This window comes from Canis lupus, chromosome 24 (genome assembly GCF_011100685.1).
Source record: "Canis lupus familiaris isolate Mischka breed German Shepherd chromosome 24, alternate assembly UU_Cfam_GSD_1.0, whole genome shotgun sequence".
Lineage (NCBI taxonomy): Eukaryota > Metazoa > Chordata > Mammalia > Carnivora > Canidae > Canis > Canis lupus.
Genome location: NC_049245.1, coordinates 16,390,710 through 16,534,880, shown reverse-complemented (window position 1 = coordinate 16,534,880; position 144,171 = coordinate 16,390,710). Strand labels below are relative to the sequence as shown.

Here is a 144,171-nt window from a genome sequence, read left to right as displayed (position 1 = left end):
TATCAGAAAGGGAGACAGAACATGAGAGACTCCTAACTCTGGGAAACGAACTAGGGGTGATGGAAGGGGAGGAGGGCCAGGGGTGGGGGTGACTGGGTGGCAGGCACTGAGGGGGGCACTTGATGGGATGAGCACTGGGTGTTATTCTATATGTTGGCAAGTTGAACACCAATAAAAAATAAATTTATTATTTAAAAAAAGTGCATCTTGGTGTACCTTTATTATGCACTGTACCTTTATTAAGCACTTTTAGCAGATGTTTGTGATGTCCTATGTCACACCTTCTCAACTCGCCTGATTTTAGCACGCCTTTGACAGTCAGTTTTCATGCTTTGTCAGCATTCTTTATAAAGCTTACGTGGAAACTACTCTGCTTTCTTGAAGACAATGGAAGTTCCCTTGGGAAAATTCAGGTAACTGGAAAGTGCAAGGGAGCTAATGCCCTGGGAGGGAGCAATGTTCATCTAAGGGGGGATGGAATCAACAGTTAAATGCCACAGCCTCCATCCTCTGGTAGAACACTTCTGATGTGCTTTGTCCATGGTTCTTCAGAAGGTCCCAGTGGGACTGAGCCTCAGATGCCCACAGCGGTAACACACTTGTGTGGGCTTTTTGCCCTTCCGTGTTTTTTTTTTTTTCCTTTCTTTTCTTTCTTTCTTTTTTTTTTTTTTATTTATGATAGTCACAGAGAGAGGGAGAGAGAGAGAGAGAGGCAGAGAGAGAAGCAGGCTCCATGCACCGGGAGCCCGATGTGGGATTCGATCCCGGGTCTCCAGGATCACGCCCTGGGCCAAAGGCAGGCGCCAAACCGCTGTGCCACCCAGGGATCCCCCCTTCCCTGTTTTGTTCTCCCTACCCCTCACTCCTGCTTCCTGGGATCATCTCCCAGGCAGGCTACCCACACCCACGTCCTTCTTTCAGATCGTGCTTTTTTGGAGGAACCCAACTAAAACAGCACTTACACCTCATGTTTTATGGAGAGTCAGTGATGTAGGGCTCAGCAGGTTAGAGCCTCGCTGGTACAATCCAGCACAGCTGGCTTACAGGTACCTGTTCTGACTGGCTGGCATCCAGTGGATTGGTTGGTGCCCATGTCATATAAGTCACCTCCCACTTATGAGATCTCTCAGTGCCATAACATAAATCACTGTCCCTGACATGTCCTTCTTGGCTGCTTATGAGTTTCTCATTCAAGACATGTGGGTAGTGAATATAAATAACTTAAATCATAGTCCTACTGGGCCATGTGCTAAAGTCTGTGTTCCATAAATGGGGAGAAAAGGTTATCCGAGGTGACTCCCCACTCCCCCCCTTCAGTTCAGGCTGAGGTCAGGGTTGTTTATTTGAATGCTGGCAATCACCCTGGGAATTTATTTAGGTGCCAAGGGAAACATGAGGACAGTGGACTCCAGAAAGATTGTGCTCCAAGGTACATAAGATAGCAGGCACAAACCCAGGAGAGGACACCAGGGGCTTGCCCTAGACACAACAAATGCCTGGTGACTTCTTGGTTGGCTAATGCAGACAGCATTTAATCTATGGGCCAGAGGGAGATGATGCAGAAGGCAGAGACACAGACTTCAAGAAGGCTTTTGTAGTCTCTCTGTGGTCCAGCACCCACTAAGCCCAGAGATGCAACATCTCTTATGAAACCTTGTCCCTCCTGCAGGTACTGGCAGAGCTAAGAATGAGGTCTTCGCACACTTAGCATGCCTGGCAGCCCCTTTCCCCGTGTCAAGGAAGCTGAGTCTGAAATGAAGAGCTCCATATGGGAAGTTTAGGGGGAGAGGTTTTGGGAACAAAATAGAGGAAGTAAGTGAGGGGGGTTGGGCAGATTGGGAAATGGCTGTGATGCTTTCACTGTACAGGTTTCAACCAAACCCACTCAGAGCTCTGGAATTGGGTGGCCCTTCAGAGCTGTCTTGACTGGAAGCAACCCATCTTTGGACTCAGGCTACCTCCAGGAAGGTCACATAGCCCTGGTTAAGGTAGCCACCAGGGGCCAACCCTCCTGGCAATGGAGGTGGTGAGTTTCTTGGTCCTGAAGTGAGGATCTTGACAAGACACCAGAGCACCTGTTACAATTACTGCATACCACTGCCCCCTTGGTCCCACAAAGGCCCTCACACCCTGACCCTCGTCTTTAGTGACCTTCAGCTTCCCTGGAAACTGAAAGAGCTGCTTTTACCTTAAAGATGTTAGTGGCTGGCTACACATACAAAATAAATACAGGTTGCATTTTAGTAAAATTATCCTGCCTGCCCTCAAATGGAGTATTTTAGAGCCTTCAGAGCAATCAGGCTTGGTTCTATTTGATGTTCGCATTAATGTTGACTTTAAGAATTAATATTAAATAGGGTGGGATAGTTTCCCATATGACAGATGAAAAAGCCAAGGTTTGGAGAAGGTAAAAAACAAAATGACTAAGAGAAGAGCCAACCTAGAGCCTAAGCCTCCTGACTTACTGTTTCCAGTCTGCAAGAGAATAAAATACCTTGAGCTGTCCCATGTACACTTGTCAGGGAGACACACTGCTCCCCCGCCCCCATGATCCTGGCCTCACTTCAGGGCTACTAGAAAGAATGGCAATCTAGAAAGAAACTTCTTTATAAAGAGGAGAAGGCTCTGTTTAAATCCACATGCCATAGGAAGGAAGAAAGATGCCTATTGTACCTGTGGTACAAGATCCCTTTTCTCTGGGACAGTGGGGAGATTTGTGGAGGGAGGATACCAGGGAAGGTCAGGGCATGAAGGTAAAAAAAAAAAAAAAAAAAAAAGCTGAGCAGAAACGGGCTGTGCTTCAACTTGCTCCACAGTGAAGCAGAGCCTAGCCTCTGGGTGGTGTCCACCTTCTGCATGCTGGCTGTACTCTGAGTCTTAAAGGCATTGCTGTCACAGAGGTGTCCTTGCTCAGTGACTGTGGAAGGAGGGGACTCCATTTCAGTGCAGGAAACCTGGTAAGGATTGTGTGCGGGACTTGGGTCGAGACACCAGGACTCTCCCAGCTTCCCTTTCCTCACCTGAGAGGCAGATGGTGCTGGGAGAACCAGATTGAAACAATTGGGTGAATGGAGAGTTCTTTGAAGGGGTTAGGGAGCAGAATGGGGAGAGTCACTAGATGTACTTTCCTGGGTGTTGGTGGCTGGATCTTTTAAAGCAAAACCACTGATTTAAAAACCCTTAAGTAAGAAGTTCATGTATGGATATTCCCAATGATTCTGATGTGAGGTCTGGCGATTATGTCAGCCTGGGTGTCCTGGAAACAAAGTTGTCTTAGACTGTCTGCTCTTTGCAGTTTCTCTCTTCTGCTCCTGTGGCCACCTCTGTGCGTCTTCTCTGCCACAGCAGACTCCATAGCTTTGTCACCAGAGTCCCCAACCTGGCACTGCGTTTTACTCCCCCTTTTGTGCCCCACCCCCCCTTGGCTAGCAGGCCTCTGGGGACTGGAAGAAGGACTCCATGTAGGATGCAGAGAATGGGAGAAGCATCCCTGCTCATGGGAAAGCTAACCCGTAGGCCAGGATCAGGAGGCTGATGGGGTGGAGGAAGAAGGCTCCGTGGTAAGGAGGAGGATGGGGATGAAGGTGAGGAGGAGGATGGAGATGAAGGTGAGAAGGAGGATGGATATGAAGGTGAGAAGGAGGATGGATATGAAGGTGAGGAGGAGGATGGGGATGAAGGTGAGGAGGAAGATGGAGATAAAGGTGAGGAGGAGGATGGAGATGAAGGTGAGGAGAAGGATAGAGGTGAAGGTGAGAAGGATGGGGATGAAGGTGAGGGGACTAACATGGTTGCAGGCAAATGGGATGACCATGTTAACATTTACCAGGATGATCAGACAGCATGAAAGGAAAAGTTAAAGGAGACAGACAGACACAGAGAGAGAGACCTGCTTACCTATATTCACTTTCCACTTCCCATCTCAGAATCTCAATGTGGTCACCTTGGTGTAGGGTCTGCACCCCACCCTGCAGGCAGTGCCACCGCAAAGGTGAGTTGCTGCCCATCACCAAAAAAAAATCACCATGTGAATGTGGGACAGGGCAGGAGGAGACAACGGAAGTTCCAAGGACCTGCTTTTTTCCTTAAAAATACTTCGAAAAGGAATTCTTTTTAGTATTTTTAATTTAAATTTAATATTTTTAACATTAGAAAATATATGTAGCACTTTTTACTTACTAGCTTATTATTATTTTTTTTGACGTATACATATTTAACATCGCGTTAGGGTGAGCCACGCTTAATGACCTCCAGCAACCAAATAAGGCTTCAGAGTGCCTTCTGACCCACTTCTAACTTTACTTGTGGTGTGATCATGTTCATTACAATCTCAAGAGAAACACACACACACACACACACACACACACACACACACCTTGTAAAAAGAGAAGCAAAACAACAAGAAGTCTTATCCCAAGCATTCCATGAACTTTTTTGTGTGTTTGTTGTAGAGGTCCATTTGAACCCCAGAATTAGCTTAAAGATTATTTTAAGCCTAAGACTTTTGAGATTCAACAGATGCAGAAAAAAGCCGCCTTGAGCTTCCCATATCTGAGGAAAAGCTGCAATTTCTGGGAAATGAGGCTACTATAAATCTCCTAGGAGGGAAGAGTTTTATGAAGATGGGAATACCATTCACACCTGTACAGACAAATGTTATCACAAAGTGCTTATTTCTCACCTGTTCTAAAAACTCATTCATCTTTCCTTTTTTTAAAAAAAGATTTTATTTATTCATTTATTTGAGAAAGAAAAAGTGCAAGCTGGGGGAGGGGCAGAAGGAAAAGGAGAAGCAGATTCCTCACTGAGCGGGGAGCCCCATGCAGGACTCCATCTCAGGAATCTGGGATCATGACTTGAGCAAAGGCAGATGCTTAACTGACTGAGCCAGCCATGTGCCCCCTCCTAAAGAAAAGAAGCTTTCCTAAAGACATCTGGAAGCCTTTCTCCTTCCTCCATTTCCTCTACTAAATTAGGTGCATAGGGATTTAACTTTAACCATTTGGTAAGTCAGCTACTTTTTCTGTTGGCTCCTATATGCGTGGGAGACAAACCTTTTTTCTCCTTTGTCAGTTTAGTTCACAGGCCTCAGGTACTGAGCATAAGAGGGTGGAAGAAAAGTTTTTCCTCCCCTACAATATCCTTAGCTGTCTTGTAAGTGGTTGGTTTGTACAAGATGGTTTAAAAGGTCAAAGACAAGATCTCTCCCACTTTTATTTGTCACTGAAGTTGCTATTTATTTGTTTGGCCTGTTTGATATATGTGTGAAACAATGTCTAACAATTAGTTGGATTCTTATTTTGCTGAATTGTTCTAACAATAACAGCAGTAGCAACAACAAAAAGTAATCATATTGGATAATAATTATAGTATACTCCCTAAATGCCAGGCATCATTCCAGGCCTGTTGATTCACTTATTCTTACAACTCCATGATGTATATAGATGCATTAAAAAAAAAAACAAAAAGGCACAGAGAGGTCAAGTAAATCACCCAAGGTCACCCACCCAGAGGGCATCTCTAATGGCCAGTTGGGAAATCCTGACCTTATCTAGAAGCATATCAGAAACTAGCCTTAAGGATATCAGATTCTAAAACCTTAGAAGCCTCTTCTCTTTTCCTTATGACCTTCCCAAATCGTAGATGTACAATCCTTTCTGTTGTTCTATTTTTGAAAACATTTTCTTCTTCTGGGTTTAAAGAGGAAGTGTTTTCTCTTCCCCTTTGAATTCCAGGTTAGTCCCTTGTACTGTAGAATTTCCTGTCTCACTCCTCCTCATTCCTTTGTTTTGCTCTCCTCTTTTTAAGGGGGCCTATCTTTGTTTCTTTGTTCTGCCTGTATCTCCATACTGTTCTGGGAGTGGTTTACCTATGGTTTATCTTACCTCCAAGGCAAGAATGCCATGGAATAGACCAATACACAACTGTAATGTCATTTGGTTGTTGGAGTTGAATAATTTCATGCAGGCTGTAAACTGCTTAACGGTGTGGGTATCACCACACTTTTCTCCACCAGAGCACAAAAAATACTTATTGAATTGCACTGCAATGACAAAGCATGTGGGGAATGAAGTCACCAGAATAGGGCTGGCTCTTGGAGAGTCCTGGAGAAGGGGATGAGTAAGGCTCAGGTATCACAACAAATGATCACTGAGTTCACTCAAATTCCGGACTGGGCATTCAGCTACAACCTGGAATAATTCAACAATGCTAAAGTGTGAACTTTATTTATTCATGTATGAATGGACGCAGTCAGTCAACTTGTCATTCCATTCAATAAGCAGCCTTTTAGGTGTTTGGAATCACCTGGGATTTGGAGAAGCAAAGATAAAGAAGACTGTGGGCTTACCCTGAAGAATTTACAGCTGTAAAGGGAAGATCGATAAAGTAACAGGTAGGAAACACATGCAATAATCCAGGTGAAAATTCGATTCAAGAGTCTGAATCCTCCATGAAACCCAAGGACAATTCATAATCAAACAAACATTTGTTTTGTTCTTTAGTTTCATAATCCGTACCTAAAAGCCTTGGTTAAATGACTTTGCTGTTAATAAGCCATCATTCTTTGTTTCTTCATGAAGTGGTGGCCCAGTTGTCTTTCCCCCTTTATCTATATGTAGCACTATTTAGAAATAAGTGGGAAACTGGGAAACAAAGTGAAAGGGGGAGAGAGAGACACAGAGACAGAGTGAAGGTCTAATATCATAGCATACTGACCTGCAAGGTAACAGAGGTTCTTTCTCCAAGCTCCAGGACTTTTCCCATTATACAAAACCTTTATTGTTATATTCATGGTGATTTTATATTCACAGCAATACAGTTGCTGCCCTGAGTCTCTGGTAGATTTTCTAGCTGAGTGAGGAACTTCGTGCTGCAATAACCCCAAGCCAAGTCGAGCTTTCCCTGGAGAGCAAAGAGAATGAACTCCAGGAATGCCATACCACTGATGTTTCCATCACTTCAATCTGGAAACTTCATCATTGGTGATGATGGAAAGAAGATTCTCGTCTAAGCTGCACCTTCGACCGTGAAAGCAGCATGGAATCTTCCTTAAATGATTGTATGACTGTACTAAGCCAGAGCAAACCGCAAAGGATGAAGAGCATCCATCTAGATTAAGGGAGACTTAAAGGAGCCAAGGCCAATTTTTTTTTCACTTGCTTTGAGTGGAATTGTGTCAGTCTCCACTCTCTGGTTGTCAGGAAGAGGAAGCTTTTGCCACCAGATGTTTTCTCAGAAGAGAACGGGTTGAGTGCATAAGGAAACCGTAATGATAAAATGAATTTAAAGCTTTTTATCATTAAGCTATAGAAAAGAAGAGGTATAAAAGGACATTCAGTATGGCAAGATGAGTTACATTCCATGTAGCAAATGTTTTATGGTTGGTTTCAGGATGAAAGGAGTCAAGATACTCAAAGCACTTAGTGCCAGCTCATCGGAAATATTATTACATATTAAGTATTTTTCTTTTTTTTAAGATTTTATTTATTTATTCATGAGAGACACAGAGAGAGGGAGAGGCAGAGACACAGGCAGAGGGAGAAGCAGGCTCCCTGCAGGGGGCCCCACGTGGGACTCCATCCCAGGTCCCCAGGATCACTATCTGAGCCAAAGGCAGATGCTCAACCACTGAGCCACCCAGGTGCCCCCTTGTATACCCTTCTATATTAGTTTTCTATGGCCACTGTGACAAATTATCACGAGATTAGTGGCTAAAACCAACACAATTTATCATTTTACAGTTCTGCAGGTCAGAAAAGATAACCTGAGGCATAATAAAAATTTTAAGAGTTGGAGCAAAAATGAGTTCAAATTGAGCAGTGCCAAACCAGAAGTGGGTAGAAGTGCTCTATCACAGGAATGAGGAGAAACATTATTTCTCTTTTGTAGAGAAAAAGTGGAAGCAAAGCAAGAACATTATTTGATTGGCAGTGGCTGCTGAAGCATTTGCCTCACTTGGGAGAGCCTAGTCAACTGTAATTGGTTTCAATTTCTTAACTTTGAGGCATGTATGGGTTTAGGGTTTGGCTTGTTTACATAGGCTAAGGTATTAGAACCACTTCATCTAATGGCCTCCTTGTTTAATTAATTTAAAAGAAGTTGACCATGGGTCAGCAGGGCTGTGTTCCTTCCACAGGCTCTAGGGGAGATCCTCCTACCTTGCCTTTTCCAGATCCTAGAGCCATATGCATTCTTTGGCTCCTGGCCCCACTACTTCCAAAATCACATTTCCTGTTTTGATTTTGACCTTCCTGCCTCCCTCTTATAAGGATCCTTGTAATGACATTGGAACCAACTGAACAATCCAAGATCATCTTTCCATTTCAAGATCTTTCATTTAATCACATCTGCAAAGTCCCCTTTTTTCCATGTGAGGTGATATATTGACAGGTTCTGAGGATTAGGATGTGGCCATCTTTGGAGAGGCAATTGTTTGGTTCACCATACTTCTCTCAGCTCCTGCCTCCACCTCCTGCCCCAACTGTAATGATAGTAATTTCTATGGGCTGCAGGGCCACTATGTGCAGGCCCTGTGAGGTGGGTTTTAGAGACAGCAGAAATGCAGCTGGGTAAAATGGTTACTGTCAGGGTCTGACTATATCCTCTCACATTTTACCATTTCTGGGGCCAGGGATAGATTATCAACTGCCCACATCTACAATTATTTGCCTGAGGGTCTGTCCTTCTCCTGTGGGAGCAAGGAGTAGGGGAGGTGGGACAGCCAGAAAGGCCAAGGAATTAATGCTCCCCCTGCCCACCCCAAGTAGCCCTCCATCAATAGCTGATAAAGAACCAACTCTTTTGCCCTGTGGTTGGGAAAATTCTTAGGTGCCTCAAGATCTGTTTCCAGGGAATCCAAACCAGGACACTGGAGCAATTTAAGTAACTTGCCCAATGCCTCATGGCTAGTAAGTACAGGGGTTGGACTTGAACCCAGATCTGCCTGCAAAACTCATGCTCTCAGTTATTTCTCTTAGCTGGCTTCTTGCTGTTATACCTGAGGAAGATGGCTGATTTGGGATGATCAAGATCAAGCTAGAAGGTATCCCCTTTCAGTTTCCTGATTTGGAAGAAGAGAAAATTCCCAGAAGGTGGGTAGAGGCTGCAATTCAGCCATTTGAGATCCAGAACGGTTGGGGGTTGTGAATCTCAGGCTGCAGCAACCTACTGAGCCCTAAGCACACTTGGGTACCACATACAGAATCATGGGCCAAGTGGGAGTCATTATTTTATTATTATATCCTTATTTTATTGTCATTTATTGTCACTGATTTCCAGTTCAACTGCAGGACATAGTAACAAGGAACTGGGCTTACAAAAATATGTACACACATGTACTTTATCAGTACTCACATATGCTTAGGGTAGTACACATCAGGGCATGGACCATGACTCTAGCTGGAAGAGGTAAGTTTCTTAAATGTGGCTCAACTAGAATGTAGCGTTCCTAGAATATGCATTTCAGACCATAAGCTGCCTGCATTATTGAAGAACAAAATGAAATAGGTAAGATGTCTCTCTTTTTTTAACCTTTAGGGCTGGTTCTGACGTAATTTGAAATGTGATTTCACAAGGACAGACACTCATGTGGGAGACTAAGACTGATTTCGCTGAAGTCTCTCTACTCTTAAGAGCTGTACCTTCTAAGAAAACCCTTGCCTGTGGGGCTTATGTGTTTTTTTTCTGTATTCAAACCCTGTAGTCTCTGGAGGAGAACTCTCTGGAACTCTCTGGTATTACGCTAAGTGAAATAAGTCAGACAAAGACAAATACTCTGTGATTTCACTTATATGTAGAATTAAAAAAAACCAAATGAATAAACAAGCAAACAAAATGCAAAAACAGACCCATAAATACAGAAAACAAACTGGTGGTTGTGAGAAGAGAGGAGTGTGGGGAGATGGGCAAAATGAGTAAAGGAGGTGCCAGAGTTATCGGCTTTCAGTAATGGAATGAATAAATCACAAGGATGAAAGGTACAGTATAGGGAATGTAGTCAATGATATTAAAATACCATCGTGTGGTGACAGATGATTCTTAAAAAAGGGTCATATTCAGAATATTGCAAGGCTGCCAATTCACAGTAGATGTACCTGGCACATCCTGCTTAATGCTGGATGACACTTGGTTCTAATCCTGGTTTTGTTACCAACTCATGGTGTAAAACCGTAGGGGAATCTACTTAACCTCTCTATCAGTTACCCAATCAGTGAAACAAAGATAATATTACAGTTTTTGGCTGCACCCTTGATGGAAAGCCTGCAGAATAGTTCATGCTGGTATATTTTTGGTAAATTAATCTACCTCTACAGCTGGACTGTCTCAGGATGCCTAAAAAATATGAGGGTTTAAGAAATTGACTCATTACTGAGTTTTTCAGTCCTTGGAATCCTGTCATGCCTTAATTCTGGTTTTCTCTTCTATTATTGGTTTATAATCCTTGGGCTCTTGAATCTGCCATAACAACTTTATATTATATATCATGTGTTATAGTATATGTAATAATAGATATTATATTATATACCATGTGTGGTTGCATAGCATTTATTACAAAATTATAATACAGATTTTATTTGAAGTATGGTTGAATCAATTTATTGTTAATAATACGGCAATACCAGTACTATTCAACAATAGCTAAGAGATATAGTCAATGTGACATTACCTGACCAAACTCTTCTTGACTTTTTATTTTTAATATTTTATTTTTAAGTAATCTCTACACACCACATGGGGCTTGAACCCACAACCCTGAGATCAAGAGACACATGCTCCACCAACTGAGCCAGCCAGGAGCCCTGATTTCTTTTAATCCTAAAGTGATTTGCATAGTGTAGCTAGTTCGAGAAATTATTTTCAGAAAAGATGATCCAATTTAACTTTATTCTGAATTCAGTAAAAAAATCTTGAACTATTGTTCGAAAAATGTTGACTTCATCTTGATCAAAGAGTTTGGGACCAAATGTTTTCCCCACCAGAATGATTTCAAAAGATTTATGTGGGGAAAGACAACCACACAGTTTCACAAAGATCCCTAAAACTGACTGTTTGGGCTTGGCTTAGGAAAACAGGGTGGCAGGGAATATTAGAAGATCGTGGGCAAGAGGGATCACTTATATGCACTTAGAGCACAGTGGTGAAAGGCAAAGGGAGGGAAAGACTGTGAGGCAAATGGTCCTAAAACTGTCAAGGGAAGCTCTAGAAAACTTGGGAATTAGAGAATTCTACTCCCTTACGTGGTAAACTGCAAGAGTAGCCGACACCTTCTGGCTGTAGTTCCCCCTAGTCAGATGTTATTTGCCTGGAGCCAACTCAGTTACATTTAAAAAGGAAATGTGCACACTAATATAGCACATGCAAATTTTTTCAGGGTGGGGGGGGGGGCATCTGTTGTACACAGGCTGGGATGTAGCTGCCTTTCTTGAAAACGGGTCTTTTTGGCTTTCCCATCATATGTTGTAGGTGTCCTTTTGTTGATCCACCCCACTGATGGAAGCAGATAAATCAGAATATAAGTAAGCCAATTGCTCAATTCTGTACAAGCAAAAGAATCCAAGTCATTCAGGTTAGCCTAAAACAGAACACCCCTGTAATGTGATCAACATGGAAAAAAGCATGCATCAGAGAAGGGAGGACAGAATGAATAAGATACCCCTGGCTGGTAACCCTGCACAGACTTCCAGGAATAAGCAGGCAGCAGGCTCAGAAATGCCACTGATAGCTGGCAAGTCAGCTCTTCCCCAAAGCCCCGGAGATTCTGTGTTTCTTTTTGGCTTTTTGGGTCACTAAAAACAGACTCTTATAATAGCACAAGTTTCTGAAGAGAAATTGAATATAATTCCTTTAATGAATATGGGGGTATGAATCTACAGGCTATGAACTCAGTGAAGGATTGGCAACAAGGGGAAAGAACAGGGTGCAAGGCCAGCCTGCCTGGGCACCCACAATTGCTTTGTCTGTTAGGCTACTCAGATGGTATTTAATTCTTTTGTTTATCATTGGTGATTGTGAATGGGTCTATCATTTATCTGATCTTCTGAGTTTTTCTTTTTTTAAAAATCTTATTTGTTTTTGTCTTCTATATTCCCAATAATGGATGTTAAATTTGACAAGAGTATATATAATGAGTCTGTGTCAAAGACAAGGCTCTCGCTTTTGGAAGAATGTTTAAACAAGTCAAACTGAATTTGCTAACTAATTTTTAGGTATTCCATCCTTACGGCTATAAAAATACTTTACTTCAAAAACAAAACAAAACAAAACAAAACTTGGGGTGCCTGGCTGGCTCAATCGGTAAAGCATGCAACTCTTGATCTTGGGGTCATGAGTTTGAGTTCCATTATGGAAATAGAGATTACTTTTAAAAAATAAAAATTAAAAAGTAGAAGACCTTTAAAAAATGATAAATAAATAAAACCAAATTTGATATTTTAAAAAAGATTTTATTTATTTATTCATGAGAGACACAGAGAGGCAGAGACATAAAGGCAGAAGCAGGCTCCTCGTAGGGAGCCCAATGCGGGACTCAATCCCTGGACTGAGTTCAGGCCCTCACCTGAAGGCAGATGCTCAACGGCTGAGCCAAGTCAGGTGTCCCCCAAACTTGAATGTATTTATTTATTTTTAAAGGTTTTATTTTATTTTTTAAGATTTTATTTATTTATTCATAGACACAGAGAGAGAGAGGCAGAGACACAGGCAGAGGGAGAAGCAGGCTCCATGCAGGGAGCCCGACGTGGGACTCGATCCCGGGGCCTCCAGGATCACACCCCAGGCTGCAGGCGGCGCCAAACCGCTGCGCCACCAGGGCTGCCCCCAAACTTGAATTTAAAAGCTTAACTTTGTCGTTGCAGATCTGAAATCCGTGAGCATCTAATCCCCATCATCCCACAAAAGCTCTTGTTTCTCTTTATATTTTAATTCCATATTTTTAGACCTTCTATGACATTATTATTTTTGTTTCTTATGTTGAATGTTTATTTGGACTTACACTGCTCTTCTTTCCTTACGCTGTCTCTAAGCTTTGACTTTTGTTCTCACCCTTTGACACTGTCAAAAATCACAGCTCAGTCCTCTAGCTGTTACTTTCAAATCAACAAATGATCTTAGGGCAAAAACAGTTCTGAGCACCATGCTCCTTTTCTGGATTATTGCCTTATCCTAGATTTTGGCTCAGTAATTCTTTATTCTGTTATCAACTCATCAATCATTTAGATATATATTTATGTATCAACCTGCTTTTATTTTTTTATTATTTTTTAAAGATTTTATTTATTTATTCATGAGAGACACAGAAAGAGAAAGAGTGAGTCAGAGACACAGGCAGAGGGAGAAGCAGGCTCCATGCAGAGAGCCCGATGTGGGACTTGATCCCGGGACTCCAGGACCATGCCCTGGGCTGAAGGCACACACCAAACCTCTGAGCCACCCAGGGATCCTCAACCTGCTTTTAAATTGTATACAAGACTTAGCTTGTATTATCTGGCTACCCCTACCAGAAGTGAAGTCAAATAATTTTTTAGCACAGATCTTTACCAATGTGAGATTTTTGGAACTTAAATTTCTTTAAAAAAATTTTTTTAAAGATTTTATTTATTTATTTGATATATAGAGAGAACACAAGCAGAGGCAGTGGCACAGGGAGAGGGAGAAGCAGACTCCCCAATGAGCAGGGAGCCTGAGGTAGGTAGGGCTCAATTCCAGGACCCTGGGATCATGACCTGAGCAAAGGCAGATGCATAACCAACTGAACCACCCCGGCACCCTGGAACTTACATTTCTATAAGAGAATTCTCACTGTACAGCTCTTATTTATATACAACTCTCTATCTATAGGTCCTGTTTCTCCCATATTTTCCTACTGCTAAATCCCCCATTACCTGCTTTGTGATTTCTTCATTCCACAGGCCATCCCTTTCCTGATTAGTCAATAGGAAGAGTGGAGGTGACAATAAATAATGTTTTTCAACTGCTTGAATGTTATGGTCCTTCTTTCTTCTAGAAGAAGGTAATATCTTTGATGAAGACTGGCAAAATAACTACGGACTCGGTGCAGAGATAAAAATATAGGAACACGGTAACAGCACATATGGCTTTTCTCTGTCTCTGACAGTGGGCAGGAGTAACTTAGGCCAGCTCACAAACATAGCTACAGGGCAGTATGTACTATTACCCCTCAACCCCACCCTCAACTCACTGTGATTTCCTGGGCTTTAATCTGCATCAAGGCCTTTGATGCTTTGAAACTACTTCTGCTGCCTTTGGTGCTGTTGCCATTGTTACCATGGCTACCGCCAAGATCAAGTGATACCTGGACCAGATTATACCTATGGAGATTTCCTTCCTGTTCCAACCCAGCCAAAGATACAACCTTTGAGGCGTATCCATGCCCTTTGTGAAGAATTGATATATGAGCCAAGGTTGCCAAAGAAGCAGGAAAACTTCCTTCCCTGCCTTTGTCTCACAGTCTATGACACTGATTCCAAAGAAGTTTATAAATGAAAATCACAACAAGACACTGTGTTCTACCTACGACGCTGGCAAGATCAAAATGTCTGATAAGATGTGTCAGAAAGGTGGTACAGAAGCAGACATTGCAGGCGGAATATAAATTGATATAATCTTTTGGGAGAATAATTTGGTCATATCAATCACAATTTACAATGCTCATGCCATTTGATTGTGCAAATTCATCCCTACTTTATTCTTTAATATTTGCAAAATGACCTATGTACGATGATAGTCAATGTGGCAGTGTTCCTCGGTCAAAGGTCAGAAACAATGGTAGAGCAGATTCTACGTGGCCTTTCCATATTCCCTTGGCTAACTTCTGAGTTCTCTGGCAGCCAGGGTGGAAAGTTCTGCACATACTAACAAAACTTCCCACCTCAAGCCACCTACGATGCCCTCAAGAGCAACCTTTACTCACTGGGAATGAAAGATAGTGCCTGCCTCAGTTTTCTTGGGCTGTCATAACAAAATACCACAGACGGTGTGGCTTAAAAAAACAGAAACTTTAGAGACAGGCACATCTATTTAAAAACAAAACAAAACAAAAATTCAAAAAATAAATCAATTACCTCACAGTTCTGAACACTGGAGGTTCAAGATCAAGTTCAAGATCAATTTAGTTTCTGGTGAGGGCTCTCTTTCTGACTTGCAGATGGCTGCATTGTGACTATGTCTTCACATGGCCTTTCCTCAGCAAGTATACACAGAGGGAGAGAGAGAAGGCAAGAGAGATAGAGAGAGAGCAGATAGGCACACTCTGGGGTCGCCTCTCAGAAGGACACTAATCCCATTAGAGCAGGGCCCTGCCTTTATGACTTCATCTCACCTTAATCACTTCCACAAGGGCCCCATACCCATACATAGCCACACTCGGGGTTAGGGCTTCAACATGTGAATTTAGGAGGATATGGATGTTTGGTTTCTAACAGTGCATAAAACCCCGAGCTCCCTCACAGTGCCTTTTTTTGAGGCACGTTCTACAGTTTCTGAGCAGAGGGGTGTTCAAATTTGATTGTGCAAATTCATCCCTACTTTATTCTTTAATACTTGCAAAATGACCTATGTACGAGGATAGTCAATGCGGCAGTGTTCCTCAGTCAAAGGTCCACCCCCAGTGGAATTGAATCCAGTTTTGCCCAAAGTTATGATTTACATATTAATTTACTCTTTCACAGCTTTTCTCTCTCCCTTTTTTCACTGAGCTTCCTGGAGTCACCTCCTAAATAAATGACCAACATTCAAGACTGTCTTCTCACCAGACAGAGAACCGGTTCCAAACTCAGGGTCAGGTGCTTGCCACTCATGACCAATACTTGAGAGACAAGTCATGGTAGGAAAGGAAAGATTGCTTTATTCATGAAGCCAGCACCCTGGGAAGGTGGTGGACTAATGTCTCAAAGACCATCTTTCCCATCCAGGGGGAGCCAGAGGGCTTTAAAGGGGAAGGCATGAGGAAGGAGGGGGGCTGCGTGCAGGAGGAGGTGTTTGGGCAATTAGTCCGATGTTGACATGACCCTGCACAGACTTGGTGGCATCCGGGGCAGCCTTGTTGGAATGTGGTCAGGCCTTACCTTCTGGGAAATCTGGGCCTTTGCTCCTCAAGGTCGGTGGTCTGCAAATCTCAGAGTAAGTTAGTCCTGCTACCGATCAAAGGACTTAGGTCAGCAACAGGGAGTGTGTACGCTTGAGGTTAGTTAACCCTTAACATGGGTTGGGGTGCTATTACAAGTAGAAGTGAAAGCATCGAACATTAAGTCTTTTTTTTTTTAATATTTTATTTATTTATTCATGAGAGAGAGAGAGAGACAGAGAGAGAGAGAGAGGCAGAGACACAGGCAAAGGCAGAAGCAGGCTCCATGCAGGGAGCCCCATGTGGAACTCCATCCCGGGTCTCCAGGATCACACCCTGAGCCAAAGGCAGACACTCAACCACTGAGCCACCCAGGAGTCCCTTAACTTTTTTTTTTTTTAAGATTTTAAAAATTTATTCATGAGAGACACACAGAGAAAGGCAGGGACATAGGCAGAGGGAGAAGCAGGCTTCCTGTGGGGAGCCCGATATGGAACTCTATCCCAGGACCCCAGGATCATGACCTGAGCCAATGGCAGATGCTCAACTGCTGAGCCACTAGGCGTCCCTATTCTTCAATTTTATATAAATGAAATAACTCGGCATGTCACCATTTTGCATCTGGCTTCTTTTACTCAATATGGTGCTTGTAAGGCTCATCCATGTTGTTGCGTATATACTGACTGTATATTAAGTAGCCTACTAAAAGCAATACAAAATTGATTACAAAGGCAAATCTTCATAATTTTATTCCTTTCATCTCTCATATCAAGGAAAAGAAATATAAGTAATCCAAATAGGATATGCCGTTTAAGGAAATATGATTTTCCACATAATTTTTAAATTATTTTAACATTATCAGAAATTCAAATTTCTATGGGAAATGAGTGCAGCTCCCCAAATCCCTCACCATTTATCTGATCTCTTGCTCAGGGAGAGAATTCTTTCTCCTGTGCCAGTTGCTCCACAAGGACTCCTTAAAAATTTGTTTCTTTATATGTTCCCTCCATGTTTCAATTTCGCAGGTCCTTCTCACCTCTTATAATCATGGATAATTGTCTATGTTTATATTGTCACCTTAGAAAAATTCTCTCGGTGTCTATGAGCCTGGCCCCTGAGATGAGAGGCAATTCAGTATTGCTTTTTGGTTAGATCTGCTATGGGTTCTACCCACTGATCAACCTTGCCATTTAGATATTTCTGTCCTTCAGTCATAAAGAAGCTGCACAGAAATTTAAGACCTTCTGTGCAGCAAAAAAGAAATCATCAACAAAATGAAAAGGCACTGGGAGAAAATATTTGCAAATCATATATCTGATAAGGGGGTTAATATCCAAAATATATAAAGAACTCATATAGCTCAATAAAAAACAAACAAACAATGCAGCTAATGAATGGACAGAGGATCTGAACAGACATATTTCCAAAGAAAAGAAACAGATTGCTAATAGGTACATGAAGAGGAAGCCAAAGGAAACATGGAAATCTAGGTCTTTAAGACTATATTTAAGCTGGGGAAAGGCCTACACATGATTTCAGTATTATATAAGTGCTTCTGGTTTACAGGAGACATCCTAATTTAAACACACATTCATACATTTTATATATATTATATATATATTCACATTTGTGTATTATTTATAAATGTATAATATATACTTTTTATATATTTATGTATATACAAACATAATTATGGTCTATTCTTTAAGGTGGGCTTTAAAATTCAATAATCAGCCTTGATTCTTGTCTCCTTTCTCTTTGGGCTAGTTCCTCACCCTCTTTGCCTCTGTTTTCTCATTTGTAAAATGAGAGAACCACCACTTGTCTTTTAGAGTTGCTGGATTAAAAGAAGCAATCAGTCTTATGGTTCTTTGGGCAAACAGCACTTTTCAAAGATGGTTGAATAATACCTCCTGTCTTACTTATTTCTCTACAGTGGGACCTCACCACTACCTCATAAAGAGGTTCAGTCCAGTTACTTTCCCTGTGAATAGGGGAGTGGGAGGGTTGTGGCAGCTTCAACCAATGGCACACAAAAGTAATGATACTGTTTGACTTCTGAAGTTGGTTCATAAAAGACTATGCAGTTTCTGCCTTGTTAATTGGTAAAACTACTCTTAGAGTCTTGGGCTACCATGAAAGAATTCTGACAATGAAAGGCTGCCATGGGCAGCACATAACTAGGCCACACACAAGCCCTCTGGTTGGCAATCCCAGTCTTTTGAGTCAGCCTGGCCCAGAAGTCAGGCAGGTGAGTGAATAGAACTCCGGATGATTCCAGACCCAGCTATCCAGTCACACTAGCCTTCAATCTTCCCGGTTGAGACTCCAGACCTCAGAGAGTAGAAACAAATCCCTCCCATTCTACCTGAAATCCTGACCCATGGTACCTGCAAACAGAATAAAATGGTTGTTTTGAACTGCTAAAATTGGAGATATTTTTTATGTAGCAATAGTAATTGCTAAAGCAAGGTATGACACATAGCTGTAGAAATTAGTTCTTTTCTTCTTTCCTTTCTTAGATAAATTATTAAGATACCAGAGAAAGCAACTGATAATGTTGGGGGTCTTTAAGAACAACAAGTTAGAAAGTAAGTAAAACAGATATTAAATCATATATATGCCACAGACAGAGGCGGAGTCAAGGGGCTGGATAGAGAGTCATTCCTGGCAAAGCTGCAGCACATTTCATGTCAGCAGGCAGGTGCCCAGAGTTCAGAGCTGGGCAAAGCTGACTCAGAAATGTATGGGTCAATATGCCACAATTTCGCAGGGAACTGGTCCCTGGTACTTGTCAGCCTCAATAGCATGACATACTTGGGTAAAGGGAAAGACTTCGTTTGGTTAAACCTGGGACATGGAGTATTGAGATGCAAGAGTGGGTAGTAAGGAAAGGGAGGAGGATGGGCTATAGGATTCAACCCAAGATGAAATAATACCCAGACTATTCATTATCCAAAGGAGCAGGGTTTACTCAGCTTGGTTAGCATGGCTGTTGGTATCCAAGATGATCAGAACCAAGGAGTGAGACCAGGCACATGTCTTTATAGATAGTGAGTCTTCCCTGAAATGGCTGTGTTGAAACTCCCAGTGTATTTCCCAGAAGGAAACTGATGTCACATATAAATGGGGTAATTGAGAAGAGTTTCATAGACTGTTTACAAATGTGGATGGTTAAGGGAAACCAAAATGCAAGATGTGGTGCAATGAGTCTAGCCAGAGTGGGGAGCCACACCTAGGCCTAAAGGGTAATAGGCAGTCACAGCTATAGTTAAAGAGAATGGGAGCCTCTTGGGAGAAGCTCTGGCTTTCAGCAGAAAAATTCAGCCAATCCACAGCCATCAGTGTGGAGGACTTCAGGACAGTAAGTTCTCCAATCTTACTCTCCCTCTGTCATTACTCTGCTTGGCTGAATCCAAAGGGAAGCCAGAGGAAGGGACCCATTGAAGCAGTCCACAAAGACTTCTAGCAGCCTTCTAGGGCACAGGACAGAGAAGAGAAAGGTAGAGATTGGTTGGAATCAGAGGGACAAATGTAAGATACCCTGTACATCGTTCTGTACATCCAATTGAGGGCAACACTCCTAGGCTGGAACAGAAGGAGGACAGTGAGGACCGTTGGAGGAGAGGTGGCTGGTAAGGGCTAAGCATGGGCTTCCAGTCCTGGCTCTGAACACCCCTTTCCATCTCCCTTCTCCCAGGGGAAGAAGGGGATGTGTAGGGGGCTATCACGTGCATTGTAGGATGCTTAGCAGTACCTTTGGCCTCTACCCTCAAGGTGCTAGTAGCAATACTCTATCCAGTTGTAACAACCAAAAGTGTCTCCAGACCTTTCCAGTTGTCCTCTTGGGGCAAAATCACCTTTGGGTAAGAATCACTGCATTCATCCATTCAAGAAATATTTGAGGAGATATTCATCATACGGTAGACATCATGCCTCTCCTCCTGGGGTAGGCAGACACTGTGTACCAGTGGATGTGGCCCTTGCTTTCTCAAACTTCGTAGTCTAGTGAGGGAGGCCAACATTAAACTCCAGACCTCAGAGAGTAGAAACAAATCCCTCCCATTCTACCTGAAATGGGAAATACAGTTATACAAATGACTCACTTTTGGGGAAAGTTATATTTAATAGAAAATCTGAATGACCTTCAAGCAGGTGCCAGTTTTAGAATAAAAACCATAGACATAGAAATACCAGGCTGTAGGGGCAATTATTTTTATTGACCTTTAACTTTTTAAAAAGTTTTTCTTATACCTTGAATCTCCAAATACCACACACCTTGAAGCTGAAATTTAAATAACATCTGTTCAAATCCAAAAGTTATTGTGGTAGGTTGAAATGGCTGCAATTTCTTTGCCACTCTTTTTTTATTTTTAAGCAATCTCTACATCCAGTGTGGGACTCAAACTTACAATCCGGAGATCAAGAGTTGCATGCTCTACTGATCAAGAGTCACACCTCTTTTCTCTCATCACCAAGAAGTGAGAATCTAATTTCCTCTCCTGGAAACCAGAATGACTTTGTGCCTGGCTTGACCAATGGAGTGCAGTGGAAGTGATGCTGTGTGGCTTCCAAGCCTGGGTCACAAGAAATTTAATCTGAGAACATGCTTGGGCAGCCCCGAGCCACCATGTAACTAGTCTAGCTATCCTGCTGGAAAGAGAAAACCTGTGGCCAAGCTGTGGATAGTGTGGAGATAAAGGCCAAGTAGAGATGCCTGAGATGCCAGTTGTGTAAGTTAGAAGCCATTTTGGATGTTCCAACTAACGGAGACTTTAGCCTTCAGATGACTCTGCCCCAACCACCATCTGACTATAGCCACATGAAAGTCCTCAAATGAAACCAGCAGAAGAACCACCCAGTTGATCCCAGTCAATCAACAGATCCATGAGTGGTGATAAAATCATGATTGTTTTCAGCTGCTAATTTGGGGGTGTCTTGTTATATAGCAGTAGATAACCAAGACATGGGACACCTGGGTGGTTCAGCGGTTGAGCATCTGCCTTTGGCTCAGGGCCTGATCCCAAGGTCCAGGATCAAGTCCCATGTCAGGCTCCTTGCAGGGAGCTTGCTTCTCCCTCTGCCTATGTCTCTGCCTCTTTCTGTGTCTGTCATGAATAAACAAATAAAATCTTTAAAAAACAAACTATCACTTCATCCTTAAAAAAAAAAAAGAAAAAAAAGAAACTCAAGAAAGAGTTAACTTATCCAACTGCAGGAGTATTGGGAATGATATTTATTTTTTTATTTATATCTTTTTAAAGATTTTATTTATTCATGAGAGACACAGAAAGGCAGAGACATAGGCAGAGGGAGAAGCAGGCTCCCTGTGGAGAGCCCAATGTGGGACTTGATCTCAGGACCCCGGGATCATGACCTGAGCCAAAGGCAGACACTCAACCACTGAGCCACCTAGGTGCCCCAGGAATGATGTTTAAGTATGGAAATGCCACCAAGGAATTTTCTCACCATCCCTCATTTCTACTTCTTTCTGTTGGTTTTATTCCTATCTACTGTGGACTAGCATTGTCTACCTAGTAGGAAACAGAGTTATGAACAAATCCCCAGTTTCACATCTTACAAATGACACTCTTGGAAAGAGACTACTTTTTTCATATGTGTTGTTTGAAAAATCTCAGGGATGAAATCCATTTGGCCAAACTTAGGTCCATCACCATTTCTAAGCCAATCAATGGTGGCTTGATGAAGAAAGGGAGGGAGGAAGGGAGAACCATGAAAGAAAAAGCAGGTTCCCACATAGCCATGTGGGAAGGTAAGGATGGGTGTCAGTCAATTTTGTTATAAGCCACCTCCAAACAGCAATCATTTTAGCTGCTCACATTTTTCTAGTCAAATTGGCATTTTGCCTGCTGAGCTAGGGCTGGATGGTCTAGGATTGCCTTACTTAATTATCTGGTGGTTGAGAGGCTGTTTGAGTTGGGAGTGGGGGAGTAGGGAGAGGCAGTTCACTCACACGTCTGGCACTTGGTTTGAGATCAGCTGGAGTGACAGGATGAACTGGCCACATGTCACTCATCATCTAACAGGCTAACCTGGGCTTGTTCACATGACAGCATAAGAGCCCCCAGCAATGAGTTAAGCCCCAATGTGATGTATTTTTCAAGCCTCTGTTTATATCCCATTTGCCAGCACCTTAATGGCTAAAGCAAGTTACATAGCCAAGTCCAGATTTGAGTCACACAAAACCTCCATCTATCTCTCTTTTTATTTTTTTTTTATTTTTTTTTAATTTTTTTTTTATCTCTCTTTTTAAAGATTTATTTTTAAGTAATCTCTACACCCAGCATGGTGCTTGAATTTATAATCCTGAGATCAAGATTTACATGCTCTACTGACTGAGCCAGCCAGCAGGCACCCCTCTCCCACACCTCCCCTCAAGCCCTCTACCCCTTGATGGGAGAAATTGCAAAACATTGAGGCCTTTTCTTCCCCGAATCTATGACATTGTTTGTGTGTGTGTGTGTGTGTGTGTGTGTGTGTGTAGGAGGGAGGAGGGTGGTGAGGGTGAGGTGAAGGTAAAGATTTTCACTGGAAGTGCTATAGACAAGGCAATTAATGTTGACAATATACATGAACTGAATTTACCCTATAATTATCTTGAACCTCCCACTTGGCCTTAGCAATAAATGTACAATCACAAAGATGGTGTTATGTAATTTTGTGAATAGAGATATGATGGAATGATATAACTGATCAATTAAGCCCTCCCAGTTTGCCTCAGATGTTCGTGAGAAGTTAGCCATTTCCTGCCCTCTACATATTTCTGGTGTGAACATTGCCCCAGGTTTTGTTTCAGAAGCCTTGGCAGCTTCTGAAAACAGACTGTGTCACTGGAAAATGTTGTGCAAACCAGATCCTGCTGTCTGCTAATCATAAACATGTCCTTTCCCAGAACGGATTCTCCAAAACAATATGTCCTAGTGTTCTTTGGGTCAAAATTAACTACAAACGATTAGAATTATTGCTTCTGACTATTGATTAGCACATTAGGTGAGCCTAGAACAAAGACTAATTGATTATGCATCAAGCATCAGCAATTCGGACTCTTAGAATTTTTGTTGTGTAGTTCTTTTTATAATATATATAAATATTTTATTTATTTATTTGAGAAAGCAAGCACAAGCAGGCAGAGGGACAGAGGTACTCCAGCTGAGCAGGGAGCCCAACTCAGGGCTCACTTCCAGGACCCCAGGAGTATGACCTGAACTGAAGGTAGATGCTTAACCAACTAAGCCACCCAGGTGCTCCTTGTTTTTTCTTTTTAAATAAAGAGGGTTACAAACTCTCAATAGCATCACTGTGTAATGGCTAAGAGCATGGACTCTGGAATCAGAATTCAGACTTCAAATCCCGCCTTTCCCACTCATGATGACCTTGGGCAAGTTACTCAGCCTATATGTGCCTCAGTTTCTTTGTCTATCAAAATGGGGTGTTGTACTAGTATTGACCCTTAATAATTGTTACAAGGACTAAGTGGATGAATAATTCTGAAGTTCTGATCCCCTCTTGGGGTAGAACGAATGAGATACAATCTGAGGCATTCTTAGAAATGTCAGTGTGTCATGAGGATATTATTCATATCCCTAGTCATCATCAGAAAGGCCATCACCTTTTTCTTGCTAAATTACAGCAGCTGCAGCAGCTCAAGGAGAAGAGGGCAGTCACATAGCAATGAGACTATTTGCAAATTGCATTTGCGGTGCAAGGCTCAGGGAATGAGTGGGTCAATGTCAATACTGAGGTTTAGAGAATGTCAGAAGATTTCAATCATTCATGCTTTCTTAGCCTCCTCTTTCCATAAGTTGTGTTTTGTTTTTTTTTTTTTTTTTCATAAGTTGTGTTTTTAAGTGAAGTCAAGTGTTAACAAACTGTTATGAAAATCACAGTCTATATCTGTCAATCCACACATGCCAGCCAGCCTTGGCGTTCTTGAGCTATTCACCACAGAAAGCAGTGACATTCAAAAGAATAGTTGATGGTAAAGAATAAGTACCTGATGTAATTATTCAAGAGGCATGAAATAAGCCAATTTTCTCCTTCCCATTCTTTGAAAGAATCAAAGTACACAGGATACAGAGGAATAAGCAAACTCTTTGTTGTTGGCATTGGAGCACTTAATTAAATTACATGAGCTTTATTTTTAGGTTCATGAAAATATGTGTATGCCCCACCCAAATGCCCATCTTAACCATCATTTCATCTTATTATCCCTCCTATCCACAGAGCCAACACTAATAATTGCTGAGTGAAATAATGAATAGCTTCCTCCTCATAGCTGATCTCACAAAACACTTTATCAGGAAACAATTACTTTCTAAACTCTGGGTCTACAGAAATTTCTGAAGGGTGGGCAGATATTTGAGGGGGACTGAGCCTATCAAAATAGATCTGAAAAAGGCTCCATGTGAGTAGATCTAGGACTGCTAATATTCTAAGAATGAAGAAACCACAAATAACTAAGAAATCGGATTTTTTTTTTCCTGATTGGATATCATCGTTTGCAACTTCATGCTCACCCTTTGTCATCTGATTCTGCCCTTCTTCCCTTAATACCATGCCACCTTCACCTCTCAAGAAAAGGGGTTTCCTCCCTGCTTTGTTGCCTTATTGATCGTATTTTATAAAAATTAATTTTAAGAACAAGGTGCGGTCTATCCTTTTAAATGGAATTTGTTTCTGCCTTCTATGAGGCCTCATGAAATCTCTAAAGCACTGAGTTCTGACCACATGAATAGTTTGGAAAAGATGAATTGCATTGGAGGGAGAAAAAAGGCCAGTTCTGGATTAGATTAATGCGGTTGACACATTTGTTTTTCTTCAGAAACAAGCTAGGGAAAAATGGTAAGGTTCAGGCATCTTATTAAGGTTATAGGGTTTGCTGGCAAGAATGCCTGTGTCCTTTGACATTTGTACCAACCCAAATATTCCAGTTACTCTTGTGTGACATAGGCTGTGCCAAGCTTGGCATAAAACAACCACTATTTTATCAGGAATTCAGAAAGGGCACAGTGAAGACATCTTGTCTCTGCTCCTCAACAACTGAGGCCTCATTTGGGAAATCTCAAATAGCAGGGAGTGACTTGAGACTTGATGCTGACATCATCTGAAGGTCTGCTCATTCACACGTCTGGCAGTCCTTGCTGGCTGTTGGCTGGGAACTCAGCTAGGCTGTTGGCTGGAATGTCAACATTTGGCCTCTCTATGTCTCTGTTTGAGCTTCCTCACAGCAAGGTGGCTGGGTTCTAAGAGTGAGCATCCCAAGACAATGTGAGTGAACCTGTGCCATCATTTATGATCAAGCCTTGGAAGTCACACAGTGTCAATTCCACAATAGTCATAAACCCACCCAGATTAAAGGGGAGGGACTATAGGCTACATCTTTCTATGTCAGTTATACTGAGTATCAGTTAAGAAGAGAGGGAAGGGAAATGTTGTGGCCATCTTTGGTAAATACAAGGTGCCACGCTGGGCATAAAATATATTTTAACTTTTCTTATATTGTAGTGTGGAGGACAAAAATATCTCTAACCCTTGAATCTCTCTTAGCTTGAAAATAATTATTTAGTATCTTTTTTTTCTGTAGACCACTGAGGGGGAAAAATAACACAGACCAAGATAGAGAAAATGGGAATAATTGGTAAATATACAAACTTTGATAATAACGAGTCCTCCTTGAAATCTGAGAATATGCTAAAACTAAACAAAGAGGGTTAGAGTGAGTGGGAGAAAATGTTCCATCAGATCAACAGCACCCTCTGGGAGAAGCTGGAAAAAAGCCAAACTTGGTAAAGTCAAGTATCAATGAATCAAGACATCTTTCTGAAGAATCAGCCACAAGCTAATAAATGAAACCTTGGGTTTAATGTGGTGCTTATGCCTAACATCCTTTCTTCCCTTCCAGAACCAAATTTTGTGTTTCGAAGTCTCAAAGCAGACACTCTGCATCTAGGCCAAAGAAGTTTCTCTGCCCCAATTTCTCCTCCATATTTTTCTTCTTCTGCTTTCTCTGGCACCCAGTGTTATCCCAAGTTCAGCTTCAACTCCCCAAAGGCACATACTTCTGGTGAATTGCTGGGAGAGAATGCTTTTCCACTCCATTGCAGTTCTGTATTATAAATTTCTGCTGTATACTTGAGATTCTCCCCTGAGCACCAGGAGGTTCTTACCATCACTTGAAAATGTGTAAAGTTAAAAAAAAAAAAAAAAAGTGTAGAGTGATAGAGATCCTCCTTCTTAATTAGATTGGGGTATTTATAAATTGTGGTACGAAGGGAATGATCCTAATAGCAGTAGTAGGCAGAATTATGGTTCCTCAAAGATATCTATGTCCTTAACCATGAGACCTCTGAGTATGTTACCTTACATGGCAAAAGGGACTCTGTAGAGGTGATTAAGTGAAAGATTTGGAAATGGAGAGATTATCCTGGATTACCTGGGTGGGACTGATGTAATTATAAGGGTACTTAGAAGAGTGAGGCAGGAGGGTCAGATTTTGGGGGGATGTGATGATGGATTAAGAAGTCAAAGAGAGAGAGGGACAGAGACAGAGACAGAGACAGAGAGAGGGACAGAGAGAGAGAAGGAGACAGAGAGAAGGAGACAGAGAGAGAAAGAGAGAGAAAGTTGAAGATGCTAAACTGCCAGCTTTGAAGATGTAGGAAGGGGTCACAAAGGAATGCAGGCAGACTCTTGAAACTAAAAAAAGCAAGGAAACTTATTCTTCCCTACAACCTTCAGAAGGAATCCAATCCTGTTGATCCATGTTGGATTTCTGACATCCAAAACTTAAAGATAATAAATGTGTTTGTTTTAAACCACTAAATTTTTTGTAATTTGTTACAGAAGTAGTAGGAAATTAATACAAACAACTTATTTTTCTTGTGGTTGCTTGTTTCAGAAATGACATGAGGCTTTTGGTTAAAGCTGCTTGGTAAAGAAATGTTTCTATAAATCTGTATGGATTGAGTTTGAATCAATACGAATGAAGTTTAAATGAAGCCCTGGACAGTGACTTCTGAAAGCTATACATGAAGATGTGGAGAACAAAATCTGATATCACTGTTCTAAAAACAACTAACTTTCTTCTTGCTTAGGACATAACTACTCATGTGGAGCATAACATAAACATTATATTTGACACTTGAACTGATTAAGTTTGTTACAACAGGCCTGGTTCATATTTATGTAAATGAAAATATGTTTGAAATTTGTCCAGAAAATTATCGACACTTCCAACCCTAGGTTGTATGAAACAATGAGAAATGTCAAGTGTCAACAGACTATTCAAATCTCACGAGTAATACTATGAAATTAGACATGGCTACATGCTACAATTACTTATGACTAAAGAATGGAATTTTTTACTTTTTCATATCTGTGTTAGGGTATAGAAATAACACAATTCTTTTGAGAATCATCCAAATCCTGTCTCCATTTGCCTCTTCAGATTTAACTTGGTTGCCTTCTCCACCCTGCTCTGTGCCCTGGAAGGCTGGCTTAACATGGTCCAATTCAATAGACTTTCTGGCCTTCCCTGCCTTCTGGCTTGAGACTTTGGCAGAGATTTCCAGCAGGTAGCCAAAGGGAGTAAGAAGGGTGAGGTGGAAGTATATGTTCTTCCAATATCCTCCTAAATAGAGTAGTACTCAAATCCTTGATTCAGAGTCTGCTTTTGGAGATACAATCTAAGACAGCATGATATCTGGGAACTACCTCCTCCTTCAGGATGGACCCCTGGCAATCTTGCTTATATTTCCCACAGCTGGCTGGACCCAAGCTGCACCCATCAAATTCTCTTTCCCTGGAATCTTATACTAGAATAGAGAGGATATTGGTCAGTGTCTGCAGGAGGCTGCGGCTCTCACTTATGAACTCAGGAGCCTTTCAAGTGTACCAAAGGGTAAGAGAAGCAGAGAAAGCCAGTCTGCAAGACAGGGCAGGGGGGGTGGTACAAAGAGGCATGGGAGACAGAAAGAGAGAGAGAAAGAGAGGGAGAGAGAAGAGGAAAATGGCTCAGAGAAGAGACATGGCTTCTTGTTCCAGGCTCCCTCTTGTCCTAAAGTTCTCCTACACCCAGCTCTTGCTCTGTGAAGTATGCCAAATTAAGTACAATCTAGGTATAAATTCTCCATTGCCTCTCAAATAACTTCTATAACATGCCATCAAAGAATCAATTAACCCAGAAAATCATCTTAAAATTACACTCACACTCTCAGTGAGTCAGAAAGTTCTGCTCCACTACATTCCCTGTGAGAATTTCCTTCTTGAAGATTTGAAAGCACAATGATTGCTAATTTCCCCACAGGTGAATAAACAATTCTTCTACTACCCTCCGGCATTCATAAATCTGGCCTAAAGACCTGGTTGGCACATACAGGAAAGTGTTTGTGGTCTAAGGCAACCCAGAATGGAACAATTTATGCCCTAATGACCTAGCTGGAGCAGCACGAGCTCACCAAGCCACCCAGATGTAGAGATAGGTGGCAGTAGGAGGAAGTCAGAGAAAGTCAAATAAGCTTGAGCAAGAACAGACCATGTCAAGCTCCCCAGCTCCTCCTTACTGCCTGTCAGAGTTCTGAATCCCCAGCCTCCTGTGTTTACTACTGGGCCACTCGAATGTGTGGTTGGCATAGGCAGCTGCCCCTATAATGCTGCTACTGGGGAGCAGCAGTACCCTGACCAAAAGTATCCTCTTCCTACCCTCCTGGCAAAATTCATAAATTCTCATTATTGAGTTGTTCTTTCGGTTAAGATATTATTTCCAGAATGTCACTGCTACGGCACAGATGTACTATAAAAGTGCAGATAAAAGAATGGAAACATCACCATTACTTTGCTGTTCAGAGATACCAGAAAAGGATTGGAGAAGGAAGCATTAAAGGACCTTAAGCTCTGTTGGAATTAGATTCGTTTATTGAACAAATATCTGTTGAGTGGCTATACTACGCATTGGGAATATAAACAAATAGACTCCTGGTTTTATGAAACATAGAGATTAAGGAAAAGGATGGAGATCAAATTGTCACTCCAAGGTAGTGGTTCCCAACTAGGGGCCATCTGAGAATTTCTAGAAACATTTTTTATCACAACTGGAGGAGTTGCTCCGGGCATCTATTGAGTAGAGGCCAGAGATGCTGCTGAACATCTGTGCTAATGCACAGAACGACCTCTCCATGGTAAAGAATTATCTGATCCAAGATGTCAATAGAGCCTTAGTTGATAAACCCTGTACTAAGACATTGGTTCTCAGAGTATGGTCCCTGAGAGGCAGCATCAATGGCATTAAATGGGAACTCATTAGAGATGCAAATTCTTAGGCCCTACCCTAATCCTGATAAATCAGAAACTCTGGTGGTAAAAGGCAGTGTTCTGTGCTTTATTTAACAGGCCCTCCAGGGGACTTTGACGCGCACTAATGTTTGAGAACTGCTGAATTAAGGAATCTATCATTACAAGTGAAGACAAATACTCTGAAGGAAAAGAACTCTGTACCAATGCTACTCAAAAACTGGTTTACCCACTATTGGGAGCATCATCATAGGAGAGGTTGTTAATATAAATTCCCAGGTCCCACCCTCGACCTGCTGAATCATGGAGAGATGTGTAGGGGCTAAATTGAGAAAAGCACTCGGGGCTATTCTAAGTAAGTAAGACTTCACATGACAGGAAATTGGAAATCTCTTGGCCCTGAGTGAGCCAAGTTGGACAATAAGCAGGATTTTGTTGGAGAAAAGATTAGCGGGAAACCAGATTGAAGGTTGTCAAGGTAGCTCCACGGGGGTGTGAATGAAGGCAGAGGCAGCAGAGATAGAATGAAGGAAGTACACGTGGGAAAACCTCAGAAGAAAGAGGGTACGGGATGTGATGACTGATTGGATTAGGGGATGAAGGTGTGCCAGGAATTCTTTTGACCAGAAGTAACCAAAAAAATGAAATTCCTATTTATTTATGTATTTATTTATTTTAAAATTCTTCTTTAAAATTTAAATTCAATTAATTAACATATACTGTATTACTAGTTTCAGAGGTAGATATCAGTGATTCATCAGTCTTATATAACACCCAGGGCTCATTACATCACGTGCCCTCCTTAATGTCCATCACCCAGTTACCCCTTTCCCTCACCCTCCTCCCCTCCAGCAACCCTTGGTTATTTCCTATGGTTAAGATTCTCTTATGGCTTGTTTCCCTCTCTGATTTCATCTTGTTTTATTTTTCCCTCTCTTCCCTTATGATCCTCTGTTTTGTTTCTTAAATTCCACATACGAGTGAGATCATGTGATAATTGTCTTTCTCTGACTTATTTCACTTAGCATAATATCCTCTAGTTCCATCTACATCATTGCAAATGGCAAGATTTCATTTTTTGATGGCTCAGTAGAATTCCATTGTCCATTGTGTGTGTGTGTGTGTGTATACATATATATATACATACTCACATCGTCTTTATTCATTCATCTGTTGATGGATAGCTCTTTTCATAGTTTGGCTATTGTGGTCATTGCTGCTATAAACATCGGGGTAATCCCAATTTAGAGTGGCTTGAACAGAGATAAATTTATTTTTCCCCATAGCAAGAAGTCTTAGATGCAGGCAACTGCTGCCTTTGTTTCATGATTAAACAATATCAAGGCTGGTTTCTGATTCTCTTGGCCTTTTCTTAATACTTGTCCCCACATGGTCACATGGTAACCACTGCAGCTCCAGATGCCTTGTTTGTGTTCAGTGATGGAAGGACAAAATAAGAAAGAGAGGATCTATTCCTTCCTTCCTTCCTTTTCTCTCTCTTTTTTTCTAACTTTTGTTCTTTTTTAAGTAGGCTCCACACCCAGCATAAAGTCCAATGTGGGGCTTGAACTCACAACCCTGAGATCAAGACCTGAGCTGAGATCAAGAGTCCGACACTTAACCCACAGAGTTACTCAGGCCCGTAGGGTCTGTTCCTTTCAATAAAAAAGCAAATTTTTTGTAAAATCACTCACAGACTTCTACTTATTGACCAGAACCACATCATATGACCACTTATAGTTACAAAGTAATGTGAGAAAGTGTTTATCATTGGCATCTCCATGGTGGAGAAATAGATTAGAAATTGGTGTTAAGCCCTCCAATCTATAGCATCCACAAGGGAGGAAGGAGTAAACTAGACTTGCTCCAGCTTGAGCTAATAGGGAAACACTGGCACTATTTCTTAGGATGGGAAAGACACAGGAAGAAACAAGTTTGGAATGGGAAGAACATTATGGTAGATTGTCTACTGCAATAATTTCATCTACTGTTGTATATATAACCCTCTGCTGTGAGACTGCTACTTCTACTATCAAGAAGTAGAATTTATTTTTCCACCCTTTGCATTGGGGCTTTGCTGTGTGACTTGCTTTGGCGAATGAGGCATTAGCAAGGGTAATATAAGCAGAGCCCTAAAAAGCCCTTGCACACGGAGGCTTGCTCTCCTTCAGCCAGAGTTGGAACACTGAGACAATGAGGTGGTTATGTAAGCCTGGTGAGCTCGATACGGGAGAACTGAAGTACCCCAGACAGGAGCCAGCACCAACCACCAGATACATGAGTGAGCCCATTTTAGACCATGGAGGCCAAGATGAATTACAAGATGACTGCAGCTGCATGACTGAACTCTACTGAGATCAATTAAACTGCCTAGCTGAGTCCAGCCCAAATGTTCCTCCCAGAAATGTAAGCAAATCAATATCCTTGAAAATGTCCCAGAAGCTGAACTTTTTGATCTGAAGCTGGAGTTAGAGATGTGGGAGTTATCAAGCTCATACGGAGCACATATTTGAAATGCTGAAAAGGGATGAGGTAGCCTTGGGGCAATCTTAGGAGCACCAGTGAGAGACTGAAAGAAAAATGGAAAAGAAATGGGCATATAGCTCATAAGAGGCTGTAAGAGGAATTTCTAGAAGAAGTAAAGTATCAACAGTGCCATGGACCAAGGAAGTGTTAGGAAAGATGAAACCTGAAAAGAGAACATTGGATTTGACAATTAGTAGGTCATCAGAGATCTTGACCAGAGCAGTTTCAAGAGACAGTAGGGGCCAGAGGTCAGGCTGCAAGAGGATTACAATGAATTGAAGAGTGTCAGGTGGGAAGTAAACTGTTTATCCTGGGAGTTTGGGCTATGTAGGCAAATAGAGAAGGGGGAGGTAGCTTGATGGAAACACACAGGCAAAGGATGCCTGAACCTTGCTTTTGTCTTTCAAGATAGGGGAGGCTTGAAAATGTTTACAAAGTGTTGGGACAGGGAAGATAGAAAGAAAAGCCATAATATCCACTGGGGCTTGTTTCCAGAGAGGCAAGATTTATCTTACTAAGGAGAAAAGGTGCCACAAAACAGAGAATGAAAGAAAACAAACACACAACTAGAAGGTAGGCAATTGTGGTGAATGAGAGAGATAGGTTGTAGATTTGGGGATGGGAAACTGAGTCACATGTTTGACAGCATGCATTTCCTCTGGGTTGTCAGAGATCAGAGAGGCTATAGAAGAGTGGGGAAGCTCTGGAACAGCCTCTACTTATGGGGAGGAGGGAGCTGACCAGGCACCAGCACTGGATTCACCCAGATGCCAGATCCACCTGAGGCTTGATCACTCAGCTGGCCACTATTATGCAAGGCGTGTAGCCTTGGCAGTCTGTGTGTAGGAACTAGAAATGTAAATACTGGTTCAATCCATGGATTTCCTCCTAACTTCATTCCCTACAACACAAACTCTTCTTTTAATTCTTCTGATTATTAGGTTTAACTGGGCACATGGCTCTCCTCATCAAAGACTACATTTCTGGGGACTTGGCTAGCTCATTCGGTAATGTGGCTCTTAATCTCAGGGTTTTGAGTTTGAGCCCTGCATTGGGTATGGAGGTTATTTAAAAATAAAATCTAAAAAAAAAAAAAAAAAAAAAGATTGTATTTCCAAGCTTTTCTTGCAGGTAGATGTGGCCACGTGACTAAATACTGACCAGTGGAATAAGAGTGCCAACAAGGGTCCTTAACTCGCTATCTTTCTCTCTTCCTGTTCCTTCCTGGCTGCAATGCATATACAATGGCTTGAACCTGAGCAACTATTTTGGATTATGAGAGAGAAGTCACATATTTAAATGGCAAAGCAACAAGGTAGAAGGGATACTGGTACCAATGATCATGGAGCCAATATATCAGCACTGGACCAGCTACCACCGGAAGTCATTTACATGAAGAAAAATATTCTATTATGTTTAAGTCAATTTTCTGTTTTATATAAGTGAAGCTAATTCTAAACTTCTATATTTACTACTCTCTTGGAGACCCTCACCTACATTGATAGTCTGTCAATTCCAGATGCCAATGTATTCCTCAACTTCCTGTTTATGCTTCCTGTAAGATCTTTTTGAACACCTACGTCATGGTTTGACCTGGCATCAGCCCTGCTTATTCAAATCTCTGGCCAAAGGCTTATCATATTTGGGACACTTCTGTTTATATTTTACTTCTGATTAAATTGAAGTGGAAATACCCTCAATTCTTCCTCGGCTATTTTTAGTATTGTATTATTTTCATTGTGCTATTGAAAATCATGCCATCAATAAAGAGGGCAGGTGATGTAATGAACATTGTGTGTAGTATGCAACTGATGAATAACTGAAATCTACATCTGAAACTAATGATATACTTACTATATGCTAATTAACCAAATTAATTAATTTATTTTTAAAGATTTTATTTATCTATTCATGAGAGACACAGAGAGAGAGACAGAGACATAGGCAAAGGGAGAAGCAGACTCCCTGCAGGGAGCCCCATGTAGGACTCGATTCCTGGACCTGGGATCACACCCTGAGCCAAAGGCAGACACTCAACCACTGAGCCACCCAGGTGTCCCTAATTAATTGAATTTAAATAAAACAATAAAAAAAGAAAAAAATCATGCCATCGTATATTACAGATTAGTTAATTCATTTATTCAACTGATCACTTTCTGTGTGCTTTGAAGTGATGGACACTGTGGAGACACAAAAATCAGTAAGATATGGAGTATTCCATCAAGAACCTGATAATTCAGTGGAAGAGAAGAATATGAAAGCAACTGACATAATGAAAATAGAAGCGAGGCAGTCATATTCAACATGTTTTGGGGAGGTATGCAATATTTAACTCTTTTGCATTTACTGCTGCAGTTTATAAGACTGGAATTAGAACTAGGGTTTCCTGATCCCCACTATTCTGGTCATAGTATCAGACTCCACCCTAAGCCATCAACCCATGTTTCATAAAAACCTCTTCTTGAGGGATGCCTGGGTGGCTCAGCAGTTGAGTATCTGCCTTTGGCTCAGGGCGTGATCCCGGTCCTGGGATTGAGACCCACATCGGGCTCCCTGCGAGGAGCCTGCTTCTCCCTCTGTCTATGTCTCTGCCTCTCTCTCTGTGTCTTTCATGAATAAATAAATAAAATTTTAAAAAGCCCTCTTCTTGAAAAACAAAATCTTATTTATTTAAAAGTTTGAAACAAGGACCATGGAAGAAATAGAGGTTGACTTAAGTTTATTCATCTGTTTACCATTGTCAGCCCCAGAGGTAGATGTTGGGATAAAATTGAAACAAATGATTGATGTGGTCTTGTCCTCATGGATAGTAAAAATAAATCTCCCATGTAAACATTAAATGCTAACTGTGATGACAACATTTCTGAGGGGAGATACATGGGGCCCAGAGAAGATATAATGAGAGTGTTGGTCTTTGTTAAAAACAGCGTGGCAGGGGCTGGGCTGGGGAGAAGAGGTGGAACGGGAGCCTAGCAAAGGGAGCATGGTATAGGGAGATGGATGGGAGAGATAAGTAAATACCAGACCATGGAGGTCTTGAGGAGACATTACAACTTTGGCTTATTTTAAGAGCAACAGGAGGCAAGTGAAGTGGCTTGATTTCAAATCGATCCCTCTGAATATAGGGATGAGGAAGAATAGGAAGCAGGGAGACCAGTTTGGTGGCTACGGTAGGAATGCAGCTGTGAGTTGAGAATAGCCTGGATGAGGTGTGTTGTGAGGAGAAATAGGAGAAGTCATCAAGAGGACTTAGTACTTGTTTGAATCTGGGATGTGGGAGAAGAGGTGGCAGGAAGGACACTTGGGTTTTTGGGTTTCTTCACCTGATGGATGATGATATTATTTAGTGAGATGGGAAGAAAACAAATAAGATTTGGGGATGAGGGTAACATGAAATGGGTCTTTCTTGAGTCCAGTTTTGAACATGCTGACTTTAAGATGCCTTTGAAATATCCAAGTGAAAATGTCATCTAGATTCACTTAGAAGTTGGAACTGGGGGCGGGGGGTGCAGAGAGGGGTGGGTTTACCTATGGATTGGTTTGAATGGAAGCTGCAGGCAGGAATGAGACCACTCAGCACCTAGGTGGTGTATGCAGGGGCGGGCGGGGGGCAGTGAGTGGGAGAACCACAGGCCTGGGTGGCCAGGTAGGGCAGCAGGACCCTGCATAGGAAACAGGGTCAGACTGGCTAAGGTAGAGGGAGGTAAAGCAGGAAATGGTTGAGACTTGCAGGCCAATCAGAATAGCATTGCAAGGAGTGTTCGACAATGTCAAAAGCTGCTAAGGGAACAAAACAGCCATTTGGAAATTCTAAAATTGGATGCAAATAATTCTGGAAGAAAGCACATATGAATTCCTTGATACCTAGAGGGTGGGGAAAAGTTTTTGTTTTCGGTAGGGTTTTTTTTATTTTTATTTTTTTTTGTAACCTCTACACCAAATGTGGAGCTTGAACTCACAATCCTGAGATCAAGAGTTGCATGCTCTTCTGACTGAGCCAGCCAGCCAGGCCTTTTACATATGTATGTATGTATGTATGTATGTATGTATGTATTTAAGTAGTTAGTAAGGGAAAGGTATTTTTAACTCAAAATCCAGATGCAGTAAAAGAAAAGATTGACAAATGTTATTATTTAGAAACCTTTGCTTGCCCTCCCAACCCCCACAAAAAAAACACAATAAGGAAGCAAACAAAAAACCATTGTACAAAGTTAAAAGACAAATGACAAACTTAGAGGAAACATTTGGGGCATTTATAATATATATTATGCATGCTACAGGTAAAGGAATGGATATATAGATATAGATATGGAGAACTAGTAGAGAGGGAACAACTGGGTAGAGAAGGGAGGGGAAAGGGAAGGAGGGGGAAGGAAGGGAAGGAGCAGAGATCAATAGTGTAAGTGTCCCGTGAACAGGCCAGGACAGATGATAGGGCATAGAAAAACACCAAGGGACTATCAGCAACTTCTGTGTTAAATGGACAGAAAGAGGGTCTGATTTGGGTTGGGTGTTTAATAGCATTAGGAAGCAAGGTAGCAGCTGAGAGGGAAAGGAAGAAAATGTAAAATAATCTTGGTGGAGGGAAGGAACCGGCACTGACCAGAGACTGTTGAGTGAGTGTAGGTGGTGAGGGCGAACTTACAAAAGACCATTGTGCCCCACGAGGGACTTTTCCCTGGCAGTCCTTGAGAGTGGAGTTATTTGACTCTTTATTGTCCTCTTGGGGTGAAGGAGTTCCTTCTAATTTGACTCTATCATCCTGGGAACTTTTTCCCTACAAATCCAGGAAGTGGGAGGAAATGTAGGGATGGTCAGCAAGAAACAGTTGAATTTATATTAAAAATAGTATTGACTGGAACACCTGGGTAGCTCAGTGGTTGTGTGTCTGCCTTTGGCTCAGGTCATGATCCCGGGGTCCTGGGATCGAGTCCCGTATCGGGACTCCCACAGGAAGCCTGCTTCTCCCTCTGCCTATGTCTCTGCCTCTCTCTCTGTGTCTCTCATGAATAAGTAAATAAAATCTTAAAAAAAAAAAAACCATTATGACCAACTCATTAAGTTTGTCAGGAAACATAGGTGAACAATGTCAGACATGGAGAGAGCAGAAAAATCCCAAAGGTTCTGAGAGAAACATTAGGGATAGGTACTAGGAGAGGTTTAGGAGTTAAGTTTATCTTACCACCTTAATTCAGAGCTTGCTCTCACTGCATTTTGTTATGTGATTGAATGAGTCAACCCTTGCTCATGGCTCAAAGTCCTAACGCTTCCTAATGTTGTTAATCTTTGAGATGGTTCTCTGAAGGGGTTGGTACAGGGGGTGTATCTGTCTCCTGACTGACTGGAGGTGCCACAGACATGTCAACATTGGTCTTTTGTTAGTTTCTTCTTCCTTGCCTGCCGCTTCCTCTCCTTCCCTCACTCCAGTTCCATTCAGTCTGCAAATTAAATATACATTAATAGTTTTCAGTCATGAAAACCTCTTCATAGCCAGGGCTGGTGGGACTGACCAAAGCTTATTTTTATTTTTTTAAAGATTTTATCTATTTATTTATTCATGAGAGGGATCCCTGGGTGGCGCAGCGGTTTAGCGCCTGCCTTTGGCCCAGGGCGCGATCCTGGAGACCCGGGATCGAATCCCACGTCGGGCTCCCGGTGCATGGAGCCTGCTTCTCCTTCTGCCTGTGTCTCTGCCTCTCTCTCTCTCTGTGACTATCATAAATAAATAAAAATTTAAAAAAAAATTTATTTATTTATTCATGAGAGACACAGAGAGAGGCAGAGACATAGGCAGAGGGAGAGGCAGGTTCCCCACGGGGTGCACGATGTGGGACTCCATCCCAGGACCCTGGGATCACCACCTGAACCTAAGGTAGATGCTCAACCACTAAGCCACCCAGGTGCCCCTGACCCTTAGTTTAGTGTCGCTGGTGCTCAGGGGATGGTAGTTTATACACTAAGAGAAAGAATGTGACTGGAGTGAGTTTCTTTTGCTGAGGGGGTGTGGTATTCCTGTTTAGGACCTTGAGATCCTTAATCAGAGCAGAATATGGACTCATTCTCCATGGAAAGGATTAGGAAAATCTGTGATGACAGTAAAAACATTTAAAAGCAAAAACAAACAAGCCAATCTCCTGCAGGTCAGGTGTCCTGCTTGGAAAGACACGTTAGCATCTAGGCACTGCCAGAGTCCAGCTCTGTGTCTGTAGGGCCTCAAAGCAGAAGAGGGAAAGAATACCAGTTTGTCACCAAGCACAAAGTCCAGCTACTTGCTGGAAAATTGCTGTTCCCAGGTGGAGAGAGAGGGAGGTGACGTCAGAGGGAACCCAGCCAAAGTTTGACGTATTTGTGCAGTTGGAGAGTAGATGACCAGCCAGGCTTTGTTTATGTGGGACATATTGACCTGGGAAAGACTAGAGCTCTTGGAGTCTTGGGGTTGGTCCAAAAGCTGGGAATAGTAACTCTGATTCCTTTTAGAATCATCGAGTTCTTTGCAGTTTATTTATTTTAACATCTTTTTGTGTCTTTCTCCTGGGCAGGCTCCTCATACCTCCTAACTCGAGGACTGATGGGCTTTCCAGGGGTTACTTCCAATGACCCAACTTTGAACTAACTGCCTATGTGGAAAGCTGATATGAAGATATTTTCATTCTGAAGAACGACTCTAACAATTCAAAGGAATTAATTTGTAACAGTGGGACTTCAAGTACCTAACGTGATCAAAGATGTTTTGGGGACAGGAGGTTCTACCCTGTGCTGTTCAAAGACTAAGTAGCCTCCTACTTTGCCCTCTTGAGACTTTGGCTCTGCCCTTTGGAACTTCAGAAACATCCAACTCATTGTCATTCTCAGAGGCTAGTGGATTTCAGTCCACTCCACGGACCAACTGATAATGGGTATTTATAACTTGATATTATCAGTAAAAACAGTAGGTAAATGCTTTTCTCATCACTTTGATAGCAAAGGGAGAGTAGGCTTCACACATTGCCTTCATGTACTGAGGGGAGATAGATTTTATTGCCTCCTTTTTTTTTTATTTATTTTTTATTGGTGTTCAATTTACCAACATACAGAATAACCCCCAGTGCCCGTCACCCAATCACTCCCACCCCCTGCCCTCCTCCCCTTCTACCACCCCTAGTTCGTTTCCCAGAGTTAGCAGTCTTTACGTTCTGTCTCCCTTTCTGATATTTCCCACACATTTCATCTCCCTTCCCTTATATTCCCTTTCACTATTATTTATATTCCCCACATGAATGAGAACATATAATGTTTGTCCTTCTCCGACTGACTTACTTCACTCAGCTATTGCCTCCTTTTTATAGAACAGGAACATTAGGAACCCCAGGAGCTAAAAGTGCTGACTCTTGGAGTGTCACTACAGACGTGAAGTGAGCACTCAGCCTCTCTCAACGAGTCTGTCTGGCTATCCACAACAAAGGAGGTAGCCAATTTAAGATAATAAGCCCATTGAACAGGATGTCTTCACATTTTTATTTTCTACATCAATCAGTTTGGAGCATCTGAGCTTTGTAATTACACATTTCTCCTTGTTTATGCTCTTTTGCTAAGTGATTTTCCCTCTTGGCCATTACACAAGCCAGTTTAGCAACAAGGCTCTCTGACATGGGGTTTTTATAGTACACACAAGGGATATTTCTAAAGCACACAAAGGACTTATGTCACAGATACCCAGCATGAGGCTATGTCTGCTCTACTGTAATAATGTTTTTTAAAATAATTTACGTGGGGCACCTGGGTGGCTCAGCCGGTTAAGCATCTGCCTTTGGCTCAGGTCATGATCCTGGGGTCCTGGGATGGAGCCCTGCTTTGGGCTCCCTGCTCAGCGGGGTGCCTGCTTCTCCTTCTCCCTCCGCTCCTCCCTCCTGCTTGTGCTCTCTCTCTCAAATAAATAAATGAAGTCTTTAAAGAAGAAGAAGAAGAATCATGAGCTCCATGTGCTCCAATTCACCTTTTAAAATTAAAATTTAAGTCATTTTCTAAATTATAAATTATTTTTAAATTATTTTCGGGAGCTAGGAATAGTGCCACTGATTCCTTTTAGGATAATCATATTCTTTGCAGTTTATATATATTTCAATATCATCTTAGCCAGCCATTTATGAGCTCTATCACAGGTTACCTGCATTCTGTGTGTCTCTGTTTTCTCATCTGTGAAAAACAGACATAAAAATAGTACCTTACTCACAGCTTTGTTCCAAAGACTATATGAAAAAATCCATGTCATTAATGCCCTTAGCACAGTCTAGAGTGCTGTACTAAACTTAGCTATTGTTAGCATATTATAACTGTTTTGAATTACAAAAGTAATATGTACTCGCTTTAAAAAAATCCAAATAATGTAGAGGTTTATAAAGTAAAAAATGATAGTGTCCACTCTTCACTTAGCCCCATCCAGTCCTACTTTCTAGAGATAGCCACTGTATATTGACTGCAATTTTTCTTTTCTTTTTTTTTTAAGATTTTATTTATTTATTTGAAAGAGAGAATGAGCATGAGCAAGGGAGAGGGGCAGAGCGAGAAGGAGAAGCAGACTCCCCACTGAGCAGCGAGCCTGATGTGGGGCTCGATCCCAGGACTCTTCAATCATGACCTGAGCCCAAGGCAGACCTTTAACCAACTAAGCCACCCAGGTACCCCTTGATTGCGATTTTACTATGCACATTCATGCAACCACCTTAGAACTTTGCTTGTCCCATCTAACAACTGATTATGGACATTCTTCCTGAGTAGGTCCCCGGAGCCCCCTTTTTATGCAATGTGGGCATTAGCTCCTTGTCTAATTCATCCTTGGCTCCAGTATGTGTTTAGAGCAGCTTTTCACATTTCTGTACAGTCAAATCCTTGATCTTTTCCTTACGCCTCTTGGGATATGTACAATGCATAGGAAGACCTTCTCAGGGACCCACATTTAGAAACACACTTCCCAGGAATGGAAAACAAAGACTTGCACAATTCAAGGGAACTTTTGGAACATTTGTTAAAATCTGTGATTCATTAGCATGAGTGTATTTTACTTTTTACTGGAGAAGTTCAAAGACCGAAATACTTTTAGGTGTTGAGGGGAATGCTACCTTCAGTTAAAGACAAGAAAAGCAGGAGTGAAGACACCCCACAATCTACATAGGCCTCTTCATGGCACCCACAGGCTTTTTATAGGTCATGGTGTGGAGTGAGTGGGGAGTAGAAGTCAATAATCTGGTGCTCAAAGTTGAACCTGCAATTTAACCAGTGTGGAGTCTAAGAAGGTGGCTTTTTTTTTTTTTTTTAAGATTTTATGTATTTATTCATGAGAGACACAGAGACAGAGAGGCACAGACATAAGAAGAGGGAGAAGCAGGCTCTATACAGGGAGCCTGATGTGGGACTCCATCCTGGGACTCCAGGATCATGCCCTGAGCTGAAGGCAGGCGCTTAACCACTGAGCCACCCAGGCGTCCCAAGGTGGCTTTATCTTACCTAATTTCAGGAGGTCATTGTCAAAGACTGTGACAGCAAAATCATGTAGAGAGATTGAAAAATTACCAAAAAAACAAGCTGAAGCCAGTAGTTCTTGACAAGTTCCATCAAGTCCTCTGCATACTTGCTCACACGTGGGTATTGAGACACTATCTTTGAAAACATCACTCAAAGGTATTTGCCAAAAAGACAAGTGGATATTTACAAAGAAAAAGATTGAGTGATTGTTATATCCTTGACAGTGAGGTATTTCTATAAACATCTTACTACTTATGCTTATGAAAAGTATACTTTTCTTTTTTCTCAGTAAATGCATACTATGTCTATATAAAATCAATACAACTGGCTGAAAAATAAATAATTAAAAAATCTTTTATATTTGACTTACAGAATGCCAAATAAGCAGATCAATTAAAAAAAGAAGGCCTATTTTGAGGCTTTATAGACACTACTATATATAGAGTATACTATCTATTTATATACACTTTTAAATATAAATATTATATATAACATGCAATAAATAATTATAAATTTTAATTATAAGTTTACTTTAAAATTTTAAACGTAATTACAAATTTATATATACAATTATAATTATAAATTTTATAAATATATAAATATTTATATCTATTTAACTCAACAAACCTTTACTTAATACCCACTATGTCACAATAATTTTGTTAGGAGTTGTGAGATTTTGAAGATAAAAAAGATAGTCTCTACTCACAATATAGTTGTTTATATTCTTTTATATTTTCTAGACCTTTCAGGGAATAATTTAGAAGAACACCAAGCAATTAGGAGCAGAATATTTTATATTTTATGGCAAGGACAATTCTGTGTGGTCTATCATGTTAATCAATTAGTATGCTCCTCAGACATATTATTTTTAAAGGCATTGTGTAGCAGTCAGCCACCAGAATATCCTCTGATGATCCCTACCTCTGGCTTAGCCCTCAAACCCTTGGGTAGTCCTTTCCTGGAATGAATCATCCCTAATTGACCTAGAATACAATGGAGGGGATAGTGCGCCACTTGGCAGGCTAGGACTTTAAAGATATGGCAGGTTCCATCTTGGTCTCTTGGGTTGCTTACTCTAGGAGAAGGACTGGAATTTGGGTTAATGGGCAAAATCCAGCCTGCAGATTATTTTGTCTGTGGGCTAAGGTTGGTTTTCCTATTTTTAAAATATGTTGTTGTTGTTGCTGTTTTTAAAGAAGAAGAATATGTGACAGAGAGACTGGAGGTGGTCCACAAGGCTTAAAATATTTACTATCTAATCCTTTCAGAAAGAGTTTGCCACCCCTGCTCTCAGCAATGCAGGTACCTTGCTGTGAGGACATGTATACGGAGTGTCCTGGGCTTCAGCTGGCCCTGTGGAGAGACTAGTATGGAGAGAAACTGAGGCCTCCCACCCAGAGCCAATGTAAACTTGCTAGTCATGAGTGAATCAGCAGGAAAGTGGAGTCTCTAACTCCAGTGAAGCCTTCAGAAGATCGAAGCCTTACCTGCCATCAGCCCAAGTCCTCATGAGAGACACAGCCAGAACTATCTAGCCAAAGTAATAACTGAAGCACAGAAACCATAAGAGATAATAAATGATAATTGCTATTTGAAGCCTCAAAGTTTTGGGGTAATTTATTATGCAGCCATTGTAAATGGAATATATTATATATTGTCTAAAGTCCCCAAATATGGATGCCTGGGTGGCTTAGTGGTTGAGCGTCTGCCTTTGGCTGGGTCATGATCCCGGGGTCCTGGGATAGAGTCCTGCACTGGGCTCCCTGTGGGGAGCCTGCTTCTCCCCCTGCCTATGTCTCTGCCTCTGTGTGTGTGTGTGTGTGTGTGTGTGTGTGTGTGATGAACGAATAAATAAAATCTTTTTAAAAAGTTCCCAAATAAAATGCTCATTCACTTCCTTTAATAATTCTTGGAGATGGGCAGAACATAAACACAACAATCTTCATCACCATATTTATTGTATCTGATGATTTGCAGGCTTTGCAGTAACTACTAAGACCTCAGACATCACATCCCAGTAAATGTGTAAGAATCAAATTATTTTGGGGTACCTGGGTGGGTCAGTTGGCTGAGAATTCTACTCTTGATTTTGGCTCATGTCATGCAAAGCCCCACCTCAGGCTTTGCACTCAGCAGGGAGTCTGCTTGAGGATTCTCTTTCCCTATGTCCCTCTTCTTGTGTGTGCTCCCTCTATTAAATAAATAAATAAATAAATAAATAAATAAATAAATAAATACATACATACATAAATCTTTTAATAAAAGAATCAAATTATTTCTTTAGTATTCATAAGCATCATCAATGTTTAAATCTACAGCCTCTATAAGCCCCATTTGTTTTCTGCTGACACAATACTTTTATTATACCTGGCATTGTTCAAATCATTTATTTGAGAGGAAAGTGAATTTAGAATTGCTGGCCATCAGTCTGTCAATTATTCCAGCAAACAGTTGCTTTTAGAATTTTTTTATATTTTTATTTAATTTTTATTTATTTTTTAAGTAGCCCTGGAAGGCAGTTATTGTTCCCTCTGTACAGATAAGAAAATTAAGGCTTCCAAAGAGTAAATGACTACAGTCACATAATTGGTTAATATGAGGGCTAAGACTGAAGCTCAGCCTCCTGACTCTACACTAAGGGCACTTGTTTCTTCACCTTTGAATGTGGCTAGTCCAGAGTGGCTCTGAATTATAGATAAGATGTGTCTGTCCCTATCATGAAATGGCATGTCATTTGTTAAGCCCTCACTGGTGTGGGGTGCCAGGAAATGGATCCTTTTCCCTAGTGTCATGTGATGTCCATCAAGCAATATTTTTTAAGTCTTTATCATTGCGCTGATACTGAATTTAGAAACTAAGGTCCAAGCTCTTGTTCATTATAAATATACAATGTCCAAATGCTGGGTATCCATTGGCACAGAAAATCCATACCTTCACTTTCATGGATCTTCCAGTCTAGTCTGGGAGCTTATAGTCTATCTGACACTTTTTTCCTTGGTTATCTACTTATTGCTTAATTATGGTTTTATAATATTGTATGAATGAAAAGCAATAAGATGCTTTGAGACTCATCAGCTACTTAACCTTTGAACTTTCGTAAGATTTTCTTTCTTTTTTCTTAAAGCTAAATCCCCAGATGGGTGAGTAATTAGGTCAAGGTTCAGAATGACAAAGACAGATAAGGTAACTGCAAACAACATCATCCCACTTTGAAAGAGCTATTTTGGTCTTTCACCTAAAGTGACTTCTTTCTGCTGAAAGAGATTTGGCAGCGGTAGCAGCTAGCTTAGCTGATGGCAGAAAAATCAACCATGAAATAGAAAGGTTTCATAAGATTGTGACATGACCCAGATTTTACAGCCATTATATAATCAATCAAAACAGCAGGGGAACAAAAATAACTTATACCTTACTTTTGGAATGCGATAAAATCTCTATTTTTCTAAAGTCTAAAGTCTCTATTTTGTCTTGATCACGACTTCAATTAGTTTTCATCTCTTATGCACTAACCAATTGAAAGTGGTAAGAAAGGATGGTCAGAGGCATGCTCTGTGGCAAAGAAAAGTCACTTGAGACTTCAGAAAGTTGCTCTAGGAAGCCCATCAGAAAGATAAAACTTCTCATGGAAAGGCCACAGTATTCTCCTAATAAAAATTAGTTTGTAAGCAAATGGTTTTTCAGGGAAAGGGTGACAATAGCAAAAGGTTTCAAGGTTTGTCTCACTGATTAACAGGTCAGAAGAAGTTATTTTTTTTAAGTTTTTATTTATTTATTTATTTGAGAGAGAGAGCACGCACGTGAGCATAAGCTGGAAGAGGGGCACAAGGAAAAGGAGAGAGAGAATCTCAAGCAGACTCCCCCTGAGCGCAGAGTCCTTTACCCCAGCTTGATCCCTTGAACCTAAGATCATGGCCTATGCCAAAATCAAGAGTCAGCCACTTAACTGACTGAGCCACACAGGTGCCCCAAGAAGTTATGTTTTTGAGACTTGTTGAATGGGTTGAATTGGATAGGAGTGGGGAATGGGGGATACCTGGGAAATAACCATTCATGCATATAAAAATGCGTCCTGGGGTACCTGGCTGGCTCTGTTGTGATGAAGTTCTGGAATATAAGTGACGTTTGGTGGGGTGAGGTTTGGAGCTGATGGCCAAGAAAGAATTCTTGAGATGTCTTTGGTGCAAAATGGTGGTTTTATTAAAGCACAGGGACAGGACCTGTGGGCAGGAACAACTGCTACCTGGGGTTTGTGAGGAGTGGCTGATTATATACCTGGGAGTTGGGGGAGGTAAGGAAAAGTGAGATTTCAAAAGGATTTTCACATGCTAAGGAGAACCTACAAGATAGTAGAGGCCTTGCCATTGACAAGTTAGATCGTTTTTTTCCCTCTAGCAAGGCATTAACAGGAAGACAACTGGAAGCTTCCTGAGGAAAGCCACACATATCCCACTGTGAGCGGGAGATCGTTTTGTGGGATATCAGCCTGTGCTTTGTCCTCAGCTAGACCTCTGTTCCTAATCGGTTGGAAGGGCATGCAACTCTTGATCTTGGGGCCATGAGTACGAGCCCTACATTGGGGGTAGAGATTACTTAATTAAATAAAACTTTTTTGAAAATAAAAAAAATTTTAAATCCTTTCTGACCACTTGCTTATGTGTGAGTAACTGGGCTGAGATCTGGACTACAAGTAAATGTGAGATAGACATGGTCCTTGCCCTCTGAGCAGTTACAGTTAGTGAGAAACAGAAAAGGCAAAGGAATTTTTTTAAAAAAATTATTTATTTATTCATAAGAGACACAGAGACAGGCAGAGACATAGGCAGAGGGAGAAGCAGCCTCCGTGCAAGGAGCCCGATGTGGGACTTGACCCCAGGATCCCAGGATCACACCCTGAGCAGAAGGCAGACGCTCAACCACTGAGCCACCCAGGCATCCCAAGGCAAAGGAATTTAATCAGGGTAGATAGAGGAATGGAGGGATTCCTGGAAGGGACAACTAACTCACATTTGAAAAGTCAAGACACTTCGTGGAAGAATTCCTCAAAACTGAGATCTGACAGCTAAGAAAGACCAAAGAAGAGTGTCCCTAAGGAAGGAAATTCCTGGTAATTCCAGGTAAAAAGCTCAGAGGCAAAAGAGAGCAAGTACAGAGTATTTAGGGAAAGAAAATCCTGTATAGGTGGAAGGTTGGGGGACAGTGATAAGAGATAAGGCATAGGGGTCCTCTAAGTCTTGTTAAGAGGTTTGAGATTTAGCCTGAAATTCAGGGAGTGGTATACTTACTATTCATAAAAAACAAACAAACAAACAAACAAACAAATAAGACAAAGCAAAACAAAAAAAATCCCAAAACCCCACCTGGTTGCAAGAGAGTTGGAAAGATGTCATCGGGGTGGCAGGTAATGGTGAGCTATACTCAGAAAGTTGCTGCGAGGATGGAGAGAATGAATAGTTTAGTGGATAGTTCTTTAAGTGAAAGAATCAGCAGGGGAGGATTCGATTATGGATGGATACAGGACATGCTGACAAAAGAAGAGAAAAAGTTCCTGGCTTTGGCAACTAAATAGTCCAACTCAACTGGGACAGGAGACTGCTCTTGGGGTAGGAGCAGGTTGATTGAGACATGGAGGAAGGTTGAGTTAAAGGTGGCTGGAGGATATGTTGATTTGACTCTCGGGAGGACACTAGACTTGGTGGTTTGGGAATCATCTGCATAGATAGGAGAAGAGAAGATTTAAGACAGAATCCTGAGAAAAGGCCCACAATGGAGAGAAAGAAAAGCTTGTAAAGGAAATTTGGATGAATTTTTGAGAGAGGAAAGAGAAAAACCAGAAGGTAATATTAGGGAACACAAAGACAAGAATTTTCCAGAGGGAAAGAGTGACCAACGGTATTCAATGTCATTGAAAACCCGGTAGAAACATCAGACAAATTAAATTTGCATCAGACATTTTAAAATGTCAACAGCAAGAAATACAGAGAAAAGGTGAGAAATGGAGAATAAAGGAGACCAAAGGAACATGAAAACTGAGAATGCAATGCAGGATCTAGGATTTTCTTCTGCTGTATCTTCTATCAATTTTAATGATTATATAATAATCCAGATGATTAAGTTCATTCAATTATATTTGAGTTTATCATTTTATGAAACAAACAGGAAAGTAACTTAGTATTGTTCCAGGCTTTCTCTGCTCACAATCTATGTTAGTTTAGAAGAATGTTTTTGTGAGATACATTACACGAAAAAAGGTGAAAAGTGCATCTATACACTTTAATTACCAATGCTGGAAGTCAAACTGAAATTTACAGTTGCTGGGTTAGACTTTTCTGAATATGTTTTTACTTCTGACTTTATCTTTAAATTCGCCTTCAAATTTGGCATATGGTTTGACCAAACCTCAGCTAGCATTATTTAAAATATTCATGTCAAGTGAAGGATTCCTTAAATTTATGGGATTCTATCCTAAGATAGGCATCCGTAGAAGATGTGAATGTACAGGATTCTTTCAAGAAGATCGTGAAATGGGACAATAACCTTCAATCTCCTTTGTGTGGTCATGCAATTCTGTCAGTTGTGCACGGCTAAACTGCATGCAACCTACTAAAATACTTGCGTTGTCTTTGTTAATTTCTCTCTACTCTTCATGTTTTTTAAAACGTAGACATTTAAATTCTTAAAATTTAAATTTTTAAAAATTTAAATGTTTTCCCGTTTCCTTTAGCGTCCACCAAGAGCATTTATCAGTAAGCCTTCAGAAATTGTCCGAACTGTTTGTCAAGAGCGCAAAACTTCACTGGCTGGGCGAATGCCCTCAGTCAAGATGGCCGCGACTACATTCCAGTGCCCTTCCTTGCCCTCAACAAACGTGGCTACAATGACTTCCTTTCAAACTGGCTTTTCCCATAACAAACATGGCGCCTCTGCTTCCGGATTTCGATGCGCTGTTCTTGAGGGCCGGTGAGTGTTAATGGGGACTTTGCAGTTTTTCTCAATTAACTTGTCTCCGTGGGCTGAGGCGTGACCTGGGATCCGGAGTAGGCAGAAGGTCTGGGCAACGCATCAGATCGTTCTCTCATACTTGGGAAGTTATGGCGGCGTCTCTTGACACGGTTCCAATTTCCTGGTGTCCCCCCTCCCTCCTTAACCCAACAACACGTGGCCTCTGCGGCCAGCTCTTTGGGGGACATCACCTAAATTTGCAGGCAGTGTGACCGGATGCCCTTCCGTTCTTATTCTCCTTTTTTTAAAAACCAGCTTGTTATTTTTACATATTTATTTATTTAAAAAAACAGCTTTCTAAAGATATAATTCACATTCCGTAAGACTCATCTGTTTAAAATGTAAAATTCAGTGGCTTTCCAGATATTCCCAGAATTGTGCGGCCATCGCCACAACGTGATTTTAGAGAACATTTTCATCACCCCGAAGAAGTCTCCTGCACCCGTTCGTGGGTTCCATTCACCGTGATCTTCCAGTCTTAGACGTATTGTCTAAGTAGTAGACTAGTCTACTTTCTATAAATCGATCAATTTGGAATTTGATAGAAATAGACTCATACAGCATGTGGTCATCAGATAAACGGAAGCATATTTAAAGTTCTGAGTAAGTAATTCGAGCCAGAAGCGATTCAAATTGGGCAGTGGCCAGTCTAGCAGGTAGGAAGGACTCTCAGAAGCCGAGCAAAATGAGACTTAGGGCCTCAGGGAGCAGGAACAAGGAGTTACACTAGGCCAAAAAAGCAAGTTGGTTATCACAAGGTTACTCCTCTGTAGGGGATGGCAAGGATCTATCTGGCAGATTACCTAAGGAGGGCTGATCAGGCGATTCCTGATTGGTTGTGGAGTTTAGCACAAGTGACACCATTTTGGATCTGTTGCCTGTTTTCTAACACTGGCTTCTTATCACTAAGTATCATATTTTAAGTTTGTCCTTGTGGCATGTATTAGAACTTAATATTTTTATAAAGCTGAAAAATATTCTGTGTGGGCATATATCCCATTTTATTCATCCACTCGTGTTGACGGACATTTGGATTGTTTCTACTTCTTGCCTGTTATGGATAAAGCTGCTCCGAACACTTGTGTAAAGTTTGTGTGGACATGTATTTTTATTTCTCTTGAGCATATGCATAGGAGTGGAATTGCCAGGTTAAAGTGTAACCCCATTTAAGCTTTTGAAGCACTATTGAACTGTTTTTCTAAGTGCCAACGACTTTCTCTGTGTGGATATCCAGTTGTCCCAGTGTTGAAAAGACCATCCTTTCCTTCTCCTGCGTAATTGTTTTGGCACCCTGTGGAAAATCAATTGACCGCGACTGTAAGATTTTACTTCTGGACTCTCAGTTCTAGTCTGTTGGCCTATATGTCCATCCTTATGCCAGGACTGCACAGTCTTGAGTATTGTGACTTCTTAGTAAGTTTTGAAAGAAAAAACTTTGTTCTTTTTTCAAGATTGTTTTGGCTATTCTGGATCCCATGTATTTCTGTATGAATTTTTTAAGCACTTTTGTCAATGTCTGCAAAAAAGAAAAAAAAGCCAACCGGGATGCAGCTAAGAATTACATTGATATGTAGATCAATTTGAGCCATGTTGACATCTTAAAATATTGTCTTCCAATCCATAAATGTAGGATATATTTTCATTCGTTTAGATTTTTCATGTCTTTCAACATGTTTAAAAAGATTTTATTTTTAAGTAATCTCTACACCCAACATGGGACTTGATTTTTTAACCCCAAGATCAAGAGTCATATGCTCTACTGGCTGAACTAGCCAGGCACCTCCTTTCAAAAAAAAAAAAAAAAAATTTATATATATATATATATATATATATAAATATACTCATTTTTACTCATTTTTATTAATTATATTTTAAATATTTTATTCTTTTTGATGCTATTGTAAATGGAATTATGTTCTCAATTGTAGGATTGTTTATTGCTAGTATATGTAAATATTTACATAATATTTTTACACATTTTTTTGCTAGTGTAAAATCATTTGCATATACTTTTACTATATTGATCTTATATCCAACAGTCTTGTGTGGTTTTTTTTTAAGATTTTATTTATGTATTCATGAGAGACACAGAGGCAGAGACATAGGCGGAGGGAGTGGGACTTGATCCAGGACCCCAGGATCACAACTTGAGCCAAAGGCAGACACTCAACCACTGAACCACCCAGGTACCTCTCCAACAATCTTGTTTAAGTTGTTTAATGGTTCTACTGGTTTCTAAAGAGGATGCCTTAGAATTTCCTATCCACAAGATCACATCTTCTGCTAATAGAAATAGTTTTACTTCTCTCATATATGAAAATCTTTATGGAAGACTTGTATCTGATTTTCTTGCCTAATTGTGCTGGCTAAAACTGCCAGTATAATGTTGAATAGAAGTGATTAGAGCAGACATCATTATCATTATCTTGTTCCTGAACTCAGAGGGAAAACATTTAGTCTTTTACCATGAAGTATGATGCTAGCTCTGCATTTTTTTTTTTTTTTTCAAAAAAATGCTCTTTATCAGATGGAGGAAGTTCCTTTCTATTTCTGGTTTGTTGGGTATTTTGATCATGAAAAAGTATTTGACTTTATCAAATGCTGTGTGTTGTGGTTTTTGTCTTTTATTCTAATATAGTGTATTACATTGATTGACTTTCAGACATTAAAACAACTTGAATTCCTAGGATAAGTTCCAGTTCCACTTGGTTATGGAGTAAAATCCTTTTTATGTTTTGCTGAGTTTGGTTTGCTGTATTCTGTCAAGGATTTTTGTTTCATAATATTGATCTGTAGTTTTTTGTGATATCTTTGTCCTGGACTTAAATTGGGACATGTTCCCTCCTCTTCCATTTTTTAGTAGAGTTATCTAGGCGTGGGAAAGATAAGTGCAGTAGGAGGAAATGGGGCTTGTTGGAGAACTTGAAGGAAAGCCATAATGCTTGAAGCCTGGAAAGCAGTGGAGTATCCAGGCTAGAGAGAAATTTTTGGATGGTGATTAATGTCTTAGAGGAGGAAAGAAGATAGAGCCTTGGACTAAACGTGGAGGAAGTCCAGTTGGGGATGGAGGATGAGCCACAGAGCAGGCAGGAAGGAACAAAGGCAAACAGATGGGAGGACAGTCAGGAGAGAGGCTCCCTGAAAAGCAAACAAAGGATGGCAGAGTTTCTAGAAGTTATACAAGAGTGATTGAGTTGGTGGAGCTCAGAAAATGAGCCAATTTAGATTCTTGAGAAGTTTGTGGAAGGGAGAGGAGACTTGCTGTGGGGAGGGCAGGTGCCAAAGATTTTCTTTTCACTTTTTTTCTTTCTTGGCAACTTTTAATGTTGATGTGATTTTATACCTTCAAAAAATTGCAAGATTAGTATAGAGAACTCCCAAATAATATTTTCCAGGTCTACCAATTGTCTCTACTTGCCCCATCCATTTACTTTATCATTCTCTTTCTCTTTCACACACACACTTAGAACTATTTTAGAGTATGTTGCACACATCATGTCCCCCTACCAATGAATATTTGAGTGGCATTTTCAAAGAACAAGGACATTCTCCTATATACCAGGTTTTGTTGAAAATGGGAGTGATTTGGGCATATTGAAAAATTTAAGTGTAGGTCCAGTGGAGCAGAAGTGGGAGAGGGGGTCATTACTGAAGGCTTGATGAAGGGTCCAGAGAGTGTGATTTAAGGAGTAAGTGGAAGCATTGGACTCTGCCCCAGGAGGGACAGCTCTCCATGGTGAAGAGAACTGAAGTAGTGGACAAAAGTGGGAGTCTTGGCTCTGTTTGATAGGGGAGTGGAGGAGGTTCCTCTCTGCAGGATTCCGTTTCCTTTGTCAGGAAGTGAGCAGATCTACTGAAAAGAGCAGAAAGGTATGTGAGAGATGGGAAGGGTCTGACTTGAAGAAGACTGGAGAAAACATGAGAGTCAAGGGGTTATGAGATAAACACCTCAAGATTCATGTGGCCAGACAGCCCATTTCAAGCTGATGCTCATTCATTTTAGGGTGAGCCAGCTTGTTCTATGTAGTGACTCAGGGCTAGCGCCTGAGAGTGGGTAGGTAAGTTGAGTTCATCTAGGCTGGTGTTTTGTCAAAGGAGTGTGATAAAAGGACAGAATGGCTAGGGAAGGGAAGTTTAGGGTACTAACCAGATAATGAACTATAGAATACACTGGATAAGGATGAAAGAAGTAATATGGGTGCTGAATGGGAAATAGAAGGGCAAATAGATGGTGAGGGTAGGCTGGGAAGATAGGAGCCTGTAAATTGTTTTTTAATTATTACTATTTCACTTATTGGAGCTAGACATTACTGAGCATGCATTCTGTACTGAGTATTTTACATGCATTAACTTCATATAATTCCTATGACAACTATATGAGGTAAGCATAGTCATCAAGGCATTATTTTAAAAGGTTGTATTTATTTATTTATGTATTTAAAGAGAGGGCACATGCATGAGTGTGAGTGGCAGGGGGAGGGGTAGAGGAGAGGGAGAGAGAGAGAATCTTAAGCAGACTCCACGCTGGTTGGGGCTTGACCTCAGGGCCTTGAGATCATGACTTGAGCTGAAATCAAGAGTCAGGCATCACCCTAGGTCATTGTTATATATGAGGAAACTGAGAGTGACTTGCCCAAGGTGACACAGCTAAAAAGTGACAGCAGGGGTGCAAACCCGAGTCTCTCACTTCAAAGGCACTACGCATCTCTGGACCTTTCTGCAGAGTTCCCCAGTTGTGTTCCCTGCTTCACTTATACCCTCTTCCAACCCATGCTTCATTTAGCTGACAGCGTGAGCATTGGAAACACAGATTGATCATATCACACACTAACTCAGAAGCTTTCAGTACATTTAAACGGAAATATATACACAAAGATGAACTGACAGGTGAATAGAGAGTTGGGTAGATGGATAGTTTTGTGTTAAGGAAAATCATAGTAGTATGATAGTAGTATGAATGTTAATTGTAAATTCTAGACAGCAGGTATGGAGATGTTCATTGGATGATTCTTTCCACTTTTCTTCATGTTCGAACATTTTCATGTAAAATGTTGGGAAGGAAGAGCCGTGATTGGGAAAAAAGTTGAAGTTAAATGGGTTTTTTAGATGGGACCTTGACTGACTAGGATTTGTAGGTCTGTAAGGGTCTGTAGTCACGGAAAAATGGCTGTCTTTGCTCAGCAAGCAGCTTGTAACGTACTGAGAGACTTTTTGTGCCTCTACCTCTCCATTATTGGAAAAGAATGCTTACATTGTGTAATTAAAGTACTTTTAAGAGAGGATAATAAGCTCTTCTGGAGAAGGAAGTAGAACCACCCATTGAAAGTTGTAGCGCAAAGATAATCATTGCATTCTATTTGTCAGCTTAGGTGTTTGCAGACCATTGAAAGGGTCTCATCTGTCCCTAGTACTTGGCTTTCTCCTGTGCAAACTCAGACTTCCAGGTATTTTGCATTCACAGGCTCTGACTTTGTAATAAACAGGATTCTGCCTTTCAGTAGGCTGGCTTTCTTTCTTTCTTTCTTTTTCAAATGCCCAGTTTGGAACATATTTGGCGTTTAATACCAAATGCTTCTAAAAGAAAAGATGGATGTCACATCACCGTGCTACTTGTTTTCAAGAGGGATTTTTTCCATTTGTTTCACTAACAACACTCTTGCTTGAGGGTCAATATCAAAGTCTTCTTTTCAGGCAGGCAGGATATACTGCTGTCCTTCACTGACCTGTTTTTTCCCTCCCAGGAGCTTCCAGAGCAGTGTTTGGTCACATGACGGGAGAAGGAAAAGACACCAATGCCTGTGGCAGAGGTGTCTACTGATACTTCAGGCTTGATTGGCTGATATAACATGTGTGAAGAGACAGGATGTTCTTGCTTCTTTGGGAACCTTGATCCCTCTGCTTCTTTCAGAAGCAATCAGCTGCTATCTTGGCTCACTCTCTGCCTAAGTGAATGTTCACAGCAGCATGTGACCGGGTGTCCTCAAACAAGAAGAATCTTGCCAGGCCTCACTGTTGATTTGTTTTTATACACCCCTGCCTTTGCCTGATCAGGTGGTACTTTGGGCTGTGCAGATGCAAGAGCCTGGGAGGTCTTGGAGCTGGGTTCATCCTAGGTTGGTACTTCTTAGATGAATTTCTTTGGGCAAATTACCCTACCTCCCTCTGGGTCTGACTGTCTGCTTGTGGTCATAGGGTAATAGTAGGATGACATGCTTCATAGGGCTCTTAGCACAATGCTTGGCATCCAACAAACACTGGATAAATGTTATCTAGTCTTATTATTATACTATTCATGTTTTCTGAAATTGCTTGTTTCATTCAAACATGTGTCTTTGAGATCTTTCAAGTTCCAGATGTCATTTTTCACAGCTGCTCAGTGTTCCATAGTTTGGATTACTGCCTCCTCCTAAAACCATTCCTCCTCTAGTTTTCTCTAACTCAGTAGATAAAACAAACCCAGCTGTCGAAGCTCTCACTCCTTGTTGACTCTCACTTTCTCTTTAGCTCCTTTATCCATTCAGTTATTAAGTTCTATTCTCATTTTAGTTCCTAAATATGTTACTTAATCTGTCCCCTGCTCTTGTGTACCTTGTCCTCGTACACAGGCTCCTCCTCTCTTACCAGGATCATGGCAAGTGAAGGAATTCCTGTTGCTTCTCAGATTGCCTGCCACTGGACTGAAGCCCTGCAAATCCATCTCCTATCCAGCTGCCAGATCTGTAGATCTGACCATGTAGCTCCTCTGCATGGTGCATGGTGGCCCATGGCAGGCAAAATGCTCTAATATGATTTGTTGATGACAGTAATTTATGAAACACAGAGTTGCAGAGGGCTTAGGATCTCCCTAGGCCCATAGTTATTTGATAGGGGTGGGCAGGGCTGAGTTCATTGTAAAGAACCCTCCAGCAGAGAAACCAGCATCCACAAGTAAACGTGAACAGGGGAGGGAGGGTAAGGAACACCTAATTTTATTTTATTTTATTCTTTTAGGAGCACCTAATATTTTTTTTTAATATTTTATTTATTTATTTATGAGAGACACAGAGAGAGAGAGAGAGAGGCAGAGACACAGGCAGAGGGAGAAGCAGGCTCCCTGTGGGGAACTCGATGTGGGACTCAATCTCAGGACTCCGAGATCACGACCTGAGCCAAAGGCAGATGCTCAACTACTGAGCCACCCAGGTGCCCCGGGGAACACTTAATTTTTTTTTAAAGATTTTATTTATTTATTCATGAGAGACCAGAGAGAGAGAGAGAGAGAGAGAGAGAGAGAGGCAGAGACACAGGCAGAGGGAGAAGCAGGCCCCATGCAGGGAGCACTACGCGGAACTCGATCCCGGGTCCCCAGGATCATGCCCTGGGCCGAAGGCAGGCACTAGACCGCTGAGCCACCTGGGCTGCCCTACTTAATTTTTAACAAGGAATGTCCAAATGTGAACCCAGTAAGCCACCTTTGTAGTCTACAACTCAGCTGGAGAGTGTGTATATGCATGTTGCTGACAGCAGCCAGACCATGCTGCCTTCCCAGAGCTGAGGTAGGGATAGGGGAGAGCCCCACGGTCATCTAGCTGAAACCACAGGGTTGCCCTTCCCCAGTTGCCCACACACAACTGTCCTTTGACTCTCACTTTAAACTCCTGACACTCATGCCACTTGTGGTTGCCCAAGCTGGTTCTACTGGTATTTATGCTGTCTGCTGGTCATGGTCTGGCCTGCCCCTTGCTTGGGGATAACCCCGTCTAGAAAGCTCACTGTCCCTTTCTGGGTTCTTCTTTGTCTTGTCCTTCTGTTTACATGGTATGTCTCTGTTTTGGATTGGCCCAAACTGTGAGCAACTTGAAGAAGGGTCTATTACATTCACCTTTGTATATCCAGGACCTGGCATGTTAAATAATTGACTGAATGCATGTTTCAGTAGGCCACAGATAAAAATACAAGTCACCTACAATCTCAGTGTTCAGAAATTAAACCCCTGGGTAGCCTGGGTGGTTCAGCGGTTTAGTGCCGCCTTCGGCCCAGGGTGTGATCCTGGAGACCTGGGATCGAGTCCCACGTCGGGCTCCCTGCATGGAGCCTGCTTCTCCCTCTGTCTGTGTCTCTGCCTCTCTCTGTGTGTGTCTCTCATGAATAAATAAATAGAATCTTAAAAAAAAAAGAAAAAAATTAAACCCCCGAATTAATTACCATTGAAATTAATTTGGAATATACCCCTCCAGATGCTTTTTTTAAAAGCTATAGATCTGTAGATCTCTCTCTCTTGCTCTCTCTCTCTCTTTCTCACACATAAACACACACATGATATTGTATTTTATAAAATCTGGATCAAATTCTACCTATTGTTTAGAAATCTTTTTTCCACATGATATGTCATAAACAGTTTCTTTTCTCATTAAGTATTCTTGTAGTTCTTGGATTATAGTGCCGCACAGTGTTTCATCATTATCAGACATGCAGCTTATTCTCCAGCTGAAATTATTTTATATATTTTTAAGATTTGTTTATTTTGGAGAGAGAGAGAGTGCATGAGCAGGAGGGGCAGAGGGAGAGGGAGAGAGAATCTGCAAATAGACCTCACAATCTCAGGACCCTGAGATCATGGCCTGAGCTGAAACTAAGAGTCTGATGCTTAACCCACTGAGCCACCCAGACGCCCCTTCAACTGAAATTATCAATGGTTTCTTTCTGTGCCGAGAGCATTTGTTTTTCCTGATGAAGAAATGTGGTAAGCACATAGTAGGTCTAAAGTAGGACAGGGAAGACTGTTAGGAAAGTAAAGCCTTCTGGGACTTTAAGTGGCAGAGGCTGGAACTTTTGCCCTTCAAGCTGTGGCCAAAATGGCGGCTCCTCTTGCGCCATGCCTTTTGTATAAAATTGTTTTTTTCCATAGCAGGACTATGGCGACCCAGGAAGCCACTCCAGGCAGCCAGTCAGAGGAGAGCAGTGTGTTGGACTTGCCATCGGTTTATGACATAAGAGATTACATTCTGCAGAGACCCCAGCAGGAGGCCGGCAGCGAGGCTTTCAGCTCAGAGGAAGCCCTTTCTATTCCTTGCTCCTCTGATGTGGATTCAGGTAAGAAACAGGGTTTAAAACAAGCTAACATTGACACACACACAGAAACACCCTGATAAATATGGGTACGTTGTTCATTTGTCTCTCTCCCTTCCGATAGCACCTCTCTGAGGAACATTCATTGTCTCGGGGGGGAAAACATCTTATCTAGCACAGCTGTGGGGAGAGATTTCGCAGGACAAACTCTCTGGTATAACTAGGACAAGGAACTGTTTTCTGGAGGCCTATTTATTTATTTATTTATTTATTTATTTATTTATTTATTTAAGACACACAGAGAGAGGCACAGAAATAGGCAGAGGGAGAAGCAGGCTCCATGCAGGGAGCCCGATGCAGGACTTGATCCTGGAACCCTGGGATCATGCCTTGAGCTGAAGGCAGATGCCCAACCACTGAGCCACCCAGGTGCCCCTCTGGAGGCCTTTTGTGTCTGAGTCCCTTTTTAATCTCTGTCCAGCTGCATTCAGAAACTCAACAGGGAGAGGGTGGAATTGTTTCTTGTTTTGTTCTTTTGAAACTTGAGAAAGTAGCAATGTGAGCCTGTTACATGTTACAGAGGATGTAATGGGGACTTTAGTCTTCCTTGCATGGAAGTATACTCTGTATTTGGGAACAACTTTTCTACAAATTTCCATGACTGAATTGCTAAAAAGCCTATTATTTAAGCTTAATGATGATTTCTTGACATAGTTAGTGACCATCTCTGGTTGCAAAGCCCTTATCTTCTTCCCTATTCATTGCCCAGCCCAGACCCTGAGGTCCACAGACCTGGACTCAAAGCCCTGCCACTTACTGGCTGTGGGACTTGGGGCACGTTTCCTAACAGCTCTGAGCTCTGTGTATTTGACATCATCTCTTAGATTTCTGTTAGACTTCTTAAATTTGATATATCCTAAACCAAATTGCTAATTCCTCTACCTGTCCCCAGTTCCTCCCCACCTTGTATATGCACACCTATTTCTCAAGGCTTTCTCATCCCAAAAAGCACTTTTATCCATCTGTTCACTTAGGCCCAAACCTAGGAGTCATTCTCAACCTCTCTCACATCCAGCCCATCACTGTCAGCTCCACTGAATATCTAGAACCTAAACAGTTTGTTCGTCTCTATGACCACCACACTAGTCTGGGCCACTTTTGTGTGTCTTCTGGATTATGGTTGTCTCCTAACCAGCTCTTTCCATACCCACCCTTCTCCTTCTACAGTCTCTTCTCAACACAGCCACCAGAAGATCCTTCTAAAATATAAATCAGTTCATGTTAGTCCTTGGTACAGAACTCCCTTGGCTTCTCATCTGTCTCAGAGCAAAAGCTGAAGTCTTTACCTGGCACTCATGCTGTCTGGGCCCTGGGCCTGCTGCCTCTCTAACCTCACCTTCTACCATTCTCCTTGCCTTTACTGGGCTGGGCCGCTGTCACACCAAGTGTGCATTCACCCTTCACAAGGTCCATCCTTACCTCCCAAGTCTAAGAGCCAGCCACCCTCACCCTTACCTTCGAGTCTAAGAGCCAGCCACCCTCCCTCCTGCTGAGGTTTTTTTTGTCATACTCTTCCCAGGCTCTATTCTTCTCCACAGCACGAGTACCATTGGGCACCAGGTATGACTCTTAATTGGTCTCCCCTCACTGAAACATCAACTCCAAGATAGCAGGTACTCAATAAATACTTGTATGAGGAATGAATGATAAATGTTAATTGCTATTACTATTTCATTATGAGATATACCTAGATGGATTTAGGGCTGAACTTGATCCCAACATAAAACATCTCTCTTCCCCCACCCCCTACACCCCCACACGTAGCTTAAGGCTGATGATGAGCAGTTTTGGAAAGTTCCATGTATAAGGAGTGGGAGTCATAGTCATAGTCACTGAATTAGGTGAAGCCTGAATTTAGCCCCATAGCACCATCAGTGTTGGAGGAGATTGTCCAACTGTATGTAACTGATGGAGACGTGGCCAAACTGTCAGCCATTAATGTGTGCGTAGCGAGTTATCAAGTCATGTGCAATGGTATAAATCCTGTGCTGTTTCTGTCAAGATAGAACACAAGAGGTGTGTAATGTGCACCCCACACCCAGGTGAGTCCCTCTAGGTCCGTGCCCTTCATGTTCCCAGCTCTCATTTCTCCTCCCTGCTTGAGCCTCTGCCCCAACCCTGGGTGCCCAGGGCCTCCACATGTCACCCATCAAAGCCTCCCAAAAAATAGTTTGAAACTTGGACTGAAAGATAAATGACTAATTGTAGCTTCAAGTGTTAGCTTTTCCAAGAGGGTCTTTGTTTAAGAGTACCTAGCCCTAAAAGAATGGTTTAATTTCAGGAATCAAGGACAGGTAGAAGAGAGATTTGGAGGCTCTGTCTCTCTTATGCTCCTAAAATGCATCCTATTCATGTTTTCTTTACCTACACATTCTCACACACACCTCCTCCCCCATGTACCCCAACTTGACCTTTCCAAACGAAACCCTTCCTAGCATCCAGTTTTATCTCCTGTTCTTCCCCGGGGCTATGTCTCATCATCATCTGCAGCTTGTGTTTAAAACACTCACATTGGTTTGCATGTACTACCCCAAGGAAGGTTCTACAATTACTTTTCTCTGTATAGCTAGATGCTGGAATGTCTTAGAATATGTGGATACTGATCAGTCCCATTTATGGTGAGCTTGCTCCCTGTCAGATTTTGTGTCATTGGGCTCCATGCTAAGTGTTTCACAAAGATTGCTACATTTAATTCTTACCACAAACCTGAGAAGTAGAAAGCAACCCTATTTTATAAATAAGGAAATGTAGGGGTGCCCCGGGTAGCTCAGTTGGTTAAGTGTCTGCCTTCAGCTCAGGTCATGATCCCAGGGTCCTGGGATCAAGTCCCACATTGGACGTCCTACTCCACAGGGAGCTTGCTTCTACCTCTCCCTCTGCCTGCCCCTCCCCCTGCTTGTGCTCATGTATTCCCTCTGTCAAATAAATAAATAAAACCTTTAAATAAATAAATAAATAAATAAATAAATAAATAAATAAATAAGGAAATGTAGACTTGGAGACTTTAGGAAGCTTGCCAGTGTCACTTAGTAAATGGGGTAGCTGGGCTGAACCCCAAAGGCACTGTTCTAAATCACATTTTTATTAGAAAAAAGTTGCTTTTTCTTTCTTCTTAAAGATTTTATTTATTTATGAGAGAAACAAAGAGAGAGGCAGAGACACAGGTAGAGGGAGAAACGGATCCCCATAGGGAACCAGATATGGGACTCGATCCTGGGACTTGGGGTTGTGCCCTGAGCCCAAGGCAGATGCTCAACCACTGAGCCACCCAGGTGTCCCAAAAGTTGCTTTTTCTAACAAAAATAACCAAGTAGAGGATATCACTGCAATAAGGAGCTGCCCAGAAATAAATTTAGGCAAGTTTGTTAGCTTGGTATTGCAAACAACTCATTTTGGGAGGGGGTAATTTTAGGGAGGAATGTTAAATTTTTAGTACTATTTTATTCAGACTTAAATATTTATTTATTTATTTTTAAAGATTTTATTTATTTATTTGAGGGAGTGGTGGGAGGAGCAGAGAGGGAAGGAGAGGGAGGGGGAAAGAATCTCAAGCAGACTTGGCACTGACTGAGTGAGCAGCCTAACATGGGGCTCGATGTTATGACCCCAAGATTATGACCTGAGACAAATCAAGAGCACCGACTCTTAACCAACTGAACTTAATGGATTGAGCCAGGTGCCCAGAATTAAATATTTAAAAGCAATTTTATTTTGCTATGCAGTCCACCATTCTGCAATACCTTTATATGCTATGCCATCTATTACTCAACAGTACATATTATGATTACTTAAAATTGGACCAGATCCACCTAAAGCTTCCTAAGAACTAGTGAAAATTATATCTTTCAGCCATGATGGGAGCAGGGTTTATGCTAGGATCAAATGGAAGGCAGCCACCTTTGTATTTAGTAGCTTCATAGCTGATAGTTTATGGTAAGTGGAAATAAATCCACTCAGCTTTCGCCACCAAAAGGGAACTTCATTCTGATATCACTAGGTAAAGTTTACACAGCTTGGAAGACTATTTATTTTGTTGTAATATTTTTGAGTTGTGAGAAAGAGATTTTTTAAAAAGATTTTATTTATTTATTTGACAGAGAGTACGAGCACAAGCAGGGGGATCAGCAGGGAGAGGGAGAGGGAGAAGTAGACTCTCCACTGAGCAGGGAGCCTGATGCGGGGCTTGATCCCAGGACCCCAGGATCATGACCGAGCTGAAGGCAGATGCTTAACCGACTGAGCCACCCAGGCGCTCCAGAAAGAGATGTTTTACAAAGTAAATTGAGGAAGGGTTGTCACTGGTAATCTGGCCATTACCAACCAATGAAATGGTTCAGGTGGACAATCCTAAACTCTGGGAGAAGTCACTGCCCTAACTGCCAAAACTGATTTGCTCTGGGCTGATCATCTTCCACCTCCATGTTCTCAAAATTGTCCAGGGTCTTTAGTTTTAATTTTCTGTTTGTAAGTAGGATCCACCTTCCTACCCTTTATCGTGTTCATGGGTGGTTTTAGTTGTAGGTTCCCTCCCCCATGCCTTTCAGCAGATTTTGCCCACAGTTTAATCTAGTTCTGATAACACTGGATCTATTTGCTCAGAGACAGAGCCTGCGTTTACATTAGTCTCTCTTGGTGCTCTGGTGGCTACCATTCTGTCTCAGACTTTTCACATATCTAGCTCCCAAGCCTACTGCATTTTTGGTTTGCTCGTTTGCTATTGTGTGTTATTAGGAAGTTGATCTTCTAGAGATTGGTAAATACAGTCAAAGGTTTCCAGCTGATAGTCACCATTGGGCTGTACCCACCCTAGTACTCTCTTGCTGTTGGCTACTCTCATGTAGCTTGTGCTTGGCTCACAATATAATTGACTAAGAACTGGTAGAGTATGGCAGGTTTACTTACAGTGGAATGGAGGTCTGAAGGTGAACCCAGGACCTGGAGCTCTAGCTGCTGGGTGAAATAGGAGCCAGGAGCTGACCACTAAGACTCAGTCAAATTAGCCCAGTTGTCAAAATCTGCAGTCAAAATTCAGACACACAGTTAGCAAGGGGGTGGAGCCACAGTGGTAGTATAGGGTACCCGCTGGTAGCAGAGCACAGCCCTCCAAGGGGTAATGCAGCAAGAGTACCCAGAAATCCCGGGCAGGTGGCAGGCAGTGTGCAGGTGGCTTATCAATGAGTGGCAAGGTCCCAACTTCAAGGTTGAAGTCAGCATCACAGTTGTAACCCCTTGAAGAAGAGCAGGTAAGGGACAAGTGGTCTTAGCTTTGGGAGATGGCAGGGACCACTGGAAAAGCCAGGTTGTAAGGATATGGACCCGAGCTTAAGCCTCACTTTTGTAAAGCATCCCCCATTTCACTGTGCGGCCTCTGGGTTTGGCTTATCACTGACCTGCTCTTCCTGGTGAAGCTTTTTGAAAGGGTTGCCTATATTCCATCCCATGTTCCTCTTAACGATTGTTCCTCACTCCTGAGCACATGTCCTCTACCCCCATAACTCACTAGACCAAGCCTGCCCTTGCTCAGATGCCAGTGATCTTCCCTAGGAGTTAAATCTAATGGATACTTCTTTCTCTCTCTCTCTTTTTTTTTTTAATTTAAAGATTTATTTATTTATTTGAGAGAAAGAGCATGCATGTGCCCGTGAGTGGGTGGGGAGGGGCAGAAGGAGAGAATCTCAGGCAGACTTCCTGATGAGTGTGGAGGCCAAGGAGGGGCTCAGTCCCAGGACCCTGAGATCGTGACCTGAGCCATAATCAAGAGTCAGACACTTAACTGACTGAGCCACCAAGGCACCCCCCCTTAATGGATATTTCTCAGCTCTTATCTTGTATACCCAACTGCCATATCACTGTTCATGCCCTGGAGGAGGATATTAGTGGCAAGAGACATGAGACTTAAGAGCACTTTCTAGAAAATAATGAGTTGATAGCAATCTGAGATATTAGTCAGAAAAACCTCAAAGCCTTGGTCATTTCAGCCTGGATACCCAAAGGCAGGAGAGGCTGAACTCTGTCCAAATAAACACAGCTCGTCTGTCTTTTTTGTTTTGTTTTGTTTTAGCTCGTCTGTCTTGAACTGGTGTCTTGAGCAAGTGTCGTCTAGCCACTCTTTATGAAGTGATGGTAGAACAAGCCACTTGTCGCCTAAGCCAGGTACAAGAGTAGGAAACTGCCCCCCTCTGCCCTTCCTGGTGAGATCCAGCAGAAGACCACACTGCTAAAAAGGTCTTCTTGAAACTGCATATCCATCATATTCCTCTGAGTCTCTTTGAGATGTCATTGTATATACTTTCCTTCCAATTCTCATCAAAGCTCCTGTGCCTCATTTTCAGGGCCATGTGTAATCGCATGCCCAGGGCATTTGTTCAAAATATTTAATGACCAATTCAGCAGTATTTTGCAATATTTTAATAACTGGCAAGGTACCAGGCAACATACAGGGGCATGCCAGCTGAATACAGGCTCCTGTTCATGGGTGTCTAACTACTCATTAGCATAGGCCTGCCACTCCTGTTGGCTTGCTTTTATGCTGAGTCAGGCCGTAGTGTCTCAGCTGCGTTGTTCCCATCCTTGAAATGTGTTTTTTCCTCTCTGGTCAACTCCAGGCCACTTAAGAGACTGCTGAATTAAGTCTGTCAGTTAATCTGTAGTACACATTTATTGATAGGCTTAGACTCCCTGCCTCTTAGATACTTGCTTCCTTTCTCTCTTTTTTTAATTGGGCTTAAGAAAAGTGTAGAGTAAACAGAAGTACCAAGTGAGGTGGTCATTGGTCTTGGATAAACCCTTCAATAGCAAAGTCACCAAGGTTTCCTGGCGGTGAAGTCCTGTGTGTACTACTATAGCGTGAGAAAGTCTGCATAGTTTGTGTTGGTGATCTCATCAGGGCTCTCTGCAACCTTTGTTCTGGAGAGCACCCCAGATACATTCCAATACAGGACAAAGAGCTCCTCTGAAGTTTTTGCTTACACATTGCAGTATGGAGGTGGTGAGCCCTTTCCTTAAACTTTAACTTCTAAGAGCATCTGTTGAGAAATTGGTTGAATGTATACAGCAAATTGAATGCTAAGCGTAATAATTCTTTGATGACTAAAAACCCTAGCTGACAGCCCTAGCTATATGTCTAAAGTTAAATAGTGGTTTAATGTCCTCTTATTTTTCTTTTGCAATCTGTCAACATCCCAATCTTCAAAGGCCATTTTGTAACCTGGATATTTAGGCATTTCATCCAAGGAAGTTGCTATTTAAGAATAGATAAAAATGTCTTTTTTCCTTTCTATGATTCATATACCTATTTGTAATTCTGGAAAATCTTATTTCCATAAGAAATTTTAAGCTCTTAAACCTAAAATCTCAAAATAGAGTTTATGTAATAATTATAGAATTCCCAATGTGGTGGTGTCATTTTATATAGGAGTCAGGATTTATTTTAGACATGTAAATAATGTTAAAGATGTTTTCCTTATAGTGCATTAAATGATACCCAACCTAGTGGCTAGTGACCCAGCGACCTCTAAACTGGACCTAAGGTATAGGGAGGAAGGGAAAGAAGGAGATTGATGAACTAATTCTCTGAGAAATCTCAGAACAAAATCTTGTGCTTACTATCCCCTGTCCAGCTGATGGGTTTTATTTGGAAAGTTTGAGTGTGCCGTCTGGCAGAGCTCCCTCAGGTGGCATCTGCAGATTTAGCCACTTAGGCTTCATTTTAGGATCCTAAACAGGATTTTGAACTCTTTGCTTGCTACTGTTTTAAGGCGGCAGTGTGTTCTCATTGTGTGACCCAAGTAGTGAAGCATAGTAAGTGCAGAGGACGAAGGCCCACAGAGTAAGAGAAAACCACTGGGCCAGTGGTTTTCTTTCTTTTTTGCCTTCTTTATTCCTTCTTCCTTCCTTCCTTCTAAGATTTTATTTATTTATTCATGACAGAGACATGGCAGAGACGTAGGCAGAGGGAGAAGCAGGCTCCCTGTGGGAAGCCTGATGCAGCACTTGATCCCAGGACCCCGGGATCACGACTTGAGCCAAAGGCAGATGCTCAACCACTGAGCCACCCAGGTACCCCTGGCCAGTGGTTTTAAAACTCAGCTCCAGGCCACTCTTCAGGAGCTGTAAGGTCAGGACTGAACATCTGGGGGCCCTGGCCTCTCCACTCTTGCTCCCCATATCAACTTATTTGTGTTATAGGCTTCCAGATGAGCAGTCATTGAAAGAAAGGATGTCAGGGCCAAAAAGAGTTTGAAAACCCCCCAGCTCACCTTGATATGTCATTTTCTGCAAGGGACAGTGGGGCTTGATGATGAAGAAGGTCACCCAAGGTCACATAGCAACCTGGCAACTCTATCTCTTCAGTGACTCTCTGTACAGATTTAACTGTGACTTTTCCATCCCTTTTCTAAAAAGAGAAGAATACAGCTCTCTATTTTAGGCTGCTAAAGTGTAGGTAACACTAAATAGTCATTAGAAGTACTAGTTTAAGAGGAGAATTGTTTTCAAAGGCTCAAGTATGCCAGTTGCCATCTGCAACATCTCTCATTGCTCCTCTCTTTTGAGTTTCAAAGACATCTGCTATGGGAGAAGCTTGTTTGCTTCTGTGTACTTTGCCCGCACTTAAAGTTTTAAAAAGAAATCCCCACTGATTTGAAAAACAGGTTGTGTTCCTGTTGAGAGCCACGCCTACGGGCATTTATCTTTGCAGTTCAGGTGTACAGGGTCTGACCTGAGAGCTCTCTCTCCAGGCTTCTACAAGTAAGCATTCAGTCATGACTTGTCACTCAGCTGTGTCTTCTTAAAATATCAGAAAACAACTTGATTGAAGTAGTCAAATGTCACCGTCATCAGTACAATTCACTTTTATGTATTTGTAGGACAAAGGAGACTATATTGAATTGAGAAGACAGAAAGATTAATAGTTTATTGTACACTTACATTCCAGATGCTGTGCTGTGCTATGCATGTTTTATCCACCATTTTTTCTGATTCTCACATCTGCCCCCGAGAAACAAGTACTATCATGATCTCCATGTTTCCCAGGAGGAAATAGTCTTATAGAGGTTCTATATTGATATGTTTTCCAAAGAATAGTGGAAAACCAAGACTCAAATCTGGGTCAGGCTGACTTCAAAGGCATAACTTTAAAGAAATGCAAACATTCAGGTATGAGTAAGTGCTAAGTAGTAAGTTTTAAGTATTTCTCCTTCAGTCTCTGCTAGCTTCTTCCTGCTAACCCTGCTAACCCCGAGTATATCTTCAGTATCAGCACCATCCTAGGAGTGACTAGAACTCTGGATCATTTTGACCAGAGTTATGTCCACTGCTCCCTGAGCTTGCCTTTCAACCTCTCCTCTTCCTTTCATTGAAGAAGCTCTAACCATTGGCAGACTATTCTCAACACGAGGTAGGATCCAACTTCTTATGTTAAACCTGAGGGAAGAAAATGAGTCTTCTCACTTTGCTTGCTGGAGTGAGTACAACCCTTCATAACTTTTCTGTCCAGAAGAAATTTTCTCATCTGGCCCAGGAACTATTCTTAAACTTGGCTCTTTGCCCATTGAAGTTATAAATCATGCTGTTTGCCAAGTGGCTGCCCTTTATTTACCTCCAGGCTCCCTAGAGTTTTTTGTGGAGCTGGGTTTTGCTAACATGCTTGAAGTTACAGAAACCCAGCTTATTGGAACATATCTTTTAAGGGTAAGCACTTTATCCATTTTGGGTCACCCATGCTAGCCTTTCGAGATTCACATTTTGTTCTTTGTCTCATCACACAGTGTTTGCAGCTGCTGCCTTTTAAACCTAGACCCTGACGTGTGAGCAGAGAATAAGGGCATATAGTGCCTGGCACATGGCACATAGTAGGTGCTCAGTAAAGGCTGGTTGAATGAATGCCTGAAAAACATATATGAGTGTAATTTTGATAAGGTATGAAAATGATATAAAGTCTCACAGTCCCTTGATTGCCACGTTAGAGCTTTGTCATCAAATTTAGCTTGTGATTAATCTTATGTGGACTCTAGGATGAGAAAGCTTCTAAGTTGAATACCATCTACTCTTACCTAATCCCTGCAGATTTGCCTGACTCTCATTTGGGAAGTCTTCAGACTAGCCCATACTGGCCTCTCTAAAGCCCTCGGCTTTTCTCCTGATGAGACTACAGCAGAGAAAAGAACATCTGTGAGGAGATAACGTGCTTCTGAGAGCAGAAAATTATCATTCCATTTCGAAGAAAGTATGTTCCAAGCAGAGTTGTTTCTTTAACTCATTTTTCTAGGGAATATTTCTCTAATTATAGTGCATGTGGCCGTGGCTTTAAGGATATCTCTAACGACTGCTTTTTATTTAATTTGATTTTAATTTTTTTGAAGGTTTCACATGTACTTTATTTCTTCAGTCATGCCATATTTTAATGGGTGCACAGTGCTTTCACTTGGCATCAATCAGGAGTCATTCCTGAGACAATACAGTATTACACCAGCTGGGACGATTACTGATCTCTCCATTCCTTTGGGGTAACTCTGCCAACAGGGGATAGGTCCCCTTCTATTCCAGTTTGTGTTGCTGTATATGCAACACAGAAAATGGTTTCTTTAGCTAATACAGCCTTACCATATGTGTCATGGAAATCAGGTGTCCGTTTCTGGTGCCTCCGCCTTGCTATTGTTTGCTGAATCCTTTGAACTTGAAGATGACTTAGAGCATTTTTTGTTTTGTTTTGTTTTGGCCATGGGAACATGGGAAGCTGCAAATAGAACAGAAAGGTGGTAACTCCAGCTGCTGTCTTGCTACAACTTCATGCCAAGTTCCCTTGCAAAGCACCCTCTAAAGACTGCGTTTTAAACTGTTTTCTTTTTTTTTAAGTTTATTTACTTAAGTAATTTGTACACCCAACATAGGACTTGAACTCATGACCTCAAGATCAAGAGCCACACACTCTTCCAGGCACCCCAAGAAAACTATTCTTATTACATCCTATAGCATTGTGACTTTGTTCCTGCTCACAAAATAATGCACTTGAGTGGAAAATTTAAATAAATTCTAAAAACAGACAAACAAGCCAAGAGATTTAGCTCCATTTCTTTACAATATATTCAGTTGATAGATCCAGAATTTTCTTCTATTAAGAACTCTTGGAAAATATGGGGAATATTGAAAATGCTGGGAATATTGGGCACAGTATAAGTAAAAGAATGAGGAAGTTACCCATGAGCCAGTGCCATTTTAGAAGTCAAGTTTGAGGAAGAATGGGTTAAAATAATATTCCATGTTTTTAGCCAGTAAAAACCTAAGCAGCTGTTCTCAGTCTACAATCTGGAGATGGTGCCCGGCAATTGCTTGCTTTGGGGCAGTGTTTGAGTCTGCTGCCCTCTAGTGACAACTTTTTACAGATTCCTGAACCTTACCAAGAACAAGAATTTAAGCCTTTTTATAATTCATTCTTTGCAGTTTTTGTGCCTACTAAAGATAAAGCTTCCAAATTATTAGAGATTATTTTCTCAGAATCTGAGAAGCTAACTTGTCTTAAGGCTACCAATGTTAAGTCTAGTGACCGTACATGTGTTGTGTAATTTGTGGACACGTTTTCATTTATCTTGCTTGATTGATAGGAGGCTAGAAAACAAAGGTAGAAAATGATATCTGATTTTTCTTTTGCATTTGGCAAGAAAAAGTTGTGCTTTTCTGCAAAGATAAGACCAAAGGATTTAAATTTGCCCTATTTGATGAAGTTATAGCAGCATGAAAGGGTAATGAGATTTTAAAAATCTATTGGGATTTCTAATCTGACATGATGGCCTAGCCATTACTTCCTACTAAATACAACTATAAACCATGGAAACGTGAGAGGCAGTCGAAGAATATTGAGCAATGGTAAGAAGATGAATTGCTTTTTGGGCTCTAGGACCAAAGAAGGAGCAGCAGAGGCAGGATGTCTTCTGTCCTCCCACCCAGCAGAAGGAGGTGCATTTCAGCCTGCAACCCAGCAGCTAGAAGGGGCCCAGGTAGGCTCATTTCTCCCCAGGACTGACCGGTTGGTCATCCTACATCACCAGGAGAGCCCAGCAACCAACAAGAGGGAATCTGTAGAAAATCTGTAAGAGTAAGTGGCCAGAGGAAGCCCTCTCCTCTCAGACCTCTGCTAAGACAGGCCCAGGTGGCCGGGGCGTGAGCAGCGGGATTCTGTTAACACAATAAGTGACCTGGCTGGAGAAGCCCCTTTGTCTCTGTGGACCTGAGACTCCCCTTGCTCCCTGTCCTCTTACATTCACTGGGCCAGCTGGGCAGCAGCTAGTGGCACTGGAAAAGGGGGCCTGAGATCAGCCACCCCCAAGAGACACCCACAGGCTGGGCTGGTCCCTCGGGCAGCACTAGCGGGGGCCTGTGGGAGCCTTAACTGTACCCAATAAATCAAGGAGACCAAGGAAACAGCAAAGGCTCTGAAAATTAAACTGTCCTTAGAACCACAACCCATAAAAGCAGCCCATGGCCTGTGTGCTAAACCTAAACAGGATGGCTCTGTGCTAAAATAAAGGGTTTTTTTTTTTTTTAACTTTTTTTTTTTTAATTTTTAAAATTTATTTATGATAGTCACACAGAGAGAGAGAGAGAGGCAGAGACACAGGCAGAGGGAGAAGCAGGCTCCATGCACCGGGAGCCCGATGTGGGATTCGATTCCGGGTCTCCAGGATCGCGCCCTGGGCCAAAGGCAGGCGCTAAACCGCTGCGCCACCCAGGGATCCTAAAGGGTTTAAATAGGACCAAGATCACTCGTCTGACCAAGAGCCAAAAGTCACGAGTTGAATGAGTCAAGTCACTGAGACAAAGTAGGCATTGGAATTAACTGCTAAGAATTTAAAAGCAATCACCATAAAAGCTCTTCAACAATCAATTACAAGTTCTGTTGAAACAAATGAAAAAATAGAAAATTTCAGTGAGGAAATCCAAGTTATAAAAAAAGCAAATGGAAATGATTGAAATAAAATCTACAGTAGCCAAAAATTTGATAAATTGGACCTCCTCAAAATTAAAAACTTTCTCACTCTCTGCAAGCCCACATTAAGAGGTTGAAAGGGCAAGGTACAGACCAGGAGAAAATATTTGCATATCTGCTGTCTAACAAAGGACTAGTGTCTCCAGTATATAAAAAACTGTCAAAACCCAACTGTAGAGGGGCACCTCGGTGGCTCAGTCGGTGAAGTGTCTGCCTGCAGCTCAGGTCATGATCCCAGGGGTGGGATCAAGGCCCCATAGGGGCTCCTTGCTCAGGAGGAGCCTGCCTCTCCCTCTGCCCCTCCCTCTGCCCCATCCCCTTGCTTGTGCTTTCTTTCTTGCTCTCTCAGATAAATAAATCTTTTTTTTTTTTAATAATCTGTTGGGCATCAAAAAAAATCCTGGCCCTTTTTTCTTTTCTTTATTTTTTTTAAAAGTTTATTTAGCTTTTTTTTTTTTTTTTAATAATCTTTACACCCAATGTGGGGCCTGAACTCATGACCCTGAAATCAAGAGTCACACGCTCCTCCAACCCAGCCAGCCAGGCACCCCAGGCCCTTTTTCTTTTAAGTGCTTGTGAGATCACCTTTTCCTTGTTTTCCTCTGCTTCCTTATGTTTCTCTGAAATAATTGTGTTTTTTTTTCTCCTGAAACAACTTTAGAAATCATTATACAAATAAACAGTTGCCTATGTTTGATCATTTTCATTGTTTCTGAGGTTTTGCTTTTATAGAGGGCTGTGTTCAACATCCTTCTGGGTAAGCCCTTATATTTATCTTAAATTATTCTTCAAGCTAAATTTCTGTAAGAAAAATTGCTCTCGTTTGTCCTCTAGACAAGGGATGCAAATCATTTTTTCCAAGACTCTTTTCAACACTAATATTATAATTTCTTGAAACCTTGCTAATTATAGGGGGGGCAATTTTCATGTTTTAATTTGCATTTCTATGATTATAGTGTAAAGAAATACTGTATTTTCTTGGACATTTTCTTTTCTATAGATTGCCTGTTTTCTATTGGAATTGTTGTCACCTTACTAATTCATAAGGGTACTTTATACATCAAGAATACTAAATCTTTAGCGTTTTTTGCCATAATTTTCCCAGTTTTGCCTTTTAATTTTTATATACTCTGATTAAAATGTTTTCTCTAAAATGACCCAATTAATGTGTACTTTATTTTTTAAATTTATTTATTTATTTATTAAAGATTTTATTTATTTATTCATAAGAGATAGAGAGAGAGAGAGAGAGGCAGAGACACAGGCAGAGGGAGAAGCAGGCTTCATGTAGGGAGCCCAATGTCGGACTTGATCCCGGGTCTCCAGGATCAGGCCCTGGGCTGAAGACAAACACTAAACCGCTGAGCCACCCGGGCTGCCCTAATGTGTACTTTAAAAAAAAGTAAAATATCAAAAGGAAGCAAAAGAGAACATTTTCTCTTCACACCCTCCCTTTCTCCTTCCTAGTGGTAACCAGTAGTGTTGTGTATATTCTTAGGGGAGTATACTATAAATATATCTATCTCCATGTTGATAAACCATATATGTAAATATATGTATTTTAGTACAGTTGATTATGCATAGCTTTTAACCTGTCAAAAATTCAGAAAAATACAACAAAACAAGTAAAACTAATGAATCCCTGAAGTAGTAATTAGTAAAAGTTTATTGTACGCACAATAAAAAGACAGTTTGCAAAAACTGAGAGTGCTCAAACCAAAATATGGAATGAGGCTCAGAAGTATATTGTTATAAAGCAGTGTATGTAATGTGGAGACTGGGACTATTCATTGCAATAATTGGTTACAGTGTTAGAATTTTCTTAAATGTAAAGGAATTGGTTAGTGGTTACCACCTGTCAGTTGCAGGGAACAATTTAAGTTTTGCTCCTGATTTTCAGAGGCATAAGTAAGAAGTGACCCAGGTCACATTAGCCTTTCTCATCTTGTAAAATAAACTAAATTAAGCTTTGCATGTATGATTAACTGGCTGTGTCAGCTCAGGGAATTTTCAAGTCTGGTCACTGTTTGTGTTTGATTTTAGCAAACCAGAAATCTCCAACAAAAACATATTGTTCTGCAACTTGCTTTTTAAAATTCCACATTCTATCACAACCATTCTTTAGCTGTTAATACCTCAGCCAGTTTAAGGTGTGCGTAATATTTTGGAGTACAAATACACTACAATCTTTTTAACTTTCTCCCTATTAATGGTCATTAGTCTGTCTCCCATTTTTGGCTACTATAAGTAAATGTGGGTTTTTTTGTTGTTGTACAGAGATTTTAGATTTTTATGTAGTAATTTTATCAATCAGTGCCTCTGCTTTGGTGCAATGTTTAGAAAATCATTCTAATTCCCAACATTATATAAATAGGTATCTCCTGGTAATTTTACAGTTAAAAAAATTTTTTTTTAACTTTAAAATGTATATCTTGGTATAAGGTGTGAGGCAGGGTGATAGCTTTATTATTTTCCCAATGGGAGCCGATTATCTTAATGCTATTTATTTATTTATTTTAAAGTTTTATTTACTTGAGGGGGAGAAAGAGAGTGCGAGTATGTGGGGGGAGGGACAGAGGAAGAGGATCTCAAACAGACACGCCAAGGAGCAGGAAACCCCACCTGGGACTTGATTCCTATGACCCATGAGATCATGAACCTGAGCTGAAACCAAGAGTCAGAGGCTCAAACAATGGAGCCACCCAGGCATCCCTTAATGAATGCTATTTATTAGTGTAGAAGCACCCCTCTGGTTTTAAGTGTTGCCCTTCCTCTCAAAAAACAGAAATCATATTCTGTATTCTTATTTTTGACTTTAGAGCCAGACTAGTTTGGATTTGACCTTGACTGTGACCTTGGGCAAGTTGCTACACATTGTCTTGTTCAATTTCATCATCTGTAGATGAAAATGATAATACTGCCTGCTTCCTAGGTTGTCATGATGATTGAGGGAGGCAACGGAGCTCAGCACACTTAGTAAAGGCCTGTGGTCATTACTATTGCTGCTGTCACAGTTAGTGGTGCTCCCACAGGTGTTTCTAGACCTCTAGTTATCTGTTGAGCTCCTTTCAGGAGGAGATTTCTCATCCTTTATGTTGCTCAGTACTGGGCAAAAAAGTGATTTGTACTGGCACAGAGCCTTTACAGGGAAGTTATTCTGATTAATAATGACTCAGAGTATCCATAGAATTACTTCCTAGCATTTGCTATTAGTATATATGTTTTCTCCTAACTTTGTGTATAATTTTAGGCAAATAATCTAATCCTGTTCTCTTCATTGAAGGTGCATATGTCAGCAGATGGCTTCTCATTTGCCAAGTGCTTTGATTTGTGTTTGGAGATGCTTCCATGTAGTCTCCACAAATCATCTTATGATGAAGGATCTCAGTTAATATGAGGTGTCTTTAAGCAAAACCACATTTGTGAGAATTATGTTGGTGAGAATGTATTCTCTGGCATGTAAGATTTAATTTTTAAGTTATCTCCGCACTCAATATGGGGCTTGAACTCATGACCCCAAGATCAAGAGTTGTATGCTCCTCCAATTGAGCTAGCCAGGTGCCCCTATATGTCATGTTTGTTAGAGGTCCACCTAACCAGTGGAGTGGTTAGGTGGACCTACCTAACCATTCCTAATGCCTGGAATGAAACTTTTTTGTTGCTGTTGTCCTCTTTGTATCCAGCACCATGCTCTAGGTTGAGAGTGACATAAAACAGTGGGAACACATGATTTCTGTATGCAAGGAGCTGGAGGTCTAGTTGTAAAAATATGATACATAAACTTAAAATCAGAGTCAAGGTCAAACCCAGACTAGTCTAGCTCTAAAGCCAAAACTAAGAATATAGAATATGATTTCTGTTTTTTTGAGAGTGAAGGCAACACTTAAAATCAGGCAATGTAGGTTTCATAGATGCATAGAACAAGTAGATGTGCATATACTCATTTAAGGAAAAAAACATCTATTCAGGATGAGCAAATATCTTTATGTCAGAATCCTCTATAAAAAGAGTAGCTGTTGAAGCTACTACATTCTGAGTGATGCTAGGAAGATACAGCTTAAGGAATAGAAATTGGCATGTTATTTTATACTTACCAATGCTCCAGAGAAGAGCAATAATGCAAGATTTAATCAGATCTTGGAGGAAACATTTTTATAACCGTTTATTACTAGACCTCAAGAGTTTTCTTATTGTGGGTACTTTCAAAATTACCTGTAGAGTTTTAAGTTATTTTTTTTAAATTGCCTTATTGGCCATAGTTATTTTATTAATGTTATTGATATATTATTAATGAAGTATGGAGAAATAGTCATAATAAGAAACAGGTGATTGCTCAATTATGATTTAAGGTGGTACAGTAGAATTTTTACTTTCATTGTACATCCGAGACATGCCCTACAGGTTCCCACTGCTTTATGTCTGCTATAAATTTTCAGCTAATTCCCTAAATTTGAATTTGAGTTACTTTGTGAAGATGAGAAGATCATTGGTCTTTGTGCCAAGTCTGTGGCTAATCGTGTCTTCTTCCTTCAAAGAATTGAGTTGATTGAAATATGTTGTCTCTCAAATCTGGACCTGATGATTATGGATTATCTGGTAACTTCCAACAGCTCCAAGACATAGCAGCCTGAGCAAAAATAGGGATAGCAAGATTTAGAAATTGGGAAAAACAAATTTGGAATTATCTACATAATGCTGTAAGGGAGAATTTTTAAAAATGTGTTTATTTGATGGAGAAAGAATGAGAAAGAGAGTGGGAAGAGGATCAGAGGGAGAGGGACAAGCAGACTCTGCTGAGTGTGAGACATGGGGCTCAGTCCCATGAACCTGAGACCATGGCCTGAGCCAAAATCAAGAGTTGGGCGTTTAACTGCCTGAGCCTCCCAGGTGCCTGTAAATGAGAATTTTCTTTATGTATTCAGGTGAATTTTGTGGGGTCAGTATGAACCAATAATATCAGATAATCCTACTTTAGTTATTTTAGACAGTGAACACAGTTGCCTAATATTATTTGCACACATTCATATTGCTGTCTATTTAACGCTTTTTATTCATCCAGTAAGCATTGAATAAGTGCATACTCTGTACTGAACACTGTGCTTGCTATTGGCTATCCAGGTACCTTACAGGATGGTTGAAGGGAAATGTCTCTTCTACTGCTAGAGTGTTACCACAATGCTTGCCACTACCTGCAACCTTTACATCAGTCTAGACAGATTCTTCCTACTTGTGATCTATTTCCTGATTTCATCTACTGAGGAGGTGACATGGTGTTTACCCACGTGGTGGGCACTCAGCAAACACAGGCAGGGTGTTAGGACATGGGAGGTGAGCTCAAGGAGACTTGGTCTCTGCCAGTAGTAAACTATAAACCACATATCACTTTCCAAATATTAACTTAACCTTCAACAGGCATGAGAAGTTGATGTGTGCAACTAACCAGAAAACTAAGAAGGATACTGAATGTCTTTCAGCATATTAAAAACTGAGAAGAAAGAGACACAAAAAAGAATGACATCTTGTCATTTGCCACAACATGGATGGAGCTAGATAGTATAATGCTAGGCAAAATAAGTCAGTCGGAGAAAGACAAATACCACAATTTCACTCATCTGTGGAATTTAAGAAACAAGACTAATGAATGAAGAAAAAAAGAAATAAACAGACTTTTAATTATAGAGAACAAACATAGCTACCAGAAGGGAAAGGAGAGGGGGAGGGTGAAATAGGTGAAGGGGATCAAGAATGCATGTATCATGATGAGCACTGAGTAATGTAGAGAATTGCTGAACACTATATTGTACACCTAAAACTAATAAAGCACTGTACGTTAATTATACTGGAATTGAAGAAAGAAAGAACTGGGAATTAAAAAACAGCTCTGGATTCTATTTTTTTGCTCAAAGTTATAACAGGAAACTTTCTTGCATCTAACAATGTGTGATGTGATTTAGAAAAACAATTTTTTGTAAAGATTTATTTATTTATTTATTTATTTATTTATTTATTTATTCCTTCCTTCCTTCCTTCCTTCCTTCCTTCCTTCCTTCCTTCCTTCCTTTATTCATTTATTTGATATAGAGAGAGCACGAGCAGGGTGACAGGCAGAGAGAGAAGCAAACTCTCCACTGAGCAGGGAGCCTGGTGTGGGGCTCCATGTGGGACTGGATCCCAGAACTCTGGGATCATGGCCTGAGCTGAAGGCAGACACCTAACCAACTGAGTCACACAGGCGCCCCTGATTTAGAAAAATTTTAATGTTTAAAATAATACTTAATGTGCTGTAGAAATTACATAAAGTTCTGTGTTCAAAATCATTGTGCCTAGTAGAGTGCCTGGTACACAGTATATGCTCAGCAAATACTAATCAAATTGAATGGCAGCACTAAACTTACCATAGAAAAAAAGCAAACACTATTGTTGATGATGATGGTAGTGATGATAATAATCCTAAATAATCCTAAATCATTATCAGCACTGGCATCAACAACATCATCCTGTTGTTCTGTCCAATGGATAAGGTGGGTTTTGGGGACCAGTCAGCATCCTGACTCCTTATGAGGTCACTTTCAGGAATTTCTCTAGCAAGCTGCGAGGATCAAAATAAGACACATGTCCATCATGGGGATTTAGATCTTGACTTCCTTGTTTTCTAGCTGAGTTTTCATTTTCCCTTGCAACTTCCTTGACCCACCCACCATGCCTGCTTTCCTTACCCTCTCAGCTTTGTAAGAGGCCATCCCTGGTCATTCAGCCCTCCCATTGGTGGCCTGTCTTCATTGGGTCTCTGAAGACAGGTTAGGAGGGTGTTCTGGGGTCAGACCTCCTGCATCCAAATCTGCCACCCACTCAACTCTATGACTTTGAGCAAGTTACTTAAACTTTCTGGGCCTCCTTTGCAAGACTTGAATACTCATGCTATGTCATAGAGTACTGTGGTGAGTAGTAAATGAGGTGATACTCTTGAGGACGGCTTTATTTTTTATTTTTTATTTTTTATTGGAGTTCAATTTGCCAACATATAGCATAACACCCAGTGCTCATCCTGTCAAGTGCCCCCCTCAGTGCCCATCACCCAGTCACCCCAAACCCCTGACCACCTCCCCTATGACTACCCCTTGTTCATTTCCCAGAGTTAGGTGTCTCTCATGTTTTGTCACCCTCACTGATATTTCCACTCATTTTCTCTCCTTTCCCTTTATTCCCTTTCACTAATTTTTATATTCCCCAAATGAATGAGACCATATAATGTTTGTCCTTCTCCGATTGACTTATTTCACTCAGCATAATACCCTCCAGATCTATCCACGTTGAGGACGGCTTTTGAATGGTACCTGGCCCTTCCTAATAATACCTGATCTGTCGTATGGACCATCATTGTTGCTGTCAAGGGCATCTTTCCCCTAAGCTCTAGCCCATCCAGCTCCCAGGAGGAGTCCCCATCTCTCTGACCCACTTTTGCTGAGCTGGATGTGGTCTTTTTGAATTGGTGTGTTTTGTTTTGAGTCCGTTTCCCAATACCTCAGAGTCCCAGGAAATCATTTGTAGGGCTGGCTTCATGTCAGCTTATTTCTTGCTTTTAACCCACATTGTTCAAAAAGCATTATGTGGCTCTGTGCCCTGGTTTCCTTCTCTGTGAAATAGAAATAGTGCCTTTTTCTTCTCTTTTCTCAGGGGTTTTGGTTTGCTTTCTTTCTTGTTTTTCTTTGACTCTACCTTTATTTCAGGCCAACTTGTCAACTTCTCTGTGTCCTTAAAGCCACCTTCAGTCCTTGGTGGGATAAGGTACAGGTATAAATAAATAAAGAAGCACATAAATAAAATAAGGAGTAGTTATGAAAGTGCTGGAAGAAGGTCAAAGCATCATAACACACAAGACATTTTTAGCCAGAAAGCATTATCCACGGTGGAGATTGGAAAATCCATTTTGTCATTTTGTTGGCCGAGCTTAGAAATGTTCAAATCATTGTAAATTTGACTTCCTGTGATATTTACAGAAAATGGAATATAAGAAAAATGTGGGGGCAGCCCAGGTGGCTCAGTGGTTTAGTTCCGCCTTCAGCCCAGGGCCTGATCCTGGAGACCCAGGATCGAGTCCATGTCAGGCTCCCTTCATGGAACCTGCTTCTCCCTCTCCCTGTGTCTCTGCCTCTCTCTCTTTCTCTGTGTCTCTCATGAGTAAATAAAAAATAATAAAATAAAATAAAAACCTTAAAAAACAAGAAAAATGTGGAGGAGGTGCACTTGCTTTGGTCCTTTGAAGATAAAAGTTCTGAAATAGGCAGCAAAGCAAAGGATATGCTTTTAAAACATGTGGCTGCAAGTACTTAAAGGGGAAACAACATAAAGATAATAATAAATCTCATACCCTCAGGAAGTGTTCACTGCAAAGGTCACACAAGAAAATGATTACAAAAGGAGTATAAAGTCTCCTCTAAATAGTAATCATGATCCCTGACATTTATTGAGTGTTTACTTGGCCTTATCCCAATAAGCAAGGGGAGATGTACTATTTATATCCCCATTTGACAGTTGAGAAAACTGTTGCCCAGCTAGGTTATTTAGCCAAGGCCATGTGGAAGTAGGCAGCCATCTCCAGAGCTTGGTTGATCACTGCTTGCAACATTGTCTCCCCCCCCCCCCCCCCCCACCTAACCAGGTGGTTCCTTCAGGCCACAGCCTTGTCATGCAACCAAGCTCTGGAGATGGTTGCCTACTTCTTGAGGTTATATCATAAAATTCTCTGTCATGCATACTCCGGGCTAGGGCCAATGCAAAGACAAAGTGAAATGCAAAGACCAGTTACATTTTGTTCTGGTGCCCATCTGGCCTGATTACCAGCCCTGGCTGTCCCTTCTTACTGTCCTGGGCTTATTCCTGCCCTCAGTACATACTCAGTTAAGCCCACAGCACTTGTAATTCAAGAGGGGCCGTGTCTTAATACAACATTCTTGAAGGCTTGAAGACATTTGTATTTTACCTTGGTTTGATTGCAGATTGCTTTGAGAATCTGATAGAATAAAAAGCTTTCCTCAGGCAAAAAAAAAAGAGGGGGCGGCTTCAAATGTGGCCTGTGGTTTCAGAGGTATTCCCTGAGAAGCTGAAGCCTTGGATTTAACATTTAAAGGGATAAAACAAAAATAATAAGAGTAGGTGGTGGTGGGCTTGCTATTCGGGTATTGGGAGCCTGTCTCCTCCCTCTTCAATCAAAAGAGGAAGCTTCTGGCTCCTATGCTAGATCAATAAAATTAATGTGAGGGGCCCCTGGGTGGCTCAATTGGTTAAGCACATCTGACTCTTGATCTTGGCTCAGATCATGATCTCAGGGTCCTGGGATCGAGCCCCACATCAGGCTCTGTACTCAGTGGGGAGTCTGTTTGAGATTCTCTCTCATCTCCCTTTCTCTCTCAAATAAATAAATAAATCTTTATAAAAATAAATATAGGGGCACCTGACTGGCTCAGTTGGTTAAGTGTTGGCCTTCCACTCAGGTCATGATCTCAGGTTCCTGGGATTGAGTCCTGCATCCTCAGCAGGGAGTCTGCTTCTCCCACTCCCCATGTTCGTTCTTTCTTTCTTTCTTTCTTTCTTTCTTTCTTTCTTTCTCTCTCTCTCTCTCTCTCAAAATCTTTTAAAAAATGTAAAAAATTTAAATTAATGCAAAACATTAGGATAGAGCAAGAAAAAAGTAACTAGTCAATAGTGTCTCCTTTGTGTTTTTTTACGCAACGTTATCAGTTCCTGCAGGCCAGTTTTGTTTGCTCAGGGTCTGTGAATTTTCACTATCTTACCCTTGATCTGTGGCTACACAAGAACATCTCAGTCATGGCCTGGGGAGCCTGGGTGGATTAGTTGGTGCCTAATGCCTGGTTTCAGCCCAGATCATGAACTTGGGCCCCACATTGGGCTTTGTGCTCAGCAGAGAGTCTGCTTAAGATTCTCTCTCTTCCTCTGCCCCTCCCTGCCATGCTCTTTCTCTAAAATAAATAAAACCTTAAAAAAAAAAACAACAAAAATCCCAATCATGGCCTGACATAAGGTATACCCAGGAATTTCATGGCAGAAGTTGCCTGAGAGGAAGGTGTCCATCTATCAGCCATCCCTGTCACCTGGGCATGTGTCCCAGTGCCGCTTGACACTTTGTGCCTACATGGAAATACATGCTGGTGCATCTACGGGGAATTTGTGAAGAAGCAGGATTTTGTTCACTTTTGCACAAGATGTTTCCTGTAGACTTTTGGAAAACAAGGTGTTTGAAGGCAAGGGGGAGAACAAGAGCAAACAACCTAAGAGACTCCACATATTCAAAGACTCCCTGGCAGTTTGTTTGCCTGAAAGAAGGCTGTGTGCTGGTAGTGGGATAGAGCCCGAGCTCTACCCTGGTGGTGCAGGGTATCCCGGTGGGGTCCAGGCAGCAGGAACCAGGCAAGGCTCTAGCGATCAGCTGAGAGGAAAATAAAATCTTACAGCATGAAGCCCAATTGCCCTTTTTCCCTCTAAGAAGATAGTATTGTCCCAACCTAGGCAGGCTGTACCTTTAGTCCTTCACTTTTGGTCATGAAGGGTCATGAAGCTTCAGTGATAGGATGGTGTTTCCCATTCTTATTCTTTTTTTTTTTTTAAGATTTTTATTTATTTATTCATGAGAGACACAGTGAGAGAGGCAGAGACACAGAGGGAGAAGCAGGCTCCATGCAGGGAGCCGGATGTGGGACTCAATCCCAGAACCCTGGGATCACGCCCTGAGTCAAAGGCAGATGCTCAACCACTGAGCCACCCAGGCGTCCCTCCTGTTCTTACTCTTTGTCAATCAGTGCCCCCAAGTTCCCTTTTGGATTCTTTAAGAAATTAGGATTTTCGGTGCCTGGGTGCCTCAGTTGGTTAAAATATCTACCTTCAGCTCAGGTCATGATCCTGGGGTGCTGGGATCAAGTTCCATGTCCTCAGCAGGGAGTCTGCTTCTCCTGCTCCCTCTGCCCCTCCATATCCACTCATGCTTTGTGTGTCTCTCTCAAATAAATAAAATCTTAAAAAAAAAATTAGGCTTTTCTACAGCAGTACATTGTATCACTTGCTTTTTAAAATGTAATATCTTTTTAAAAATTGAGATATGATTGATATATAACATTAGTTTCAGATGTATGACATAATTCAGTATTTGAACGTGTTGCAAAAGGATCACACAAAGTCTAGTTAACATCCATTCAGTTCCTTAAAAAAGAGTGAAAGGTAGATTATTAGGGACAGACAACAAAACAGGAATGTAAGTACTTGAACTCAGCTAAGTTTATGATAGGACTGAGGTGGGCCTAATGTGATAGGACACATGACTGGGCCTGGTGACTCCCTTTCTCTGTCAAATGGGGAGAAAGTACAGCCTTTGGGGTTTGAAGGGCTTTAACACTTTTTATTTGGTGTCCTTAGGTATGTTAAAGAACTTCCCGGGGATCCCTGGGTGGCTCAGTGATTTAGCGCCTGCCTTTGGCCCAGGGAGTGATCCTGGAGACCTGGGATCGAGTTCCACATCAGGCTCCCTGCGAGGAGCCAGCTTCTCCCTCTGCCTGTGTCTCTGCCTCTCTCTCTCTTTCCCTCTCTCTCTCTCTCTCTCTCTCGGATAAATAAATAAAATATTTTTTTAAAAAGAACTTCCCTATAATTCAGTCTTTTCATCTGTTTTATGGGGATAATAATACCTACCCAATAGAGTAGGGCACACAAAATGTCACAGATGGCAGTCCCACCTCACACTTTAAAATCTTCAGGTATCAGGCTCAGTGGTCTGTAATGAATGCACTTACAGATTGTATCTTCTTCCACCCCATTGAAAATGAGAACATTTGCCTGTCTCTTTCTTCCAGTTCCTATGTGCCATCCCTTGTAATAGTTAGGAAGCACTGATTCTTCCCTGTATTCGTGTGAGGAAGCAGATTCTCTGCAGTAAATGTGTCCATTTCCACTCTTGTCAGGCGTGCAGTTTTGATAAGCAGTTTCCTAAGTGTTGAAGGAATTAGGTTTAGGCTGAAAAGAAACCAATTACCTTGAAAGAAGTGGCACTGAGGCCTGTGGTGGTATCCCAGGGACTGTTGAGGTTCCTGGCATCTGCTACCAGCCATGGGCAGGGAGGTTTCAGCATCAACATGTCACTGTAGAATGATGGGAGAGTTAGTTTTCCTAGCCATCTGGCCTGCCCATGATAAGCGTATCAGGCAAGGTACCAACATTCCTTAGTACATCCTGTGTTTGGGATTTGGTGCACCTAGGGGTTATGAACTGAGTGACCTGGGGTGGGGGAGATGCGGGAACGGTAGCTGTGTTGGTTGCCACACATTGTATTTTTCTATTGCAACACTTGCTTTTAGTGTCTGAGAGTGAGTGGTCTTGTCACCATTACCCATAATCTTCTGCTTTGAGTTCTCTTTTGCTCCTGGACACACTGGCTTAGGAATCAGTGGGCTGGCAGCTGTGTGTCAGGGCAGTGCCTACTGCTTTCAGCTAGAGCCCCACAGAGAGGTGCATCTCCTCAGCCAGCCTTTGCCTCCTGTCCCTCTCCTCTGCGGGGCTGAGGGCAGCTCTTGGCCACATTTGATTGTGCTTGAACTGTGATTCAGAACTGGCCCAGTGATATCATCAGTTTAAAAAAAGATTATAATCCAGAAATATAACATAAACTCCTAACTTCCGAAAGTATTTCTATAATATCCATCCATATATATATATATATATATATATATAAAACACTGCATTATTCAAAGCAGTTTCATAAGTTAGAGTCCTATTTCTGTGGAATGTTCCACATTTGGCAAGTCAAATGCCCTAGAATTATTTTGACATTGCTGGAAAAGAGGCACCCCTTCAACTTCCTTTTTGAGGATATAGTCTTTCTTTGTCAGGCTTCAGGATTCCTGCTCCCTAGAATCCATCCGGGATTTCAGGCAATGAGCTACAGAGAATAAATCCAAACTGTATCTTTCTTTTTGTTGAATACTTACTACTACTTGTCTTTGGAGGATGGTCCCCATTTTGGTATACGTAGGATGGTTATAATACTTATGATGAAGGCCATAGTCATCCTTTAATTTTTTTTTTTTTTTTTTTTTTTTTAAAGAAAAGTTAGGGACACCTGGGTGGCTCGGTGGTTGAGCATCTGCCTTTGGCTCAGGTCATGATCCCGGTCCTGGGATCACCTATTTTGTTCACTGTCAAGCACAGGGCCTGGCACATAGTAGATGCTCAATAATCATTCCTTGAAAGGATGAACAAAAATCTCTCCACTAAAGGAAATGTAATCCACAGAAAAGAATAACCTTGCTATCTTACAGGAGGCCACCCATTCACTTAATCAGTGATACCAGAATTTTTAGAATTGGAAGGAAGGGCTCTTAAATTTCATTCAGCATAATCTCTAAGCAATAGCTATTAATCACACTACTACCATCTATCATTTTATTTAAATTCAGTAAGTTAACATATAATGTATTATTGATTTCAGAGGTAGAGGTTAGTGATTCGTCAGTCTCATATAATATAATACCCAGTGCTCATTACATCACGTGCCCTCCTTAATGTCCATCACCCAGTTACCCCATCCTCTAACCTTCCTCCCTCCAGCAACCCTCAGTTTGTTTCCAAAGTTTGTTGCTTTGTCTTCCTCTCTAATTTCATCTTATTTTATTTTTTCCTCTCTTCCCCTATGATCCTCTGTTTTGTTTCTTAAATTTCACATACAAGTGATATCATGTGATAATTGTCTTTCCTTGATTGACTTATTTCACTTAGAATAATGTCCTCTAGTCCCATCCATGTCATTGCAAATGGCAAGAATTCTTTTTTCTTTTTCTTTTTTTGATGGCTGATTAGTATTCTATTGTATACATACACCATATCTTCTTTATCCATTCATCTTTTGATGGACATCTGGGCTCTTTCCATGGTTTGGCTATTGTGGACATTGATTTTGTAAGCATTGGGGGTGCAGGTGTCCCTTCAGATCTTTGTGTCAAGAAAGGCTATTTTAATTTGCAAAATGGAAGGAAGGCCTAATCCCAAAATAAAGATCAGCCTTCGGTGGTTGCTAGTTTTCTCACTTGGCCACGGACTGGTGAGAATTTCATCATGGCCTACCATGAGTCTAGAGGCCAGTGCCTGGGACACTTTGATGGGCATAGGGCATAAAGCACTCCTTGCGCTGCTCTGGTGCTTAATAGGCAACTGGAAGTTGTAAAGTTTGTGGATTATATTTTTAGTAGATTATGCCAAGCTTCCACTCAGTTACATTGTCTGTCTCTCTGCCTTTCAGTGTAAATCGTTATGTTGATGAGAGGCAACGTTGTCATATGCATCACTCTCACAGGGTATCATGCCCCAACAATGTACTGAGTTCTTTTCAGCTTTTTCTGTGCTCTTCTGGGTTGTTTACCTGAACTCTTGATGATTGGATTCTTTAAAAGGTAGTGAAGACCTTGACTTCAAGGAGCTTTTATTCTGGTTATTGTGGTCATGGCTGGAGGGGGTAGAGAAGGGGTACAGAGACAACAAAACAAAGATAACATATCAGCTGGTACTCTGAGGAATGAGAATGCAACATAAGAGATGGGGATGTGATTTAAACACCATGGCCAGGAAAGGCCTCTCTGAGAGGTGATATGAGTAGAGTCTGGAAGAATTTTCATAGTAATGGAGTAAATTAATATATTTTTCTTTTGCTTATAAACTTTAATCATGTGATAAAGACCTTCTGTACTTTTCTATGGTGGAAGAAAATGCAAATATTATAAAAGAGCAGCTGGAGAAAGAATCATATATTTAAGCACTATTTCCTCAAATTATAAAGGCAAAGAGCAACAAACAAAAAGAACTGAGTTAAGTGGTTGTTTTGGACTTTATATGAAGAAATTAGCCAACTTTTCTCAAAACACATATAATAGCCTCTCTTCGATGGCATCTTGAGTTTGATCCAGAAAAGCATCTTTAAAGGTGTTAAATATTTATAAACACTGGAAAAAGTAAATCTCATCTGTGAAATTGTATGGGACCTGAGAATCTGGAAGAAAAGTACTGAACACTCAGTGGTGGTTTATTTAGGAATATCTGTATATTTTTTGTTCCATGTTCCTGAATTTAAAATGCTTCTGAATTCAGCCCTATGTGTATTTAATTCCTTAACGTAAATCCAATGTCAAAACAGATTAATGAATTGTCTACTCTTAGCTACATGTTTAACTTGAGGCTGAATTTGATAACATCTTTATAAATACATTCTGTGTTTCCAGGATTACTTTTTTTAATGGTCCATACCACCAGGGGACTGGAAACAGACATCAAGAACTAGCTCTAATAGTTGTATGGTAACAGATGGTAGCTACACTTGTGGTGAACATAGCATAAGGTATAGAATTATGGAATCATAATGTTGTACACCTGAAACTAATGTAACATTATGTGTCAACTATACCTCAAAAGAAAAAAAAAGAATTAGATTTAATGTTCTTTTTCATGCTCCTTGGGATTTTCTGTGATTCTAGAATCTAATGGTCTCTGAGAGCAAGTGGGCCTGGTTGGGGTATTGGGTTGCTTTCTCTGCTAGCAGATGAGCTTGATGGTTGGTTTGACGGTACTAAGTGAGCCTCTTCAGCCTTGATTCTCAGCTGTAGCCACACATTAATATCACCTGGAGGGAGCTTTAATGATATTGATGCCTGGAATCCACCTCTAAAAGGTCTGATTTAATGGGTAAGGAAGGCAGCCTAGAAATCAGAATATTTTAAGATTCTGGGTTCTAATATGCAGCCAAGTCTTAAAAACCACTGTCTTAGTGCAGTGCTTTTCAAAATGAAATATGTTTATCAGTCACTCAGGGATCTGGTGAAAGTGTGGATTCTAACACAATAGAGTATGAAGTGGAAAGACCAGTGATGTCTAAGTAAGGCTGTAGAGCAGACGTTGGCAGACTAAGGCCGCATGGACCAAATCTGACCCAAGGCCTGATTTTACACAGCTTTCTGGCCCTTTACAGAAAAAGATTGCCAATGCCTGCTCTAGAAGGACTCTTTATAAAGCTCCCTGTAACCATTGAAAATTCCTTAGTATTATCCCACTTTATGGATCCCATGCGCCACTTTTCTTCCTATACTTAGGAATTTGTCTTTATATAAAAGTAATGGTGTAACTGGTAGATTACTTGCTGGTTAGCTTGATCCTTTCAAGGCTTGTTTCTAAACTCGAGAGGGAGATTTTAGGGCAGCTTTATTAACTCTATAGCTAGCTTAGGTTCCTACCAAGGTGTGATCTTTCTGGGTCTCTACTGAATACACCAGCTGTTCAACAAAGGCTCTCCATTCCAGCTATCAGAGCATGCATGTCTCCCAGCCCTGTGTGAGGTCTGAGATGTGCGTGTCCAGCTCACAGCTCCCCTGGCTTTGCCTGGCTTTATGGACTTTTGCCCTAAATATGCACAGCTTAGTAATCAGTGAAAGACTCAAAAATAATAAACTCTATGCTGATTTCTGGGGTTTTATCTCTGTGCAACCCCTTTCTCTGCAGGAGTTGACTTCATAAATTTCAGACATCTCAAATTCTAATCTCTGTGCCCTGCCTGGATCCTCCCTTCTTGCACTGTGGTCCAGAAAGTGCCTCCAGGCAGAAAGTTGGGGCAGCCATAGGCACATCTTACTTGTTTTCCTTCTCCTAAACTTCCTGTGTTCAGTATCTGAAAACAGTTGTTTTGTCCAGCTTTCTCATTTCCAGCAGAAGGGCAGGTCTGATGCCAGTTACTCTGTCATTGCTGGAGGCTATTTACTTGTGTTTTTTTTTTTTCCTTTAATATTTTTCTGTAGTAAGTAAAGACACCATTTTATAGATTAGATGACGCAAGGTTGCCAAGAGTAAGAGGCTTGAAATCACATATCTGAATTGATAGGATGGCAGAATCCTGATCACATGATCTGACCCACCTCACTAAGCTGGATCCCACCTGCAGACCTAAGCACACCAGTGGGTGTTACTGGCAGAGACAAAAGCTGTGGAGGAAAGAGAAGAAAGGGTAAAACAGGATGGTGATAGAAGAGTGGGGGAGGGGAGAGAGAGCTCTCTTCAGCTGTGTATCAGGAGAGACACAGGAGACCCCAAAAGTTGCATCAGATACCACTCCCTGTCACCCATGGGAATATAGAAATAATACCCACCATGACTCCACCCTTACACTGTGCTGAGAGCTTTCAATGTATATTGTCTCATTTAATCTTTATTCTCTACCTAGAAAGACACTATGATCCCTATTTTACAGAGAAGGAAGGGTAGGCTCAAGAGAGGCAAATTACCGGCCCAGAGGCACAGGTGACATTGTAACAGCGCTGAGATCTGAACCCAGATCTGCAGACTCCAAAGCTTGTGCACTTCATCAGAGGCCATCTTTCCTGCACTTGCTGACTTGCCTGATCATTTCTCCCCTTCTGTCTCATTCTACTTAAGAGTACTTTTATTTCCTCTGACTTTATTTAAACTCATATATGCTAATTGGAGGAGGTCTGGGAAATACAGAACGTTAGAAAGAAAAAAAATCAGATGATTTTTTTACCCATATTATACATTATTTCCAGTCCCAAACTTTGCTTATGAACTGTAATGCTCACCCTTGTAACTGCCTTGCCTTCATCAGATAAAGTGCCCATTGAATGCTTTCAGGTACCGCAGGAACTACGTAGAATATTTAAAATATCACGTAGCTTGCTAAGGAAATCACACCTTTGTGTTTATGTGTAAGAACTACTGAATTCCAGTGGATTCACAAGGAGGGTGTCATAGTCTTTTTTTAAAATCCTTCAAGTATGTATATGCTATCTTAGGTTTCATGGTCCTCACAGCTCCTGGCACTGTACTATGCCCATAGCAACTCAACAGATACCCTTTGATTGATTGATTGATTGATTGATAGGCCTTCAGAGATGAGGATTAAATTCAAATATTCAGTGAGCACCTACTGTGTGCCAGGCGCTTAGCTAGCTCCTAGGAATAGAGTGTGAGCTAGATATGGTCCCCCCTTTCTTGGAACTTCCCCTCTAGTGATAGAAAATCCAAGAAATCAGCCTCTGAAATGTTCAGATTAGAAGACATTCTCCCACAGTGGTATTTCTACTAGGCAAGCTTGGAGTTGTTTGTGGTGGATAGGCTTAAAAAAGAATAGCTGTGAAAGACCAGGCTAAGTTCATAAAATAAAGAATGGAAAATGTTACTTGAGGCTGACATTCAGTGATCGCTTAGCCAGCTGCTGTACTTTCTCGCAGAGGAAAGGTTTTATTTATGTCTCTTTTAGTTTCTTCTTCTTTTCATCTCTCGGTTTGATGTATAAGCTTCAGCTGGGGCCTTTGATTTACAGTGTTCTAGAGAAAGAGACCGGGGATGACAAAGCCAACCAGGCGTACCTAAGAGCCGGTGTGTTGTCCTAGATCTGGAGCAGTCTGAGAGCCACATGGAGGATTTCAGCAGGTGCTCAGGAAAAGCCTGCTGGGAAGGCAGCTCCCCTAAAGCCTCATAAAATAAAGAGCTTTCCAATCCTTCCCTGAAATACACAATTTGCTTGAGTATTGGAGGTTATGGCAGTGATTTGTAGTCCTTTGAAAAATCTTTTACTATCTGAGTTCAATCAACTGAGAAAAATTTTAAAAATATGGATCCATCAATTATAAATATATTAAAGAGGCAGCTTTAAAAATTATGTGAAAGTCTGTGACCAACATCTTTTAACCTCTAAAATATACTTTAGTAAAACTATAGTTACTGTTATAACATGCTGGATATTGAGAGGTAGGGAGTTTAGTTATCTATTGGGAGTAATAAATTATCCCAAAACTCAGTGGCTTAGAACAACATATGTTTATTTTCTCAAGAGTTTCTGGGTCCAGAGGTCTACTGGAGGGTTCTGGTTCTGGGTCTCCCATGAGGTTACAATCAAGCTAAAGCCTCTACTGGAACCAGAGAATCTGCTTCCAAGAAGATTTACTCACATGGCTCTTGGCTAGAGTTTTTGATTCTCCACATGGGCCTCTCCACGGGGCTGCTGGATGTCCTTGTGATGTGACAGTTGACTTCTCCCCGAGTGAGTAAAGAGAGTGTTGGAGCAGGAGGGAGATTCAAAACAGAAGCCACCGTGCGCTTTGTAACCTAATCTTAGAAGTGACAAGACCATCACTTCTGCCTATTTTTTTGGGTCACACAGATCAACCCTGCCACCCATGGAAGGAGAATACACAGAAATGTGAACGTCAAGAGAGAGAGATCCTTGGGGGTCATCGTGGAGGCTGTTGGGCTATTGGCCAGGCAAAAGTTCATTGAAAAGTCTATGATGTTGGGGCACCTGGGTGGCTCAGTGGTTGAGCATCTGCCTTCGGCTCAGGGCATGATCCTGAAGTCCCAGGATTGAGTCCCACATCGGGCTCCCTCATGGAGCCTACTGCTCCCTCTGCCTATGTCTCTGCCAATCTCTCTCTCTCATGAATAAATAAATAAAATCTTTAAAAAAAAAAGTCTATGATGTTGGCTCAGGTGCATTGATACTTACTGATTCCATTGTTTATCTTCTTGAGAGATGTAAAAGTGAAAACCCTGGGCAGCCCGGGTGGCTCAGCAGTTTAGCGCCACCTTCAGCCCAGGGCCTGATCCTGGAGTCCCCGGATCGAGTCCCATGTTGGGCTCCCTGCATAGAGCCTGCTTCTCCCTCTGCCTGTGTCTTTGCCTCTCTCTGTGTGTCTCATGAATAAATAAATGAAATCTTTAAAAGAAAAAAAAAAAGTGAAACCCAGAGCTGTGGGGCTGTATGTGTGTCCATAAGTCTCAGCAATGAGGCCGATTGTATAATTCCTTGTCATATTATAGGGCCAAAGAGCTGACACCTGAGAGGCAGGGATTGGTTGCCAAGACTTTTGAGTTTGGATGAATAAATCTCAACCTGAGTAAGACTAGGGATACAGTACAAAGGAAAAGCCCCTGTCTGCTTTGTTCACTGAAGGGAGCACTGACCAGGCTTAAGTTGTGGGAAATCTGAGGAGGGAACCTTTTTTCGATGGAACATCTGGGAACACCTTCTTTAAACCACTGTCTGGGCTCCCTTTAGCTCTCATTTTCCAAGAGATGCAAAGGGATCTAATGCTGTCTTGCTAGTGGAGCATCTCTTTTATTCTCCCCCCTAGCAGACCTGGGGTCTGGTCTTGAGCAAGTCACATGCTTGCTCTGGACATTAAATTCCTTAACAGTAACAAAGCCATTGGACTCAAAGGAAAGGTAATAAATACAGTACCTTCTGGCTAAGTCATGCCACAGCTGGCATTTCACCAGCTATTGTTCAATGAAGAATTACCTGGGCATTCAAGCATGAAAGCTACTGGTTCCCAAATGGCATTTTATTTCAACCCTAGGATGAGTCAGTCCTGTGGCACGCAAGGGGAGATACCTGACAATAGCACTTGCTCCAATAACAAGTAGTCAGAGGGAATTACCAGAGCCTCCCAGACATACTGAGCAATGTACAAGTGATCTGCCTGTTTGCATCAAGGCTGCTTTTTCCAAAGGCTTATGGTTGTTAAAAGGATAATCGGTTTTCATTGTAAATATAGAAAATCTTAAAGAAGAAAGCTCAGGAAGAAGAAATTCTAGAAGGAAAACGATGGAAAGAAGTTGGGATAGTGCTAAAATATATCTCATGATTTATTGTCTTAGAACTTCACATTAGTAAACTCTGATTGGTGGGTACATTGAGGTTTGCTGTATTCGCTTTTGTATGTTTCCTGCCTATTTGAATATTTCATTTATTTTTAAAAAGCAGTGCTGAGAAGAACATAGTCTCCTTTTTAAAACCTGGAGGTAATCATTAATCATTGTTCCCATTTTTGTGATTTACTTGCACTTTTTATTGTTAACCAAAGAAGGATCCCACTCTCTGGTTAATTGTGCATGCTGCCTTTTTTCCCCTATGTAGAATAGGGCCCTAGAAGGGGAATTGCTGCATTGAAGCTCATGCACAGCTCCAAATTTGGTAGATAACTACTGATAACATACCAAAAGGCTGTGCCAAAAGTGCCCCAAAGTGCCTATTTTCCCACATCCTTGATGACACAGGTGAAAAACAACAGCTCATTTGCATTTCACTTATTAATAAGGTTGACCATCACCCTATAGAATTTTATTAGACATCTTTATTCTCCTGTAAATGACCTGTTGGTATCATTGGCCCTTTTTTTTATTGGGTTATTTGCTTTTCTAATTACACCCTCCATCCAGATTCTCCCATTGTAAACATTTTGCCATATTTGCTTCATCATTCTCTGTATAGTATTATTTTCTTTTAATCAAATTGAGAGTGAGTATATATATACATGATGCTCCATTACCTGTAAATACTTTAGTGCAGTGTATATTTCCTGAAAAACAGGGATGCTTTCTTATATAAGTACAGTATAATTCTAAAAATCAGGAAAACATATTTATGCAGAACTTTGATCTGATCCATAGGCCCAATTCCATTTTTGCTGACTGTCTCAGTTTTCTGTAAACATACTATGAGCCTTTTAAAAATATTACTTAAATTTTTAAAAATGTATATATTTTAATATATACATGAGTTCAGCACAGGGCTTGAACTCATGATCCTGAGATCAAGACCTAAGCAGAGATCAAGAGTTGGGCGCTTAAGTAACTGAGACATACAAAGCTCCCCCAAAATATAATTTTTAATGACTGAAAAACATTCTATTTTACAGCCATGCCATGATTTATTAAACTTCTTTTTTTTACTGGTTGTTACTAATATTTTTACTCTTACAAATAATGCTGCTATGAACATAAATGTCCCCTCTGTTTTGTGTGCACCCTGCTGACACACACACCGCAGCTGGCACTTTTGAGAAGATGCGTGGTTTTTGGTGTGTATTGGGGGGCACCTGGCTTAACTGTTTTAATCCCCCCCTTTTCTTTTTTAAAAGATTTTATTTATTTATTCATGAGAGACACACAGAGAGAGGTAGAGACATAGGCAGAGAGAGAAGCAGGCTTACTGCAGGGAGCCTGATGCGGGACTCGATCCCAGGACCCTGGGATCACAACCTGAGCAGAAGGCAGACGCTCAACCGCCGCGTCACCCAGGCGCCCTCTAATCCTTTTAAATGATCTTGGGATCCCTGGGTGGTGCAGCGGTTTGGCGCCTGCCTTTGGCCCAGGGCGCGATCCTGGAGACCCGGGATCGAGTCCCATGTCGGGCTCCCGGTGCATGGAGCCTGCTTCTCCCTCTGCCTGTGTCTCAGCCTCTCTCCTCTCTCTGTGTGACTATCATAAATAAATAAAAATTTAAAAAAAAAATTATAAATGATCTCCAGCCAGACCTCCTCCCTGTCCTTTTCCCCACCCTTTTTCCTTCCAGCCCTGCCTGCTGCTGATTGTAGGGTCATGTCAGATTCCGGCTGGGAAACTCACTTTTTGTGAGCCATCTTCTTTCAGCTGGGTGGAGTGTGGTGCACAGCATCTTTGGGTTTCATGCTCTCTCTCTTGCCCACTGGGCTTTGTAGCTTCCAGACATTGTCCCCTGCAAGTTGTCCACTGGTGGCACCCTCCTGGCCTTCCAGCGTGTGGTGGATTGGTAGGTATGCACGTAGAGATTCTGAGCCTGGCTACTGATTCTTTCTGGAGAATATTCTCCTGACAGATAAGCTGTGAGGTTAAAGTATTTGAGTCCCATGGCTCTCTGGGAAAATGACACCTGCTTATCCTTCATGTGGCAGGCTGGGGTGGGCCCCCTCTTCCCACATCCCCATAACATTCACCCCTTCTACAGGTATTGGTGCCTGCTGTGTGTCCTCACTGAGGTTACCCTATGGGTTCAAAATGTCATCTCATTGTTCGGATTTATTTGCCAATGAAATGTAATATTTAAAGAATTGTGGTAAAATACTCGTATCACATAAAACTCACCATATTAACTGTTTATAAGTGTACAGTTCAATAGCATTTAACTATATTTCCAGTATTGTGTAGGCATTGCCACCATCTATCTCCAGAACTTTTTTTTATCTTCCCATCCCAAAATTCTGTGCCCATCAGACACTAACTCCCCGTTCCCTTCTTTCCCCAGTCCCCGGCAACCACCATTCTATTTTCTGCTTCTGTGGATGAATTGCAATATTTTCATATTATTGGCCATTCACATTTCTTTACCTGTCAATTCTTTGTAAATGTCCTCATCCTATATTTTCTGTTGGGACATTAGTATTTTTCTCATGGAGTGGGAAGAGTTTACTAGGAAAATTGAGAGTGAATGGATTAAGGATTTTTCATTTTTTTAAGTGTTGTTTAAAGATTGGTGGGTTTTCTCTGCCTGTTCTTGATTCCTGAGAGATTTGCCACCTTTTGACCCTGTCTGGTCTCTCAACTGTTTTCTCTTCTTACAAATGGGCTCAGTCTCCCAACTGTTTTCTCTCCTTACAAATGGGCTCGGTACTATTTTACAGCTTCTTTGAAGAATAATTGACAAAATTTAAACTGTACATGATGATTTGATTATATATGTTGTGGAATAATTACCAAGATCAAAATAATTTACATTTGTCACTTCACATAGTTAACTCTGTGTGTGCATGAAGGGGGAGCGGGGGTGGTGAGAAGGTTTAAAAATAAGATCTTGGGATCCCTGGGTGGCTCAGCGGTTGAGCTCCTGCCTTTGGCCCAGGACATGATCCTGGAGTCCCAGGATCAAGTCCCACATCGGGCTCCCTGCATAGAGCCTGCTTCTCCCTCTGCCTGTGTCTCTGCCCACCCCCCTCATGAATAAATAAATAAATAAAATCTTTAAAAAAAAAAAAACTTTTAAAAAAATGCCCTAGGCTTATGGTGCTTATACGGCTACAAAGACAAGACAGTGAACAACAAAATAATTAACAGCATTAATTTAATGTTACATATTACATTGTTTTGCTGAAACTAAGTCACATCTCACAACATGAATATGACCCTGCAGTGACAATATGTAGATAAATAAATTTTTAAAAAACAGAGAAAGAGAAGGGAAGAAAAAGAAGTGGCTCAGCAGTCCTGGGCTGGGAGCTGGGCTGCCCGGTGAGCTTTGGCGCCCCCACTGGTCCAGCCTGAGGCGGTGTTGCTGGGGTCTAGAGGAAACTGGGTTGTTTCTACCTCTTCTTTTTTTTTTTGTTTTTTTTTGTTTCTACCTCTTCTAAGGCTCACCCCCTGAGCTCCCAAACCTTGCTTCTTGCTTCTTCTTTTCCTGAGAAACTCAAACAACAGAAAAAGAACTTTGCCATTGCCCTGCCACCTGCTCCTGTCCCCGCAGGACCCTGTCTGTCGTCTGTTAGAGTGGGAACGTTATCTCTGCTCCTATTTAAAGCCCGTCCCTCCGAAGGTATGCTGTCCGGTGTCCTCTCTCCAGGTCACGGTCACATACATCACACCTCCACTTATCTCCTCTCTCCTGCATTATTGATTTTCCCCTCTTGGCTGGCTTATTCTTAGCAACCTAAAACTTGCTAAAATATCCCTCATCTTAAAAAAAAGAGAAGTCCTCCCTTGACCCTGTATTGCTCTTCGCCTCCTGCCTCACTTCCCTGTTTCTTTTTACAGTAGAGGGCCCTGAAAGACGGGTCTGATTTGTCTATACTCACTCTCTCCATTCTTCCCTTCTCGATTTCTCTCCAATCCACCCCAGCCAGGCCTGTGCCTCTCCTTTCACCCACCCCTCCACTCACCCCCGCCTCCTCCTGCCACATGCACTTCATCACTGCATTCTGGGTTTAGACCTATGGCCACACTCGGCAGCTAAGGAGGCTGGCAAATGCAGCCTACCTGTGTGCTCCAATAGGGGGAAATCAATCAGAAGTTGGGGGTCGGGGGCACAGGTAGAGCAATGAGAAGGGGAAAGAGGGACCACTTGCAGTAGAACGGAGTGGGATGTGAATGGGTCCTCTCCTCCATATGAACCTTAACTGAAGAATGTAAAGAACCACAAGCGGCTCTGAACAGTGCAGGCCCTGCCCACGGGAGCAGGGCTGCCCTTTGTAGAGTCGGAGCCCAGAGGAGCCAACCAAAAGCTCTCAGCAGTCAGCTTCCCGATCTTGACTTTAGAAGATGAAGATTGCTTTTTGTTTTTCATGTAAGGAACTGGATTCTTTATTTGTGATATCCATAAATGTTGCTATTCTGTATTTCTGTCTAGGAAGGCAATTTTCTCCTATATCATTTTTTTGTTTCTTATAAACAGCTTGAATCCTATCACGTGGAAGGGCTACAATTATCCATTTGTTAACCAAGCAGAACACACAGATATTTTGCTTTACAACTTGCGCCTAAGATAGCAGTACAGCTGGTTCATTAGCTGTCATGAAGGTTGCATTTTTAAGGGGGAAATGTGTCCAGCATCCAGGAACAATTTTCTGATGAAATCTCCAGTTTTCTTTAATGTGGATGGAAGCTTGTATCTTTTCCAATTTTAATTGAAGATCCTAAAATTTATATTGTCTTTTCCAAATCCTAATGTTCACATTGCATCTTTCTCTTTTCTTTCTTTCTTTCTTTCTTTCTTTCTTTCTTTCTTTCTTTCTTTCTTTCTTTCTTTCTTCTTTTCTTCTTTCTTTCTTTCTTTCTTTCTTTCTTCTTTCTTTCTTTCTTTCTTTCTCTTTCTTTCTTTCTTTCTTTCTTTCTTTCTTTCTTTCTTTCTTTCTTTCTTTGTTTTATTTATTTATTCATGAGAGGCACAGAGAAGGAGGCAGAGACACAGGCAGAGGGAGAAGCAGGCTCCCTGTAAGGAAGCCCAAAGCGGCACTCCATCCCAGGACCGCGGAATCATGACCTGAGCTGAAGGCAGACACTCAACCACTGAGCCACCCAGGTGCCTGCCCCCCCAAAAAAATTGTGTTTTTCAAACCTAAAATTGTGGATCAATTCCTATGGCCTATCTTGATCTTCATGGTCATCAGAGGCCTTAGCTTCCTTTCCAAAACCGCTGGATGGCTTAGCCTATTGTAAATGGGGGAGTAAGTCTCCCTTGTGGGGTCTTCAAGGATGATTCCAACACAGCCACAGAGAGACATATGAAATGAAAGGATCTATTATGCTCATGGGGCCTAGAGGAGGGAGGCCACCTGGGGGGGAACACCCAGGGAGCAGACTTAACCTAGCAGGTGGGGAGCCATGGGCAAGTGCCCATTTGGAGGTCAGGGTGAGATAGACAAGTAGAGGTGGGAGGAGATTTTACTGATGTGTTTGCCTGTCACTCAGTCACAGTCGGGGAGGGTAAGAAGAGGAACTGTAGCAAGGACCAGCATTATCATACTGGTGTACCTGGGTGGATGCTCACAGCCTGTTTGTGGGGATGTTGAGGACTCAGAAAAATAGGAAGTTTCAAATACCAGCAATACACTTAGCTAAACCAATCCCTTTCAAAGTACTTCATCAAATCTCTCCTGCCATACCCAAAAGAGAGGGTGCACTCCTTTACAACAGATCAGTCTGAAGCTGAAAGGATAAATATTTGCATTAATGCCAGCTTTTCTTGGCTTCCTTTGTTTGAATGTATGGAGCATCACTGATTAACAAATGTCACCTGCCGGCTACTCCCTTTTGCACGGAAAAGCTGAGGGTATGCATAATCACGGCAACCTGCCCTGGATGTTGAGTGAACGACTGTAGAAATGGACCATTTTCTGCAGCCCTGTCTTTACTGTGCATGGGACCCAGCAAGAGGATGTTCAGGAAGAACAGAATAAGGCAGAGGCTGGTCAGTACGATTGTAGCTATTACTAAACACCCACAGTGGGTAGGCCCCCAGCCGGCCTTTGTGCGAGCTTGTTATTGGATTCCTCATTACAGCCCCGGCTAAGCTGGCATGCTTGGCAGCCCACGGTGCAAATGAAAAATATATGAGTCTGACTCAGGGAGCGTTTCCTTTCCTCCCTTTCTCCTGAAGGAAAGGAAAGTGATTGCTGTGGAAGCTATTTCTCATATTAATAGGAACATGATGGTTTGGCTTTGCTGGCCAAAGAAAGACAGTCTGAGTTAAGATGGTGAGGTGCCATTTAACGCAAGTAATGAGAGGGACGTGCTGTCGTTACCTGTTCCTGGTGCTCCTCATTTTCCCTGAGCACTGTTGTTTTCATGATCTTATCTGCCAGAGACCTTACGCAAACATAACTGATTGATATTTCCCTTATGGTGTCAGCTTTCATCTCAAGAACGGGTTATTATGCACCTGCCCATGTGGGAAGCATGGTTTGCATTTTCTGGACTGAGAGGGGTTGTGATTTAAGCTCCATCGGAGGGAGCCCTGGGCTTTTCTTTATTGTCAGTGGGTGTGAACTTGGCAGCAGGTTATTTTCCTGTGCTGTTCCATGTTCTTTTTTGTTTGTCTGTGATCAAGCCATTCATAATTTTCAGATGGCAAAAAATGGAATTAAACTCTCCATTATCAAAGCTCCTACAGGAAAAATTATTTAGTTTTATCCATTCTCTGTAACCATAACTCCCCTGTTATATTTTTCATTAATTTACCCCTTCCCCCATATTTGAAATAACTATTTATATATGTTTTTTGATAATGTGAGGTTTCTTAGGATCATAGTTGTGGTTTATAACTACGATAAGTGACTGTCATTTATTTGGATATGGCCCTTTTTTTCCCTTTAGGATTTCTGCCATTCTGATGTCCAGACAGGATTCTGCATTGTCACTGAGGCAGGGCTTATGTAGGGTAGCAAGAGTTTCTCCAAGTAGCTTTATTTCAGCAGTCTACATAGATAGCTGTCCCAAGAATTTTGTCATCAGTGCCTTGCTTCCTGCAAAATCTTGAGCTCTGAAGTCCCCTTCTTTGTCCCAGCCAGAGTGGTCAGTCTGGCACAGAGGTTGAGAACATGACTCTGGGTTTGAATCTAAGCTTCACCACTTACTAGTTCAGGACCTTGAACAAATCCCTAGGCCTTTCTGTGCCTCAGTTTCCTGATTCATTGGTGGGATGCTATAAGAAAGCTATAGGAGTTCAGTGAATTATGTTCAAGCCTATGGAATAGTGCCTGGCATGCAGTAGGTTTCACATAAGCACGGTAGTCTATGGCTAGCCTGTCAGCCCACCTCTCCCATCATCCCCCCTTCACCATCACCATGACCTTCCATCCCTCAGGCCACCCCCTTCTCCCACAGGCATCTCTCTGTCTACATTTGCCTCTTAGGCCTTCACCAGCACCCACTCCCTGAGACCCTTGCTGTGTGACTGCTACAGATAACACTGTCCAAGCAGGTAATTTGAGGAAAGCTTAGTAAAGGGATTATTTACAAAGCTGTGAGCAGGTGTGAGGAAAGCACAAGGGGAAGCCCAGTACCCAGGCCTAGAAACCCCGAGAGAGCATGCCCACAGGAGTTGTGTGGAGAGGGCTGCCTGATAGGAGCCATGAGCTTGATGGAGGGTTGCCCCAATCCATGGCAGGTGCCCTGGAAGAGCCAGGTAAGTAAGGAATCTGAACTCACCTTTCTCCCTCCTTGCATCTCCTGCCAAATGCCACCTCCCTGGTTCCCAACTCCAAGACAGAGAGAGCAAAGGTGCTGATCCATGATGTAGTCCATGTAAGTCAGCCTTCCAGGGTAGAGCAGGGTAGAGCCAGGTGGAGAGTGGATCTATACCAGAGGGAAGGGGGGGAAATATGCACATAGGGCCCTGAGGACCCCTGGTCTGCAGCCCCCCCTCAGCTTGAGTTATAGCCCCATGTAGGGCTCTGTGCTTGGTGGAGAGGCTGGGGATTTTCTCCCTTTCCCTCTGCCCTTCCCCTCCCTCCTCCGCTAGAGCTCTCTCTCTCTCTATCTCTCTTTCTGTCTCTCAAATAAATAAATAAATCTTTTTTTTTTTTTTTAAGTTTTTTTTTTTTTTTTTTAAGTTTTTTATGATAGTTACACACACACACAGAGAGAGAGAGAGAGAGAGAGAGAGGCAGAGACACAGGCAGAGGGAGAAGCGGGCTCCATGCACCGGGAGCCCGACATGGGATTCGATCCCGGGTCTCCAGGATCACGCCCTGGGCCAAAGGCAGGCGCCAAACCTCTGCGCCACCCAGGGATCCCTAAATAAATAAATCTTTTACGAAAATTAATTGCATTGAAATGACTAGTGGAAAGATACAATAAATACTACTCTCCTGGCTAAAGACGGCATTAGTTATGAATAATGGATTCAACATAGTTAATACTGGCTAACTAGAGCACATATGGTCTATAACCAAGTCATCCACTGACCCCCCTATTTCCGCATCCAGATTTTGTTGCTGTCATATTCTCTGGGGGCACCCTATATGTCACTTTTTGGAATTTATCTGTGTAGTCATTTATTCCTTGTTTTACCTCCTCTTCTAGATCTTTAGCTCCATGAGGACAGAGACCGGATCTGTGTGTGCATCACAGAATCTCCAAACCTTAGAACCTTAGTCTATGGGACCCGATAGATCCTTCACAAATATTTGTTGAATGAATAAACATGTTGATCACCATACTCCATGACATGTCATAACCTCAGGAGTCCAGCAGATGGGGATTCTAGGTGCCATGGAAGGGCCAGTGAAGTTTCTTTCCATGCCCTTTAAGTCATTACTGCTGGAAAGGGTTATTTCTTTATGACCCTCCCTCCCTGCCATTATATCAGCCACCCTTTCCACTCATATGGGAGCAGGTCTTGGACCAAGAACAAATTTCCTTTCCCTGCAATCTTCATAGGGATTAGGATATTGTGGGAATTATTTTTCTGAAAGTATTCCATTTCTCATTTCTCTCCCCTGATCATGTTTATTTGTGGTTTATTAATCTGATGGTGCCCAGAAAAATATATTTGATTGTTATTGGGACCATTTCAAACCTAGTCAACAATCTAGAAAGTGTGTCATGGGGCATTATCAGGTCTTATAATTGAAAATTGGCATCATTTTATGCTATTCCCTACTGTGATAGTCTAACCAAATTTTATTATGAATGAATGACTTCAGGGAGTTCTCTCTAAAGGTCACAAATGATGTTTAATATCCTCAAAAAAGATTACTTTTTGGGAACAGGAAGTAGCAACACAGCCTGGAAGCCTTAATTTATTTAAGCTCTATCATTGCTCAGTAATCTTTTTATCTGCCGTTTTTCTGACATTTAATATTCTGGAGAAAAAAAAGTTCTGGAGAGGAAATTAAATTTGAGGGTTGAGATAACAGGACTCTTATGAAGCTTATATACTGGAGATGTTAGAAAAAGATCCTAATCCAAAAAAAAAAGCAAAAAGCGATCAGTTTTGAGAGATTAAGTAGGATTGTCAAAAGTGGAAGCCTCAAGAAAACTGGAGAATATTAACTCTGGTGCCATGTTGTAACAGGTTTTTACTGAGGCATCTGTTGCAAACTAATTGCCTTTTTTCTGCCTGATAACCAAAGTTTAAGTTTGGGGCTTTTGCAATAGGAGCAATTAAAAGCTCAATGCTGTTATATTTTTCATTAATTTACCAGTGAGTGACTGGGTTTATGTGATGAATTGATTCATTTTGAAGATAATTATAGTTCTAAGTTGTGTTTTACTAGTTGGCTTGTCTTTTGTAATATAATTTGCCCTTCACTACAATATAATTTCTTCTGCCCTTCTGGTTATCAGCCTTTTCTTTGGCGGGGGGAGGAAGCATAGGCAATATCTATGAAGATAATATTCTTAAAATAGATGAAAATAGAATGGTTTGGGACCTCCCAGTCTCGGATGACAGGAGGTCAGATTTGGACCAGGCCTGATATAGGTAGGATGTCCTAGTCAGAGAGCCAGCAACAGGCAAAAGCAGAGATGGGTTCTTAATCCTCACATAAACTACTCCATCTATTTGCAGTACCTCCAAAAGCTGAACATTTCTATCCCCTGCAACCCAACATTTCTGCTCTCAGATACATACCCAACGGAAATGTATCCTTAAGTTCATGGAAAGACATGTATGGGAATAGAGCAGCACCAGTTATAACAGCCATGACTAGAAACTGCCCACATGCCCATCATCTGTAGAATGGGTTAAGTGGTTGTGTGTTCTTACAACCTGGATGAGTCTCACAACTAAAAGGCTGAGTGGGAAGCCATCTAGGAGTTAGAAGTCAAAATGACAGTAACCTCTTTGAAGGGTAGTAACTGGAAGGGGACACGAGAAGGGCTCCTGTTCTGTTTCTTAATCTGGGTGCTTGTTATACTGGGTATGTTCAGTTTGTGAAAATTAATAGAGCCATTATTTAGGCACTTCTATATGTGATGTTATAATTTAGTAAAAAGTTACAGGGGCACCTGGGTAGCTCAGTCAATTAAGCATCCAACTCTTGATCTCAGGGTTGTAGGTTCAAGCCCTGCATTGGACTCTACTCTGGGCATAGAGCCTACTTAAAAAAAAAAGTTACAGGCAGCCCGGGTGGCTCAGCGTTTGGCGCCACCTTCAGACCAGGGCGTGATCCTGGAGATCCAGGATCGAGTCCCATGTCGGGCTCCCTGCATGGAGCCTGCTTCTCCCTCTGCCCGTGTGTCTCTCTCTCTCTCTCTCTCTCTCTCTCTGTGTGTGTCTCATGAATAAATAAAAAAATAAAATAAATAAAAATAAATAAATAAAAGTTACAAATATATCGGTTTGCAAATTAGACATAGCTATAATTTTAAATACTTTATTTGAGAGAGAGAGATTGAGCACAAGTCATGGATGGGGGGCAGAGGGAGAAGGAGAAGCCAACTCTTTGCTGAGCAGGACGCCCAATAGGGCACATACCAAGAAAGCACAAAATAGCTTTCTTGGTTTTTTTGGTTTAATGGGCACATTATTTTGATTTGATTCCAGGACCCTGGGATCATGACCTGAGCCAAAGGCACACGCTAACTGCCTGAGCCACCCAGGCACCCCTGGCCATTGCTATAGTTTTCAAGCTGACTCATTGCAAAGTCCAAAGTATATTTATAGTGACACTTTGACAAAGGTTCAAGGGTACACGAGTACTATAGTGCTTTGTCTTTAGGTAGAACCATATTATCTTCCAGATGGAACCACTAGGACACTTCGGCCTAGCCGTGATTTTTTTTGTGGAGAATCATGGAGCTTATCCAAACCCCCGTTTCCTTTAGGGGCCCCTCTAGTTTTCCAGCTGAGTGAAATCTTTGTGGCACCTCTGACCTCTGCTCTGTTATGAGCTCCGATGACAGCCATCAGAAGAAGAACTGGGCTAACAGTTAACAGTGCTTTAGTTGTTTGATTTCTTTTGATTCTTGACTGTGAGTTTGTCAACAGCTCCACCCTTCATTTCTCCATCCAGGGTCAGGCATTGGTGGACATTTGATAAATATTAGACACATGACTGTTGCTCTTAAAGAGGCAGGACAATGAACAGCAGAGCAAGCATTTGCTTTTCAGTGGCAATAGATGTATTGCTTAAAATTGTCTCAATTTGATTTCTTGAATCCCTCTGATATCTCTCTCTCTTTAAAATTTTCTTGTTTATGTGTTTATTGTGGAAGATTGGGAATTATGAAAAGACACCGAAGTAAAAGAGAAACACCCATAATCCTTCCACCCAGAGGAAAAACTTACTATTTTGCTGGGATTTTGTTGGTTGGTTGGTTTTTGTTTGTTTGGTTTGTTTTTTTGGCTATAATGTCATTGCTTTTATGCTCCCTGCCCTCCCCTCCACTCTCTTTCCTTTCTGAAGACTAATGGGAATGAGTTGAGGAAAGAGACTGCTCAACTTTTTTTTTTTTTTTTTTTTTTTGTTACTGCTCCCCATTTCTAAAGCATTCTTGGATTGGGTAGAAACTGTGCACGTTAGTTACTACCTCTGTTTTTCTTACTCTTCATATGCTAAGGTGTGACTTAGCTTATGAGCTAGGCTTTCATGCCTTACCTTGCCACAGAAGAGTCTTAAGATGTAACTCAGGCTTCTCTTAGCCCTGCTTAAAATTTTTAGATTAGCTTGGCCAGTGCATACATTATATTCCAAATCACTAAAAAGAATTTAGAGTTCTTCCAAGATAGAACTAATCTGTTTACTAATATTCTGTCCTCAATCTCATCCTGAGAGCAGGATGAGAGCTTTTAAATCTCTTAGACTTCAACGTCTTTCAGACCCTGAGAATCTCATTAATCCTAATTCTCTGCCTGAGAATCTAAACAGAAGAGTTGCATCTCTAGGTAGAGATTTCTGGGGTTTTGTCCTAGGCTGTACTGTTCCTTCTGTTTCTGGAACCACAAGATGATGATCCCCTTCCCTCCACCAGCACTATGTGGCTGATGCACCTGTCTTCTTTGTCATGACCTGGAGCTCCCCATCTGTCATCTGGAGCACTCATGTACACATGCCAGACAGTGTTTGCACTCTTGCTTTTTCCTCCTAAAATAGACTCCTGTGCTTCTCTCCTTGACTTTCTTCCATTTTTTTGCTCTCGACTCTTCAGAGCTTTGTCCCTAGTTTCTCTTTAGACTTCTGAAGTATTTCAGTGGTATGCCTTTATTTTTTAAAATATCTTATTTATTTATTTGAGAGAGAAAGAGCGCAGAAGGAGAGGAGGAGAGAGAGAAACAGATTCCCTGCTCAGCAGGGAGCCCAACACAGAGCTTGATCCCAGGACCCAAGATCATGACTTACACCGAAGGCAGATGCTTAATCTTCTGAGCCATGCAGGTGTCCCTAAATGATACTCATTTAAATGAGATTATTCATTGGTGAGAAGAAAAATCCCTCCTGTAACACTGATAGACTGTTTCTCTTGACCTTTAAAATACTTTAATGGGCACATTATTTTGTTTGCTCAGTTCCGCCCTGGTTGGGGCCTGTGTGACATTCTGCATTATCTCTAAGCCTGTGCCTAACAGTGTTACTGCAAATGATTGTCCCGAACAGAGTCCATCTAAAGTGAGACCCCTGCTGTATGGTGTGTATGTGCAGTGTACAGAGAGACAGAGACAGAGAAACAGAGAGAGAATAATTTTAGAAAATCTAGTTACCAGAGTAGTTAGAGAAAAGAGAAAAGAAATATACATAGTTTGAATTTGCACCTTTATCATTTCCTTCTTTTTTTTTAAAGATTATGTATGCATGTATTTATTTATTTATTTATTTGACACAGAGAGAGAGAGAGCACACAAGCAGGGGGAAGCAGCAGAGGGAGAGGGAGTAACAGGCTATCATCCCTATGCCAGGACCCTGAGATCATATCCTGAGCTGAAGGCAGACACTTAACCAACTGAGCCATCCAAGGCGCCCCTATCATTTCCTTTTTGACTAACTCTTGGCCTCTGTTCAGTTACCTGAAGTGGCCCTATAATCCTCATATAAAATGCACCTGCTGTCCTTGGCTTTGAGGAAACAAGAGTTCAGGTACGTTTCCAGTGGATTCCCATCAACTTGGTGACCCTTGGAATGCAGATATATGCTGAGGGCAAATTCATAGCATGATGTTTATGTTATGATGCTCGATATTTGGGAAAGCAAATGGGCAGCTTCCCCTCATGTCTGAGAGGAGGGAGATGTATGTATGGTGGAGACTTTCTGCATCAGACTTTGGGTGAGTGGTTCCCCTATCCTGGGAGTCCTTTTCTTCAAACATGACTTTCCAAAGTTAAAAAAAAAATTTTTTTTTGACAGAGAAATTAGCAGTGTATAACTTTTATGCAGAGGAAGAACTGGGAACGGGATCATTTCTATCACAATACAGAAAAAAAATATATTACAAACTTAGCTGGGTTGCATGCTAATTGGACTAGTTCTTTGAGTAAAATAGCTTTCTTGGTATTTTTTGGTTTGTTTGGGTTTTTTTTTTTTTTTTTTTTGCTTTCTTGTTTTTAAATTAAAAGTAATCTATAGACATTATGAAAAAAATCTGCTGCGTCCAGGTGGATGAGAAGAGTAACAATAATGAAAACAACAGTTGGCATTTGTTGAGCATTCTGTTGTGCTCCCTCATTTTGCTTCATTTCATCCTCCTCCAGTTCTGTGGGTGAAGTACTATGATAAAGCCAGTTAATGTTTTTAACCCTGCCATCTTGAACTTATTGGAAAACCAAGTCCCCCGTTGTCGTGGAACACCTGCTGCCACCTGTCAGGACGCAGGTGGTATTCTGCAGACACGGGTCGGAAAAGGAGAGGTTCAGAGGTCTCACTAGCAAGGGCAGGAGCTGGGACCAGACACAGCCACCTGCCTCTACAGCCACCTCCCTCTTCCACAGCCTGCCTTTAGGTTCTTCCTGCTAGTTGTATTGTTGGTGATTTGGGATTGTCCTTCTACATTAAAACCTAGAGCAATATAGTAATTCATTTTTTCTGGTTTGCTGAAACCCATTACCTCAGCCCTGGTGTCCTACTAGAAATAGGACAAGGACCGTCTCTATAGGAAGTCACAATCCTTTAAGAAACTGGCCACACACAAGCTTTGGGGAGAGGAGGGCAGAGACACTAAATACCATGTATGCTCACTGCAGGCCTGGGGGGGAGGGACCAGCCAGCTCCACCTGGGGAGGCTCCACCTGGGGAAATGGGGAAGCTCCATACAGGAGGGGCCAGGACATAGGGTCCCCCAGGAGCAGCAGAGTCTCCAGGTGGAGAAGGCCTGTGAGGGGAGAGTCAAGACCATATTTGGCAGCATGCAAGTGGCAGGGCTTTGAGCAGGGTGCCCAGCGAGGAGCACAGATGGTGTTTAAAGTCAGCTCTGAGTCACTCTTCGAAATTGCAGAAATTCAAGGAGAAGGATTTGGAAGCCCTCCAGCCCTGCTATGTGACCTTCTAGTCTCTCAATAATCATTTGGTGTCTAGCTCATAAATGGGAGTTCTCTGTAAAATTGAGTGCTTTGGGAAAAGTGGCAGAATGATTTCAAGAGAAGAAAAGAAGTCTTGTGCCTTTGCCTGAGAACCACTGGATTTACTCTCATTCCCCTAAAGGGTTTTTTCCTGGCAAGTTGCCTGCCTTCCAGCTTTGACCAAGGCACCAGTGGGTTCTCAACTCTTTTCTTTTTTTTAATAAATTTATTTTTTATTGGTGTTCAATTTGCCAACAAATAGAATAACACCCAGTGCTCATCCCATCAAGTGCCCCTCAATGCCCGTCACCCAGTCACCCCCCCCCCCCCCCCGCAAGCCCCCTGCCCACCTCCCCTTCCACCACCCCTAGTTCGTTTCCCAGAGTTAGGAGTCTCTCATGTTCTATCTCCCTCCCTGATATTTCCCAATCTTTCTTTCTCCTTTCCCCTTTATTCCCTTTCACTATTTTATATATTCCCCGTATGAGTGTAACCATATAATGTTTGTCCTTCTCTGAATGACTTATTTCACTCAACATAATACCCTCCAGTTCCATCCACGTTGAAGCAAATGGTGGGTATTTGTCCTTTCTAATGGCTGAGTAATATTCCATTGTATACATAAACCACAGCTTCTTTATCCATTCATCTTTCGATGGACACCGAGGCTCCATCCACAGTTTGGCTATTGTGGCCATTGCTGCTAGAAACATCGGGGTGCAGGTGTCCCAGCATTTCACTGCACCTGTGTCTTTGGGGTAAATCCCCAGCAGTGCAATTGCTGGGTCGTAGGGCAGGTCTATTTGTAACTCTTTGAGGAACCTCCACACAGTTTTCCAGAGTGGCTGCACCAGTTCACATTCCCACCTACCGTGTAAGAGGGTTCCTCTTTCTCCACATCCTCTCCAACATTTGTGGTTTCCTGCCTTGTTAATTTTCCCCATTCTCACTGGTGTGAGGTGGGATCTCATTGTGGTTTTGATTTGTATTTCCCTGATGGCAAGTGATGAGGAGCATTTTCTCATGTGCTTGTTGGCCATGTCTGTCTTACTCTGTGAGATTTCTGTTCATCTCTTTTGCCCATTTCATGATTGGATTGTTTGTTTCTTTGCTGTTGAGTTTAATAAGTTCTTTATAGATCTTGGAAACTAGCCCTTTATCTGATACGTCATTTGCAAATATCTTCTCCCAAGTTCTCAACTCTTAACCTGTCTCCACAAATGACTGGATAAAGGTTACATAAAAATCCCAATGCAGAGCCAGAAGATACTTGGCTTCTCCATGTGAACGTGCTTGAGATGGAAACTATATTTTCTGTCGAATGATTTTCTTGTTGCCTTGGCAACTGGTTGGGTTTTTTTTTTTTTTAAGCTTTTGATTTTTCTCCACAATGTGAGCTGCTTCCTTTGATTTAGCTCAAACCTGTGTACAGATTTCCATCTTATTCAGAAAGTCTCTAGTGTGTTTATGAGGTATGGATTTTTAAATTTTTCACCATCTTTACAAAGTTGAACAGTAATAAATAATTTCACATAATTGTTAGCCTACCTGATTAAACCAAAGCTAAATCAGAGTGATTTTTTTGTTTGATGTCAAATACTGTAACAATGGTTCAGATCGATTTTTATAAGATATCACTAAATATTTTAATGTTACTCTTTTTAATGTCTCTGACAAGGTCTAGGTGGAAATTTTTAAAAATATTTTTATTTATTCATTTACTTAAAGTGATCTCTACATCCAGCATGAGGCTTGAATTCACAACTCTGAGACTAAGAGTCGCACACTCCAACTGAGCCAGCCCGGTGCCCCATAGGAAATTGTTTCCATACATTATAAATGCATATCGTTCCATTCTGTCTCCGCCTTGCTCATTGGGCTCTGCCACAGTGGCCTCTTGACTAGTTCTTAGCCTTGTTTAACTGTTCTCATCTCAGGAACTCGGCATTTTCCATTTTCTCTGTCTGGACCCTGCCACTCAGATATTTGCATCACTTCCTCCCTCCCTCATTGCATGTATGACTCTGGGTAAATGCCACCTCCTCCAAGAGGGCTTTCTGGACCTTCCTGTCTAAAAACAGCATCTTCATCCATCACTCTGGCCAGTTTGGAGATGAGAGGATCCATTTCTGGAAAACCTGAATGAATTATCAGTCCCACTATATGAAGCCCACCAATCTGTAAACAGTACCCATGGCAGGGGCTTCAAATTTGCTTTTTAATGCCACATCATTAAATTATGAATGCACAGCCAAAAATATTTGCAGGAATCTTCCATCACAACATATAGAGACCAAGACTAATAAGAAATAAAGGAATAAAGCCTTCCTTCTGTGCACATGTCTGACAGAGTTTGATCTACATTTGATTAATATGAGATTTAGTCCAGCATGTGGCCAATATCCTTGGCGGGCAGGGCCATTTGTTTAACCAAATCCATTTTCACTTGCACACAGAATAACTAACTCAGGCTCACTTTGTTGGAAGTCGTGCTAAAGACATTTATCATTTCCTTCTACACTGTGGAGACCGATCAGACTATGACTTGGGTTGTTGAAGCTGTATGCTTATCAAAAATGGAGTGGATGCACATGATACTAAATTGAACTTTTTAATTACTGTGATTTAATGACATCTCTCTGCCATGCACTTAATCTTCAGCAAATATTTACCCTTCCCAAACTGACAGATTTGCACGTTATAACTTGTAATGTCAAACGAAGCATTTCTCTTTCCCCTGCCCCTAGAAGGATCTCTTTAAAAAATTATAGTCTTTAAAAAATAGCTGACATATTCTCCTTTATGAGGAACTTTCAACATTTCAACAATTCCGTCAACTGAATTTCAACATTCAGTCCTGTGATTTGGAACTGACCCTTCTCTCTCTCAACCTTAGTCTATATTTATTGACATATTTATTTTAGATACAGTTTAATATTTTTATTCTATTATCTGTCATTTGCATAGAGAGATGGGTAGGTGGGGGAATGGATGAATGGATGGATGGAGATAGACAGATGGACAGCCTGAACTGTACTAAGGATGTGTGGAAATACAGTTTCAGATAATAGGATATATCACAAGCTTTAGTCTCATGGTTTCCAGTTCATGAGAGCTATGTAATAGCTTTCCAAGCAGAGGCTAAATAACCATCATTCTATTACATCCAACATAGTTTCCCAAACTTTTTGATGAAAGTAGAATTAGCTAGATGTTCCTAAAAGCTAGAAAGTCCTAAAATAACTTCAGGATACTTGTAAATGTTTTTTTAATTTGTACCATGGAACTAGTGTGAGGAGCTGGAGTTGGAGGTACTTATTGAAGCCTGGGCATGGATGTTTTGGTCACTGTTCGGTGAAAGAACCCTTTCTACAACCCTCTCTGCCAACACCTGAGAACACTTTCCAAACCAAAAATAAAATGGCCAAGTAAATTAATATATTTCTGAATTATGAAGATGAGAAATTGTGAGACTTAAATTCTAGAGGTGATGTCAGGATTAATGAGTATAGTCAACATGAGCATGAAAGTTTGTCAAGACCTAGAGACCTCACACCCATGAGCTTGCCTGTGCACTGTATTATTCTCTTATATGGGGCCATACTTGAGTTTGAATCCTGACCTTGCCACTTGCTAGCTGTGTATCTTTGACCATTCTTAATCTCTATGCCTCAGGTTCATTGTCTGTGAGTCTATCAATGAGCGCACTCAATGCCTATTCCAACCTCCTCCTCTTACAGAGGATGGAAGTTCCCATTTTCAGAATCTCTTATAGCTACTGTTGTGGATGTGAATTAGACCTGCTAATCAAATACAGTCCCATAAACATTTGGATTCAGACCTAGATTATGTGGGAAGAGAGATGGGACATGGGACATTCATTTTCAGCTAGAACCAGAAAATAATGGCTTCCTTGATTGAACAGGCAGCTTCCTTTTTGGGAATCTTCCAGATTGTAGCAGAAACGGTTTTAACTTGGAGCAGCATCTATAGCAGCACCTTTCTAATTGTTCAGGTTTCAAATAATGATAGAGCCCCTTTGGCTGATTTGGGGAGTAATTCCTCAAAGCTCAGCCTGGAGTCTGTTTCTGCATCTCTCCCAACAGCATTCTGTACCATGGTATACTTATAACTACCTTTCTTTCTTCTTCAAGTAGCCAAAGTGATTTATGTTGGCTGCACCTAAAGATCACCTTGTAGAGTTGCTGATAGAGTTAAAAAGATAAAACATTACAGTGCTTAGAACATCTGGCCCTTTTTTTCTTTTTAAAAATATGCTTAGGGCTTTTTCTGGCCCTAGTCAATGGTATACCTACAACCATGAATAACACAGATATTTATTAGTTTGTTGGTTCATTCACTCATTCACTCATCCACTTATTCATTCATTCGTTCTACATTTTTTGAAACAAATACTTGCTGAATGTCTATTCTAATCAAGAGATGTTCTAACTGCCCTAGGATGATGGTTACAACCTAAGTGAATATTAGAACCATCTGGGAATCTTTTTTAATTTCCGTGCCCCATCTGGGACTTATTAAAGACAGGGAGTGTGTGTGTGTGTGTGTGTGTGTGTGTAGGCTTTCTCTCTCTTTCTTTCTCTCTCTCTCTTTCTTTCTTTCTTTCTTCTTCTTCTTCTTCTTCTTCTTCTTCTTCTTCTTCTTCTTCTTCTTCTTCTTCTTCTCCTTCCTTCCTTCCTTCCTTCCTTCCTTCCTTCCTTCCTTCCTTTCTTTCTTTTCTTTCTTCCTTTCTTCCTTTCTTCTTTCAGAAAGAGAGAGAGAATATGCCTGCATGCCTGGGGAAGGGGAGGAGGGGCAGAGACAGGGAGAGGAAGAGAATCCTAAGCAGGCTGTGTGCTGGGCGTGGAACCTGGCATGAGAGTGATCCCACTATCCTGAGATCACAACCTAAGCCAGAATCAAGAGTCAGACACCCAACTGACTGAGCTACCCAGGTGCCCCTGTAGATATTTTCTTAATTGAGATACTATTTCATACACTGAAGTATACAAACTTTATGTGTTATGGGTTGGTGGATTTTTACATATGTATACACCCAATTAACCACTATGCAGATCAAGATATAGAGAAACAAAAAATGTGCATGAAAGATTTGTTGTGTGTATGGATTTGGGGCAGAGGGCTTTATTTTAGAAGCTTAAGTTTCAAATGCATTTGAGATTTTGCCACTCAGAGGTCAAAAAAAATTTGGTCCTCTGGAATAACCAGTAAAATCAGATCACTTTTTTCTTTTTCATAGTCCCTTACAAATTTGTGTTCCTTTCTAGATTTATGGAAGAAAATAATTTCATTTACAGGTGAAATGAAATTAGGGAGGACCTTAGATAACAGAAAAATTGTAAAATATCAATAAGGCACTAAATGTTACCAGTAGTAACTTTGTGAGTCAAAATCGCTGTCTCTGTTTATCTTCTTATGATTGGCATAGTTTTTTGACTAAAAGAAAATTTAACTGCTTTCTTAAAACGAAGCTATACAGTTTCTTTCATGTGATCTTTTCAAAGAGAGTGAATATCATGAGAGCAAAAATAATTATTTTCCTTTTTTTCAAAAGTGTTTGGAGCCAATGACTGCATAATTGGTATTGCAAGGCTGAGGCCAGTAGAGCAGCAGGCATGAGCTGAGTTAAGAAGATAAAGTTGGTAATTATTTGAAAAGCAAATGGAAATAGTTGATTACAGAAAAAGAAAATGTCATCTGCAAAACAAAACATTGAGAGCATCTACATTTTTTTAATAAAACCAACTAGAACTTTGAAGTTGAATTATTTTGCATAATTGGCTCATTACAGAATGAAACTTTGAGAAACAAAATGGAAGGTGGACATGAATTATACTTTTAAGACAGCCACATGTGATTTGGGATCAAAGTCTAGCATCAGGACCCTGTTTTGAGGATAGCTAGACTGTATTAGTGAATTAAACAGACTCACATCACCAGAGGAATAGAAAACATGAACATTCTCTGTAGCTCATTTCTCTGCCTTCAGATAAAATCTCCATAATTGACCAAGGTGATATGAATATTATCCATTTTGAGCATTCTTAAAGAATGAACTTTGGACAGGAAAGCAATCTGGGTATGACATTTATTATTCTGTTGATCTGGCCAGGTAAGAGAATGATGTCATAATTTCCTCACCATTTCCTGAGTGGTCCTAGGTTGGCAGTTATATTCTATTAGAGCTTGAAGGTATTATTCCTCTGCCTTCTTGCTTCTACTGCTGTTGTGGAGACATCAGCTGTCAACTGAGTTGTCATTCATTTATGGGTAATCAATCTTTTCTTTATTGGGTGGTTTTAGAATTTTTATTTTTGCCTTTGATAATCTGCAGTTTTATCTCATGCATAGCAATAAGGGTTCTTTTTATTTATCCTGCTTGCAAAACATTGTGATTGCTAAATTTGAGAATGCATGCTTTGCTCAATTCTAGGAAATTTCCACCCATTCACTCATTGCACATTGCCTTTTCCCCATTGCCTCTATTATCTCTTTCTGAAATTTCAATTAGATGCATGTTGGACCATTTCACTTTGACTTACATATCTCTTAATTTTTTTGTTTTGTTTTCTCCATCTCTTTGTCTCTCCTTGCTAAATTCTGAATAATATCTTCAAATCTTATTTCTATTCCCTAATTCTCTTTCCAGTGGCATTCAATTAGATGCATGTTGGACCATTTCACTTTGACTTACATATCTCTTAATTTTTTTGTTTTGTTTTCTCCATCTCTTTGTCTCTCTGTGCTGAATTCTGAGTAATATCTTCAACTCTTATTTCTATTCCCTAATTCTCTTTCCAGTGGCATTTAATCTTCTGTTTGATCCATCTACAGAGGTATAAATACCTATTACCCTAATTTTCCATTTTTCTAAGTTATTTTTGTTTATTTTTCTAATTTACCGACAAATTATTTGTAAGTCCCTTGTTCCTACCTAACTCAAACTATCTCCTAATTTATTTCTTTAACATCATCAACATACTTGTTTTATATTCTGCAACAATTAACTAACATCTCAAGTTTCTGTGAGTCTCATTCTGGAACTGGCTCCAGTGTATTTTGTGAGTATTGTTTTTATTGTGAGCTCCTGTTCAATGGAACCTTATATGCAGGGTTTCTTTTGACTTTTGAGTGAAGGTACATTCCTCTGAAGAGGATTTGCATTTGCTTTCTCTAAACATAGAAGGGCACATTATTCTGGAAGCATACTAAAATAAATTCCTGGCTGGGGGTTTTTAGACTACAAAAATAGTATCAGTTCAGGCCACAAACACATGTGAGGTCAGGCTTATAGTTAAATCTCCAGAGGAATTTTCTTCTTCTTCTTCTCTCTACCCAGGGCCAAAGCCAAGACAAACAAGTTTTTTTACTGGGACCCTTTGCAAGGCATTTTTTTCCCTAGTTCATTTTTTCTCCAAGGGTGTTACTTCAGGGCTCTCAGCTTCACGCAGTGACCTCCTTCCAAACACCCCATCTTGCTGTGACCCTAGACTTGGTGTCCTGAAACCTGAGTACCATTTAAGTTGATTTGCTAGATCAGGACACCAGCTCAGGGTTCATTCACCTCTCAGAATGTCCTCTGGGATTTTGCTTTTGGACTCTGAGGACTTCCCTTCCTTAATTCCAGCTTCCTTTATTCAGTCATGCATCTTAAAAGACTAAGAAAAAAATTTTACCCAGAATTTTTAGATATTTGGTAACAAGAAGGATTTTCGGGTGCCTGGGTGGCTCAATGTTAAGCATCTGCCTTCAGCTCAAGCTGTAATCCCAGGGTCCTAGGATTGAGCCCCCATGTCAGGTTCCCTGCTTCGTGGGGGGTTCCTGTTCTCCTCTCCCTCTACCCCTTTCCCCTGCTTGTGCTCTGTTTCTCAAATAAATAAATAAAATCTTTTTTAAAAAAGGATTTTCATAATATCTGTGCATCACTTTTTTTTGGTCAAAAATACAGAACTATCTCTGCAATCCTACCAGAGGCGTCCTTGTAAAGCTAGAAACTCAATTCCATGTTTGCCCCCACGACTAGCCCTTAATAATCCATGTTGGACTCATTTCAACACAAATACATCCTAAACCTCTCATGTCTCATATTTTCTGCCACTCAGCCAGCTCCAACTTTTATTTCTCCGCTGTCTCCAAGGCCTTTTCTGAATAGGTTGTATTATATTATGCTGTTTTTTAAATGTTTATGGCTTTTCCCCAGTTTCTGAGCTTTTTATGTTTCTGATGTTTGCTCTGGGAGAGAAGGCTCACAGCTTTGCCCTTCTTCAGATTCACCTGTAAATGCGGGAAGCAGGGGCAGGGTGGGTGTGTGAGGAAGGATTAACTCCTAGGACCATTCTCATTGCCTTTCTCAGTCTTGTCTTGCCTTTTAAAATTTAACTCAGCACTACAATTCTGACTCCGCCAGCAGCCATTCTATGAACAGAGATCTTTTCTGCCCAGTTTCCCGATCTCTTTTTTGTTGTTGTTTGATGCAATCTGTCTCCTTCTTCAGTGTATTTACTAACCTTGACTTTTCCCTGAAACTCTTCCCTTGATTCATAGTTTCCATCAACCATGAAACCATCACCACCATGAGGCTCCTGGAGGTTAGTCATTGCAGTCCCACCCACAACTACTGGTCCCCCTCCCCCGCACCCCCTGGGAGATGTTTGGGGGACAGCTGGAGGGCCCCACAAGCCTGGGCTTCTGTGTTTGACACTCCCACATGCTGAGGAACCTGCTGTTTCCACCCACACTGGGATCATGTTTGTTCTGCAGAGCATGCACTGGGGACCTCTCTGTAGTCAGTCCTAATGGTGAGATGGGTGATGTTTGCCTTGATTTATCCCATCAACACTGAGGCCAGGGTGGGGCACTAGCTGTTGGTAAAGGCGACGTTTCTTCCAGTTGGGAGAATGAACACTTGTTCATCTGGACTTCCTTTGTGATACGTGTCTATCACTGCATGTAGATATACAAGAGCATTTACAATTCACTTTTAAAAATCTCTGGTGTTAAATGACCAATACCTTAATATTTATATCACTGCTGCTGGTGTTGCTCTTGTCACCGTGATAGTAATTACAGAGTAGCTTTTATTTATTGGGTGTGAACTGTGTGCTAGGCTTTATGCTAATAAATCATTTCATTCTTACAACTGTCCTATGGGGTATGGATCATTATTATTATCATCATCCTCATTTTACAGATGAGAACGTGAAGATTCAGAAATGTCAAGTAACTTGCCCAAGGTCACATAGCCAATAAGTGGCCGTGCTGGCACTCAAAACTCAAGCCTTCTAAACCCAGTCCATGCTCACAAGCCTTTCATCTATCAGGATAGAAATATTCAGATTTCTGATCTATGACTATGAGCTGTTTACAGAAGCTAGAACTTAAATTCACGTTCATTCTGCCCTTTAAAGTAACACATCTGTAAGTATATAATACTATGCTACCTGCCATCATGCAGAATTGGTTTTGGAATTCCTTTGTAAGAACTGCTTTCAGAACCAGTGTGTGTAATGTAAGAAAAGCAATTTATTTTTGCTTGATCACCTACATTATTTCTCAGATTTTATTCTTAATGCCTTTTGACAATTTCCAAAATGGTAATTCTGTCCTCTGAGGATGGAGATTTGCCACCCATGAGGACATCCAGAAGAAGCTTCCAGGGGGAGTGGAGACACTTCCTAAGAGGCTCCAGCATGTTCTCAGCAATGTCAGCATTTTGAAAATTAGAGCTTGGCCTCCCAGGGTGATCACTTTGCAGGGGAAGCACTCAGCTATACATTTGCATTCTGGTGTATTTGTTTACAATTCAACCTGTTACTTCACAGATATACTTAAAGTTGATTTTGATGTGGAATGAAGTCTGTTTACACAAATATGCATCTAACAAAAATCCTTTTGCCTACTGCATAAAGGAAAACAACAGATTTTCCTTGTCTGCTGGTCTCAGAAAGTCTGCTGATGTCAACAGTGAAATTGGCTCTGTTTTGATAAGAATTCTGTTCTGTTCCTCTTTATATCTTAAAATTAGGAAATATTGACTTGTGGAATTGGACAGATGGTGAGTAGGCCCCCATTCCTCTTCAAGGAAAAAATAATCAGTTTTCTGCTTCCCCAACAAAGGGTGATGATCCCTCTGCTAAATACATCTCCAGCAACACTTCAAGCATCATTTTTAAAATGCTTATTCTTTTTTCTTTTCTTACAGTGAAGGTTAAGGTTAAAGCTTCAAGCCTCATCTTAATTAGCTGCTCACACTGAACTTAATTCTGCTGAAGTAAACAATCGTATTCAAAATAGCAGTGTTGCCATGGCAACCTAGATCCGGAATCATTTGATTTTCTTTTCTGCTCATGATTGTGCCTTACTATCTAGGCCATGATATGAAATAAATCTGCTGAAACATCCCATGTAAAATGAGATTGAAAAAAAACATTTGTCAGCGGAGGGGGACTTTTTAAAAAAATATTTTATTTATTTATTCTTGAGAGACAGAGGCGGGGGGGGGGGGGGGGGGTTGGCGATGGGGGGCAGAGACACAGGCAGAGGGAGAAGCAGGCTCCATGCAGGGAGCCCGACATGGGATTCGATCCTGGAGACGCCTGGAGGGGGACATTTTTAAATGATTGCTTTAAGTGTTGCAGGAAAGCTCCTCATTCCCAATGGCTCCTGAGGGAGATACGTCTCCGGTACCCTGGTCTGACAGCCTTGCCTCTTAGTACCCTCTCAGGGCTCGAGGTGCCAAAGCACCCATGAGCTGTGCCCCAAAACCTGGACAGGGTCAGGGGATCCAAGGTCTTGGTCCAGCTCTAGCTATCATAGTCTGGTCCTGAAAGTGCAAGAGAGTTGAATCAGATCATTCCCCCTGGCTTTTCTAGCTGTAAAGGGGTCAGGTTCTGATCTTTTAATTTGGCTTTTACTTAACAAAATGCAAAACGAAGCTGTTTTAAATCGAGCCTCAGGCTAAACCTTCATCTCCTACTAAAGAAGAGAATTGTTAAGCATTTTTAGGATCTGGGCCTGTGATTCCTAAACTTGTATGACCAGAATCATCTAGGGAGAACCCCCTTGCCTGGCTTTTCCACAGCCAATGTGGAAAGCTATCATTGGTCCTAATTATGGCATATGTTAGATGTTAGCCACAGGAAGATCACTTTAGTTAAGAAAGTTAATTAGACTTTTCTGTGGTCTCTTCACCAACCCTCTCGTGAGGTGATTCTGGAGACTCGGTCTTTGTCTCAATTTTCTTGCCTGGAAAATGTGGCTCTGGTAAGCCGGCTGGTTTCCTTGCCCCTGGATCTGGCTTAGTGCGTGACTTTTTTACTAAATGGAGCAGAGACACAGCGGCGTCACTTTTTGGAAGCCATAAACTGACACTGTGAAGGTTGTCTTCCTTGAGAAGATTTGCCATTAAAACAAAAACAAACCTGGAGCTCTTTTGCCCAGCCTCAGACTGGGATATTCTAGTCATGAGATCAAGTGGAGAAAAGTCACAAAGATACTGTTTTTCTCTGTGATTCATCTTGCATGCCATTAAAAAGAAGATAGAAAAGAGACAAACCCCGTAGAAGAATGGTAAAGAATGTGAATTTTTCACAGTACAGGAAATCCATTGGCCGCTAACTATCAGAAGAGCAGCAGTTCAGCCATTTTGAGTGTGGAGGGAAATGTGACCCCGAGTAAGGAGATGGGATTGGAAATGCCCAACCAGATCAGAGTTTAGCAAAGTTACAGAGAAATAGGGAAACCGAGGTCCTGCTGGTGGGAGTGCCACGGCCACTTTGGAGAGCGATTTGGCAGGTTCTGGTGAAATTGAAAACTCATATTCCTTTCGACTCAGCCCTTCTGCTACTGGTCCAGAGAAAGTCTGCATGTCCACCAGGAAGTGGGTACTGGGGCTTCACTGAGGTCTTGTTTGTTATGGGAAGAATTAGACACAACCTCCATGTCCATCAGCAAGAGAATGAAATGGATGAAAAATAATGCCGTATGTTCTTATATTAGAATACTATAAAGCAGATTCACATGTATTATCAACAATGGCTGGAAGTAAAACTTCATAAAGTGGAGGGGAAAAAAGCAAAACTTTGTATATGGAAAATAAAATGACCATCACACAAAGCAACACTATAATATATGCAAAGTATAAAAATGAGCTGGAAAGTGTGCTTGGCTGGCTCCGTAAGTAGAGCCTGTGACACTTAGATCTCTGAGTTGTGAGTTCCAGTCCCATGCTGGGTGTAGAAATTACTTAAAAATAAAATCTTTAAAAACAAATAGTAAAAAATAAATAAAAATGACCTGGAAAGAATGAATTTCCATGTGGAAGTGGGCAACTTTGATTAAAATATTTCATTTTTTGTTGTTTTATTTTTATTTTTATTTCAGTGTAGTTAACAGTGTTATATTAATTTCAGGTGTATAATATAGTGATTCAACACTTTAACAACACCCGGTGTTCATCAAGACAAGTGCACTGCTTAATCCCCATCACCTGTTTCACCCATCCCTAAAATGTTTACTTCTTTAATAAGAAAAAAGTCTTGAAGCAAATATGACAATATGGCAGTTGTCATTTTGGAGTGGTGTGAACTTGGATATTCTAGTTCTCTGTAATTTTCAGAACACTTTAATTGCTTAAGAAAATATAAAATGCCAAGGTAAAAGTGAGATCGTTTACAAATCAGACGGCAGAGATGAGCCTTATTAATTTCCCTGGGCACTTAATTTTAGGGCTCTTCACCCATCACACATATTTTTGGGTTTTTCCAGCCCTCATTTTCTTTCTCAGCAGTTGCCTTTTAGAGGACCCTAGCTTCTGCCCGTTGCTTATGTTCACAATTAGGATGAAGGGTGACAGCATATGCCACCTCCCCTCTGGGTGATTCATCAGGATTAGCTTTCAGATGTAAACAAGTACAGGCTCCGACTGAGGTTTCAAAAGCACCTGAGCAGACCATCCATCCTTTGAAGTGTTAATTTGGATTAAATATCTTGCTAATCACATCCTGCCACCACCCCTCTGTCAGTCTGTGGGTTTTGTCCTTTAAAGGAATAGTTGCAAATTCTAAAATGTACAAGTTGCAGATGGCAGGGTTGCTATCAGGCAAAAGAAGGCAGTAAGCTTATTGATTTTTCTTTGTCATTAATTTTATGTTATTAAAGAGACAGAGAGTAAAGTATCTTAGAACGCTAATGCTGGTGTTATTATTTTTTTCTTTTTTTGAAGATTTTATTTATTTATTCATGAGAGACAGAAAGAGAGAGAGGCAGAGACACAGGCAGCGGGAGAAGCAGGCTCCACGCAAGGAAGCCCGATGTGGGACTCAATCCCGGGACTCCAGGATTGCGCCCTGGGACGAAGGCAGGCGCTAAACCACTGAGCCACCCAGGTGCCCCCAATGTGGGGGTTATTACACAGTGGTGGAAAACCACATGAAACCAGAAAGAGGAATCAGAGTAAGTTGGTATAGTGAATTGAGGCCCTTTCCTTGCAGAGCAGAAACCAAATAGTTCTCGGACAGCTGGCAGATAGGAGAAAAGACTGCTGTGAGCACAAAGAGTAAGGAAAGGAGGATTGTCTTGGAGTACAGTAGGAAGTTTAGGGGAGAAAAAAAAGTGTGTAGATACCATATTATTTAGCCCACAGCCTGGAATTATCTCTGGCACCAAAACTTGCCCCTCCCCCTCACAAGACATAGGGATGTAGGACAGGGGCTTAAATGTGATGGCTGTGTCATGAGACATGTATACATGTAATGAGTCGTGTGATCCAGGGCCCTTTTGAGAGTGAAAGAAGGTGCTATTAACAATTAATTGAGATAACAGGCATAAACTGGGATTGTCCTGGGCAAACCTAGTCACCGTAGTGAGTACTGCTCACCCTAGTAATCATGTGGGTTTACATCTTTATTTGAGAATGAAATTCATCAAGTAAATCAAAACATGAAACGTTTTAAATATCTACCTTGTGCTAGCCCTGCTCTAGGCCATGGGGGTGCAGCAGGTATCAAGAGAAACAAATTCCATGAGCAAACAAATCATACATTATTAGATGCTACTATGTTTATATAGAAATATAGGGCAGATAAGGGATATGGGGACAGCCAGGGCCTGGAGGAGTGAGGGCAATATGATTTTATTTTTATTTTTTTATTTTTTATTTTTTTGCAATGTGATTTTAAATAGCGAGCTCCGGTAAGGTATGGAAGACTGAATTGTTGGTCACCAGTGCTCTCTACCTCCCCCTACAGGAGAAGTGTTCATCCTCGTTCCTTTGAAATCAGGCTTGGTGGTAGGAATGAACATTGGCCAATGACATGTGAACAGAAGTGACAGGGCTTTCCCGGTCACTGCCTGCTCCCCCATGCTCTTTGCCCTCTGCCGCGTCACGAAGCAGTGTGGAGGTAGTGGCTGCCCCGTTGGGACCTGAGGAGGTGACCGAAACGATCGCACGGATGTGTGGAGAAAGCATGTTCCACACAGAGGAACAGCAGGTGCAGAGGTTCTGAAGAGGGAGCTTGCAGGGATCAGAAAAGAAGCCGGTTTTCTGGAGGCAATGATGCAGGGGTGTTGCTCCAGTCAGACGTTCATGCGGCCCGTGGGGCTGGAGTTAGGACTTAATCCTGTTCATCCAGTGAACCTGATCACTCCTCTTTTCCTCTGCAGGGTATGGAGTGGGATGGCAGGAGTGAGAGGAACAGAAGAGGGTAGGAAGGAAAAGCAGATCTGGACAGGGAGGTGCAGACTGCAGATCAGGGCTCCAGATCCATGGGCAATAGACCCTACTGTTAAAAAAAAAAAAAAAAAAAAGATAATGTCACCATGTAGAGATCGTGTGGGGCCTTTGAAGTCTGATAGCTGTCATAAAGGAGAGGAGTCAGTGCATCCAAAGTATGCTCCTCAGGGACTGTTGATCAGGACATGCCCCCACCCCCACTTTGTTCTTTTACACCCATGACGTTCTTAGAGGCACACAGAACCCAAGGGGCCCCCAACAGATAAACCAAGGCAGCAGGGCCACACTTAGGAATGTACCGGGCACTGGCCTGCAAAAGGGGTAACGTTCCCTTTGAGCACCATAAAAGATGACCGTATCAGCCACAAGTTCTTTCTCTCCTTAAATCCTGATAATTCTCTATTCTTTCTTATTAAGTCTTTGATTTCTTTCAGCTCTATGCAGCCTGGAAACCACAGATCCTCCCAACTAGCAGTTGCTAGTAAAAGAGAGTCTGAACAACTAAGGCAGAGTGGGCAGCTATTGAGACTGATGCAGGAGGGAGACGGGATTCTAAATATCAAATCCTTTTAGGAAAAACGTGGTAAAAGTTGAAAGCTAAAATGTTCCATGGTGATAAAATGCTACTACGCGTTCATCAACCCCAGAAGTGGCCATGAAAGATTCTTTAGAGGAAACTCCCATTAAACATTTGGGTTTCTAAAGGCTAATGGCCTCTTTCGGAATGCAACTATTAATCTCAAATCCTCCATGCAAATTGATTGCCTGGATTACTGAACAAACTACCATCTATCACTCCTAAAGATAGAAAAATACTTTCAGGTTTGTAAGAATCTCAAACATCTGTATGTTAGCTGTTTTCTCTCTGGTTAAAAGAAAATTTAACAAACAATTGCTCTGGTAGATAGGTGACCCTGAAACAATGCATGCAAAAGCATGGCCATCCTCCTCACTTCTTGTCAATTCCTAAAGAAATTCTATTCATGATGGAAGCAAATTGGAATAAAAAGGGAAATTCTCCTCAATTTAGATATTGCCAAAATCATTGGGACTGGGGCCCTTGCTGAGAACAATGAAATGGTCTCAAGGTCTGAGAAGGGAGGAATGCATGGTATCAATAGGTGCCAGTAAGAAAGGCATTGTGGGGGTGTCTGGGTAGCTCAGTTGGTTGAGTGGCTGCCTTTGGCTCAGATCATGAACCCGGGGTACTGGGATCGAGCCCCACATTGGGCTACCTGCTCAGCTGGGAGCCTGTTTCTCCCTCTTTCTGCTTGTCTTCTCTATCTCTGTCAAATGAATAAATAAAATCTTAAAAAAAAAAAAAAAAAAAAGGAAAGAAGGAAGGAAGGAAGGAAGGCAGGCATTGTGCAGGGATCAACAGCAAAGGTGTCTTGGAAGTCCAAGGCAACTCAATATATTACAATGCAGTGGGACTCAGCATTTACCTCCTACTCTTTCCAGAATCCACCCTTTGAGCCACTGTTCCTCCCAGGGGTAAGAGGCATTATTGGCATTTGGGGGAGGATGATTCTTTGTTGTATGGGATTGTCCTATGCATTATAGGATGTTTACGCCCTTGACCTCACTCACTAAATACAAGTAGCACTTTCCAATCACTGACACAGAAACATCCCCAGACTCTCCCTAGAGTAGACATTACTGTCCCAAGTGAGAGCCCTATGAGTCTGGACTATATTAATACAAGAATAAGGTGCCATTTGAACATAGCTGTGAGGATGTACCCCTGCAGGAGCTGACTGAATCATCAAAGATGGCCATTCTGTCCACATGTAGGACAGGAAAAGGAAAGCAATTAGCTCTATTTGCTGGCAAAGAAATCCCAGATAATCAGAAAGGCTGCAACAGCCATACGATCAGAGAGATGGCTTTGTTGTTGGTAATAAAGTGAGTTTTAAAAGAAAATCAAAGACTGAAATGAGCTGGAGACAGTGTTCAAAAGAACTGATCTGTAGTAAATAACCCATGTTGTCATTGCTCTTCTGGAAAGGGGCAGGAGTGTTTCTTTGAAGATGAGTTGCAATCTGCCTGATATTTTCATGAAAAACAGAGGAGACATGCTCAGGTTTTAGGCTCATTAGGTTCAAATCAAAGTTATTGACCAGTTCTTTACTAAGTACATGCTGTGCTACTTAGAGGGTTCTGTGTGGACGGCTGCCTCGGGTGGCAGTTTCAGGAACTCCCCAGCGTTCTCTGCTACTGCTGAGGATCTTTCTCTCTTCCACTCTTCCCATTGACCCTGACTTCCTGCCTTATGTCTCTGGGCCCAGATCATCTTTGGGGAGGGTGGGAAGCGACACCTCATCCTGCCATTGTGGGACCCCTTGCCTGCCCCTTCTTCCCTTGGCTCTATAATAGCCACAAAGACTGTTTGCCAAGCCCTGGGCTAGGGCTTTTTTTGTTTCTGTTAATATTAAAGTAGGTCACCAAAGGAAGTTTTAACAATTATTCCTCCAGAAGATTGTTTTCATTATTTTTTTTAAAGAATCTCAAACTCATAGAAAACTTACAAGTACAATACAAAGAACCTCTTTCTCCATTATTATTTGAGAGTAAGCTGTCAGCCTGATGCCCACCACTTCTGATTTTCCTATAAACGAGGACATTCAGCTACACAACCCAATGGAACTCTCAAAATCCGAACATTTAAATGGGTACATTATTACCGTCTAATCTCCAGACCCCATTCAGGCAATCCCAGGAATGTCCTTTTTTTTTTTTTAGACTAATTTATTCATGAGAGACACAGAAAGAGGCAGAGACATAGGCAGAGGGAGAAGCAGGCTTTCTGCAGGGAGCCTGGGGTCACGACCTGAGCCAAAGGCAAATGGTCAACCACTGACCCACCCAGGTGCCCCCCAGGAATGTTCTTTATAGCAAAAAGATCCAGTTGAAAATCATGTGCTGTGTTTAGTTCTGTCTCTTTAGTGTTCTTCAGCGTAGAGCAGTCTTGTTCACTCTTACCTTGGTTCTCATGACCTTGGTACTTCTGAAGAGGACAGGCTAGTCATTTTGCAAAATGTCCCTCAATTTGGTTTTATCTGCTGCTTCCTCATAATCAGGGTCGGGTGATGTACCTTTGGCAGGACTACCAGAGAATTTGTGCGGGGTCTTCTTGTTGCCTCTGGTCAGGTGGCAACAGGATTTCGATTAGTCCCATCACTTAGGTCACTTGATTAAGGTGACATGTGCCAGATTTCTCCACCATGAAGCTATTCTTTTTCCATTTGTAACTAATAAGTATTTTATGGGGAAGTACTCTGAGACTATAAATAGCCTGTTCCTCAGCCAATTTTCAATTATTTTATGGATTTGTTGTTTTATATTTTCATAAATGGGCTATCATCAGTTACTATCATTATTTATTTTGATGCTCTATTTGTTCCAGATGTGGCCAGATGATCCCTTTCCAGCTGGCCTCTATTCCTCCTTGACAAGCCCCTATCACAATTTGAGCATTCTAGAACAATAAGATATACCAGTCCCATCATGTACTTTCCTATAACCACCCTGGAATCAGCCATTCTTCAAGGTGGCCAAGTGCTCTGGGTTGTTGGGCTACTTGAATGGTGGACCAGTGGATGTCTGTCCATGTGTGGGGCTACCTGTGTCTCATACTACATGTGTCCACATCCTTCTTGGATGCTTTGGATTATCTACTTCTCTGTTCCTTGTTTTACCAGAGAAATTCTAGAAGACAGACCATTTACTAAAAGTCTTGTAGATGGGGAAACTAAAGCTCAGCAATGTAGTATGATATCTAGCTGGTAGCAAAATTAGAGTCAAAACTCCAGATCCCTTCTCCTTTTCTAAAACCACCCACTGTATCATACAACTTTCTTCATCATTAGCAAGTACAAATATTTTTTATTATAGCTACTAATTGAGTTACTGGAGGGTGTGTGTGTGTGGAATTAAAGCTAGTAATTTATTAAAGCTTACATCAGAGCAGAAGAGGAAAATATAATATTTTGATTTAAAGCATAAAATTTTATTTTATTTTATTTTTTTTTAATTTTTATTTATGATAGTCACAGAGAGAGAGAGAGGGGCGCAGAGACACAGGCAGAGGGAGAAGCAGGCTCCATGCACCGGGAGCCCGACGTGGGATTCGATCTCGGGTCTCCAGGATCGCGCCCTGGGTCAAAGGCAGGCGCCAAACCGCTGCGCCACCCAGGGATCCCTAAAGCATAAAATTTTAAAGAATAAAACTGGTTGGTGTCTAGGGAATTCTTTAGATTCTTGGTGTGGAATCTTTTCTAGAACACATTGATAGGAAAGTCCTTTGTTTCAGAAGAGCTAAGAGATTCCTATATTAAGAATTCGAGTTCCCAGAGAGGTACAGAAGTGAGATCAATTCTGGCTTCAGGGATCCCTGGGTGGCGCAGCAGTTTGGCGCCTGTCTTTGGCCCAGGGCACGATCCTGGAGACCCGGGATCGAATCCCACATCGGGCTCCCGGTGCATGGAGCCTGCTTCTCCCTCTGCCTGTGTCTCTGCCTCATTCTCTCTCTCTCTGTGACTATCACAAATAAATAAAAAATTTAAAAAAAATTCTGGCTTCATATTGTCTATTATTAAATCGCTCAGTTTATTTGCTACTCCTTTAAAAACACAAAGGTGGAGATTTTAATTAGAGATAAATAGTCTATAGGATTACTATAGGGAATAGAGAAAGACGGTGTCTGAACTGTGTAAATGCCCAGCACTGTCTACATTAAGGGGTCTTTACTACACTTGTGCCATGGATCCTGTTAGCATATGCTGAAGCCTACCGACCTTTTCTCAGAATAATGTTTTTAAATGCAAAAATGAAAATATGTAGGATTGCCAAGGAAAAAAGTACTGAAATGTAGTTATTAAAATAGTTAAAGAACAAATGCAAAAAAAAAAAAAGAACAAATGCATGATATTATAATGAATATATGCTTTTAAACTTTACTTTTTTAAAGATTTTATTTAAATTCATGTTGGTTAATATATATTATTAGTTGCAGGGGTAGAATTTAGTGATTCATCACTTGTATTTAACACCCAGTGCTCATTCCATCAAGTGCCCTCCTTAAATGCCCGTCACCCAGTTACCCCATCCCCCCACCACCTCCCCTCCAGCAATCCTTAGTTTGTTCCCTATGGTTAAGAGTCTCTAATATATATGTATATAAAAAAAAAGAGTCTCTAATATATGTTTTGTAAATTAATACTTAAATAATAAGATTAATCTAATAAATTAATACTTAAGTAATAGTATCTAGTATCTAGAACTAATAACTGTAGTAATTTCAAAGCGCTGTGTATTAGTCTCCTTGGGTCGCCATAACAAAATACCATAGACTGGGTGGCCTACACAACAGAAATGTATTTTCTCAGCATTCTGGAGACCAGAAGTCTGAGATCACAGTGCCTGTATGGTTGGGTTCTGGGGAGGGCTCCCTGACTTAGAGAAGGCCACCTTCTCATCGTGTCCTCTCGTGGCCCTTCCCCAGTTCCTGCACATGGACAGACAGAGAGAAAGAAAGATCTTGTCCTCTTTTTTTTTTTATTTTTATTTTTATTTATTCATGATAGTCACACAGAGAGAGAGAGAGAGAGAGAGAGGCAGAGACACAGGCAGAGGGAGAAGCAGGCTCCAAGCACCGGGAGCCCGATGTGGGATTCGATCCCGAGTCTCCAGGATCACGCCCTGGGCCAAAGGCAGGCGCCAAACCGCTGCGCCACCCAGGGATCCCTTGTCCTCTTTTTATAAAGCCACCACTCCTATCAGAATGGCTCCCACTCTTACAATCCTAATAACCTCCTAAAAACCCTATTTCCAAATACAGTCATGTTAGGGATTGGGGCTATCACTTGTGAATTTTGGAGGGCCACACTTTAGTCCATAGCATAGTGATAGGCATAAATGATATTTTAAAACATCTTTTGCAGACTATCATGTGATATGAAAATAGCTGTGAGCTATTGGTAACAAAGTCATAGGTACCACTACTAATAGGTTTGTTGACTAAATTTATTATGAAAGAAAACGCTTAATTTCCGGTTGAGGTTAGAGAAAATAAATATGATTTTCCCCCCATCCAGATACACAGCCACCCTGAACTTTTATGCAAAGACCATAGATGAAGAACTCCTGAAACATACAAATAAGATATTTTTGTTTTGAGCTAACAGGTCGCATAACCCCAGCATGGTGGGAGTCAGTTCTGAAATCAGCTAATTCTGACCATTACCAGTCACCTAAGAACAGTCAGTGTGGTGAATAGAAGAGACATCACCTGCTTTTGGCTTTTTGGAATATGTGTCCAAGTACTGGAATGTGTTTTGTCTTACAGACACCAGTAACCTCAATACTGAACAACATGATTCCGGGACCTCTGAGAACTTCTGGCTTGACCCTTCTGTGCAGGGCCAAACGGAGACCAAGGCAGAGGATGACGGGCTTCGGAAATCCCTGGATAGATTCTATGAAATGTTTGACCATCCACACCCAGCTGCTAGAAACCCACTCTCCACATCGGTCTGCCAGTGCCTGTCTCAGAAAATCAACGAACTGAAGGGCCAGGAGAGCCAAAAGTATGCCCTTCGCAGTTTTCAGATGGCCAGGGTCGTCTTCAGCCGGGATGGCTGCTCAGTCTTACAGAGGCATTCCAAGGACGCCCACTTCTACCCAGTGGGAGAAGGAAGTGTGCTTCTGGAGGATGAAAAGCCCACCCCGGGACTTTCAAAAGACATCATTCATTTCCTCTTGCAGCAGAACGTGATGAAAGACCTCTAAGTAGCTTCCCCCCCCCCCCCCCCCCCCCCCCCCCCCCCCCCCCCCCCGCCGTGGTAAGAGCAGGAAGTGTGGAGGGTGCCCTGTGGCCGATGCTATGGGTGCACCACTCATATCCCCTAGGGCCTCTCCAGCCAGCCCTGTGTGTCCAGCCCCCTGGGAGCCAGTTGGGCCAGTAGCGTTTGTGGACTTTATAGATCCTATGTCCACACTACCTCCCACCCCACCCTACCCGTCCCTTTGACTTCAGGCCAGTGACTGGCTGGGGAGCCCAAAAGCACAGCTTCCTTGCCCCAAGGAAGGAAGGAGGTGCTCTGAGGCATAATTTACTCTCCAGAGCTCCCCTCTGGATCAGGCCAAGACTGAGACTTCCCACGATATCACACCTGGCTCAGCCTCTTCTGTCTCCCTGTCCTCCTTCTTCTGCTCACCTACTGGTGTCTCCTGGAAGCCTTTCCTTAATAAAGTTCTTGTACCTGAATCCTTGACTCAGAGTCTACTTCTTGGGAGAACCCAACCTATGAGAACAGGCTTTCTCATTAGATGAGCTTTTTGAAGGATTTAAAGCTCTATGCCAAATCAAGTAGAAGAGTCATACCAAGTTGTAAAACTGAGACCATGTGATTGGGAATGTATCTCCCAAAATAATCTAAAGATTTAAATACAGTTTAAAATGCATCACATGTTAATCATACCCTTGCTTCTCCAAAGCCAGAATTCCCTGTTTTATAATCCTAGCAGGGTGTGGAAGGAACATTTGGACCCTTTAAAATAAAAGCTAAAATTTGCAAATTAAAAAAAAAAAAAAGAAGAAGAAAGAAAGCCTCTTTGTCTCCACCAGATTGCAAATGTGAAAGGTGTGAAGAAAACAAATATGCGCCACCGCCCAAAGTCTTGGAGGCTCAATCATGCCATGCTAGGCTGAGGAGACACGGCCTTGGCAGGCCTGGAGGAAGAGAAAGAGGATCCTTTGCCCAAGTGGGCTCCTTCCTATCATTTTTGCCTTCTTCCTGCCTGCTGCCAGCACCCTCTGTCACCCTCTGAACAGGTGGCCCCTCACCCCTGTTCTGTCCTTGCTTGGCCGGGCAGTGGCTTTAAATAGCTGGGAAACGAACAGGGGTGGTGGAAAGGGAGGTGGGCAGGGGGTGGGGATGACTGGGTGACGGGCACTGAGGGGGGCACTTGATGGGATGAGCACTGGGTGTTATGCTATATGTTGGCAAATTGAACTGCAATAAAAAAATTTTTAAATAAATAAATAAATAAATAAATAAATAAATAAATAAATAAATAGCTGGCACCGGCTTGCACTGGCAGATGCTTTGCTCCACGGCCGTGTCCTGAACCCCGGTTTGAGACTCAGGTGGTAGAATGACATCACCTGGCACCAAGCTCTCTGAAGCTGTAGTTGGAGGGCTCCTACTAATCCTTGCCTTGACAGCCCTGGGACTAAATTACACTGATGGAAAGAGTTATATCATTTGGGGGAACAAGAGAAGCTGGCAACCCTGTGCAGTTAGATTTTGAGAAACTTTAGGTGAAATTTGATTGGCCTAAGGCCCCATAAGTTTGCCAGAAAGCAGATTTTGCACTAGATCATCCTCAGAGTGTACATTAAGAGTGAGTGAGCCTTTTAAGGCAGAGCTCTTGGGGACTCTCAGGTAGAGAAAGGAGACTTTTAAAAATCAGGAATTACATAGTAAGTAAGGCTTCCAGTTCTGAGACGATCAGAGAAAGAACAGTATTTCACACTGAAGTGCAGAAGCACCGCTGGAAGGCAGTGCTTTTTTTCCTAAATGGTAGGAAATAGGAAATGAGTAAGTCTTTGAGAGATACTTGAGGAAACAAGCCTCCAGGTTTTTCTCTGATGAACAATCTTGTGACTCTCTCCCCAGGGGCTTCTCCTAGTCCCCTGGCCCCCAAATACTCGAAACCCGCAGGACTTGTTGAAAACGTGCAGGTTGAATTTTAAGGTAGGTAGTTTTATTGTTTTTTAGCATGAAACAAATTAATGGATGCCTCTGAAGGATGCTGTACTTTTTGCTATTATTCAGGCACTGAAAGAAATATTGGAGATTAGTTTCCATGGCCACCAACAGAGGGAAACTGGGTTATTTTCTTCTGTTCTTACAGGACAGAAGATGGAAGCCACTTGAATCTCCATGCAGGAAAACAGCAGCTTTGGTTTGGCAGTGAGATTTTAGTATCAGTAATTTTTGTGACCTTTATTATTATGGGTGCTGAGGGTGCTCAGCAAGAGGTAGACTCTGAAGTGGGAGATTTCAGAAATCTAAAAGCCAGAATCACCTTAGCGTATAAAAAAAAAAAAAAAAAAAAAAAGGGATCCCTGGGTGGCGCAGCGGTTTGGCGCCTGCCTTTGGCCCAGGGCGCGATCCTGGAGACCCGGGATCGAATCCCACGTCGGGCTCCCGGTGCATGGAGCCTGCTTCTCCCTCTGCCTCTCTCTCTCTCTCTCTCTCTCTCTCTCTCTCTCTGTGACTATCATAAATTTAAAAAAAAAAAAGAAAAGAAAAGGAAAAAGAAAAAAGAGTGTGCTGTGTGTTTGCTGGTATCTGAGTAAGTGCTTGTGACAGGTCAGTACAAGATATTTGATTCCCTGCAATCTCACTCTCTAATTTGATCTTCGTGAGGGTAGGATGGCATTTTTCCATTTATCTCTGTTTACCTTTAATAAAGACTAAGAGATAAGGATATTAAGGCTCTGGCCTTTGGTATAATCATCTATTTCTGCCCTACAGATCGCTTCACCGAGGTCTTATCATCCCATGAACATTCTGATTGGCCTACAATATCCTCTGTGGCCCTTTCCAGAGATCTGTGTGAGGGTATATTTGCTTGCAGGAACATCAGAACTCTGAAGAGAAACTGCTATCAATGTTTTACATTTGTGTGACTGCTACTCACTTCATTAGTCATTTCTTTGCATGACCTGTGTAAGAGTACATGCCATAGATCTTATTACCAGTAATTAGCACAAACAATATGGAGATACTTTTCAAACCTTTTGCTGAATTATCCTAGTCACACAGAAAAGAGTTTCTAAGTGAACACTTGATGATTTTCACAAACTGAACCCACTTATGCACCCAGCATCCAGCTCAAGCAACAGAGATCACCAGCTAACCCAGGTGGCTCCCTTCTGAGTGAGGAGTTTCATCTGGAGAACAGATGAGAATTGTTTGCTCAGACCATTTGTTTCTCAAACTGCTGGCAGTATGCTGTAGGTACTACGTGGACAATGTTTATTTTCATTGTTAGCTATAACATTTAATATGTTATAACTACTGCATTGAATCTGTGCTTTTACAGATAGCATGTAGGATAAGACCAATATAAATACTTAAAATTTAAAAGTGAATTGAATTAGGGGCACCTGAGTGGCTCAGTTGCTTAATCTGACTCTTGATTTTGGCTCAGGTCATCATTTCACAGGGATTGGGAGATCAAGCCCTGTGTAGGGCTCTGGGCTCAGCAGAATCTGCTTGAGATTCTCTCTTCCTTACCTTCTCCCCCACCACCCCCCACCCCCACTTGCACTTTCTCTCTAAAAAAAAAATACCCTTTTTAAAAAAAAGTAAATTGAATTTGCAAAAAAGTAATAGTGCAGACAACATATAGATATGTCAAAAATTATACAGGCATTATACCAGAAAATGATGGAAATTTGGAAGACAATCAGATAATCTATCCTACATTATAGTATCCCACCATCTCTCTCCTGGAACACTGCAAGAAACTTCCATCAGGTCAAGCTACATCTTCCTTTGCCTGTCTTTACCTGCAGACATGTTGCAAATCCTTTTAGAAAGCAAAACATATGTGAATTGCCAGCAAATTAAAGAGAAGGGACTAGCCTTGTCGAATATGAAAACATTTTTAACTCTACAGTAACTAGAGCAACAACAAAAGTAGACCAAAGAAAAAGAGTTCAGCCCATAGATATAAATGCACATATAAGTTGAGAGTTTGATGAAGGTAACATTTCAGATTTGTAAGAAGGTAGAATTTTTAGCAGATGGTTTTAGAATAATTGGCTCCCCAACTAGGGGACAAGAGTAAGAAAGGCTAAATTCTTCACCTCAGTCTTGATATCAAAATGAATTTGAGATGGATTAAAAATGAAAAGTAAAAAAGATAAAATAATAAAAATGCTAGAATAAAAAATGCATGATATACATACATCTGCACTAGCAGTGCCAGCAGGCCCAGCGTCTCCCAGCCCATGCAATGGCCAATGGTGACCTAGGGCATTCCCCTACATCTGCCCGATGATATCCATGTGGGCACATCACATGCAGGGATCCAGTGGGAGCTTACGCAAAACCAGAACAAAGTAGACCAGAACAGCATTGCAAGGGCTCAAAAAATTGTCATTGAAACTATAGACTACAAAAGGAAACCTTAAAAAACAACCCCAAAACTTAAACAGAGTGGCTGCCTACTAAAATAGAAGATTTATATAAGATTAAGAGTATCCTAACATAATTTGCAAAATGTCCAGGATACAGTGAAAAAAAAAAAAAGTAACTTGTCATACCAAGAACCTGGAAAATCACAACATGAGTGAGAAAAGATAGTCAACTGACACCAATAGTGAGATGAATCAGATGTTGGAACTATCTGGCAGAGATTTTTAAAGCAGTTACCATAAAATGGTTTCAGCAAGTAATTATGAAATCCCTTGAAACATATGAAAAAATATAAAACCTCATCAAAGAAATAGCAGTTACAAAAAAGAACCAAGTGGAAATTATAGAACTGAAAAGCACAGCAACCAAAAAAAAAAAAAAAAAACTCATTGGATGGGCTCAATGGTAGAGTACAGATGACAAAAGATGGCATCACTGAATTGAGAACAGTTCAATCAAATTTATTCGATCTAACAAACAAGAGAAAAGAGACTGGGGGAAGAAAAGGAATCTGTGGAACAGTAACAAAAGATATGAACATGGATATCAGAATCCCAGAAGGAGATGAGAAGGATTGTGGTGCTAAACAAATACTCAAGGAAATAATGACTGAAAACTTCCATTTGGTGAAAGACAAAACAAAACCTACAGTTGCAAGAGCTATGTGAACCTGAACTAGGATAAACTTAAAGAAATCCTCATCAAAACACAGCATAATTAAACTTCTGGAAACTTAAGGAAAAAAAAAACTTTTTTTTTTTTTTTAAGATTTTATTTATTTATTTATTAGAGACACAGAAAGAGAGGCAGAGAGAGAAGCAGGCTCCATACAGGGAGCCCAATGCAGGACTCAATTCTGGGACTCCAGGATCATGCCCTGGGCCAAAGGCAGGCGCCAAACCGCTGAGCCACCCAGGGATCCCAGAAAAAAAAAAATCTTAAGAGCAACCAGAGGAAATGATGCATGCCTTAGTTCTACACAAGTACCAATTCAAATGACAGCAAATTTCTCATTCAAAATCATAGAGGCCAGAGGAAAATGACACATTTTTCAAGGGTTGAAAAAAAAATTGGCAACCATGTCTTTACCAGGCTCGTCCTGTAGTTCTAATTTTCCATGGGACATTCTACTCAGATGTGTCCTTGTCACCTTAAACAAAATGTATAAAAAGTCAAGTGTATCCTCTTTCCCACAGGCTAATAATACCCCCATTTGATGTATGTCATCCATCAATGGCATTAACATTTGCTAAGTCACCCAGGCTTGAAGAAATTTGGACTCATCATGACTTTTACTTCTGAACAGTCCACAATAGCCCGTAGTGGTCATTAAGAGCTGAGACCTAGGAGCCCCCCTGCCTGGATATGAATCTTGACTTTAATCATTTATTAGCATGCGTCCTTGGGCATGTTACTTGAACTTACTATGCCTCAGTTTCCTCATCTGTAAAACAAATAGCAATTGTACCTAATTCAGGATGCTCAAATGAGTTCGGATTTGTATGGTATTTAGAATAGCACTTGGTAGGCAGTGTTGGTTTTTGAAGTTTTTTGGTAGGGGTGTGTGTGGTTGCTTAAAAATTGAAATTCTTAACTTCTGCTTCTTCTTTCTCTTCCTACTGCTATCACCTGCTCCAAGCTTTTATCTCCTTAAGGCCCTCTCAAGGTTCCTGTTTCCAGCTATTCCCACACACTATTGCTGCCATATTGGTCTTCCTAAATCTAGTCAGTACTGGATCCCATCCCACCCCCCACAGAAAGTCCCCAAGATCCTTAACACCGCAAGGTGAAGCACAGACCCAGGCCCATGCTATTCTAACCTGAGTGTTCTTCCCTCTTCTCAGTCGTCAGACCTTATGCCCAAGCTCCATGGCCTCCAAACCATTCCATTCCTTCTCTAGCCCCCGTGACTCTCCCCATCACTCATGCTGTAATCTCAGGGCCTCCCTGTAGCTATTAACATGTGTAAATCTTCTTTCCCCAAAGAGATGGAAAGTTCCCAAAAGCTAGGGAGCTTATCTTAGCCAGGGTGGGCACAGACGAGTCCTGGGTAAATACTGATTATGACATGAGCTTGTTCTGTAGTCCCATCTTCTGTTCAGTCTCCTGGTAGAGCCAGCCTGACAATTCTTTCCTCTTCCTGCAACTGAAACCATATAATTTTAAACCAGGAGTAAGGAGGAGGGGGAAGTAGGTGGCTTTGTCCCTTCTGAGAAACTTCATGGCAGAAGGAGGAGTCCAACTGTAGGCGGCAGAGGCAACAATGCTGCCATTAACAAGCAGGATGTCCAGTGAGGCTCATCTAACTCCTCCAGGCCTCGTTTCCATCTGCAAAATGAGGCCATTAGCAAAGCTCCAAGTCCCCCTCAGGCTCAGACATTCTGTGACAAACCTCCACGAGGGTGGATTCGGGAAACTGATTTTGAAATTGATTGAGCGGTGTGGTGTTACTGCATGGAGAATTAAACTACGGTTCAGAGCAATTCATTTCCTGAGTTTCGCCGATCAGCCAGTATTTATTAGGCACCATTTACTCTGCAGTACCCAGCGTTGGGTCCTGTGGAGACATAGAAGTGGTATCTCACAGGAGCCGTGGCTTCAAGGAGTTTATTACATAATAGGAATTTATTATATAATAAAAGCTCACCAAGCTCGTGATCCAGGAAATTACTTTCTGTTTGTTTACCCACAATTTCTTCTGTAAAATAAAGTTTTATCTGAACCATCACATATAAGCCCTATGTGCACCATGTGTGATTCAGTCATTTCTACACTGGTTTATTTGAAACACACACATATTACATATATGCTCTATGTGTAGACATAAGTAGATGAAATATATTGAAAACCTACGTATTTAAAATATCTCCCTTGACAGACTAGATTTTCTTCTTAACTTTTTAGTAAACCAAATGATGTAGATTTTCAAACTGTCACGAGCGTACAGAGAACTGTGCTATGTGTCCATCACCTGCCTTCAGCAGCTGCCAGCTTCCTGCCCTTTTTTATCCACCTCCCCCACCCCCTCTGTGTGTGTGCTAGAGTGTTCTTAGGTTATCAATGGTGAAGGCCCTTTTTGTTTCATGCCCAGTTTGCCACGGCCCACTCCGGGACAGAGCTCATGCTCATGAGACGGGCAGCTCACTGTGCAATTCGACGACACCCAGACTGGGCTCTACCCTGGCCAGTGGGACACTAATCCCTCCTTGGATGCCATGACAGAGCAGTTTCTAAACACTTACTGTCAATACCTGCACTTAGCACAGACCAACAGCTCACAAATTGTAACCTGGCATCGATCCACAGACCACACTTGGAGGATTGCTATGCCAGAGTATTTTAAAGCAAATCAGGCATTCTTTTACCTCACCTGTGAATTGAGTATCTATCGCTGATGGATTAAGGACTCAACAGAACAAAACAAAGCAAATGACCCTGACCATTAATACCTGAAGATAATTGTCAGTAATTCCTTAATGTTATCTAATACTTAGCCCATGTTTAATTTTTCCCCATTTGTCTCAAAAACAACTTCTTACAGTTGTTTTGTTTGAATTAGGATTTAAACAAGGATCTACCATTGCATTTGTAGCTCTTAAACCTCTTTCAATCTGCACTAGCCTCCCTCTCCTGTAAAAACTATTTGGAACTACTCTCCAAATAAATTGATTTATCATTAAACTGCAAAAGTTTTCCTGACTCATTGTGATTCCAGTAGGTTTTTTCCTGCATCTGTTATAGTGTGACCATGGGAAGCGCTTCATGACAAATGGCCTTTACTCTTCCCCTAAAAATCCATGACCTATGCATGTTTCGACCACATTTCCCATTCTCCAGACTTGTTTTCATGGCTACAAAATTATTTATATTACCACATACATAAAAGTGCCAGTCACTCTGACCGTCTGATCTCTGATTGTCTTTGTCTCCAATGGGACCACTCATATAGCAGGCACTTGTGGACACTATTAAATGAACCATAGATGTTCTTGGCTGTAACATGCCCAAGGCAGTGTTTATCATGTACATTCACCCCTTTGGGGACCTATGCACACATAAAGTGGCTTGAGACATTCTTTGATTTTTTTTTAAAAGATTTTACTTATTTATTCATGAGAGACACACAGAGAGAGGCAGAGACACAGGCAGAGGGAGAAGCAGGCTCCATGCAGGAAACATGATGTGGGACTCAGTCCCGGGCTCCAGGATCACACCCTGAGCCAAAGGCAGATGCTCAACTCCTGAGCCACCCAGGTGTCCCTGATTATTTGATTTAGACCAGATCTATCTGTGGGCTTCACACGATGACATCTTTTTCCAGACACTCCTTCCCTATCACTAAGGATGCAGAAACCCAAGTAGCTTTGGGTCTTCACTGACCAGCACTTCATGTAGAATCATAGACTTTGAACAGTAAGGGAAACTTAGCAATTATGTAGTCAAGCCCTCTGTGGGGAAGGAGATAAAGACCCCTTTGTCTAGTTATCTAGATGCTCCCTGGACAAGATCCCAGGTCTCTGACTTCCAGGGTGATTCTGGTGTATACTAGGGGATGTCACTTTCTGTGCCAGAGTTCTGAATTGTACACAACAGAAGTGGACTCTAGCTTTTAGTAGAAGGCTAATGGGTGGCAAACAGAATTGACCAGAAGTCTGGATAATCAGGTTTTGAAAACAGGCAGGATCTGAAGGAGGCTGGACAGCAGGAACACAGCTGAGGTCATGCTGCAGGGATAGTCTGGTTGGAATGTTCCTAACTCTGGCCCTGCTGCACTCTGGCTGTTGAACACCACTGCAGCAATGGCCAGGAGCCTAGGTGCCACTGCTGCACTAAATTCTAAACTATCCCTGTGTCTAAATTAAGTCCTATGTGGGGATGTCTGATTTGCTGAGGCTAGATCATGTGACTGTCCTCTAGCAGCCAGGGTCAGGGAAAGATCCATCTGGTTTGGCTTCCTTCTATAGTAAAAGGTGAATCCTGCTTCTCACCATTTCCCACATCATAGAGGAAAAGGAATTAGGATGCTAAGCATTCCCCATAACAGCAAAAGACCTGCCCGTCTCCCCACTTGAACTTCTGTTACTGTATAGAGACATAGACAACAGTAGTTATTTTATTTCAACAAAATATAGAGTTATTTCCTACCTACCCCCAAAATGAATTTCATCAACAGAAAAGCACTATAATTTTTTAAAGATTTATTTATTTATTTTAGAGAGAGAGCAGGGGGAAAGAGAGAGCAGGGGAATGGGCAAAGGAAGAGGGACAGAGTCCTCAAGCAGACTCCCCGCTGAGCATGGAGCCCAGCACAAGACTCAGTCCCAGGACTCTGAGATCATGACCTCAGCCGAAACCACAGGTCCACCACTTAACCAACTGAGCCACCCAGGTGCCCCTAAACAGCTTTTAAACAAGAAGTGTACAAAGGCTTTAATCTCATTGAAGAGGTAACAGTTTCTTCTGTGTCTTAGTGTTTCAGTGATTGTTTCCTGGCCTAATCTCTGGGGAGAAAAACCAAAGATCAATCTGTCTACTTGACTTTTACTCAGATGCTCAGTGTAAGCACAATGGCTTCCAGGGCCATTAAAACTTCTTCTCCAAGGGTTCCATTAGTGATTGGACTTGCACTTGAAAGTCTTCCATTGCTGCTGTGTATCAGGCTGGGGCAGAGATGAACCGAGACCTAGGAGATTTGTTGAGGCAACAGCCTCTGTTCCCTCGGTGTATTTCTGATGGCTCTCAAATTCCAAAATGGGAGGTGGTGGTGCGTGGTTAAGTAATATGAAGCCAGAGCTGACACTGTGACAGCTGTTCCCAAAGGCACAGAATTTCTTTGTTACTAGGAAAAGATGCCCTTGAGTTTTCTGGGCTGAGGTAAGAGTGTTTGGCAGGCCCTGTCTTCTCTGCTTTCTGATTGCCTTCATGGATTACAAGATGGAAAATAATGAGCCAGAGGGATCTTCAGAGCATTTGTCCACTGCCTGTGTTTAGGCACAGGCTGAGTTTAGGTTCCCTCAGCAACAGACCCTGGGGCACATAATTCAAGTGCAAGTAGTTCATTTGAGTGGGGGAGTGAGATGGAGTGAGAAAAGGAGGCCAGTAGGGGTGCATCATCAAGCAAGCTGCTACTGTGGAAACTGGAACTCAGCCCCACTGCAGAACTCGGGGGCCGGGGCAGAACATAAGCCTCAGAGTTGTCCTGCACAACAAGTAAGAGAGCGAGGGTAATGCGAGTACCAGTTCCCATCAGTCTTTTGTCAAAGGCTGCAACCGGGAAGGCACTAATACTGCAGCATGTCTGGTGTGCAGTGTGTATGGGCAGAGCGGACCCCAGCCACCACACAAAGCCCTCAGGCAGATGCTGGTGGTTGGAAGTCACGGTATACATGCAATGTCGAGGCCCAAGGAGATCCAGGCTGGGCATCTACAGCATCTGCTACTCTGTGTTCTCTCATCCTCTAGACTTGTGGACAGACTTTCTGTTCCCCACCCATCTGTGCCACCCCCAGACCAAATTTCTAATTGGTATTCACTACTTCTATTCGCTATTTACTATTCAGTAGCTCTCCACCCATGTCACAGGGTCGCTCCATATCTAGTCCTCTTTAGCTCTGCCTGGTAACATGTTGGCAGCTCAGACTGACCATAGCCCTCTAAAAACTCAATAAACTTGACAGATTGACACTCCCTTCCATTTAGTAAATGTCTTATAGGATATTTGGAAATGCTGCAGTCCATAGCCAAGGTACTTCCAGCAGGTTCTTGTCAGCTTTGATGTTTGGAGAGATTTATAATTTACTAAACGTAATGAGTTTGGGGGTATGTAGAGAACTGTGATTCTGAAGAATACAGTATTGCTCATTTCTAGGGACGAGATCAGGTTCCTCAGGACTATGAATAGCATTTGCTTAAACTGTGGGTCAGCCAGCTGCGAGTTGACAATTTGGCCATGTCTGTGAGAAAGGCTAGGACCTCAGTGAAAGCAGAAACATTTACTCAGTTGTTGTCTTGCATATGAACATCCTACCAAGATTTACTGAAGAGGGTGCCTGGTTGGCTCAGTCCTGTTAAGCAACAGCCTCTTGTTTTCAGCTCAGATCATGATCTCAGGGTTGTGGGATCAAGCCCTGTGTCGAGCCCCATATGGAGCTGCAGGCTCAGCATGGAGTCTGCTTGAGAGATTATCTCTCCCTTTGCCCCTCGTCCCTGCTCGTGCTCTCTCTCCCTCTCAAATAAATAAATAAGTGAAGTCTTAAAAAAAAAAAAAAAAAAAAGCTTTACTGAATGAGTTGAGAAACCATCTGAGGCTTGTCATGTGATCTTATACTATTGAATCTATTATCTTGAAGTCTAATGTCTTTCTGGTTTTGTCATTTATTTATTTATTTTTCTTTCTTCAGTCTGAGTATCAGTCTTTAGTCAAAAATGAGAGACCTCAGAATCAGATGGCTCTATCAAAAAGGACCTTCATAGATCTCAGGGCAGTTTCTCTGCCTTCAGGCAACACCACACTGAAAACCATTCCTGACAGGAGCTGCTTACCTGTGGTTTGAAAACTCTCCCAAAGGAGAAGTGAGAGAAACGCACAGCCTGCGTGTTTTCAGTGCCTCTCCTCAATAAACTTTGGGCTTATCCTTGCTTAATTTCAGCTTCAAATTTTTAACAAATGTCATGATGATCTACAAAGGTTTATTCTGCAAAACATCTCAGGTGTCCTATGACCATCCTAGGCAAGATGATAGTATATAGTTATAGGAAGTCAAAAGTGTATGTGGGGGAATTTAGTTTCCCAGGGAATCAGTGAAAAACACATGGAGGACTTACTCTGAAATGCATCAACAAATAAGATGGAATGACGGATGGACAGGTACATAGATGTGAGTTAAACAAGTATATAATATTGTATAGTAAAGGTAAAGTAAATGTTTTATAGTAGAGTAAGTTAAAGTCTAAGTGGTGGGTATATGGGTCTTATTTGTACATTTTTTTCAAGTCTTCTGTATGTTTGAAATTTTTCATAACAAAATGTTGGGGAAATATATGCAGGATATGTTTTGAGTATTTAAATGTCTATCCAGGGATCCCTGGGTGGCACAGCGGTTTAGCGCCTGCCTTTGGCCCAGGGCGCCATCCTGGAGACCCGGGATCGAATCCCACGTCGGGCTCCCGGTGCATGGAGCCTGCTTCTCCCTCTGCCTGTGTCTCTGCCTCTCTCTCTCTCTCTCTCTCTCTCTCTGTGACTATCATAAATAAATAAAAAAATTTTTTAAAAAATGTCTATCCACATACGTTTATTTATAACTTGGAGTTTTAAATAACCACAAACTTTCCTGAAGACAATCTGTTTTCTTAATTGAAAACATACTTGAATATAAGAGATAACTCTATTGGCTCTTAGAGAGTAGAACTAATTAAACAATCAACAGATCATTAATGAGTACCTCCAAATTGCTCTGGGAGATATGAATATATATATATGATCCCCATCTTCAAAAAACTTAAATTCACATTGGGAAAATTCTTTTTATATTGATCTATCTAGATATCTATCTCCTATACCTGAACTCTCGTTATACCTAAACTATATCATCTACATCATCAACACCAGTATTTTTCTGCCCAGATCATAAAACTTACCTTTATACCATCAACACAAGCCATGTCACATATGTTATCTACACCTATGTTTAGAAAAATAGCATTTACATCTTGACCCACATCATCTCCTCCATTTGTATTTAGATATTCTTTACCAACATCTACATTTGTATCTATATTACCTACAACTATGCTTTCTTGTTTATCATCTGCATTGTCTACATCTATGCTCACATTCACATCAATGTCTACCTGACATTTACATCCATCTACACTGTGTAAATCGGTAGTTCCCAAGTAGGGCAACTTTGTACCCAGGAGACATTTGGCAACATCCAGAAACATTTTTGATTGTCACAACTCAGGGCGGGGAAAGGCATGCCCTTGGAATCTAGTGAGTAGAGGCCGGAGATGCTGCTAACCATTCTACAATGCACAGGACAGCCCCTGAAAATAAAGTATTATTCAGCCCAAAATGTCAATAGTGCTGACATTGAGAAACTCTGATCTACATGTTTGCAGCTATGCCAATCACATCTACATCTATATTGGCATCTACTCTATGTACATCTATATTTATGTCAATATCAGCTACATCTACATTTACATCTATGTCATTGACAGCCTCATCACAGCATATACAATATCTATATCAACATCACTGACTTCACCATATACAACATCTATATCTATATAATGTGCATCTTTTACTTCTACATCTACCTGTATATCTAATTAGCAGCTCAGAGCCTATTTATTATATCAGAGTGAGAATTTTAATTCTCAACCCCCCCCCCCCCCCCCCCCCCCCGCCCCTGCCGCCCAGCCACATAAAAAATGTGAGTGGGGCAGAGGTCAACCATGGTCGATCACATTCTTTCAAATGTAAAAGGCATGAACTCTTTGCTGGCTTTGTCCTGGCTTCAAAGGACAACTGGTTCCTGCTAGTGGAAGCCAAAGAGGCTTCCATTTTGAGTTGGATTGAAATGAGAAGTGAAGCATGTGCTTGCTGAATTTCATTCATGCCCTCTCTTTGGTTGCCAGTCTCCCAGGACTAGAGGGCATCTGGTTTAAGCACCATTGTATCTAATAGGGTGATACAGAATAATTTCTTCTCAAAAGAACAATTAAGCTGAGGACTTGACATGGTTTGATCACATCTAGTTCCACCTGAACTCATCTGGGCTGGAACACATGCAGTTGGCATAAGGGAAACTGCAGATCCTGCTATCTGACTGAGTGTTTTGGGCCACAGAGTAGTTAAAAGACCTCAGTTTCTGGACCAGACAGGATCTCAGTTACCACATTCACTTAAGCCTCCTTAGGCATATAAGCTGACTTGTCAGCCAAGACAAAAGTGAAATGATGTTTCTAGGTGAAATTGAGAACATGACAGATAAGACAAATAAGAGCAAATCCCTGTGGCTTCTGTAGCCTGTGACATTTACCAAATAGCTTTGCTACCCTGCAGAAAACTGTGCCTCCTAGAGACCATTATTTTTCCTCCAGGAATAAGATTGGCCCTAGGCAAAATTTCAAAACAAATTCCCACCACCCTTTTAAATCCTTATCCATTCTCAAACACATATTAATCATTGAGATTTGGTATTAAAATATCAGGAATTCTTTATTTATTATTGTGGATTTATGTTTTTTAAAGATTGATTTATTTAAAAGAGAGAGATTGTGTGTGTGTGTGTGTGTGTGTGCACAAGTGAAGAAGAGGCAGAGGGAGAGGGAGAGGGAGAGAGAATCTTGTGAAGACTCCAAGTTGAGCACAGAACCTGATAGGGGTGAGGAGTCTTGATCCCAGGACCCAGAGATCAAGATCTGAGTTGAAACCAAGAATTGGATGCTCAACCAACTGAGCCACCCAGGAATACCCCTATGGATTTTTTAAAAAATATATTGTTTAAGTAAGCTCTATGCCCAACATAGGGCTCGAACTCGTGACCTTGAGATTAAGAGTCACATGCTTTACTGACTGAGCCAGCCAGCCTCTATTTCTTAAAGTATTTTTACTAAATGAGAAATACACAAAAACATTGTAGCTTATAGCAAATATCCAAACACTATAAAAGTATAAAGGTATTCATATTTATTTTGTTTGCAAGTGTCTCTAGGTTAGCAGCCAGTAGGACCACACGTATGTAGGAACACAACACAGTAACAGCTACACACAAGCAGGCAGATCAAACCATGACAACTCTGAAATGCTCTAGAAATATTTACCTGAATCTTCAATGCCAAGCCTAGTGCTTCCTGTTCTTTCAGTGGATACCCTCAATAGATCCCTTCAGACCAGTATCTCTCTGCTTATGGTTAAGCTTTAATTCTCACAGGAGAATTGTAATACCTTCTCCTGTTTTCCCAATTTCTCAATTTGTTTCAGAATTTGATATCTAGAAAGTACATAAATTGTAAGAAGGGATGCCTGGGTGGCTCAGTGGTTGAGCATCTGCTTTCGGCTCAAATCATGATCCTGGGATTCTGGGATTGAGTCCTGCATCAGGCTCCCCACGGGGAGCATGCTTCTCCTTCTGCCTATGTCTCTGCCTCTCTCTCTCTCTCTCTCTCTCTCTCTCTGTGTGTGTGTCTTTCATGAATAAATAAATAGAACCTTAAAAAAGTTGTATAAGAGATGCTGGGAAGGAATTCCCTCATGCAAACACTCCACAGCAGCTCCTTAGTGCGTACCACCTCTTATGCCCTCAGACTGCCCAAAGTCCCTTTCTATCTGGTCCCACTAAACCTGCCCTTTCAAGCTTTAGAGAGACACACTCCCTACTAGCAAAACTCCAGTTCTCTCTGGGTTGACTTTAGGCTTCAGGATGGAAGCAATCAGATTGAAGGATTTCATCCTGAGATATGAAGAACTATTATGACTCCCGTGGGGAACAGAAGCATAATTAAGAGAGTGGAGGCATTTCTACAAGTGTGGGAAAAATTGTCCAAGGCATTCCTTCCAAGGATCGTAGAGGCAAATGTTTCCAAGGGCCACATACATGACAAATGGTGGGAATTGGGCGAAATGTAAAGATTACAAAAGTGGTAGAGACTGAATGTGGCCAAACAGGAGAGTGCAAACCTCAATGAAAACTATTCAAATTCAAATATTTAAAACAACCAACCAGTAGAAGCCAAACCACCACTGAGGGCCATGGTGGGCCAGGTTGGGATCTCTGCACTGAATGCTGTGGTGAGGCCTAGACTGCTTGGGGTAGGTGCACCCTGCACTTGCAGTCACACCTCAAAACAAAATTGAAGATAGTATTTTCTCAAAGGCTAGAATATAGTCAGTGAAATATAGGCATA

The 144,171-nt window shown here is 41.6% G+C and overlaps 2 protein-coding genes, 1 long non-coding RNA gene and 1 pseudogene across 8 annotated transcripts; 2 read left to right on the top strand and 2 right to left on the bottom strand.

Annotated features, from left to right (window-relative positions):
* Positions 1-4,702, bottom strand: part of LOC100683602 — an 8,817-nt pseudogene extending 4,115 nt beyond the window's left edge.
* Positions 4,703-6,280: 1,578 nt separating this feature from the next.
* On the top strand, positions 6,281-12,727 carry LOC119865539. Its single transcript, XR_005377362.1, has 3 exons — positions 6,281-6,394; positions 8,979-9,092; positions 12,672-12,727. It is a non-coding gene; the product is annotated as an uncharacterized LOC119865539 (long non-coding RNA).
* Positions 12,728-48,246: 35,519 nt separating this feature from the next.
* On the top strand, positions 48,247-128,309 carry SHLD1 (shieldin complex subunit 1). 6 transcript variants are annotated; one of them, XM_038571669.1, is made up of 3 exons: positions 48,247-48,373; positions 57,303-57,487; positions 127,389-128,309. In XM_038571669.1, the coding sequence occupies exons 1-3, from the start codon at positions 48,291-48,293 to the stop codon at positions 127,829-127,831; spliced, it is 711 nt and encodes a 236-aa protein (XP_038427597.1). In that variant the 5' UTR covers positions 48,247-48,290; the 3' UTR covers positions 127,832-128,309. The 6 variants fall into 6 exon arrangements, with proteins under 6 accessions (XP_038427597.1, XP_038427598.1, XP_038427601.1 ...); XM_038571670.1 differs by having other exon boundaries at positions 48,272-48,373; positions 57,306-57,487; XM_038571673.1 differs by lacking the exon at positions 48,247-48,373 and adding an exon at positions 48,470-49,018.
* LOC119865581 (cytochrome c oxidase subunit 7B, mitochondrial-like) lies at positions 68,004-118,177 on the bottom strand. Its single transcript, XM_038572970.1, has 2 exons — positions 118,037-118,177; positions 68,004-68,258 (listed from the first exon to the last, which is right to left on the bottom strand). The coding sequence occupies exons 1-2, from the start codon at positions 118,175-118,177 to the stop codon at positions 68,004-68,006; spliced, it is 396 nt and encodes a 131-aa protein (XP_038428898.1).
* Positions 128,310-144,171: the final 15,862 nt, after the last annotated feature.

Excerpts from the sequence above, each read along its gene's own strand:
- LOC119865581 (XM_038572970.1), bottom strand. The coding sequence starts at position 118,177 with ATGCAGACTTTCTCTGGACCAGTAGCAGAAGGGCTGAGTCGAAAGGAA. Across the intron at positions 68,259-118,036 it reads CTCGGTTTCCCTATTTCTCT|CTTCCCATGTTCCCATGGCC; the intron begins GTAACTTTGCTA and ends TTCTATTTGCAG.
- SHLD1 (XM_038571669.1), top strand. The coding sequence starts at position 48,291 with ATGACTTCCTTTCAAACTGGCTTTTCCCATAACAAACATGGCGCCTCT. Across the intron at positions 48,374-57,302 it reads TGCGCTGTTCTTGAGGGCCG|CAGGACTATGGCGACCCAGG; the intron begins GTGAGTGTTAAT and ends TTTTTTCCATAG. Across the intron at positions 57,488-127,388 it reads CTCCTCTGATGTGGATTCAG|ACACCAGTAACCTCAATACT; the intron begins GTAAGAAACAGG and ends TTTGTCTTACAG.